General features: G+C 37.5%; 2 protein-coding genes and 1 long non-coding RNA gene across 5 annotated transcripts; all 3 read left to right on the top strand.

Moving 5' to 3' along the window:
- Window positions 1-11,490: 11,490 nt before the first annotated feature.
- ZNF770 (zinc finger protein 770) lies at window positions 11,491-23,362 on the top strand. Of its 3 annotated transcripts, none has more exons than XM_015544509.2 (3): window positions 11,495-11,706; window positions 16,206-17,618; window positions 23,300-23,362. In XM_015544509.2, exons 2-3 carry the CDS (start codon window positions 16,259-16,261, stop codon window positions 23,344-23,346), a joined length of 1,407 nt encoding a protein of 468 aa, XP_015399995.1. In that variant the 5' UTR covers window positions 11,495-11,706; window positions 16,206-16,258; the 3' UTR covers window positions 23,347-23,362. The 3 variants fall into 3 exon arrangements, with proteins under 3 accessions (XP_007097686.1, XP_015399995.1, XP_042845164.1); XM_042989230.1 differs by lacking the exon at window positions 23,300-23,362 and adding an exon at window positions 20,173-20,960; XM_007097624.2 differs by lacking the exon at window positions 23,300-23,362 and having other exon boundaries at window positions 11,491-11,706; window positions 16,206-19,423.
- Window positions 23,363-23,524: 162 nt separating this feature from the next.
- On the top strand, window positions 23,525-115,034 carry AQR (aquarius intron-binding spliceosomal factor). The gene is made up of 35 exons (XM_007097623.3): window positions 23,525-23,792; window positions 27,165-27,221; window positions 30,709-30,749; window positions 38,112-38,147; window positions 41,105-41,225; window positions 43,610-43,750; window positions 45,442-45,510; window positions 46,603-46,703; window positions 50,327-50,403; window positions 51,975-52,039; window positions 53,694-53,810; window positions 55,130-55,243; window positions 56,967-57,070; window positions 62,129-62,231; window positions 64,734-64,854; window positions 67,764-67,905; window positions 70,975-71,153; window positions 74,462-74,629; window positions 75,910-76,079; window positions 79,469-79,710; window positions 81,178-81,324; window positions 82,145-82,214; window positions 84,446-84,556; window positions 87,238-87,347; window positions 90,332-90,467; window positions 92,449-92,658; window positions 94,631-94,768; window positions 98,318-98,389; window positions 99,479-99,666; window positions 100,346-100,517; window positions 102,681-102,851; window positions 106,298-106,383; window positions 107,666-107,840; window positions 111,179-111,292; window positions 112,749-115,034. Exons 1-35 carry the CDS (start codon window positions 23,718-23,720, stop codon window positions 113,058-113,060), a joined length of 4,455 nt encoding a protein of 1,484 aa, XP_007097685.1. The 5' UTR covers window positions 23,525-23,717; the 3' UTR covers window positions 113,061-115,034.
- Window positions 115,035-124,285: 9,251 nt separating this feature from the next.
- LOC102958440 lies at window positions 124,286-131,879 on the top strand. The gene is made up of 4 exons (XR_447046.3): window positions 124,286-124,368; window positions 124,839-124,905; window positions 130,191-130,332; window positions 131,522-131,879. It is a non-coding gene; the product is annotated as an uncharacterized LOC102958440 (long non-coding RNA).
- Window positions 131,880-144,179: the final 12,300 nt, after the last annotated feature.

Raw genomic sequence — 144,179 nt, forward strand, 5'->3', positions numbered from 1 at the left:
CTAATAAACCGGTAAATGTATGTAAGCATTTCCCTGAGTTCTGTGAGCCACCCAGGTGCCCTCAAAACATTTCTTAATTGGGGCGCCTGGGTGGCGCAGTCGGTTAAGCGTCCGACTTCAGCCAGGTCACGATCTCGCGGTCAGTGAGTTCGAGCCCCGCGTCAGGCTCTGGGCTGATGGCTCGGAGCCTGGAGCCTGTTTCCGATTCTGTGTCTCCCTCTCTCTCTGCCCCTCCCCCGTTCATGCTCTGTCTCTCTCTGTCCCAAAAATAAATAAAAAACGTTGAAAAAAAAAAAAAAAAAAACATTTCTTAATTGGTAAACTTCTCTCCATCTCCATGATTACATCCTATATCTTTGGTCCTGGACTAAATGGTATTGGTCTCTTAACAAGTGTACCAGCTTTCACTTTTGTCCCTGCTTCAGTGGTGTTCAATCAGGGAAGCAGAACCACGAGGAAGGATACACACACACACACACACACACAATACATATATAATACACATCAAAATATATTTAAAATATATTTAAATATATAAAATGTATTTATATAAATATATTAAAATACATAAGCACTTGACTCCAAGTGAAAAAAATAAGAACAAAAAGTACAATATATTGAGCACCAAATATACTGTAGACATTGTATTACATATTTTATATTATGGCACAATAGAAAAAATATAAATTTTGGAGTCAAGACAAATCTGGATTTGAAACCTACTCCCACACTCACTAGCTGCATGACTTTGACAAGTCAACTAAACTCTAAGTCTTTATGTTTCCTAATGCATAAATAGGGACAAAAATATTTCCTTTCAAAGTTCTTGAGAAGATTAAGAAATTAGAAAGGAATCACAAGGATACTTACTGGGTTTGAGAAAAGACTAGAAGACATCAGTGAGACCCTTACCACAGAGATAAAAGACTTAAAGAAGAATCAATCAGAGATGAAGAGTACAATAAATGAAATTGGAAACAGGCTTGATGCAATGAATAGCAGGCTGGAAGAAGCAGAGGAATGAATTAGTAACCTAGAAGACAAAACCTAGAAGACAAAATAATGGAAAATAATAAAGAACAAAAGAGAGAAAGAAGAATTATGCAACATGAGAATAGACTTAGAGACCTCAGTCACTCCATCAATGTGACTGATATAATGTAATATATCATATACAATATAATATCAATATAATATAATATAATGTTTGTATTATAGGAGTCCAAAAAGAAGAGAGAGAAAAGAAGGCAGAAAATTTCTTTCAAGAAATAATAGCTGAAAATTCCCCTAGGAGACACAGAGAACTACCATCAAAATAATACAACAGGCCAACACCAGGACAAAAACAAGAAAAAAATCTTAAAAGCAGCAAAACAAAAGAAGTCCTTAACCTACAAGGGAAAATCCATAAAGCTAGCTAGAGATCTCTGAACAGAAATTTGTCAAGCTAGAAGACAGTGGCATTATATATTCAAAGTGCTAAATGGGAAAAATCTGCAGCCAAGAATACTCTACCCAATGATAGCAAGGCTATCATTCAGAATAGAAGGAGAGATAAAGAGTGTCCCAGACAAACACAAACTAAAGGAGTTCATGACCACTACACCAGCCCTGCAAGAAATATTTTTTTTTAATTTTTCTTAATGTTTACTTATTTTAGAGAGAGACAGAGTGGGAGCAGGGGAGGGAAGAGAAAGAGGGGAGACATAGAATCCAAAGCAGGCACCAGGCTCTGAACTGTCAGCACAGAGTCCAACGTGGGACTCAAACCCATGATTTGTGAGATTATGAACTGACACTTAACTGACTGAGCCACCCAGGCACCCCAGCCCTGCAAGAAATATTAAAGGGGGCTCTTTGAGTGCAAAGGAAAGACCAAAAGTGACAAAGACAAGAAAGGATCAGAGAAAATCTCCAGAAACAATGACAAAACAAGTAATAAAAATGGCACTAAATACATATCTATCAATAATTACTTGGAATGTAAATGTACTAAGTGCTCCAATCAAAAGACATAGGGTGTCAGAATGCATTGGAAAAACAAGACCCATCTAAATGCTCTCTACAAAAGACTGTAGACCTAAAGACACCTACAGATTGAAAGTGAAGGGTGGAGAAGCATTTATGATGCAAATGGATGTCAAAAGAAAGCCAGAGTAGCAATACTCATATGGGACAAACTAGACTTTTTCATTCTTGTATTGTTTTTTTATCATGATTTGGTTTCAGGGTAGTACTGGCTTCATAGAATGATTTTGAATGTGCTCCCTCTATTCTATTATTTGTAAAATTTTGATCAATATTATCATTAATAATTTTTTGAAATGTTTGGTGGAATTCACCACTGAAATCATGTAGTCTCGGGCTTTGCTGTGCTGGGAGATTTTTTTATTCCTAATTCAACTTTCATTCTTGTTATTGGTCTAAGAAGATTCCCTATTTCTTGGATTCAAAATTCATGATTCAATCTTGGTAACTTATATGACTTTAGCAATTATCTGGATTTTTTTCCCTAAGTTATCTGATTTGTTAGTACATAACTTTATAGTAATTTATTATCACACTATGTATTTTTGTGGTATCTATTGTATTGTTTTCTATTTCCTATTTTAGTTTTTGAGTCTTCTTGTTTTGTCTTAGTTAATGTAGTTAAAGTATTGCCAATTTTGTTTATTTTTTTGGAAAAAAACAGTCATTTCTTTCTTTCAATGTTAGGTTATTGTTTATCCTGGTTTCTATTTTATTTATTTCTGATTTTTCTTTGTAATTTCCTTCCTCTACTAAATTTCAGATAAGTTTCTTCTTTTTCTAGTTTCTTGTGGTGTAATGTTTATTTGAACTTTTTTCTTAATACAGAATTTATAGCATAAAAAAATTAAAATAGAATTATGATATGATCTAGTAATTCCACTACTAGGTATTTACCCAAAGAAAATAAAAATACTAACTCAAAAAGGTATATGCACCCTTATATTTACTACAGCATTATTTACAATTGCCAAGATATGGAAGCAACCCAAGTGTCCATCAATAGATGAATAGATAAAGAAGTTGTGGTATATGTAAAAATATGGAATATTACTCAGCCATAAAGAAGAATGAGATCTTGCCATTTGCAACAATATGAAGGGATCTATAGGGTATAATGCCAAGTGCAGTAAGTCAGTCAGAGAAAGACAAATACCATATCATTTCACTCATATATGGAATTTTTAGAAACAAAATAAATGAACAAACAAACAAACAAACAAAAAAGAGACAAACAGGGCATTGTGGGTGGCTCAGTCGGTTAGGCGTCTGACTTTGGCTCAGGTCATGATTTCATGGTTCATGGGTTCGAGCCCTGCATTAGGCTCTGGGCTGACAGCTCAGAGCCTGGAGCCTGCTTCGGATTCTGTGTCTCCCTCTCTCTCTCTCTCTGCCCCTCTCCCACTCACGCTCTTTCTTTCAAAAATAAGTAAATATTTTTTTTTAAATGAGAGACAAAAAATCAGACTCTTAAACACAGAGAAGAGATGATGATTACCAGAGGGGGGTGGGGGGAATGAGTAAACTAGGTAAAGGGGATTAAGGGTACACTTACCTTGATGAGCACTGAGTAATGTATAGAATTGATGAATCACTATACTGCATACCTGAAACTAACATAACACTGTATGTTAACTATACTGGAATTAAAAAAGCAAAGGCTTTGAAGAAAAGTTAGGACATTTGAGTTCTCTTCCACAAAAAAAATGGGTAACTCAAGATATTTTTAAATAGAGGATTGACACGATTTAATTGGGGTATAGTAAGACCACTCTAGTTTCTGAGTAAAACATGGAGGGAAGAGAAAAAAATTTGGATTTGGCAAATTCCAAATGAGGCTTTGTTGGAAAAATCCAGGACACAGAGAGAGAAAATGATGATCATATTTTAATGTGAAACATGTGAATGAATTTAAAGGATATTCAGAGGACATAATCAATAATAAATGAATTTTGGTTCATGTTGATTGTGAAGTTTCAGTGGGATAGCCAGGAGGAGTTACCAAATACAGAGTAGGCTATGTGGGACAGAGAAAGAATTGGGAGTAGAGCTTCAGATGTGAGAATCTAGGGCATACAGATGGTTTTCAAATTTATGAGCTTACTGTGTGCTAAACAAACCTAATAAAGTTCTGTTCTTTAAAAAATATACATATATATAATAAATATTTATATAAAATAACACATATTTCAAATATAAAATATAATTTAAATATACAAAATATATATCACATATTAAATACATAAAATGTATTTATATAAATATATACACATTATATAACTATATAAATATTTAAATATAGATAAATAATAAATATAAAGTATATAAATAAATTCCTATATATATGTATATATTATATATACATGAGTTTGTTATAGCGCTTTGGCCTCACACAACTATAGAAGCTGATAAAACAGTGTATGTGCCCCACACCCCCCCAGGCTCTGGCACTTAAAAGGGACAATGAATATGAAGGAGGAGAAGGAGATGTGAGAATCAACTGGAACCTGGAGGTTAAGCTTCTACACATCTACAAGGATGGACTGGAATCGGAAAGACTATCAGTCTCTCATCACTTCCAATCCTCCAACTTGGATGAGGGCATGTGTCCCACAGGAGAAGCTGATGCCCTTAGTCATGGGACTGAATATGCTCTTGGCCCAGGACTTCGAGAAGCTGAAGGATAAAATTTGGCAGGAGCTGAAGGAGCTGTGGGCCAGATGTTGCCCCAGGCCAGGAGGGTGAGTCAGCAGATTACAACAATGTAAATCTACTGCAAGAGTGCCTGTGCTCTGCTCCCATCTTCCAAGTGTAAAAACAATAGGCTACTGCTTCTTTCTACCTTCCAAATAGTGTACAGAATTGTACTTGTGGCTGCCTGGGTGGTTCAGCCGGTTAAGCATCAGACTTGGTTTCAGCTCAGGTCATGATCTCACAACTCATTGGTTCAAGCCCTGCCATCGGGCTCTGGGCTGACAATGTGCAGACTACTTTGATTCTGTCTCTCTCCTCTCTCTCTGCCACTCCCACACTAATGCTCTCTGTCTCAAAAATAAACATTAAAAAAAAAAAATAACTCAGGCAACAACAGATGTTGGCAAGGATGCAGAGAAAGAGGATCTCTTTTGTACTGCTGGTGGGAATGCAAACTGGTGCAGCCGCTCTGGAAAACAGTACGGAAGTTCCTCAAAAAATTAAAAATAGAACTACCCTACAACCCAGCAATTGCACTATGAGGTATTTATCCAAAAGATAAATACCTATCCTAAGCAAAAATAGTCAGAGAAAGACAAATATCATATGACTTCATTCACATGAGAACTTTAAGATACAAAACAGATGAACGTAAGGGAAGGGAAGCAAAAATAATATAAAAACAGGGAGGCGAACAAAACAAAAGATTCTTAAATAAGGAGAACAAACAGAGGGTTACTGGAGAGGTTGTGGGAGGGGAGATGGGCTAAATGGGTAAGGGGCATTAAGGAATCTACTCCTGAAATCATTGTTGCACTTTATGCTAACTAACTTGAATGTAAATTAAAAACAAAAAGCAAACAAAAAAATCTTTTTGTGAGGTTTGACAACTCTGAGCCATGCAGGGAAGGGAATTCTGGGAAACTTAATTCCAGCTTAGCTAAATTGACACAATGCAATCTCTCCATACTCCTTCAATTAACTCAACTTGCTGTAGGTATCATTTAAAAATTCAAATCAGACCTTCTTAAACCCTTCCAAGTGCTTTCCCTTGCATCTGGAATAAAACCCAAACCCTTTACCATGGTCCACAAGGCTACACAAGATCTGACTCCTCTGTTCTCTGAGCTCATTTAATTTTTTAACACTTCCTCCTTGAATGTCATTTCAGAGCCCCTGACCTCCTACCAGTTCCTGAATCACAGCGAGATCATGCCTGTCTGAGGACCTTTGCACCAGCTGGATCAATTGCTTGCAACACCCTTCCCATTGATGGATCTTCATATCACTAGCTCTTTCTTATTATTCAGGTTTCAGCTCGATGTCATCTCTTTGATGCAATTTTGGAGTGGTGGTGGGGCTCTAGAGCCGATGGCCAAGAAAGAATTCTTGAGACATCTTTGGAGCAAAAAGGTGATTTTATTAAAGCATGGGGACAGGACCATGGGCAGAAAGAGCTGCACTGGGGTTGTGAGGAGTGACTGATTATATACTATGGAGTTGGGGCAAGTAAAGGCAAAGGAGAAGTTTCTGAAAGGACTTTCATATGTTAAAGAAGATACTGGAAGTCAAGTTAAGGTTATTTTTTTCTCTAGTAAGGCATTAACATTAAGATTATAGGGAGCTCCTAGAGAAGTGTTATACTCTGCCTATCTCAAATATTTGTCAATGAGCTGCAGGTTATAAGGAAATTTAATTTTATCTATCATTTTCTTCTTGCCTTTGTTCCTCACATCTCTATGGAGGGGAGGGTGATATTAGGGCTCCTGGAAACTGAGTGTATAGGTTTCTGGAGATTAGGCTATCGATAAATTGCCTTTTTCTTGTAATTTACTAAGACATCTGTAAACTGATGGAGACTCATGTCCCGCATGACTGTGATAATTTATTTGTGTTATTTGTTTTTCCCTTTCCTTTGTTCTTGGGCAGCCAGGAGTGCCTGAGGAATATCACACATATCCCACCTGGGGAGGGGAAGTTGTGGGGTGTTAGCTTCTGCCTTGGTCTCAGCTTGCCTTTGGCTCCCTCATCATCCTCAGAGACCTTCCCTGACTACTTAATCTAAAGAAGTCCTCATGATGTAGTTTTGGGGTGATGGGGGAGTCCAGAGCCAATGGCCAAGAAAGAATTCTTGAAGATGTCTTTGGTGCAAAAAAGTGATTTTATTACAGCATTGGGACAGGAAGAGCTGCACTGGGGTTGTGACAGGTAATTCACTATATACCCTCAGGTTGGAAGGGAATCAGGGATAGAGTAAGTCTCTAAGGTATTTTGGAAGCAAGGTTTTCAGGACATTGAGGGGCTAGCTGTTGGTAGGGAAACACCCTTTATTATTGTTTAATAAAACCTGAGTCATGAGACCCTTCAGATATATATGGCGGGGGGGGGGGGGCATAAGCATGGAGTATGACTGTCAGCATATATCTTGGGGCAGTTGAGATAAAGGGAGTAGACTTACAGGATCCTCAAGGTTGGGATAATGTTAAGCTAAGGTTCTCTTTTGCCCCTAGCAAAGTGTCATCATCGAGGCAGCTGAGCTCCTAGAGGGAGGTCACTCTGCCATTCTCAAGGACTTGTCAATGGGCTGTAGGCAGTAAGGGAATTTAACTTTCCATTTGCCTTAGTTTCCCACATCATCATGGCAAGCACTTAAACCCCTTTCCTTTGTTCTTGGGTAGCCAGGGGTGTCCGAGGAATATCATACATATTCCACCCAGGTGGGGGTGGGGTGCCAGCCTGTATTTTGCCCTCAGCTTGCCCCACACTCCCTCATCACTCAGACACCTCAATTTTGTCTTTGTCCCAATAGTCCTTTTATCCATCAGAAATTATCTTGTTTATTTATTGTTTCCTTATTTCCTATCTTTCCCATCACCATCACTATCAGAATGTAGGCCGTGCGTAAGAGCAAGGACTTTGCCTGTCTTGTTTCTCTGCCTGGCACATAAGTGTGCTCAATAAATGTCAAGGGAATAAATAAAAATATTTGGACTTACATCAGTTTTCAGGGCTCCAGGCCCCATGAACTCCACGATCACCCCAAAAGCCTCATCATTCATATGGCTGTAACAAAGGGCCACAAAATGCATGGTTTACAACAGAAATCTATTCTCATGTTCTGCAGGCTAGAAGACTGAAATCAAGGTTTCGGCAGGTCCAAGGTCCCTCTGGGGATCTGGGGGTGAATGCTTCTTTGCCCCTCCTAGCTTGTAGTAGCCTGGAGGCTCCTTGGCCTCTGACTGTGTCACTCCAGCTTCTTGTCTCCATGATAAGGGAGCATAAGGCAAGCTGACAGGCCTTAAACCACCCCCCCAACACCCCACCCCCACCCCCAGGTGGGATATGTGTGATGTTCCTCTGGTTCTCCTGGCTACCCCAGATCAAAGGAAAGGGGAAAAACTAAAGGACCTCAGTCTCCATCAGTTTACAAAAATCTTAGCAAATTACAAGAAAAAGGCAGTCTTATCAAGCTCAGTTTCCTAGAGTCCCAACATCACCCCTCCATAGTGATGTGGGAAACACAGGCAGAAGGAAATGGCAGATAGAACTAAATTTCCTTATAACCTGCAGCCCATTGACAAATACTTGAGGCTGGCAGAGTAAAACTTTCTCCAGGAACTCCCTATTGTCTCAATGCTAATGATTTGCTAGGTGGAAAACCACCTTAGCTTGACAATAGCTAGTCCTCCGCTATCCTGGGAGTCTTCTTTAGCATATGAAAATCTCACTAGAAACTTCCCCCAACTCCCAAATATATAACCAGTCTCTCCACAGGATTCCAGGGCAGTTCTTTGTCCCCATGGGTCCTGTCCCCATGCCTTAATAAAGTCATCTTTTTGCACCAAAGACATCTTCAAGAATTCTTTCTTGGCCGTCAGCTCTTGACCCCACAAACCTCACCCACTATTACCCCAAAACCTCATTATTCACATGGCCTTCTCCTCTGCGTGTCTGTGTGTGTCTCTGTGTCCTTTTCTTTTTTCTTTTTTAAAATGTTTTATTTATTTTTGAGAAAGTGCAAGTGGGAGATGGGCAGAGAGGGACGGAGGATCTGAAGCGGGCTCTATGCTGACAGCGCCAGGGAGATGGATGTGGGGCTTGAACTCATGAACCGTGAGATCCTGACCTGAGCTGAAGTTGGACACTCAACCGACTGAGCCACCCAGGTGCCCCTCCTCTTCTTATAAGGCAAATCATCATTGGATTTAGGGCTTACCTCAAACCAAGGATCACTTACTATCAAAATCCTTAATTCTATCTGCAAAGACCCTATTTCCAAATAAAGTCACATTTTCAGGTTCTTGGGCTTAGGACTTGAACACATCTTTTTGGGGGGACACAATGCAACTCAGTACAGGGCTGATGAAAGATTCCTTCTATAACTGCTACTTCCACTGAGTCAGGGTCTCTCATAGATCTGAACTGGGGACTGCCTCTTAGGACCCTCAGTGAGTGTCATGTACCACAAGAAATAAAGACATTTGGGGGTAATGCAGAAAAAAAAGGATTTTCATATTCCCTGAAATAGAGGAATGACAGCTGGAATGTAGATAATGATTAATTAAAAGTTTGTAGAATCCAGGAGAGTCTGGGTGGCTCATTTGGTTAAGTGTCCCTACTTCAGCTCAGGTCTTCATCTCGCAGTTGGGTGAGTTAGAGCCCCATGTGGGGCTCCGTGCTGACAGCTCAGAGCCTGGAGCCTGCTTCGGATTCTGTGTCTCCCTCTCTCTCTGCCTCTTCCCTGCTCACACTCTGTCTCTCTCTGTGTCTCAAAAATAAATAAACATTAAAAAATAAATAAAAACAAAAAAAGCCTCAGCTCAAAGACAGTCTCCACCTGAAGCCCCAGATAGCTTTAGACATTCCTCCTCCTCCCTCCTGCCCTCTACACATCTTCTCTTATCACATTGTACTTCCTTGTACATTGTTCTAAGCTGAAAACTACATTGACTTCAAGGACTTCATATACTAAGAAATGAATCTTTCGCACTTTGTACAGGATATGTCATTGGTTGATTGATTCATTCATATGCCAATGAATGATTAATTATATCCCCATTTTACAGATGAGGGAACTGAGATTCAGAAAGGTCAAATAACTTTTAAAAAAAAAGTTTTTTATTTATTTTTCAGAGTGAGAGTGCAAGCAGAAGGGCAGAGAGGGGGGGACAGAGGATCTGAAGTAGGCTCTGTGCTGACAGCAGTGAGCCTAACGTGGGGCTCGAACCCACGGACCCTGAGATCATGACCTGAGCCAAAGTTAGATGCTCAACCAACTGAGCCACCCCGGTGCCCCAAGATTAAGTAACTTTTGAGGACATATACTAGTGAGTTGCAGAGGTAAGATACTAACTCAAAGGTATGTCTTGCCATTTTTCCTTGTCACTACCATCCCTCCCTACAATGTTCTATCCTGCCCTTACAGTTTCTGTTTATCCATATTGTACCCATTGCTGAGTCCCCATTCAAATCTTACCTAATCAGTGAAATCTTTCTGATGACCTATTTGTGATAACTTCTCCTTTTCCCCAGAAGGCTCCTGAGATGGCTTTCAGAGTGAATGGGGGAAAGTTATGATGTAGGGTATGTGGCCTTGGAGAATTGCTTATTCATGTCTCATCTGTGTTCCACACTCCAAATTCAGGCTCTTGGTGCAAAGGCCTATGTATTTTGCAGGCAATGCACCCTCCATTGGTTCCAAATCTCACGTAATATTCTCTCACAGTTTCATATCTTTCCTGAGGATTTATGTGGCTGGTGATGGATGCAATTGTTTGCATGGTTTAGTCAGCTGAACTTCCAGGAGAAGCTGCAGAATGGAGCAAGTCCCCAAGGGTTATCTGAACACACAGAGTCCCCATACTGGGGTTAGTACTTAGGACACCTAAAGGTTTTCCCCTCCTCTCTCTGTCTCTGCTTCTGTTGAAAGTAAGGGCTTCAACCTTTTCCAAATGTGACTCCTCCAAGGTTGCTATATAAAAAGCAAAAGCTTATTTTCTATTAGCCATTTCCTCATGTTACCACACGGAAAATAGACACTTACTTTTCACTGGCCCAACTTTTTCCTTTTTAAATAGAGGAACGTATATCGACATTAGAAATAACCATTTTTGTTGTCAGTGGTCCTTGAAAAGTAATGCAGGAAGTTACTTACAGTTGAAAGAAAATGTGCTTGTTACCTGTCCTCATGACCTCATCTCTCAAGCTGAGACAGTTACAGTCTGAACCTGCAAAAATCCACAATAATTTTCCAATGTCTTTTGTACTTAAAATTTCGGGTAGATCTTATTCACATCTTAAACATCTTATTCAATAATAATGTGCCACCCAAGTCTGTAACTTAACTACAACATTTAACCCTTACTTGTGTCCACATACAATACAGAGATGATCTATAATTTGGGAAGAAGTAGTGAATTAAAAGTTCAGGTCTAGTACTAGCCTACCTGTGTTCAAATTCCATCTCTACCATCTATCAGCTGTGTGACACGGTGTGTTTCTTATCGCCTCAGCCTCATTTTGCTCATTTTTAAAATGAGATCCTATCACTTTATAAAGTTGTGTTTAATATAAAAAGTAATACATGATAAAGCTATTTAAGGGCTTACTACGCTCTAGGCACTATGTTGAGCACTTTACATTCATCTCCTCGAATTGTCAGAGCCATCTCAACAAACGCCCTTCTCCACTTGTCTATTCTCTTCCGCCCGCGAGGGCACTGCGGTGTGGGCGGCGCTGGGGGTAGGGACCCACCTCTGGAGCCCCCACCCACCACCACCCAGCCCCCTGGCAGACCACGCCTAAGGAAGGGCGGCCCTGGGGTGGGGGGAGCCGGTTTCCAGCCGGACCGCGTCCCTGGGCGCTCCCGAGCGCCGCGCCTGCGCGCTCAGCCCGTCGCCGCGCCAGCCCTGCGGACGTGCGCCCGTAGCCTTCGCGGCGTCTGGGCCCTGAGATGCGCGCCTACCCGGTCCGTGCCAGCTCCAGGTGCGTGAGGAGGACTTGAGGAGTCCGTGTGTGAGGTGGAGCGATCCTCGGGAAGGGTCGGGCCTGCCTCGATCTCTCCAAGGTGTCCGGGGACCCACAGCGGGGGCGCCAAGACCTTAGCCCCTTTCCTTTTCCACTTCCCCGCCTCCCGACTGCGTCTCATGGGGGACGGCAGTCTGTCTCCTAGAGGAAGGCGCAGAAAGGATGCTTTTCCCCTGCTGTGGGTCGAGTCGCCTGTGGCATTTTTCCCCTGGCTGCGGCCAAAGCAGTTTTCACCCTTCCTTTCCTAGTGTGGGATTTTGCAGTCTCTGGATTCGGCTGGACCCCCTAGGTGCTTATTGGTTGTGGACGATTAGGGCGACGGCCAGATGTCAGGGTCCTCTGTCCATTTCAGCCCCTCTGGGACGAGAGGTGAGGGTTCAAGGCCACGAGAGTGGGCCAGGGGAAGTGGGGCAGAAGCGGCCACAAAGGAGGAAAGGTTGTGATCAATGTCGCCAGAGATTATTCCCCAGCTGGAAGTGATCCAAGTTTCTCTCCGGTCTTTTTTTGTTCACTTGCTTTTTGTGAGATCCTTATTTCGCTTTGATGGTGTTAGGTAAGGGTAAAAAACCAACAGGCTTTCAGTCGGGAAGCGTCTTGGAATTTTTTAAATCGGTTTTTACAGTCTTCCAACAGAGTGTTGTCTTGCAGTTGTCAGAATAATCTTCAGGTTGAACCTCTGAGGTTTACTTTTTTTTATTTTCAATTTAACATAGGAAAAACAACATGGTGTTGGCTTGGTCTTGTTTGTTTGTTTGTTTGTTTCTTCTTTGGGATTACCAACAACAAAAATATCAATTGAGAGCACAGAGAATCAGTTGAAGTGGGATTTGGAGCTTTATCAAATTAATATGCACCCTGTATAAGTACATAGGGTACCGCACTTGGAGCATTGGGGATCCCGAAGCTATGGCTTATAAATAGCAGATGAGATCACTGGTTGCCACCAATGGTTCCAACAGTACAGGGCTCCCAGTAAGTGCTTTCCCACATGGTGTGAAGGCAAGTGACAACAGAATACAGTTTTAGTGCTAGTGGTAGGTGATCAGCCATAGACACTTTCTGGCATAGGAACCCTGTTAGAATCGGAGATGGTTGTTGTATGTGGTGCAAGTGTGGGATTTTTTCAAGAGTATTCCATGGAAACTATTAAAGAGGAAAACTATACAGTAGGAATCGAGGAGGTCAGCTGTAGGCCAGAATCCTTTGTGTGATCTTTCAGGCCCGACTGTAGACAATTGCATGGTTTTGGCTGGCTGGCCTTCTGGAGGAAACTGCCCTCTTCACACCAGACTTGTGCATGGCCAGTTTCTGGGGGGAGTTGCAGTCAAGGACTCACTCCTTCCCTCCTGCTACCCAGGCTTATACTAGATTGCATTGTTGGCTCAGGTACTTCCATTCTGAAGATCTTGGCTGAAGTATTTCCCAGGTGCCTCGGTGCCCACCAAGACCTCTTTGGGTAGGTGGGGGGAGGGACTTGCTTGAGGTACTTTTCTCCGTTTTGACTCAGGACCTTTCCACTCCTTCGTCTTCCCTTCCTTCGTCTTCCCCTGGCCCACAGATCCATGAGGAGGCAGAAGCCTTTTTGTTCTGGCCTCCTCTGCAGAGAGATGATTGTGTGCACTGCATCCATCTGATCCTCACCTAGTATAGTTCTGTTCAATGGACCCTGGGGAACCAGTACTTGTTTTGCCTTTTGCTTGCACTGTGGCAGTAAGTGAATAAAGGCTTGATTATTACTTTCATTTTGGCTCATTGTCCTAATTGACCACCTTGACACCTGATAGCTCGACAGGAATGAAATAAATTGCCAAGTTCTTGGCAATTTACTGGATTCATGACTTAATTTTAATACCCAAAACTGTTGCTGTGTTAGCATGTTTAGGGATTTGGAGGTTGTTCACCAGTAACTCCGTGTAGTGAAAATGCATATTAATAGCACCAACAGCTGATTGTCACTAACATGGATATCTGCGTTATATAGTACATTTTGTAAATTAATATAGTGGCTTGTAGTCAGAGTCTTTTATTTTGCATAGACTAGTGTGGCATATTCCATTTGGCCTCTAATTAAATTTTTTGATAAATTTGGGGGGTTATATGGGCCAAGTGAAGAAAATCAGATACTGTTGCTTTCCTTAGTAATCCTGTCTCATCCTGTGGGCCCCAATCTTACCTAATAGATTATTTGGTTACTTTGAATAAAGTGATTGATTTGTTGTGGGTTCCTCTGTCTAGTGTTGTCTGAAGAGATAACACCAGGAACAGCTTTCACAAACTTTCTTAATCTTTATACAGAAGTTTCACAAAACCGTATTTATCTTTACTATTTGTAATACAATCTGATATATTCTACTTTTTATTAAACAAAATTGCTGATCATAACCCACTATATTGATTTCATAATCCATTAGTGGGTAGCGATGTACACTTTGAAAAACAGAGATACAGCAACTGGTAGAAGATACTTGCTCAGTAAATGAATTTTTTGCATGTTTCTAATTCACATTGCTGAAGAGAACCACAGTGGGTGTGTTTGTGACTTTGTGTTTAAGGTGTCTTCTAGGACAAGGCAGTTAATAGCAAATAGCATATATGTTGAATATTCGCAAGATCAGCTGACAGAAAGAAGAACGCGGAGTTTCTGGTAGATTGATCAACTTTCTGATCTCAATGAGAAAATACATTAGATGAGAAAGCTAGAGGAGCTTTTTTTTTTTTTTTTTTAAATCTCTGATCCCCTTATTTAAGGTAGTAAAAGGATTAGAAGAAAATTGGTTTCTGATAAAAGGGAAGATAGGTTTTTGTGAAAATACCTGGTAAACTTTTGAATGTGTCCTCCAGGGGGATATTGGAGAAACCATTTTTATCTTCATATTAACTTCAAGACCAAAATGATCCTTTTATTATATTGTCTGAAAAGTGAACCACACTCAACTTTCAAATTACTTAGCCATTGATAAATATAGAAGTAGCCAATTTGCCTCATTGCTTTTGTACATGTCTTTTGAGAGCTGAACAACAAAATGCAAAGAAGACATAAATACAAATTTAGTTAATGTATTTATTTCTTAGGTAGAAACCCTAAAAAATTATGCAGACAAGGATAAAGCTTTAAAATTTGATTACTGTTGAGCTAAGTAATACCTTACATTTGTGTATTGCTTCACAGTTTTCCAGCACATTCAGATGCATTATCTCCATGATTCTCACAACTTGATATGGTAGGCAGGCCAGGAGGCATTTTTCCCATTTTAGAGATGAAGAATCTGTATTTCTTTCTTTCTGCCACTGAGATCATATGGTGACAAATCTAGGACTAGAACCCCAGTTATCTGGGCCATTTTCTCCCAGCTGTCCATGTTGTCTTTGTTGGTCCAAAGAAGTAATTAAAAGTAAATACTGTTATGGGCGCCTGGATGACTCAGTCAGTTGAGCGGCTGACTCCATTTAGGCTCAGGCGTTGATCCCAGGGTCATGGGATCAAGCCCTGCATCAGGCTCTGAGCTGAGCATGGAGCCTACTTGGGATTCTGTCTCTCTCTCCCTCTGCCCCTTTGCCCTGTTCACACTCTCTCTATATAAAAATAAAAATAAAAAAATAAATACTGTTAATGAGGTGGCTAAGAAATCCAACTTTGGTATCTGAAACATTGCCTTCTCAGATTGTGCCCATGGTATGCTATAATTAAATGCAAGTACATCTTATTTTTAGTATTATATTTTAATTCTTACACTTCTTACCTGTCTAGATTAATTTTTTTTAAATGACAAAACAAATACTGACAAAGCTACTTACTAGAGAACTAGGAAAATTGGAATTAAAAGGTCTATTTAATGTTAAGAAATTCATTTCAGTCCCCTTTTAATGCATTATCTCAATTAGAAATCCAACTAATATTGATTTTTAGATATATATTTTTTTAATTTATTTTTTTAATTTCCCTCTCTTAATGTTTATTTATTTTTGACAGAGAGAGAGCATGAGTGAGGTGGAGGAGGGGCAGAGAGAGGGAGATGGGATCCAAAGTGGGCTCTGTGCTGACAGCAAAAAGCCCATTGTGGGGCTTAAACTTAGGAACTGCAAGATTATGACCTGAGTCGAAGTCAGACGCTGAACCAACTGAACCACCCAGGCGCTCCTAATTTTATTTTTTTTAAGTAAACTCTATACCCAACTTGGGTCTTGAACTCACAACCCTGAGATCAAGAGTCCTATGCTCTATCTCCTGAGTCAGCTAGACGCCCCTAAAGATTTCTTTAATTTAAAGACTCATCATTTCTATGTATGAAGTTAGTTTTATGATTCTAAAGTATTCATCTAAAATAGTTATTAACTTACTTATAAACATAGAAAAAGTCCAGGTTCCTCTCTACCCTTAATATCTTTAGCCAAAAGACAATTATTTCTTTTCATATGAATAAGTTTTAAATTAATACATTTTTATTTTTAATTTTTAGACATCTGTGGAGTTTAAGAACATGGAGTTCATCAGAGTATATCACTGAAGAATATGATGGCTGAAAACAATTTAAAAATGCTAAAGATTCAACAGTGTGTAGTAGCCAACAAACTACCTAGAAACAGGCCATATATTTGCAATATTTGCTTCAAGCACTTTGAAACGCCATCAAAATTAGCTAGGCATTATCTCATTCATACTGGTCAAAAGCCATTTGAATGTGATGTGTGTCATAAAACTTTTAGACAACTGGTTCATCTGGAGAGACATCAACTAACTCATAATCTGCCTTTTAAATGTAGCATTTGTCAACGCCACTTTAAAAATCTGAAGACGTTTGTGAAGCACCAACAACTTCACAATGAAACCTACCAGAATGACGTTAAACAGGTCAGAAGATTGCTGGAGGCCAAGCAAGAAAAGCCGGTATATGGGATGTATCATACTTTTACCACAGAGGAAAGATGGGCATTACACCCGTGCTCTAAATCTGATCCTGCATACAGCCCTACAAAGAAAAGAAAGAATATTCATGCATGTACGATCTGCGGCAAGATGTTTCCATCACAATCAAAACTTGATAGGCATGCACTTATTCATACTGGTCAGAGGCCTTTTAAGTGTGTCCTGTGCAGTAAGTCTTTCCGACAGTCAACTCATTTAAAAATTCATCAACTCACGCATTCAGAAGAAAGACCTTTTCAATGTTGTTTTTGTCAAAAAGGATTTAAGATTCAAAGCAAACTTCTGAAGCATAAACAAATCCATACCAGGAATAAGACCTTTCAGACTCTTTCATTAAAGGTGAAGAGTCCAGAATCATGCCCGCTGCCTAATAAATTAAATGCAAAGCAGGATAGTTTGGAAAATGGTGATTTAGGTGAATCTGAGGAGAATAATCCACTTGATGTCCACTCTATTTATATCGTCCCTTTTCAGTGTCCAGAGTGTGAAGAGTGTTTTGAATCAGAGCAGATTCTCAATGGACATAAGTGTTTTCCTGCCAGAGGTGGCAAAATGCCAAGCAGGCTCAAAAGAAGCCACAACTATAAAACCGTTGTTAAAAAAATCTTGGCTAAACTTAAACGTGCTGGGGGTAAGAAATTAGATAATCTTCGATCTGAGAAAAAAGTATTTAAAAACAATTTCTTGGAAAATTGTGATCTTATTTCTGGTGAGCAGAGCCCTGAACAAACCCAGAGAACATTTATGGGTCCTCTTGGCAAGCATGGAACATACAAGACAGTTGGCAATAAAAAGAAGAAAACATTGACTTTGCCATTTTCTTGGCAAAAACACTTCCAGAACCAAAATGTGGGTAAAAACTTGAAAGGTATCCTTACGACAGAAAACATGTTAACTATAGATAATTCAGCGAATAATAAAGACGTATCTATCTACGGTTCATCAGGTGAGGAATTCTTTAATAACTATGAAGTGCTTCAGTGTGGTTTTTCAGTTCCAAGTGAAAACCTACATACTGGACATAAGATGTGTCCTTGTGACAAATGTGAGAAAGTGTTCCCTTCTATATCCAAACTACAAAGACACTATTTAATTCATACTGGACAGAGGCCTTTTGGCTGTAATGTTTGTGGGAAATCTTTTAGACAGTCAGCTCATTTAAAAAGACACAAATTAACTCATATTGATAAGATTCCTTATAGACGATCTCTTTGCCAAGTAGAATTTGAAAATTTGAACCAACTTCTCATTCATCCAGGTGATAATGTTAACTATAATGCTTCCCAACAATGTCAGACTCCCGGTTTCCAAAAATATGAGGCCTCAGAGTCAGATCAAATATCAGAAATAAAAGTTAAGGCAGAATCGGAGGATTTCATTCTTAGTCCCCCCTATAGGAACAGGCAGCCCTATCTCTCCAGTGTACTTTTGCAGTCAGAGCAGAGCCATCACGGTCACTGTTGTGGTTATTCAGGGCGGGCGGAGAGGAATGATGGCCTTCTCTACCAATGCAGCGTTTGTTCCAAGAGTTTTAGATCTCCATCTAAACTGGAAAGACACTATCTAATTCACGCAGGGCAGAAGCCATTTGAATGCTCAGTCTGTGGCAAAACATTCAGACAGGCTCCTCATTGGAAGAGACATCAACTTACTCACTTTAAGGAGTGACTAACCACAAGAGAAAGTGGTTCTCAAATTCAGTTACGTAACTGACAGAACCAGTAACACATTCGTAGTCTCTGATAATCTTGGTCTTAAAGCCTGTATCATTTTAAATGTATTTTTACCAAAAGGCCTTCACTAGGTTGGGTGATTTCATAGGCAGTTGCTTGTTCTGCATAGTAGGAAGCAAGATACAGTATGTAGAAAATTAATAGGATGTTTTAGGAACAGCCAAATTAAATTTAGGGGGAAGAACATGGTTTGATGCCACACAGTAAGCATTTATTTTATTTTAATATATACTTTGGCTGTACTGAAAATATAAATCCAAGATGTGGTACAATAACTCAGTTCATTCATTTTTTTTTTTAAAAGGACTTATTCCTTAAGGCATGCCATCTCCTTAAGACTGAGAGGTAAAAATTGGTTTTTAGCTGCAGCAAATAGCCCCACTACATTTTACTTGTTTTATATTTCACACGAAAGCATAATTTTGTCCACCTATGGCTCAAATTCCATTGCAAAATTTTTTTCTCTTGTAAGTAAAAAATACAAAAGCAGTAAAAGTGAAGATGGATGAGAAAATCACAGTATTATTTTCATTGGTCTTTTGCAAGCTATTCTTAGGATTCTGGTAGCTTCACCTCCTTTTCCACAAGTGATTAGAATTGGTTTTTTGCCCAGCTTGCTGTTTTTCCCAAATTTAAAAGTAGGAGAGAAGTTAGTATGCACCTGTATACATTTACCATGTTTACTTATCAGGAATATTGTCCAAGTGCCATAATCTCTTTGATGTTCTGTATGCAGTGTTATCTTTTCAGAGGAATAAATGCAATTCATCTATTTACTTGGTGATTGACAGCAGTAGCTGTAGACTTAAGACTCCCCTTTAGATCTGCATCTCCCTAAGACTTTGATTTACTTTAGTAAAACTTTGTTTTAATGCCTCATGCATTGGGTGGTGATATGACTTAAGTAAATCTGTTAAGTTTGATCAAATGGCAAGGACTAGGTCTAGTTCTAGTTTATTTTCTTTTTGATTTTTTTTAATGTTTATTTATTTTTGAGAGAGAGTGAGAGCATGAGTGGGGGAGGGGCAGAGAGAGAGATGGAGACACAGAATCTGAAGCAGGCTCCAGGCTCTGAGCTGTCAGCACAGAGCCCAATGCTGGACTCGAAACTATGAACCGTGAGATCATGACCTGAGCCAAAGTCAGAGGCTTAACCAACTAAGCCACCCAGATGTCCCAGGTCTAGTTCTAGTTTTTAAGTCTATGTTTCTTGCAAGAGTCTAATGCTAAAGAACATTATTTTGATAATTCATAAATTGTTTTGATAAGTAAGGTAATTATTCCCATATAGGAATAAAGTGCTTGCAGAATTGAGGGTATCATTTTTCTAAACAGCACTGTCATTATTTGGGAAATATTGAATCTTAAGCTATAAAAGACTTACACAATCACAAATTGTCCTTCATATTTGCCATTTTTTAGTAAAATCTTTAAGAATGAGATTTCTTAGTAATTAAAGAAAATAACCATTAGCTTTCTAAAAGAACAGGTGGGTATTTGTCCTATCACAAATATAGTGGCAAGCCCTCTATTGAGAATGGATAAAATGAACATTCTTTGCTTTGTAAGCTCTGTGTCATACTCTAAAAATTGTCTTTGTGTAGCAGGAGAGAGGAGGGGACATTGGTATCTTCTTTTCCAAACGCATTTTGAGAACCTTGGGTTTAATACACAGACATAAAACAACAGTACAGAGAATGCTCAGTGATGTATAAATGTGCAGGAGAATCATGTTTTAAAGAATAATTTATCTTCGATTTCCTTCAGATATGTTCCTCCAGTGCAGGCAACATGATGGTTTACAGAATTTGCTGTACACAAAACTTTTCAAGAACATACCTATTGCATAAAAACAAGGAATAACTAGTTCCTGTTTTCCAAGAATATAGGTTCAAGGGGTTTTCGTCTGAAGTTATGTATTTTGGGATTTTCCAAAACTATTTATGTAATTTTATTTGAAGTAAATGTCTCATTTAGTCCTTTCCCAACCCAAACAGGGAGAGTTCTAATAGTGTTGTGCTTGTATGATTATTAGACTTTCTTTACTTAAGTGATAACTACTATACTTTTTTTTGGCCCATGCCTTTTTAAGCTGTTTCATATTGAAAGTTGGAATATTGTACAAATTTTGTCAAAGATGTACTGTAGTGCTATTTGAAGTACCTGTAACAAAATACTTATTTACCTTTATCATTGCAAGCTTCTTGTGGAAACTTTATAGGAATGAAAGTAAACTGTATACATCCATAAGAAGATTAAACATTAGATGTTACATGATTTGCTGCATGCTAGAACTGTTGGTATTGTTGAATCAATCACTTTGGTTTTCTGAAAAAATAAACTTTATAAATATCTTTAAGGAGATTTATTAAAATTTTTTTGTTTCGGTGATTCCAGGCTGTAGCATGATTACTTCCTGAAGTAGTTTGATTGGCTGAGTTAGTGGAATTATTGTTTCTTGTTTTGTACTGCAGTAGGGCCAACAATTTTAGGACAAAATGTGTGTGTGTTGAAGGAAAGTAGATGGTGATTAAGAGTCTTGGAGAATTCAAATTTCAGAATATTTTAAAAATAAACTTTCAAATTATACAGTTTGGACTTTTTTTTTTTTCTTTAAAAAGGGAAAATCACATAATACTGGCATAAGGTACCAATTGCCAAACACTTTCCTGGGCCCACTCCAATCCACCTTCTACACTGAATTTCCTAACATGGATATTTAATCATTTCCATTTTTACCTATTTTTTAAAGTTTATTTATTTATTTTGAGAGAGAGGGGGAGAGAGAGAACCCCAAGCAGGCTCCACGCTAACAGCATGGGGCTTGAACCCCGGAACCATGAGATCGTGACCTGAGCCAAAAGGAGTGTGGGACGCTCATTTGACTGAGCCACCCAGGTGCCCCAACTTATTTTTTACTTTTCCTTTTTATTACATTTCTTTGATAGCTTCTTTTTTTTTTTTTTTAATGTTTATTTATTTTAGAGAGATTGAGCAGGGGAGGGGCAGAGAGAGAAGGAGACACAGAATCTGAAGCAGGCTCCAGACTCAGCTGTCTACACAGAGTCCGATGCGGGCCTCAAACTAATGAACCGCGAGATCATGACCTGAGCTGAAGTCGGACGCTTAACCGACTGAGCCAGCCAGGAGCCCCTGATACCTTCTTATCACCTACAAAAGGATATGTTAACTCCATTTCATGTCACATGATCTACCTGCTTAACCATTTATCCTCTGCCCTTCCTTTCCAGATTTGTACTAAAGAAATACAGAATTAGTTCCTCCCATGTATATTCTTGTCTCCATCTGGTTTACCTACTATTATTTTAAATTAGATATAGACTTTCACACTCTACTCAAAGATTAAATTTAGTTGAGCCGGATTTTATTTGGTTTTCCATAATTATGGGGAAAACTAAAGTTTAAAACTGGCTTGCAGAAAACTTTTTGAAATGATGAACTGATTTATTATTATTATTTTTTATTTTTAAGTAATCTCTATCCCAACATGGGGCTTGAACTCACAACCCTGACATCAAGAGTCACGTGTTCTACTGGCTGAGTCAGCCAGGCACCCTGAAAATATTTCAATTTACATGTTACAGAAGACAACCTATTAGAACTACAGTTTTAAGACAGAGCAACAATTTTGAAGTCTAAGTAACTTATGAGAATTTTTTGTTAGAAATAACATTTTCAAGGACTACTGTTTGTTTTAGTAATCTCTACACTGAACACAGGAGCTCAAACTCAAAGCTCTGAAATCAAGAATCCATGCTCCACCTACTGAGCCAGCCAAGCGCCCCAAGGTGTGTTTGATGGTACAGAATATCTGCTCTTTACAATCAGGGAAAGAACATTTAATTCCTATCTTGTCGAGCTTTCTGTTGCTGGTTAGAAGAGCTTAAGTTTCAGGGCTAACTGCTGGAGTTCTGTTAGCATTAGGAGGGGGAAAGAACTGAAAAGAAAAATGGCGCCATGGTATTATTAAACGAATATGGAACACATAATATTTTGCATATACATTGGCAAGTTTCTACTCATGCTTTGAGTTTGAACTTAAATGTTACAACTTCCTTCGGAAGCTTTTCTGATTTGCCTTAAACACTCCATCCCCTATGCTCGCACCGCTTTTCGTTCATAACTCTCTTGTCACTGTTGATCAGTGGTTTTTAAACTTTAGTGTGCACTGAAATCATGTAAAGGGTTTGTTAAAAGCACAGATTACTAAACCGCACCCTCAGAGTTTCTGATGTCTGGTGTTGGGCCCAGGAATTTGCACTTATGCAGGTTAGCTGTTATTGCTATATTGAGACTACTACCCTTTGAGAATCACTGAACAAAACTACATGCTTCTGGAAAGCAAGGGAATGCATCTTTTTATGTTTTCTATTTTACATATACAATATAAAACAGTATGGATATGGATAATGGTCAAATTTGAAGTTGTGTTTGGAAAGAAGGGAGGATAGGCAATCAAAAATTTCCACTGCGCTTAGAGTAAAAAGAGATAGCCCTTAAGACAAACAACGTCAGTCCTATCTGTTCTCAGGTTACTGTTATATTTTTTTCCTTTATGTTGAAAATGCATTTTACACTTACTTCCTCCATTGCCTCTTCAGTCACTAACCTCTTAGCCCCTTATCTGGGCGACAGGGATGGATTGCAAAAGTCATGAGGAAACTTTGAGGGGCGTTGAATATGCGTATTATCTTGATTTTGGTGATGGTTTCACGGACGTATGACTGAAAACGGATCAAATTTTACACCCTAAATCTGTGCATGCAGTACATTGTATGTCAACTTATATACCTCCATGAATCTGGTAAAAACAGTTAAAACTGAGCCCTGCATACCAGGCTGGTTTTTTTTTTTTCTTTTTTTTTTTTTTTAGGGTGGAGAGAACCCCCTCGTCAAGTCTCCCCCCTCCTCTGCAACTAACTCTACCACGAAAAACCCTCACAACACCACCTACCTGAGATTTATCACTGAGACCCCGTCCAGACTGCTGGGTGTGTTCTCTCAGATGTCCGCTAGGGGGAGCATGCGGAGGAGGCCGAAGCCCCTGCTTTCTCTAGCTCAGACCCAACGCCTACACGAACTTCCGTCCCTGTTCAGTTCCGCTTCCGGGGAAATGTACGGGCTGTTGTACGCGTTTCTTGTGGGACTGTGAAGGCTGAGGACCTATCGGCTGGCTGGCCCTTGCTTCGGAGAATTAGGCAGCCGTGGCTGCCTGTTAGGGGAAGTGTATCGGGTTCACCGTTCCTCCTACGGACCTTTCCTTACCACTGGAGCGTAGTAAGAGTGCTGCCATGGCGGCCCCTGCTCAGCCCAAGAAAATCGTGGCTCCTACTGTGTCCCAGATCAACGCGGAGTTCGTAACGCAGGTGCGCTTGGGCGACTCTGGTGTGTGTGAAGGGAGGAGATGTCGAGGCCCCAAGGCCTGGGGGGTGGGATTTTCCTTGGGACTGGGAGCACCCAGGAGGCATTCGTTCGTCGCTTCATTCACTCGTTTCTTCGCAGAAGAAACAGCACCCTAGCCTATTTGAGACTGGCAAAGTTTCGTAGCAGAGATAATGGCTAAGAGAGGGCGGAATAGGGTTTTTCTTAGCCGTTGAATAACCTAGGCTTTGAGTGGAGTGATGAGAGTCTGACAAGACACCTGCTCCAAGTAGATGCATCTGTGACGAGAGCAATCGTTTTATCCGAGAGCGTGCATTTACATCCTGTTTACTGTGTTGCATTGTGAACCGCGGTTGGCTGTAATTAGGGAAACAGCCCTGTGGCCCTCAGCAGCATAACTAATCTTTACATTTTACATGTTTCTATTCTAAGTATCTTTTAAATCTGTCTGCTTCTCTGTAGACTAAGTCACGTCGCCCTTGTTTTCTCTCTGGACTTAGGCATCCAAATCTTTTGTCTTTCCTCTTGTTCTCCTCCAGCCCATTCTTCATATTGCTCATATTGCTGGCAGTGATTTTACGCAAATGCAAATCTGATCATATCACTTACCTTCTTAAAATCGTTAAAGAGTTATAATTTTCCTTAGGGTAATGACTAGGATCCCTCAAAGTATTGGCCTGTGCTTACATCCATTTTTCTCTCTCTTTCTAACTCTGCTTCAGCCACACTGAACTGCCTGTATTTGAATTTGCCATGCTTTTACCTCCTGGTCTTTCAGCATTGTTCCTTCTGCTCAGAATCCTCATCTTCTCCCACCTTCCTTTATATGGTTAATTCATTGTCATCCATCTACGTTACTTTGGAGTAGCTTTCCTGACAACTTTAACTAGATTAGATCTCCCTTTTCCCATTTACCTGCATTTTGTGGTTAAAGCCGTTTATTAGTTTCCTCATCTTAAGAAGTTTGCATTTTACAGAGATGAGTCAGACAAAGGTGCAGTATAGTTTCAAACAGTAATAAGTGCTGTCAGGAAAATGAAACGGCGTGTGACAGTGATGGGGGTGGGGTGTATGAAAGGCGGTCAGGAAAGTCCTAGCTGAGGTGACATTTGAGCTAAGACCTAACTGCAAAGTAGGAGCCAGTTTTGGGAAAAACAGGAAAACAGTCCAGGGAATAGCAAGTGCAAATGCCCTGTGGTGTGAATATCAAGAAGGCCAGGGTAGCAAACATAAGAGACAGGAGAGAGGGGCACCTGGGTGGCTCAGTTAGTTAAGTGTCCCCCTCTTGGTTTCTGCTCAGGTCATGGTCTCCCCGTTTAGTGGGTTCAAGCCCCACTTCAGGCTCTGTGCTGACAGTGCAGGGTCTGCTTGGGATTCTCTTTCTCCTCTCTCTTCCCCTCTCCGATTCATGCTGTCTCTGTCTCTCTCAAAATAAAAAAATAAACTTTAAAATTTTTTTTTAAAAAGTAAGAGAATGGTATGAAATGAGAGTATGTAGGGATCAGATCATATACACTTGGAGGCTGAGATAAGTTTGGATTTCATTCTCAATACAGTAGTTTGGGTTTTTTTTAATTAATTTTTTTTAATGTTTATTTATTTTTGAGAGGAGAGAGCGGCTATGCTAAGTGGGAATTGGGAAGAGTTTCTATTTTGCATGAGGCTGGAGAGTGTTGGGGAGGGCAGTATATTCCTGGAGGTGGTAGTGTTGGAGAGGTCACAGGTTACACCCTAAGGGAAAAGCTGTATCATATATTTACAGTAAGCAGTTTGGATCAGAAGATAAGATTTACATATTTGTTTGGAAGACCCTGAATCATAAAAACAGAGCAGATTCAGTTCTCTTGATGGTATGAGGTAAAGAAAAGATGGCTAGATGTCATAGGCAGTGGAATAAGGAAATGAGACTAGCATAGAATAACTGAGGGTGAAGTATTTTCTCTCAGGTTGGAGGGTGATTGATAGTTTAGTAAGGTATCACATAAGTGGGCCGTTATTTTACTGGTTTGGAGAGACTTGGTCAAGACCAGTGTCCTCACTGCTTGAAAGGCCCTTTGAGTGTGTTTACTGTGATAAGTGCTTAGCTATAGAAGCAAAGAAGACATGGGTCCCATCTCATAAGTGTTCCAGTTAAGTGGGCAGGAAAGCTAGATAAGCAATCAAATAATAATACAGAAACACAAGACTATTCAGTAGAGTTCAGAAGTAATTATCACCATCAGGTAGGGTTGAGGAAAGCTTCACAGAAGAGGTAACCATTTCAGATTTTATTTTATTTGTTCATTCATCCATGCACACATGCCTACATGCATACATCAGTCCATCAGCTATTATTTGAGTTCCTCCAATACACTAGACCCTGTGCAGATTCACTTTTTTATGAATATATTGAGTCTTTGTGCTTGCTGGAGTTTTCATTTTTGAAGAGATTGTAGTTGAGTTTCTTTAAAAAAATTTTTTTTTAACGTTTATTTATTTTTGAGACAGAGAGAGACAGAGCATGAACGGGGGAGGGTCAGAGAGAGGGAGACACAGAATCTGAAACAGGCTCCAGGCTCTGAGCTGTCAGCACACAGCCCAACGCGGGGCTCGAACTCACGGACCGTGAGATCGTGACCTGAGCTGAAGCCGGATGCTTAACCGACTGAGCCACCCAGGCGCCCCTGTAGTTGAGTTTCTTTAAAAAACATATATTAATAAAACCACTTTTTTCTTGAATATAATATTATGCAATCCAACTAAATGTCTGGAAATATTGAATGTATGTGTTTAGAATTCACAATTTCCAAGTGAAACCAAATCTGCTAAAGTATACCAGCTCTTTTATTCTCTGTAATAATCCGCTTATAGATAACTTTTTAGGTTTTGTTACATGTGTCCACTAATCACTTGAAGGTTATTGTTTTATACATATAACTGAAGATTTTGAATCTGTTTTTCTAATACTGGCTCAACTCTTAACTAATTGTAATCTTGGGTAGCTCACTTAATCTGTAGGTTCTAGGGTGTTCTTTCTAGGAGGTTCCTGGGTTTTCTTACCTCTAGCTGAAGATATTTGACTGTGGTTATTAATTGGGTCCTACCATTTCTTTAGCGGTGATTAGAAAAGTATATTTTGTTTTTTAAAATTACAATGACAGAGTGCAGTGCAGGGCCTTACTGGCATTTAGTGGGCTGGGGCCAAGGATGCTAACTGGCCTGCTTGCCCATATAGTCCTCTTAGAAAGTAGAATTACTTTGTCCCCCAGTGCCTGTAGTGTTTGTTAAAAAATAGCTTATTGATATATGATCTCAGTCTTTGTGCTCGACAATGATATGAACCTGTGACTTATTGTTTATACTATTTACTTTTGCAGTTAGCATGTAAATACTGGGCTCCGCATATCAAGAAAAAATCACCTTTTGATATAAAGGTAAGTATTTTTGGTTTACAACATTCTTTTTGAATAGGTACGTTCTTTGTATCTCTTTTTTTAAGGGCTAATTCAACAGAAGCATTCCATGATTTCTTTTTAAGTTCAAATTACACTTTTCTAATTATCAGACTAACAATTACTCATGTTAGAATATTTGGAAAATGTAGAAGTTACACATTAGAAAATAAAAATCACTACCCAGAGATCACCTTTACTGTCATTTTACTGTGTTAAGCTTTTCAAAAATTGTGTGTATAATTTGTTTTCCTGTTTATAGATTCTTAGATTATTTTAAACTTATCATTATTATAATGACCATGTAATGAATATCTTTGTAAATATACAGGAATTTCTGTACAATTTTTGACAGTACATGTAGGATAGAAGATATATTTTTTTTAATTTTTAGGTTGATGAACTGAGATAAAAATTTGTAAAACTGGTGGAAGCAGTGGGAGTTGTTTAGGGTAGAGGATTAGATAACTAAAGACCAGTAATATTTAAATAAGGGAATGGACTTATGGTTCAACTGGAACAATTTAGGATAAATGAAAACAAAAATTCCTAAATGTAGGATTCATTCTCATTGAAATGTTTTGTTTTCTTTTGTTTGTTTGTTTTGTTAATTTATTTTTGCTTATTTTTGAGAGAGAGCATATGCATGCTTGTGTGGAGCTGAGGAGGGTCAGAGAGAAAGAATCCCAATCAGGCTCTGTACTGTCAGCACTGCGCTGGATGCAGGGCTTGATCTCACCAACCATGAGATCATGACCTGAGCCAAAAATCAAGAGTCAGACACTTAACTGACTGAGCCACCCAGGAGTCCCTGAAATAGATTCTTAAAAGAGAGATCTTTAAATGAAACAGAGATAACATTGCATGCCATTTAACAAGTATTGACCCTTGATCAACGTAAGTTTGAACTACATGGGTCTGTGTATACATGTATGTATATATACATACACAGTATGGTACTATAAATGTATCTTCTCTTCCTTATTTTTTTTTTAATGTTTATTTTTGAGAGAGAGAAAAACAGAGTGCAAGCGGGGGACGGGCAGAGAGGGAGGGAGACACAGAATCTGAGGCAGGCTCCACTTTCTGAGCTGTCAGCACAGAGCCTGATGCAGGGCTCAAACTCATGAACCGCAAGATCATGACCCAGCCGAAGTCGGATGCTTAACCAGCTGAGCCACCAGGCTCCCCCTTTATGGTTTTCTTAGTAGCATTTTCTTTTTTCTAGCAGTGTGTAATACAGTATATGCAGTAAGCATACAGTATATACTATATATATATATATAGTATATACTGTGTATAACATACAGTATATGATACAGTAAGAGTACAGTATATAATATATATAGCATATGAAATGTGTTGTTTATGTTATCTGTAAGTCTTTCGTTCAACAGTGGACTGTTAGTAGTTAAATTTGGGGAAAGTCCAAAGTTATACATGAAGTTTTGAGTGTGTGGGGGATTGGCACCATTGTTCAAGGGTCAGCTAATGAAGACTCCCTTTAGGTTCTGCCATTGTAAATTGAGTTGTGATGCTTTAGGCACACTTGGTAAAACTGAACTTAACCGAAAAGTTGTGTTTGTTTTTTTTTTTGTTTTTTTTTTTTTTTAATTTTTAACACTTTATTTTTGAGAGAGAGAGACAGGAGGGGCAGAAAGAGAGAGAGGGGGACAGAGGATCCAAAGTGGGCTCTGCACTGACAACAGAGAGCCCAGTGTGGAGCTTGATCTCACTAACCATCATGACCTGACCCAAAGTTGGACACTTAACCGACTGAGCCACCCAGATGCCCCTTAACCAGAAATTTCTTACATTATTTGAGCTTAAATGTTTCATTTGTAAATATATTTTTGTTTTGCCTGTAATCCCTGTATTCGTCAGGAGGTATTCATAAACATGTATGTGTTGATCACTCTAATTACTACCAGAATTGCTTTATTTTATATGTTGTTTGTATGTGTTTGTGTTTGTATATGTTGTCTGGGGGTTCCTAGGGTCATTTTTCACTAATAACAAGAATATTTTAATGATGCAACTAGATTGAGTTGAACCTAATTGTTAAGATTTTCATCTATTTTTATTTTTTTAATTTTTAAAAAATGTTTTTATTTATTTTTGAGAGAGAGAGAGAGAGCACGAGCAGGGGAAGGGCAGAGAGAGAAGAAGACATAGAATCTGAAGCAGGCTCCAGGCTCTGAGCTGTCAGCACAGAGCCCAGCACGGGACTTAAACCCGTGAACCGTGAGGTCATGACGTGAGCTGAAGTCGGATGCTTAACTGACTGAGCCACCCAGGCTCAGCTCTATATTTAGATTTTCAAAGATTATATCCAGATCATTTTAGTTAACACTAGTTATAATAACTGAATGAAGTTATGTATATCTGTTTAGAAGAACTTTATTTTAGGTTGGTATTTAAAGATTATGCCTTTCATTTTATTTAATTTGAATTTTTATAAAAAGAAAAGCAATAACAAATTTTTTCTAAATTGAATAAGACTTGTTTGCCTCACTGTCTTCCTCCCTCTATCACCCACATTTACGTGACAAATAACTTTGAACAGTTAAAAGATATTATAGCTACAGTAAAATATATGACCATGTTAAAGGACTTCATAATTTTACAGTAGGATTTTTTTTTAACTATTATTAGTAGCATTTCTGTTACTTCTGCTGGTAACTGTTGTTAAAGACTCACCATATGCCAACATTTGCGCTGAATTCTTTACATGTGGTATCTTATTTATAGCAACCCTGTGGGATACTTTGTGTAGATACTTTGTGTAGCAACCCTGTGGGATACTTTGTGTAGATCCTTTTTGTAGATTGGGAAAGTGAGCCTTAGAGCTGTCCTAAGCAAGGTTTCTAGCTATCCGCAATGAAAATGGGTGATTTGAACCAGGCTTCTAACATCAATGCTGAATTCTGAAGTATCACAGCATCCTGGCCTCACTAACCCAAAAGAATTGAAATTCTGAGGTTTTATTGTGTGTATTTAGAAAACCAACTTGTAATCTGCTTCTTTTATGTCTTCACACTTCTAGTTTACTGTCTGGCTTTTGAAAGTACATTGTTATGATTCTTAGATGGAGTCTGATAACATACACTTTTAAGTGTTTTAAAATATTTTTATTTGTTAATTTTTATTTTTCCTAGAAATATTATGAATAAGTCATCTTAGACGTTCACAATAGAACCACCTTGAATATATTGTTTAATGATTGTTTATAGGAATCTTTTTATGTAGACATATTTTATTATTTATCTTCTACAACTTTGCTTTCTGTTATTTTACATTTTGAGGAATGTGATGAGATTATAAAGATCTCTTAATTATTATTTCAGTAGTATTTGATATCCTAAACCAACTTATTTTGTGTAATCTCAGTAACTCAGTAATAGAAAACTATCAATTTAGGATAAAAAAATGTTTGAAATATTAAACATTTTTATATTTTTGATAACAGGTCATTGAAGATATATATGAAAAAGAGATTGTCAAATCGAGGTAAGAATGAGTTTAATTTTCATACATAGGGATTAGGTGGGATCAAATTGGATCTCTTCTGTATTTCTAAACTAAATGGGATCATAACTTGGACCTTTTTTTTTTCTGTTAGATTTTGTCATCAGGGAGATGGTGGCTAGAAAAACTTTATATGTAGCTGCTGAAGAGCCATACATTATTTTCTTGCTTCCTAATTTTTGACTTCATTTAGAGGGATTAAATCCCATCAGGTTTATTTTGTTTCTGATGAAATGTGAGGGACAGTAAACATGGAGATTTTATTTCAATTGAACTAATACTAATTTTCTTTGATAAATCTTTTAAAAATATTATTAAAAATTATAAAAGTAAAACATACATAATAATACTTTATACAAAGTAGTAAAATATACGTTTTATAAATGACGTATAGCATATATATAAAATAATAAAAATAAAAAATGAAAATTATATTTGAACAATGTAAAGAAGGAGGTAAGTTTCAAGAAATCTTCCCTATCCTTTAACCCTCAATTTATCTACATATATATCTGTATCTAGCCCCTTCCCTGATTTTTTTTTAAATACAGAAAGTTTATACTCTACACACCATTCCATATCATGTCTTTTTTTTTTTTTAAACTAATGTATTTGAAGCATATTTTTATATTTACACCTGCAGACATGGATGCCCAGTGAGTATCGTAGAAGAACAGTTGACTAAATGTGTTGTTTTTTTTTTTTTTTTTGATGTTTGTTTATTTTTGAGAGAGAGAGACAGAGACAGCATGAGTGGGGGAGGGGCAGAAAGTGGGAGACACAGAACCCGAAGCAGGCTCCAGGCTCTGAGCTGTCAGCACAGAGCCCTACACGGAGCTGGAAACCATGAACTGCAAGATCATGACCTGAGCCGAAGTCGGATGCTCAACTGACTGAGCCACCCAGGCGCCCCTAAGTGTTTTAATATGAAATGAAAACATTTAGGTTATGAATGTAACAAAACTTTAAAATCTCAGATTTGTTATTTTTCATGTGTTTGATTCCTAGAAGGTTAATTTTACTAAATATCGTGAAGGTAAATCCATGTTATTGTCAAAATAAGAGGCTAATTGTTTTTGCTTTAATGATTGATTCGTGAGCATGTAAAAGTAGACAGGGCCAAAGACCATGTTAGATTTTGTTTCTTATTTGAAGAATAATGGGAAGCCAGTTAAGAGTTGTAAGAGTGATGATGATCTTTTAAAGAATTTAGAGTTGATAAGAAGCTGGAAATAAGGGTGAGTATTGTAGTAGTTAGGTTCACAATAATGATGGCTTGAATGATGTTTGAAGGTGGAGAAGAGTGCCAAATTGAGATAGAAGTGAAAAGACAGTTGCTCGTTGGACTTGGTGGGTTAGGGAAAGGGGGTAATCAAGGGTGACTTCTAAGTTTTCGGCTCAGGTTGCCTGGTGATTAGTGCGTGATTCCATTACTAACTTCTGCTATTGTCATTAGGGCTGGGGTTGGGCATAGATCATAGTCCACTTTTGGAAATGTTGAATTCTAGGTACTAAAGAGCTATTTAGTTGGAGATGTAGAATAAGCCATTGGGTATCTCTGTGTAGAGCTCAGAAGAGGACAAGGTTGAGCCTACATTGTATCAACCACCATTTCAATGCTAAGGGTACAACAGTGAACATGACAGATAGTCTCTGCTCACCGAGCTTATGTTCTATTTCCAGTCTAGACAGATAGGAAATTTAGAGGTATATAATGTCAGCAGGTAGTAAGTGCTATGAATTAAAATAAAGTGTGTTTAGGGGCTCCTGGGTGGCTCAGTTGGTTAAGTGTCCAACTCTTGATTTTGGCTCAGGTTATGATCCCAGGGTCGTGAGATCAAGCCCTATGTTGGGCTCTATGCTGGGCATGGAGCCTGCTTAAGATTCTCTCTCTCCTGGGGCGTGTGGGTGGCTCAGTCAGTTGAGCATCCAACTTCAGCTCAGGTGTCACAGTTCATGGGTTCGAGCTCCACGTCCGACTCTGTGCTGACAGCTCAGAGCCTGGAGCCTGCTTTGGATTCTGTGTCTCCCTGTCTCTCTCTACCCCTTCCCCGTTCACACTCTGTCTCTTTCTTTCTCTCAAAAAATGAATAAGTAAACTTAAAAAAAAGAAGTGTGTTTAGGGTAGTGACAAGGGCTTTTTTAGATTGAATGATCAGGGGAATCCTCTGAATATATGAACATTTGAGCAGGTATTTAATTTAACATATGTCTTATTGGTCTGGCATTGGGTATGGATGAAATTGCCTGAGAAAACTTAAATGAATGGGTAGATAAATTCTAGGATTCTTTTTTCTTACATATTAAGGATATACCAATCTGAAAATTATCTTGGACCTTCACAACTAGTTTTCTGTCTTTTTCAGAACAGGCTTTTATTCCAGTGGATAGTAATTGCTTGTTTTTTGTTTGTTTCATTTAACTTTAGCTATTAATATTTCTTCCTTAAAGATAGTTTTTATGTAACTAATAACCACTGCCAGTGATTTATAAGTTATATATTTGGCTACATTATTTTTAATTGCTGAAGGAAGTAACTTGTTGGCCAGACTCACTAGGACTTATGGCTCTCTTAATAGCCATTTTCTCGTCGTGTATACATTGTTGAATACTTAAATGAAAGTAAGCTGATTACATTCTGCTTCCAAATCTCAAAGTTCAAAAAGTTAAATGCACTTCCCTAACACAGAAACTATAACGTATATATGTTTTTCATCATGATAAGCATAGTCTTTAATCCCTATCCCTAATGTAAATGATGTTTATTTAAATTTTTAAACGACAATTTTTTAGACTAGTGCCTGAGGAAGCTGTTTTGCTGAGTTATGTGCTTATAGCATCTTCATTACTGGGGAAATGACTTGATGTAAGATTATTAACTTGTTTGTAGGCTATCAAAATAGGCCACTTATAGCCAGCCATAAGGTACTCTTTAGTATTCTACATTAAGGTTCTTGTAATATGCATTTTTGCATATCAACCCTATTTCTGAAGGAGGCATCTGGGAAATAAATCAGTCAGTGCTTAATATTCTCATGGTATAAATGATAACTTTTAGGATCTCAAAAGTAGTAAAATATATTGCCCAATAAGCCATGTGATTGATTCATATTTGCTATCCTTACCATTATCAAATTTGGCAAGCGTGTCTTAACATATTTTCATCTGTTTAATTTTAAAGCCTTCAAAATAATCGTAATTATTATTTGTTGAGTGCTTACTATGTGCCAGATTCTGTTCTAAGCACCTTGCATGTATAGTAGGTCATTTTTCCTCACTATAACCCTGTGCTACTCACTGTTATTATCCTCATTTTATTGATGAGTAAACTGCAGTACAGAGAGAGGTTAAGTAGCTAGCTCAAAATGTTTCCCACTTAGAGGAAGAGCCAGGTATTAAATCCTGGTTCTTTGACTCTTTTCCAGTACTATGTTCTTAAGTAGTACAGGGTCTATTGCCTTTTAGAACTCCCCTCACCAGTACACTTTGGTTATGACTGTTAATTCTGTTATGAATACATCTAAGTGGGTTTTGTGCAGGAAAAAAGTGAGTTATTGTGTAGTTTACTTTTGCCCATGTTTATATTTGTTTTCATTTAAAATATTTAAACCCCAGAGGGCCTGGCTGACTTAATCAGAAGAGCATGCAACTCTTGATTTTGGGGTTATCAGTTTGAGCCCCACATGGTGCAGAGATTACTTAAATAAAGAAAAAAAAGACTTAAAAAATGTTTAAACTCCTTTACTATGAAATTTAACACAGAAAAGAGCATAAAACAGAAATGTATGGCCTTCTGAATTATTATCATTCATAACCACCACCAAGTTAATAAAAGCCAACATTTGTCAGCATCCCAGAGGCCTTTTCATAGCCTTTTGCTTTAACACTGTAAAATGTAAGTATGGAAACATGAACACTGTAGTTTTGGTTGTTTTGAATAAATGGAACCACATGGCATACACTCTTTTGTGGCTGACCTCTTTTGTTCACTATTATTTGTTTTTTTTAATCATCTACTTTATTTTTTATTTTTATTTTTTTTAATGTTTATTTATTTTTGAGACAGAGCGAGACAGAGCATGAACAGGGGAGGGGCAGAGAGAAATGGAGACACAGAATCCGAAGCAGGCTCCAGGCTCTGAGCCGTCAGCACAGAGCCCCATGCGGGCCTCAAACTCACAGACCATGAGATCATGACCTGAGCCAAAGTTGGACGCTTAACCGACGGAGCCACCCAGACACCCCTTAATCATCTACTTTATAATAAATCTGGAAATGGGTAGTTCAGAAGTTCACATGAGGGCCTTCATCAGCCTTTTCACAGGTGTGGTTTTTTTTTTGGCTTTCCCTGTATGGTTGCAAGGGGGCTGCCACAACCTTAGACTTCATGTTTTCACACAACCATATCCCAAGAGAAGAAGCAGTGGGCAATTACAATAGCAAAACTTATTGGCAGAAGCATAAAACTCCAAATTTAATGCGTATGGCCGAAATTGCTAGAAGAGAAATTGAGTGTTTTTCAGAGTGTTTTTGTTTTATCTTGACCCATGACTTCTTTTTTTCTTGTCTAGTCATCCAGAAATAAATGGGCCACTTTGCCTCTTTTGAGTATGAGGAAACTGGGTCCCAGAGTGTTTAAAAGATGTTGTCAGGGTAACACTGAATCATGACCAGAATACTGTCTTCTGTCTCATGTGCTGGTATTTTTTCTCTCTTTCATCATGAGGTCCTATTTGGCTGACGAAATGAAGCATGCAGTTTTGTGCATAGTGGGCACTGAGTGAATTCTGTTCTCCAGCATGCTATTAAAGTGAAATGTCCGCAGCTGGAAGGAAGGAGACCTAGTGTGTCTGACACACAAGATGTTGTATCCACTCAGTGACCTGGCGGGCTGTAGAGGCCAGTACCTTGCCAGTGTTGCATCTTTGTGCTTTTTTGCACAATAGAAACCTGCATTTTATTCTCACTAAAGTTCTGTGACACTACTTGCTTAGTGAAACTATTTAAGAGATCGGAAGTCAGTGGAACAGGATTTTGACAGGATAATGGTCTCCTGGCGTATTATAAATTCGTAATGCATAGACCTTTAACTTTCTAAGCTGGAGAATATTATCTAGTGGCAGTGTTCTGGTCTGACTGCTTTATTTCCAGTATACAAAATGATAAAACTAAATTAGTGGACATTTGAACCAGCCTTTGGAGAGTTACCTGGTAGCTACAGCATCATTTATGCATGAAGTACAATACTTGTATTAAAAATAGACAGTAAAGAGAGCTAATATTCCTTCCACAATTTTCTTTTTTTTTTTTTTTTTTTAATTAAATTCAAGTTAGTTAACGAACAGTGTTGACTTCAGGAGTAGAACCCAGTGATTCATCTCTTACATATGATACCCAGTGCTCATTCTGAAAAGTGCCCTCCCTAATGCGCATCACCCATTTAACTCGTCCTCCCACTTACATCCCCTCCAGCAACCCTCAGTTTTTTCTCTGTATTTAAGAGTCTCCTATGGTTTGTCTCCTTCTCTGTTTTTATCTTATTTTTCACTTCCCTTCCCCTGTGTTCATCTGTGGAGTTTCTCAAATTCCACATATGAGTGAAATCATACGATATCTTTCTCTGACTTATTTCACTTAGCATAATACCTTCTAGTTGTATCCACGTTGTTTCAAATGGCAAATTTTCATTATTTTTCATTGCTGAGTAATATTCCGTGTGTGTGTGTGTTACACACACACACACACACACACACACACACACACACACACATACCACATCTTTATCCATTGATCAGTCGATGGACATTTGGGCTCTTAACATACTTTGGCTATTGTTGATAGCGCTGCTATAAACATTGGGGTGCATGTGCCCCTTCAAATCAGCATTTTTGTGTCCTTTGGATAAATTCCTAGTAGTGCATTTGCTGGGTTATAATTTTTTGAGGAACCTCCACATTGTTTTCCAGAGTGGCTGCACCACTTTGCATTCCTATCAACAGTGCAAAAGAGTTTCCCTTTCTCCGCATCCTAGCCAAAACCTGTTGTTCCTTCCACAATTTTCTAATTTTGTAGACTTAATGTCAAAACTTATGAAACCTTTGAAAAATCTGATTCCTGTGTTTGTGATATAGATACATGTGTCTCTTGTACTTTCAGGAGGGCATGACTTTCAGGTAGGATGCCTGGGTGGCTCAGTTGTTTGAGGATCTGACTATTTGGCTCAGGTAGTGATCTCATGATTGGTGGGTTTGAGTCCCACTGAGTGTGGAGGCTGCTTGGGATTCTCTGTCTCCCTCTCTCTGCCCCTCTCCTGCTCATGCTCTGGCACGTACATGCTCTCTCTCTCTCTCTCTTTCTCTAAATAAGCTTAAAAAAAGAATGTTGGTCAATGCTAAGAAATTAAGATAGGTTAGGTTTTGGCAGTTGTGATCCAGTGTTATGAATAATGATGAGCATCTGTGTTTTCATTATAATTATTTGCCTTATTCTGGAGTCTGCTTCTGTGTCTCCCTCTCTCTGTCCCTCCCCCTCTTGCGCTCGCTCTGTCTCTCAAAAATAAACTTTAAAAAAAATTACTTGCCTTTTTAACTTATATGTTATATTTCAGTGTGTTGTGGTGCTTGTTGTGTTTGTTATATGAGTAGGATAAGATTTCACTTAAGTAGGGGTGCCTGAGTGGCTCAGTCAGTTGAGCATCCAACTTTGGCTCAGGTCATGATCTCACAGCTCGTGAGTTCGAGCCCCACGTCAGGCTCTGTGCTGATAGCTCAGAGCCTGAAGCCTGCTTCAGATTCTGTATCTCTCTCTCTCTCTCTGCTCCTAACCCACTCACATTCTGTCTCTGTCTCTCTCAAAAATAAACAAACATTAAAAAAAAATGAAAACGATTTCACTTAAGTAATTTCTGGTTTTAAAAATAAAATGGGGGGCACCTGGGTGGCTTAGTCAGTTAAGCTTCCAACTTCGGGGCAGGTCATGATCTCACATTTCATGGGTTTGAGCCCAACATCAGGCTCTGTGCTGACAGCTCAGAGCCTGGAGCCTGCTTTGGATTCTGTATCTCCCTCTCTCTCTGCCCTTCCACTGCTCACACTCTGTCTCTATCTCTCAAAAAGCAATAAACATTAAAGAAAAAAAGTTTTAAAAATAAAATAAAATACCCTGACGAAATACAAAGAAAAAATATAAAAGCAAATTTAGCTTTTCTCAATGCATATTAAAATATGATTATTCTGCTGTGTGAGTCAATATTAACACAAGATTCCAAAATGCATCTGCATCAGTAACTCTGAAATGTTTGTATTTTCTGTTTAAACACTTTTATTTTTACTTTTACACTTTTAGGTTTGCCATCAGAAAGATAATGCTCTTGGAATTTAGGTGAGTTTAAAGACGAAGTTAAAGATGGAGTATACCTTTTTTATTATTATTATTCTACTATAGTTAAGATACAGTGTTACATTAGATTCAGGTGTACGATATAGTGATTCATCAGTTCCAACTCTGTGCTCATCATGACAAGTGCACTCCTAAATCCCCATCATCTATTTCACCCATCCTCCCACCCACATACCTGTATCATCTTGAGCAAATCATTTACTCTCATAGCCTCGATTCCTCATCTGAAAATGTAAAGAATGGGTTTGGAGTTTGCTGTTAGTTAACTCCCAAAATAAAACATTACTGTTAAAAACTGTGGCAAGCCAGTGATATCTCTGAGGCATGTGGCAGAAACAAATATACACTTATGTATTCCAACTGTATTGCACAAAAATTCCCATAGATAAAACCCTGGTAAAGGTGAGTTCAAACTCCCAATTACAAAGCACATTAGGATAAGAATCAACTATAAGCAAGTTGAAAGAACAGAATTCGTTCTCCACCCTGCCCACCCAGGACCTGAGATAATTAAATAATTTATATATACCACCAAATAGTATGTTTAAAGTTACTATAAGTATAAAAGAAGAAATTGAATATGTGAACATGGAACAAGATGCTAAAAATGGGTAGATTTGGAGAAAATGGAAGTAAAAACGTTTGAGATTTAAAAATTCAATGGACAAATTAAATGCAGGCATACCTTGGAGATATTGCAGGGGCATTTCCAGACCACTGCAATAAACCAAGGCAGACGTATTTTTTGGTTTCCTAGTGCATATGAAAGTTATATTTATAGTACCTATATTGTAGTCTATTAAGTGTGCAGTGCCATTATGTCTAAAAAAATTTACATGCCTTAATTTAAAAATACCTTACTATTAAAAAATGCTAAACATCTGAGTTTTCAACAAGTCATAATTACTAATCATGGATTACCATAACAAATATAACAATAATGAAAAAGTTTGAAATATCCTGTTGTCAATTTTTTGGTAAATCTTACTACCAAAACGTGACAGACACAAAGTTAACAAATACTGTTGGAAAAAATGGTGCTAATAGACTTGCTCAGTGCAGCATTGCCACAAACGTTCAATTTGAAAAATGCGACATCTGCAATGAATAAAACAACGCACAATAAAACAACATAGGCCTGTGGCAGATTAGACACAGGTAAGAGGGAAATTAGTGAATTGGAATACAGGAAATTAATTAGATAATAGCAAAGAGAAATAGGGATGACAATATAAATGGAAATTTAGAGATACAAAGGCTAAAATTAGAAAGTCCAATCAATTTCAGAAGAGATTTAGAAAAGAGGAGTAGCAATTTAGAAGAGATGGTGGTTGAGAATTTTCTACAGTTGAAATATGTGAGTCTTAGATTCAGGAAGTACAGTAAATTCTGAATAGAGCAACTGAAGAGTGGCAAAGATGGAATGAAGATCTTACCGTATGCTAGAGGGGAAAAAAAACATAAAGAACGCATAGATTGTAGATTTCTCAGTTGTAGTAATAGAGAATGGAATAGAATGAGACTAATACAAGAAAAAAATCACCAACAACCCAGAAACAATTGTATAACCAGCTAAACTATCATGAAATAAAGAAATTTCAGACAGATAGATTAACACTAACAGACTTGTTGACAGACGTTCTGAAGGGTATAATTCAGGAAAAAGGAATTTATACTTGTAAGAGAGGAATGAAATGAAACTTTGTGCATATTATTTATGAAAGAGCACTCAGGTATCTTACTTGGAGCCTCTTGACCATTATTTCAGGTAAAATTCCACTTACTCAGTTTTCAAGATTCTTCTAAATAAACTAAGTATTGCTAAAGATAGACCTGTGGAAATACTGATGTAAGCATAAGAGGAAGTAGAAAAATTACAGTGCTGTAGAGGAGTATAAACACTTAACTATGGGTGGGTGCGTGCATGGTTGCATGTGTGCATACATACGTACACACATATGTGAGTGATTGCAGCATGCATGCGGAGTGATTTAAAGTGGGAATAAAACACCTTGCTTTTTTTTAGTGCTTGAGGGTATTTTTTTTTTTTTAATTTTTTTTTTTTTCAACATTTTTTATTTATTTTTGGGACAGAGAGAGACAGAGCATGAACGGGGGAGGGGCAGAGAGAGAGGGAGACACAGAATCGGAAACAGGCTCCAGGCTCCGAGCCATCAGCCCAGAGCCCGACGCGGGGCTCGAACTCACGGACCGCGAGATCGTGACCTGGCTGAAGTCGGACGCTTAACCGACTGCGCCACCCAGGCGCCCCAGTGCTTGAGGGTATTTTAACCCCTGTACAAAAATTGACGTTTATAACTACCCTGAATGATTAAAAAAAAAAAAAAAAAAAGACTTAAGTTGTATTTTAGAAATTAGAAATACTTAAATTTCTTGAGGAATATTTTCACCACGGTCTTAAAATAAGAATTTTGGTATTTTAAGAGGAAAATGCTAGTTACCTTGTAAATTGACTTATGTTGAATATACCTAGTAAATTAAGTATTAAAATTAGCTTCTTTTTGATTGTTAAATCTCTTTAGTTTCTAGAAGTCAGTTGGTCTTTGTATGAGGTAGTATTAAGGTCTTAGATACATTTATGTGCTGAACCTGCCCATTACATCATTTTGGCTTTTTACTTCACAGAGAGACTTAGGGAATATCCAGTGTTCTGAGGGTGATAATTACATACGTTAGTAATCTTTGCTGTCTTCCTGCCTTGAAAGTGTAAACTCTCATTCTACAAAGCTGCAATTGCTGTATATAAGTTGTAGCAGGTAGTGACCTAGATTATAGGTAAATTTGTGAAGGATTCTCAAGTTACATAGTTTTTTAAAAAGTTTCAGAAAGTTTTAGATAATTAACGCTTTTCCAGGCGAGTGACATATAGTGAGTGGTGATAACTAATGAAATATTCTGTGCTTTTTTACTCTTCACAGCCAGTATCTTGAAAATTACCTCTGGATGAATTATTCTCCAGAGGTGTCCAGCAAGGCCTATTTAATGTCAATCTGCTGTATGGTGAATGAGAAATTCAGAGAAAATGTCCCTGCATGGGAGGTAACAGATTTAAATTACTTTGTAGCTTTCATACTGTGCTCACTTTAAGCGATTAAAGAGTAGCAGAACTTTTTACTGATAATAAATAATGCTTTTATATATTTATTTTCTAGGTTTATTTATTTTGAGAAAGAGAGAAAGAAAGCGAGTGGGGGGAGGGCAGAGAGAGAGAGAGAATTCCCAGTTGTCTCTGCACACTATCAGCACAAAGCCCTCCATGGGGCTCGAACTCATGAACCCTGAGATCATGATCAGAGCTGAAATCAAGAGTCAGACACTTAACTGCTGAGCCACCCAGATGCCCCCAAATAATACTTTTAGAACAAAACTTCACCCAATAATAAAGTAACGTTGACAAAAAAATGGATATATGAAAAATGCTATTTTTTTTTGGTTTCAATACATTGTTCAAACTAATTTACTATGAACTGAAAAATTATGAAAGTGAAATTATTTTTGTTTTGTGCTTGATATGAAGAATGGCATGGATTATAAAGACTTTTGCCTGAGATTAACATGAAGTTTGTATTATTAGCACAAATAGTGCTCAAATAGGATAATATTTTTCAGTGTCCTTTTTCACAACAGGGAGTATATATTTGTAGTTTTACGTACAGTAATGTTGCCAATGTAAAGACAGATGTTTATATTGTAATTTCAGTTTTCTCTTTATCCCTGATTTAGAGTCTGCTTTCCCTTTTAGAAATTTCTAATAGACATTTTTTCTTTGTGCTAGTGTAATAGAGGCTTGCTCAGTAGAGATCCAAAGTCTAGGTTTTCTTTGGCTGCCATAAAATGGTCAGCTCATCAACTCTTTTAAATAAAAAAAAGGCATGGGTAATTGTCATCTTTTTGTGGCAATGGTCTCTGAATTAAGAAAATGTTAGATTCTTTAAGATAAACCCATAGACCCTTCTCTCGAATATTCATTAAATAAGTGCCATCTTTGGGCAGATGAGAGCCCAAAGTAAACTGTGCTTTGTGTACTATTGAAAGGTCTTGGATATTTCTTGAAGTTTATTCAAGCTACTATAGGAAGGGAGAAGGAAGATTTTTTTTTTGAGCTAAACAATGACCTGATCAGTTTGCATGTTAAAATGACCATTTTGGTGATTAGGGCTTGAAAAAGAGAAATACAGATTAAGAAAAGAGGTTACACACAGATTTTCTAGAAAGTAGAATTGGCTGCATTTCATAGCTGAATAATTAGTATTAGGGAAGGGTGTTATTTTCAATAATTTTCCAGGGTTGGGCAACTGAGTATAATAGATGATTCTGCCATTTACCAAGACAGGTAATCATAGAGGGTTGAGAAATACTCTGAAGGGTACAAAATTGTTGAATTGAGTTTTGTACTTCCTGAATTTAGATTGCCTTTCAGTTATCTAGATGAAATTGTCTAGTAGGCAGAGGAATCTTGGGATCTAGGGTTAATGAGAGTAATCTGGACTGAAGATATATATTTGGAATCATTAGTGTGTGGTCTTTGAAGTCATGGGAGGGAGAAAAGAAGAATGGGATTAGAACCCTAGAATAGTGCTGTGTATGCAGCAAGAGAAGAGGAAACCTCAGCACATTGTAGAGGGCTAGGGTAGGGGGCTGGTAAGATTCCATTGTCTTTGATAGCGATAAAGATTCAGGGGAGTGCTGGGGTGGAAGCTTGTAGAGAAGTACATGAAAACAACTAGTGTATACCACACATTTGGAGCACTTCTCTATGAAAGAAGAGGGATGTGGAAGTAACTAGATGGGGGGCATAGTTCAGTGAGAAACTTGAATGTATTTACCTAATTTACTTTTTTAAAATATTACTTTCATGTTGAAAGTAAAGAGCTAATACAAAGCAGGAGAGGCTGTCGTTGAGAGTCATCAGTGGGAAACTAACTTTTGCTAAAGATGTTGTTTTTCTTGCTTTAAGTCATAAGAATTAAAACATTTCAGATTCTTAGAAAACAAAGACTAAGCTAAATATGAACATAATCCATAAAAGAAAAAAAATAAAGGAATTAAAGCCATTATTTTAGGGGCACCAGGCTGACTCAGGCAGTAGAGCATGTGACTCTTAATCTTGGAGTCCTGAGTTCGAGCTCCCCGTTTGGTGTGGAGATTCCTTTAAAAAAAAAAATGAAAAAATAAAAATATTTTTAAAAAACAAGAAAAAAAACCCCATTATTTTATTAGGTGAAATTTTCTGCAACTCTTTCATGATCTTGCCAGAAACCTGTATTTGACTTGCTACTATTAATTATAAATAAGCAAATAGTCTTTTTTGCAATTATTTGCTTTTGTTAAAGACTTCTAAAGAATGACCAATTTTTTTTAAGGGAGAAAAGAGAGGGCTTGCAAGCCATTTCAAATTAAATTTTTATTCTTTCTCTTTTCAGACTTTTAAGAAGAAGCCAGATCACTTCCCATTTTTTTTTAAGTGTATCTTGAAAGCAGCATTAGCTGAAACTGATGGTGAATTTTCACTCCATGAACAGACGGTCTTACTGCTTTTTCTTGATCATTGCTTCAATAGTTTGGTAATTTTACTTTATCTTTGGAGGAAACTCAGATTTTCTTGGTGGTGGTTTTATTTTTTATTTTAGTTTTTTTTTTAAGTTGAACATAAATGAGATATTACCTCTGTAGCCAACTCTTCATCCAATGGTAGTGGGGAATATGGATAATGCCAAAAGCTTAATTTTAGCCACTTCTCAATAAAAACATTTCAGAAGATCCATTCACTTTTTAAAATAGATTTGTACTGGATCTCTCCTTTTTTCTTAAGAAAAATGGTAATAGGAGCGGAAATTCTCCAAAGATAGAGCAGCAAAGAATCTGGTTTTTATGAACTTTGCATAATGAGATCTGTGCCGTAAGTTGCACACAAAAACTACCTTTATTACTTTTTCGTCCTGCTTCATGGCTGGCAGGCAAGAAGGAGAGTTCTAATTTGAGTTCACTCAATTAGGTGCAGTTTTCATCCTTCTAAAGAATTAAATATTTACAGTAATTAATATTTCATTTGCACTGCTCTGCTGTGGTTATCTGAAGGTCTATACCTATTTATTTAAAAATAAGTACTGCTGAGCTGAGAGTGCATTAGACCCATGCAGGAGAATGCATAGGGTTCTTTCTTATCCTGAAGACTGAATGTTGATAGATGGGTAGTTATTGCTTGTTCTAGGTCCTGCCTCAAATGAATCTTGTAAAGGCATTAAAAAAAAGATTTATGCCCCCAGTGGATGCCACTATTACCTCTAACATTGATTAAACTAAACAACGTCAATGTAAATATAGACATGATTATCAGAAATTAAGCAAAAACAAGACGAAATTAGTATTAGTAGTTTGGTACTTGGTTTAGTTAACTGAAAAACTTGTTTAGTATTGAAATACTTTATTTTTTTCAACATGCCATCAGTACTTATTATTTGTGGTAGTTAGGTCTATGAGGCAGCTGCCGACACTGAATTAGCTAAAATTGAACCATTGCTCCTAGGGAGAATAAAGGGTTGGGTGCCTACAAGCCAATGTCACAACATTTCATCATTCTATCAGTACATAATCTTGTTTTATGTGTTTCTGTTTAAAGACACCTTATGTAATTTATATTGTTGCTTTATTGACATGGAACTCATGGCCAGAAACACTATAACTTAAGTATGAATGAGCCTTCTGTAATACACTTATTTTCTGTATAAGACACATCACAGCCTTCTTGCACACAGGAACACTAACCAGCACTTCAACCATGTGCTTTACAATAGCAAAATCACCAACAAAAACCATAAAAATGTGAGAAAGGTAGCACTGAACAGACACACAGAAAAGGATGCTTCCTTATAGTATGAGAGCTGAAACAAGAAGACGGATCATTACCTTGTTCATCCCCAGCTGAATACCTCAAGCCTGTAACCACTGCATGTTGGGCAACTTAGCATTTTTCACTGATCTGTGCCGCCCTTGGACAGCACTAGGCGTATTGAATTTGGGGTTACAAATACATATTTGTGAATAGATGAACTCGCAAATACAGAATCTGTAAATGGTGAAGATTGTATCTTTTTTGAAAAGTATTAAGCTTCTTAATATTAAAATATCATTAATTTGAAAGTATTGGTGACATGTTTTCACCCTGGGACTTTAACAAGACAGTATTTCCTTATGTAAAGATTTAAGTTAAAATACTGATGTGTGTATAAATTTGTTTTCTTTGTGCCTTAAACAGGAAGTAGACTTGATACGGAGTCAAGTACAGCAGCTTATCTCCCTCCCAATGTGGATGGGCTTACAGCCGGTAAGTATCTTCAGAAACTTAGGCGTATGTGTGTTACAAGTGGAAAATGTGGTTTTAGACTTTGTAGCTTTAACATAGGTATAAAATGGTGGCCAAAAACCCCTTTTCCTGTTTAGAAAATGTATTTATTATGCATTAATTTGTCATGGATGCAGTTTTTTTCAGTTTTAAAGTTTTTATGTATCTGCAAGCTAGTAGATTTCACCTCATGTCAGTATTATAAGGTAAAATAAGATAATATCTATGGAGTTCATAAAGAAGGGGGATAAATTTAGCAAACTATGGTGATTATTTCTGCGTGTGCCTTTGGATGAGACTAAATATAGACTAGAATATTTTATTTTCTTAGATTAGAATGTACATATAGCTATAGGAGAAGGTCTGGATTATGTTTAATGACTTCCTTTTTTTCATCAAATACTTATTGGATAATATGTGCCTTTATCAAAACCCAATTAACTGATCTTGGGGAGTAAAGTTATAACTGTCAAATTTTAGTATAGTACTTTATTCAAAATACCATTTCCTGCATATGGGTTTTTGCATAGAGCCAAATATGCAAGTTCATTCATAGGTACCGGCTGATGGTAATGAAAACAGGCATATATAAATAATTAGTGCTAAGCTAATTATTTAATGCTAAGTTAACTGATAAGTGCCATTAGAAAGAATGTAGTCATATGGACATTTCCTTGTCTGCTTGTGACAGCTGTTTCTATGTTCATTGTTTTAGACTCATTTTTCAAACATCAGTGATTTTACTAATAAGTGTTAATGCTCATATTTTTCAAATTTAAATCCTTCATTTTAGAAATAAGAAATTTAATTGATTATTGAGCTTATGACCTTCATAAGAAAAGGCAGTTTCTTTTTTTTTTTACATTATTAGTAACAATTGTTAGAATTAAATAGTTTTTTTAAAATTAGAGTTGTTAGTTTCTTAGTTTTCAGGTTTTGTCATGTTGCTTTCAGGTTTTATCCCATTGCTTTATATTGTATGCACACATTAGAAAACTAGCTGATAGTTGATCTAATATTTACCTTTGTAAACTTTGAGGTTACTGGTGATTTAATATCACATCATTCTTTCAGGCACGATTGGAATTAGAATTAAAAAAGACCCCTAAGCTAAGAAAATTTTGGAACTTGATTAAAAAGAATGATGAAAAGATGGATCCAGAAGCAAGAGAACAGTATGTTGCCAAAATTTTGTTCCACATTGGTTTATTATTTTGGTTGTAAGTCCTAGATGATGTTGATTGGTTTGTTGTTTCCTTTATATAGGCTGAACTAAATAAATAAGAAGTGCTTTTACTGTTGTAGGAATATTTTTCATAAAGGTCTAAAGGGGAAACAACAACATTACCATGTTTTTCTTTCTCTTCTCTCTGCTCCAGTGATAAGTATATCATTGATCCTCTCCCTGCCTCTTGACCGTAGTTTGTCTGTCATGGATGTTTTTCAATTTTCTGCACAATCTTCAAGCTATCAATCAACTTTTCTTTCTTTTTCTCACTCCCTTACTCTTAATAGTGACTTTTATACACTCCAGCCATCATTCATTTGTTCATTCATTTATTCATTCATTCAACAAATAGTGAATGTTTATCATTTTGCCAGGTGCTCTTCTAGGTATAGGGGACATAATAGAGAATGAAATGGAAGTAGTTCCTATTCTGTGGAGCTTACATTCTAGTTGCGGGCAGATAGCACCAAAAAAAAGATCAATTATATAGTGTATTAGATGGTGATACATGTTAGGGAGAAAGATAAGTATAAGGATTAAAGAAGCAGGTGAGGATTATGGTTTCTTTTAATGGTAGTATTTATTATGAGTTGGGGAAGTCTGATAGCAAGTATTTATTTCACCACACAAAGTGCTATTAGTAGGAAACGGGAAGGATCCACATACTCTTAAAGAGGCTTTTCTCTCTCTCTCTCTCTGTGAGGCTAACTCGGTGACTAGTGCAGCAATACCCCTTGCACTGTCTCCATCTTTAAAATCTTTTTTTTTTTTTTTTTAATGTTTATTTCTGAGAGAGAGAGACAGAGCATGAGTGAGGGAGGAGCAGAGGGAGAGGGAGACACAGAATCCAAAGCAGGCTCCAGGCTCTGAGCTGTCAGCACAGAGTCCGACGTGGGGCTCGAACCCACGAGCTGTGAGATCATGACCTGAGCCAAAGTTGGGCACTTAACCAACTGAGCCACCCAGGCACCCCGTGTCTCCATCTTTTATTGCTCTTTTCCATTCACTCCTTTTTTTCTGCATATGTATATATGCTGAAGACTCCCTTCCCTTGGACCTATGATGACTTTCTGGTTCTTTCTTATTGTTTGATCCACTCTGGAGAGTACTCTATACATGTGTAGCTGGTAATTAAATTCATGAGTATGGATGAGATTATTTAGTGAGATACATAAACCATGAAAAGAGGGTTGAGGACAAAAAGAAATGGAACCTGGAGTTGTGCTGGTGGTTACTGAAAATAGGAAGAACTAAGAAAAGCTACATGTCAGAAAAATGAGTTTGGGTGGGTGGGAGTGAGAGCCACGAGGAGAAAATATTAGGGACAGGGTAGGAAAATTCCTTCTTTAATTTCCAACTCTAGTCTCATTATTCATGGTGTCTTCCCACCCAGCAGCCTCTTGATTAGATTAATCACATGGCATCTGCATTACTTGACTATTTTTTCTTAAACCTACTCTTCCTGTTACCTCAACATGATTTAATCATAAATCTCTCTGGCCCTGTCTTTGAATAATTCTTTGCTGTATACAGTTGACCCTTGAACAGGGCAGGGATTAGGGGCACTGGCCACCCTCTCATATAGTCACAAGTCCTCATGTAACTCGTGACTTCCCAAAAACCTAACTGTTAATAGTCCTCTGTTGACTAGAAACCTTACTGATAACAGTTGGTGAACACGTATTTTGTATATTTTGTATATCATATACTGTACTCTTATAGTAAATTAAGCTTAGAGAATAGAAAATATTACTAAGAAAATCATAAGGAAGAGAAGATATATTTCCAGTACTGTGCTGTATTTATTGAAAAAATCTGCATGTGAGTGGACCTATACATTTCAAACCTGTGTTGTTCAAGGGTTAGCTGTACTTCTGTTTGTCATGAACTCCAGTTTCACTTAAGTAACATTCATTGTTTTCCCTCCTAAACTTAATTTTCTGGCCAGTTTCTCTTAATTCTTTCAGAAATTGGGCTTGGAATATTCCAGTCCTTTGGCCAGCAATTTATATCCAGTCAGCCAATCCTGTTGATCTTTTGTCCTTCCTCTCTTTTGCCTGTTCACACTGCTGTCATCTTAATTCAAGCCTCCAGAGCCTCTTGACTAAAGCATTACAATGAATTCCTATTTGATGTTTCTTCCAGCTTTCCCACAACAATGAGTCTAACTAGCCATCTTCATAGAAAATTTTGTGGTTTTCCCATATTCACAAGCTTTGCCTATTCACAAGCTTTGCCTATTCACAAGCTTACAGTGGTTTCCTTCTTAGAGGAGAAGCTCTAAACTCCTTGCAGTGGCATTCAGAAACCTCCAGCTGTTTTGTTTGTGACTCCCCCAAATCCTTGGGTATTGATTGTTTCTTCAACATTCCTTCCCTAAGTACCCTTTCCCCTCCACTCCACTTTATTGAAGGCTAATCTTCCAAACACTTCTGGACCAACTACTTCAAGCCACTGTGCTTTCTTCTGAACTTCAAACCACGCTGTGTGTTTTTTATTGAAACTCCAGCTGTTGGTATAATAGTTAAAATATGTGTAGTTGTTGAGGGGCATCAGGTGACTCAGTTGGTTAAGGTCATCTGAATTCAGGTCATGATCTCGCAGTTGGTGGGTTTGAGCCCCATGTTGGGCCCTGTGCTGACAGCTTAGAGCCTGGGGACTGCTTCAGGTTCTGTGTCTCCCTCTGTCTCTGCCTCTCCCTCACTTGTGCTCCATTTCTGTCTGTCTCTCTCTCTCAAAAATAAAAATTAAAACATTTTTTAAAAAAATACATGTGTAGTTGTTGAAAGAATAGGTTCTTCAGTTGGAACCTATTGGAACCGTAGTACCTGTTTAATGGGACTGTTGTCAGCATTTAATGAGATTATTCGAGTGAAGCACTTAACACAGCTCAGATCCTGACACAGTAAGTGCTCATTTAATGTCAGCCAGTTTTAGTAATTACATGTTGCTTTGTGTTACTGCTTATCGTCATGTTATATGACTTGTTTCCGGTCATGTAGTCATTCCCCTCCTTTGTATTTCCCCCAGGACTGGCATAATCATTTACAGCTGTCCAATACCTGGTGAATGTTTGTTGATTGACTGGTACACAGTGCATCTTAAATTAGTATGAGTAGAAAGTTGTTCTTTAAACCAGCATTTAAGTTTTAGACATTGTAATACTCTATTATATATAATACTTAAAATATACTAAAGTATAAAATTGCTTGTTTTAACTGTATACTTAAACGTTAAATTTTGAATGTTAAGGGCAGACTGTAAATGAAATTTTGAAAATTTCAAGTTCTGACCTTTAAATCTCAAGTGAAAACCTTCACAGTAACATGGTAAGAGAAAGTGGTGTTTTCTTTGCTGGCTCATTTAGGCCGGTAATGAGGCTCTTCTTTTCTTTACATAGTCTTGTGTATACATACAAAGAAGCAGGTGTGTGTTCAAATTATGATCCTAATTTCAGAGAGAAGTGGAACATTTGAATAGTGTAAGAAAAGCTTGTTCAGCATTTAAATTTTACTTTTGAAATAATTATTTTTCAAAAACAATTTGGTCAACATTGTTCTCTGATTTTAGAGCCTACCAAGAAAGAAGATTCCTTTCACAACTCATCCAGAAGTTTATCTCTGTGTTGAAATCAGTGCCACCTTCTGGTAACTATCTTCTTCCTCTCAGCTTATTTGTGAAGTTGTGGTTTAGATGCTCCTATAGTATTGACTAGCCTCTAATCTAAAAACTGCTCCTAGAACAGTTTTAAATCATAAAGATAATGTACCTGCCCTCCCCTTTTCATATATATGACCAGTCTGAGTATTATGACTGCGTTAAAAATTCACATATTTTGGGGTGCCTGGGTAAGCTCTGTTGGTTGAGTGTCTGACGCTTGATTTTGGTTTGGGTCATCCATGGGATTGAGCTCTGCATTAGGCTCTGTGCTGAATGTGAAGCCTGCTTAAGATTCTCTCTTTCTCTCCCTCCGCCTCTCCCTCTCTCTTCTCTTTTTATATGGTTATTGAAATATTCATTTACTTAGCAAATCTTTTTTGAGTTTGCTTGCAAGACCTAGATCCTGAACAAGGTGCTAGGGTACAGTGTTGAACAAGTCAGTCACAGATCCACATGGCATTTATCCTGTGGTACTGAATAGTGTTTTTAGACAGCATCAAATATTGATTGGACAGGAGACAGTGATTTTTGAGATAACAAGCTATCAGGCAAAATGGGAAAGATATTCCCTCCAATGTGGCCCCTATTTATTGATGAAACAAATACAAATATATACTATGTAGACTATGTACATGGCATAAAAATATGCCATGATTATACTGTATTTGTGTGTGTGTGTGTGTGTGTGTGTGTGTGAGAGAGAGAGACAGAGAGACAGAGGGAGGGAGATACGCTTGTATATCCAGAGGGGCTAATTACATTATGTTGGGTTTGCAAGCTCTACATAGAATACTTTTTACTTAATAAAGGTGTATATATACTATGTAAGGTGTATCATTTGTTAATATTTTATTTCCTAAATGGGATATAATCTAAGAACAGTTCTGTAGATATACCATATTTATATTTTTGCATCAGAGATTGTTGCTTTGTTTACACTACAGTAGAACAGAATTACTTATAAATGCCAACCTTCCAAGTAATATTTTACAACTGAAAATCATACCTATAATTTAGTGAGGAATAGATACTAATGCTATACATCAGCTATACCTGATTTTAGGCATAATGTTACTCCCAGCCTAAGTGTATAGAAAAACTTGTCATATGCTGATAATCTAAGTCACTTACTTAATATTAGTATTTTTATTATTTTATTTTTTTTTAATTTACATCTAAATTAGCATATAGTGAAACAGTGATTTCAGGAGTAGATTCCTTAATGCCCCTTACCCATTTAGCCCATCCCCCCTCCCACAATCCCTCCAGCAACCCTCAGTTTGTTCTCCACATCTATGAGTTGTTAATGTTAGCCATTCTGACAGGTGTGAGGTGGTATCTCAGTGTGGTTTTGATTTGTATTTCCCTGATGATGAGTGATGTTGAGCATTTTTTCGTGTGTCAGTTGGCCATCTGGATGTCTTCTTTGGAGAAGTGTCTGTTCATGTCTTTTGCCCATTTATTCACTGGATTATTTGTTTTTTGGGTGTTGAGTTTGATAAGTTCTTTATAGATTCTAAGTAAGGAAATTTTAACATGTTCTGTCTGTTATGTCCAGAACCTGTCACTATGGACAAAGTTCATTACTGTGAAAGATTCATTGAACTTATGATTGATCTGGAGGTAAGAAATTTGCAGTGACTTTCCTGTTACATCATCATTACAGTGGATAAGGTTAAGCATATGATTGTGAAATATGTGAAATATTTCTTCATTACCTCAGACAGGCCTTAGATTTTACCTGTTTCTATGTGTAACAGAGAAACAAAAGTAAAATGCAGTTGGCTCTTTAAGTTTTCAAATAATTGTCAGATGGCTGCTATTTGTAGAAAAAAACATGTAGTATAGTTATTAAATATGGGTCCAGCAGTGGCAATTTATTTTCTATCATATTTTAATACCCCATCATGGAGTTTTTAATAGTGGCTGAAATTGTGGATTTATGGGCATCTCTTTAATCTCACTTTTCTAAATGTGCCTAATATTGTTGGTGAAGAAAGATATAGCTGCTATTGTCAATTTTTTAAATTAAGATCCTTGAAGAAGATTTCATAATACTAGGTGCAAGATTTTGACAGAGAGTTCAGATGCAGAGTTGGTATAATTCAGACTGAGTTCATTTCCTTTCCCTCTTTAATGCAGGAAATTGAAAGAAAATCCTTTGTGTTCATTTCTTATCTGGAGAGAGAAGGTAGTTTCTTGACATACGTATTAGAGTATTGGACTTGCAGCCATGCATGAGATCTTCATTCAGATTCTCATTCTGCCAGTAACTAATTTATAGCCTCTGAGGATCTCAATAACCTCATCTATAAAATGAGGATATTTGATTAGATTAGTGGTTTTCAAACTGATGATCACAGTGTCTCAGCATTGTCTTGCTGACTGTCAGAGGACGATGTGGTAAGAGGAAATGGAGGACGAAGTCTCCATATAGGGGTCCCCAGTCCCTTTTCTCTCAGAGTAGCACCATTTTTTTTTTTTTTCAATATATGAAATTTATCGTCAGATTGGTTTCCATACAACACCCAGTGCTCATCCCAAAAGGTGCCCTCCTCAATACCCATCGCCCACCCTCCCCTCCCTCCCACCCCCCATCAACCTTCAGTTTGTTCTCAGTTTTTAACAGTCTCTTATGCTTTGGCTCTCTCCCACTCTAACCTCTTTTTTTTTTTTTTTTCCCCCCCTTCCCCTCCCCCATGGGTTTCTGTTAAGTTTCTCAGGATCCACATAAGAGTGAAACCATATGGTATCTGTCTTTCTCTGTATGGCTTATTTCACTTAGCATCACACTCTCTAGTTCCATCCACGTTGCTACAAAAGGCCATATTTCATTCTTTCTCATTGCCACGTAGTATTCCATTGTGTATATAAACCACAATTTCTTTATCCATTCATCAGTTGATGGACATTTAGGCTCTTTCCATAATTTGGCTATTGTTGAGAGTGCTGCTATAAACATTGGGGTACAAGTGCCCCTAGTAGCACCATTTTTAAATCTATACCCAAAATATATTGAGATTTCATAGAAGATTTTGTTTGAAAACTACTGGCTTTCCTATCTGTGAAATTTCTTCTAATGTCGTATTTTATTTATAAACATTGCCACTGAGCCTATTTACACATGGACCAGACCCTTTGCTTTGTGCACAGTGTCTTTTGGGAGACTAGAGGGTACTTTGTACATGATTGACACTTCTGAGTGAAGGATCAGTAGAGTTTACCTCTAGCTGCAGAGAACATGCAGATTTATTGCCATGGTATTTATTTTTTTTAGGCCCTCCTCCCCACAAGGCGCTGGTTTAATACCATTCTGGATGACTCCCACCTTTTGGTTCACTGTTACCTTTCCAATCTTGTTCATAGAGAAGAGGATGGGCATCTTTTTTCCCAGGTGAGCATTGATATATCTGAACATATTTTCATTTCTAAATTGATTCTTTTTCTGCCATGCAACCAAGAGTGCCAGTGGTGATATAAAGGAAATTTTACTAAATATTGAATTAAGTAATGTAAATTCCCAATTAGTCATTTTAAAGTAAAATCAAATCTTAGTATAGAAAACAAATGAATGAAGAGCTTTGATTAATCATATGTGATTTTATTATTGGACTAAATTAGGATTTTGGCAGTGCAGTCCCACATACTCATATATTTTATGTTAGTAACCACTGTGGAATACAGTAGATGATGAGCATTAATTTCAAGAGAACTATGCCCTCCTCATGGCTGTCTTTCCATAAGATGGTGGTGACCAAAACCGTTGAGAGCATGGCAGTGCACTTCATTTGCTACCTTGAGTAGAAAGAAGTAATAGTGTTTCACATTTCCTGTTTCGCATCACCTCTTCAGGAAAGTCTTCTACCAAACTCCTAATACTTGCCTTTCAATGAGATCATAGTTGGAGATATAATTTTTGTGTGCTTATATATTCTTTTAAGAATTCTTTTATCTTGTATCTATATTTTTTCTCATTCTCTTACTAAATTTCTATCCAGTGATTTGCCACATACATTAAAACATACTAAAATTCTAGTATCTGTTCTGCCATAGGTTAGAATCAATAATGATGAAGATTTGGGGTAAATGTAGCCAGTAGACTGTGTCTCTGGGGAAAACAGGCCTTCATTATAGCAGCAGGAACTAAGCCAAAGAAAGGGCTTAATGGCTGTGGAGACTGATGAGAGGAATAAATATCTTAGCTTTCCTCACCTTGCTGCATTTCCCTAATAGTAGCAGCACACAGAGAAGAATATCTCCAATTATGAATTCCAAAACCCTCATTCAGAAAATTCTGTATTAAGTGGCCTACCTAAGTAAAGGACCTCAGGAGTTCCCTCTAGTGGTGTAGTTCCATAAATTGGCAGTGGTGTACTTTGTTTTTTTCCATTTAAGTGTTTGGCTTCCTTTGATTAAATCCTTAATGTCCGTTCAGTACTGGGATTTCAATTTAAGTTCCTCTCTGTAGAAGTAGACCGTGTATATGAAATAGACTCTTAACAATTTATTCACAAGAAACATACTTTTTCCTCACACAAATAAAACATGTTTGGATATGTTCTGAAGTGTTTGTTGCAGTGTTTACATTCCAGAGTTTTCCAGCACCTCGGAGAAGGTATACAGACTTATTTAATCTTTATAATAAGTAGTTTTTGTTTGTGGTTTCTTGTTCTTATGTTCACACAGTTTATTAATGTAAATGTATCCTTTCAGCTTTTGGACATGCTTAAGTTCTATACTGGTTTTGAGATTAACGACCAGACTGGGAACGCTCTGACAGAGAATGAGATGACCACAATTCACTATGACAGAATCACTTCTCTCCAGGTGACTGAAATGCAGTATAGCCTGTGCTTCTGCTCCCATCAAGTTGGTTCATAAATAATGTAGTTTCATGTAGTACAGGTATAAAAAACTACTAATTTAATAGTGTTTCATCTTGAACTTTTAAAATATTACTTTTAAAATTTTTAAATACTCAAAATAATGCTAATTTTTAAATTTTTTAAAAATATTACTTTTAAATATTTTATTTAAATATTTTATTTATTTTTTAAGTAAGTTTTTAAAATATTACTTTTAAAATATTACTTTAAAAAATTTTTTTAAATATAACTTTTAAAATATTACTATTTCTAATGAATTCATGGGGAAAAAAAATGGCTTTCTTCATAGTCTTCAATCTTGAGAATCAAGATACTGATATTTGACACTCAGAAATGTTTGATTAATTACTGGGCCAATTTGGTGCATATACTTACCAGTTTTATTTATGAAAGAGTATTCCCAATGTACCGACAAAGTATGTGTGAGCGTTTTATAAATTTTAAAGATAAACACACGTAATGGGACTGAAATTGGCCAGTACAGCTCAGCTGTGTCAACAGAGTACCTTTGTTTTCTGTTCTTGATTTCCTCTTGCTCTTGCCCTTTCTGGTGGTAGAAAGAAGCTTTTATTTGTCACTTTGGAGAAATTCAGTCCTTTCTGTTTCAGTCTTTTTGGGGAAAGAGTCAAACTTAAGTTCAAAATGTCTTTCATAATCAATTCCACTATCTCTCAGGGACTCTCTGCTCTCCCTCTTCTTTCCCCAAATGGCATCTGGGTATATGGAAGCATTGAGATAGCCTCATTGTTTTGGAAGAAGAGTGACCTGCACAGCTTAACATGTCTTTTCTTGCTTTGCTCAGAGCATTGGTGTTTTTGTCCTTCTGCTTCTGCCCTTGAAGTAACCACAGCTGGCGCGGCTTGTGGTCTGCTCTTTTGGCACAGGCATGGCATGATGATTCCCGAGGAGCTTGGCTATCTCCTTGCTGATGAGGCCGCACTCTTGCTCTTGGTGATGCTGGAGTCCTCCAGAGAGCTGACTCCCATTCGTTTCCAAGCTTCAACAGTTCACTCTCAGGCTTGGGTTGCAGGGTCATTTCACCATTGCCTGTAGTAACCCTATGGCATGCTCACCAGTAACCTTGGCAGGTTTTTATGTCATCCCACTGTGGGGCACATGAAAACTTCCGGATTTCTCTGTGCCACATGGGCATTAAGACTAGGGATGTTATCACATACACTCTTACCCGGTCACTGTAGTGCTACTATTTCTGTTTTCTTGTGGCTTACCCCATGTCGGCTGGGGGTGTTAACCCTGTGAAGTCCTTTCTTTCCAGAGTTCCTAAGTAAAACAAAGCACAAACACACTGTACTTTTGGCTTCTCCCTCAAGCTATCTCTTCAGGTATTTTATTTCTCTCCCTTCCTGTCAGTGAAGGTAGCTTTATTGGCTGTTTCATGTATGTTCAAAATACAACTTAGAAATAAAAAATTGAACATTGACTCTTTGTTTTTGCGTTCCTGCTAGAATAATTCTGGTTTTCCCCCATTGTATTGAATGCTTCTGGCTAAATAAGGCAGAGGTCACATATGAGAAGCATATAAGAAACAGAAGTGCATTAATATATTTTTTGATATTTTTATTATATAGTATATAAATTGTAGTTTATTGTTAATATGCAGACATTAGTTCTTGAGTTTTCTTTTTGTTTTTCCCGTTTTCTAGAGAGCTGCCTTTGCACATTTCCCTGAACTCTATGATTTTGCACTCTCAAATGTGGCAGAAGTAGATACTCGGGAATCTTTGGTCAAGTTTTTTGGACCACTTAGGTAAGTCAACATGGAAAGAAAACTGAATTTTAATTTTCTTTGTGTTTTTAATCATTTTGCACTATCTTAAATAATGTAACTTGTTGCACCGCTCGCTTTGTTGACAACTAAAACTAATGCTTCTCTCCAGCAGTTAGTATCGTTAAGTCACTTCGCTATAATTATTGATCATCTATTTTGGGAGCAAAATTAATATTTATTAATTTAATGGTTTTTATTTTTGTTTTGGAGAGACAGAGCATGAGCGGGGGAGGGGCAGAGAGAGAGAGGGAAGCACAGATTCGGACATGGGGCTTGAACTCATGAGCCATGAAATCATGACCTGAGCCGAAGTTGGACACTTAACCAACTGAGCCACCCAGGCGTCCCAAAATTTATATTTTTCATAACTTAAACATTTTTCCTAGATCATAAAGTTTTCTTAAAGTAGAACATAAAACTGGTATCCCATCAGTCATATCAGTAAATGTTCATATGTGACATCAAAGGTATGAGTTAGAAACCTTTTTGTGTGTTTAAAATTTATGAAATTAGTAATATTCTTTGGCACTCAGCTAATACACATTTTTGAAAATGTAGTAATACGTTTGTACCACGTGGTAGGCACTCTGCTAAGTATGTAAATAATCCTCAAGACTTTCATTCGTGTGAGAAGTAGGTACCATTTTAGGTATAAGGTCACTGAGACACAGAATTGTTAGGTCATTTGTCTAGGTCAAATAGCAAGTAAGCAGCAGAGATAGGATTCAAACCTAACTTTTATTTTTTTATTTAAAAAAAAAATTTTTTTAACTTTTATTTATTATTGAGAGACAGAGACAGACCGTGAGCAGGGGAGGGGCAGAGAGAGAGGGAGACACAGAATCTGAAGCAGGCCCCAGGCTCCGAGCTTGTCAGCACAGAGCCCGACACGGGGCTCAAACCCACAAACCGAGCGATCATGACCTGAGCCGAAGTCAGATGCTTAACCAACTAGCCATCCAGGCGCCCCTCAAACCAGACTTTTAACTGTGCTCTGTTATCTCCCTGTTGTCCTTAACTCTTGGGAGAAATTATGTTTAGCTCATTATGGATCTCTAAAATGAAACAAACTTGGCTTTAACTTAGAAGTTGATTAACTTGGAAGATTATTGAATCTTCATAAGATTTAATAACTCTTTTTTTTTTAATGTTTATTTTTGAGAGAGAGATACAGAGCGTGAGTGGGAGAAGGGCAGACAGAGAGGCACAGAATCTGAAGGAGGCGCCAGGCTCTGAGCTGTCAGCTCAGAGCCCAATGCGGGACTCGAGCTCAAAAACTGTGAGATCATGACCTGAGCCAAAGTCGGACGCTTAACCAACCGAGCCACTCAGGCACCCAAATAATAACTCTTATAATGACACATAGAATTATTTCATTCTCTTAATGAACTGCAGAAAGTTCCTTTGAATAACTCTGCCATATTATTTTGTGATCACTCTCCAATTGACAAATCTTTAATTTCTAAATTTTTGGCCATTATTAATGACTCACTAATGAACAACATCCTTTTTATTTCTATGTAAAAATTTTTGGCACTGATTCACAGAAGCACAATGGCTGACTCAAAGGGGTTATGTATTTAAAATTTGTTATATATTGCTAAATTCCCTTCAAAAGTATGTACCAGTTATACCAACAGAATTTGAGGATTTATTTCTTTCCCTACCAGCTAGGTAAATTAGTCTTTAATTTTCGCCAGTCCAAAGATAAAAGAACCGTCATTGTTTTACTTTGCATTTTGTGATTATGTTGGGGAAATTGAGCATCTTTCTATTTTTCTTGGCCATTTGCATTTTGTCTGTAACTTTCTTGTTATCTTTTGCTATTTTGTATTTCATTGCTTGTCATATTGATTTCTTTAAGAACCTTTATTTTGCATACTAATATTTTGTCTAGTTTGTGTTGTAATTATTTTCTCTCCGTTTCTCACTTTAGATTTTGTGTTGGTATATTTTGTTATTACAGCATTTACAATTTTTAAATTATATGTCAAGTCTTCTTAACAACAATATCAAATGTTTTATGTTAGAAGGCCTTCCTCCCCATAAGATTATAAAGTAGTATGTTTTAAAACACCTTTATAGATTTTTTTTTTTACATTAAACGTAGCTGCATAATCCATATGGGGAATTTATTTTTGCCCGTATTACTTCTTTACAATCTTGTAAATTATAGATGATGTTAAAAACCTTTTTTTTAATGTGGATTATAGCCATTATATTTGCTATAATAGAAATTAAAACTAGAAAAATGTTAAATAATTTATTTAAAAAGCTAATTAAAAGCCTATTATGTTAGCATACATATTATTAATGAAAAATATATTCTCCCAAATTAAAAAAAATACAGTGAAAAGTGGCATTGTTTTACACTTTTGCAATCTCTTTAATGTCTGACTTAATCAAAGACAGTTGAATTTGCAGATGTGCTTCTGTATTTCATTTATTGTGAGATTGTTTGGTTGAAGTAAATGAAGAAAATCAGGCCTTATGCAAAAGGGAAATATATTTCAGTAGCTTTTTCAAATAATTGTGAATATTTTTCTTTGATACAATATAAAAACTTGACAAGTGGTAGTTTCTTAAACGTTAGTTTTAGTGTGGTATCTGAAACCATATTAAGGAACTCTGTGCAATTAAAGTGAATTAATTTTAGAAATGGCGATATTTGCCTTTCTTATGGATGAGAGGACTCAATTAAGGTATGAATTCTGCCCAAACTGATCCATAGATATAATTCAGTTCCAATCAAAATTCCAGCAGAATATTTTCTAGAAATTAACAGGCTTATTCAGAAATTAATATAGAAAGGCAGAGATGAGAACAGCCTAAACCATTTTGAAAAAGAACAGAGTTGGAGGATCCTCACTACCGAATTTCAAGATTGCTTGTAAAGCTACAGTAGTCAAGACCCTGTGGTATTGAATAAAAGACAGACAGACATAGACATCACCGGAACAAAATAGAATTCAGAAATAGACCGCACATATATGGTTAGTTGATTTTTGACTAAGATGCCAAAGCAATTCAATGGAGAAAGGATAATCTTTTCAACAATAGTGGAACAGTTGGACATCTCTATGCAAAGTATGAAATTTAACCCATACTTCACATTCTGTACACAGATTAACTCAAAGTGAGTCATAGACCTATTTATCAAAACGGGAACTAATAGGACATACAGGATATCTGTGTGATTATGGTTTGTACAAACATTTCCATAGACACCAAAGCACAGTCCGTAAAGAAAAAAAATGGATATGTTGGACTTTATAAAAATTTAAAACTATTACTATTTGAAAAGACATTGTTAAGAGAATGAAAATACAACCCCAAAGGGGAAGAAAATATTGGCCAAACACGTATCTGATGATGGGCTGTCTCAGAAATCAGTGATAAGAAAACAATTGAAAAATAGCTCAAGGAGTGCCTGGGTGGCTCAGTCTGTTGGGGTGTCCGACTCTTGCTTTCAGCTCAGGTCATGTTCCTGGGGTTGTGGGATCAAGCCCTGGTCAGGCTCCGTGCTGGCTGTGGAGTCTGCTTGGGATTCTCTTTCTCCCACTTGCACTCTCTTTCTCTCAAATATATATAAAAAAAAATTTAGCTCAAGATTTGAACAGATACTTCACCAAAGATAATGCATTTCAGTAACGCCACAGAAAGATGCTTAGTATCATTAGTCATTAGAGAAATGCATATTAAAATCATAATGAGATACCATTACATGTCTATTAGAATTGTTTAAAAAAAACATGCAGTGTATTGACTTATGACAAGGATGTGGAGCAGCTGGATTCTCATACATGGCTGATAAGAATTCAAAGTTCGCAAAAATTTGACAGTTTCCTGTAAAGTTAAACATGTACTTACTGTACAATCTAGTATTCTCACAGATATACCCAAGAGAAATGAAAATTTGTGTTTGCACAAAAATCTGTGTGGAAATGTATATAGTGGCTTTAGTTATAGTTATCTTTTAAAAACATATCCTTCAACTGGTGAGTGAATACACGTGCTGTGCTACATCCCATATGATGGAATACTACTCAGCAATAAAAAGGAACCAATTACAGACATGCAGTCTGGGTGCATTTTAGTTGCGTTATGCTAAATGAAAGCAACCAGTGTCAAAGGCTACATAATGTATGATTCCATTTATTTGACCTTCTAGAAAAAGCAAAGTCGTAGAGATCAAAAACAGATTAGTGGTTACCAGGGACTGGGATAGAGTATGTGAGGGAATTTGGGGAGCGTGATGAAACGTATTTAAGTAATGGAAAGCTGTTCAGCTCACGGTGGTGAATGCAAGTTTTCTAGAATTCCAGTTTTTCACTTGGCAGTTCAAATTTTATCTTTGGTAACAAATACTGTCAGTTGTTTTCCTTAAAGTTACTGGTTTGTTCAGATTTGAAATTTTTTTGCCATTTATTCAGGTCTGAATAACCATAGTTTGTCAGTTCTTTCAAGCAAAAATTGTGTGCAAAATGTGTGCATCCCATTCTGTCACACAGAATTTTTTAAAAGCATAGTCAAGAGTCCAAATTTAATTATATTAATAATTAATTTTAATTACTAATTTAATTTTAGTTAATATATTAATTTTGCTGCTTCATTAATTGCATTCTTAATGTTTTTTACTCTGCATGGGGTAGTGAGGAATGCTATGGCTACTTACAGTCCTGGTTGGTGCCACCACCTTACCCTATGTCGGCAGTTTACCCACCATTGCTTTACACTGTGTAGGTAAAGACAGTGGAAAAAAACAAATAATGTCCTAGTATTAATATAAAATAGTATTTTTCTTGCATACTTCCTAGAAGGGTCTCAAGGACCATAGAGGTGTGCAGACGATAATTTGAGAGCCTACATTAAGGGGATTAACTTTCATTGGTAATTTTTTTTAAATTTTCTGCTGTATCGTACGATTATATTTTCTAGATAAAATGTTTTAAGCCATGTGTAAAATTAGGTGTTTCAAAAATGAACTAGGGTTAAATTAATAGAATACTCTTGATCTGAATATTCCTTATTCTGCAGTTCAAATACACTCCACCAGGTGGCATCATACCTCTGCTTGTTACCAACTCTTCCTAAAAATGAAGACACAACTTTTGATAAAGAATTTCTTCTAGAATTGCTGGTAAATGTTAATGTTCTTTGAATTTTCCCTACCATTTTTGAATCATACCTAAAGACCTGGGTATGTCTTTTTTTCCAGGGCTAAAGGGTAAGTAGATCGTTGCTACCTATTTTACAATTACATCATCATTTGGTTTTGTCAGATTTCTTTTCTCATCTGTTAGATTTCTTTTCTCAAGACTTTACCTCTCACAACTGCTTTATGGCATGAATTCATTGCATACAGACATTTATGAGCAGCTTCTTTGTCAGGCTCTGGATTCAGGCAATGGGGAATGCATAGATAATTGACACCATTCCTGCCTTTTAGAGGTCACAGTTACATACACACAGGTAATACATATGTATTCATATCTGTCTATCTGTGTATTTTAAAAGTTATTTAAAGTACCTTGAATATTGACGTATACCTTTATCATTAGAAAACTCAGGAATGTTTAAAGAAAATAAGTTATCACTGACTTAGTGGTTTAAGAATTCTAAGGGATTTTTCAGTCATTTTGGAAAGTAGTGGACTTTATCTCTCAAACTAATACTTTTTTTGATAAGGTTTTTTTTTTTTTAAGGTTTTCTTTTTTTTTAAGTGCAGTTTTAAGGCTCACAGAAAAATTTGAGGGAAAGGAGTATACCTTACTTTTAGCTTTAGTAAAATCATTCATAAAATGTATGAGTAATTATGTCTACACTATGAATATTTAAGTTGTTTGCAATGTTCACTTACAAATAATGATGTGATCCTGGCACATGCCTCTTTGTGCCTATGTGGGGACATTTAGGAGAGGTACCTAGAAGTGAAATTATTTGATTAAAACATGTGCTTATTTAAAAGATAGGATGCAGCCAAATTATTCTCAAAAAGGTGCATTTCCCACCAACAGTGTGTTAGAGTATATCTCCTTAAGCTTGTACCAGCATCGGGTGTTATGAGTCATCCCAATTTTTGCTAGTAAAAAATGAGTAAAAAACAAACAAACAAACAAAACCTTGTTTTAATTTTTTGTTTTCTGTTTGCTATTGAAAATATCCTAAAGGACTTCCTTCCTCTACTATAGTTTGAGTAGTTTTTAGTATGTTTTTTATAACTTTACAAACATACACTATGTAAGAGTATATATACATCTTTTAACATAGAGCCATAATGGGCACACAGTTTTGTGACATATATTCCAAGCTAATACCTTTAATATAGGGTATAAAATACAATTCCTTCCTGTAGAGAAGAAGATATGCTACTTTGGGAATAGTTACCAGAAACCATTATAGCAGATGTTTTAAGCCTGGTGACAGGTGCTTCAGTGCCATTTGGAGAGAAATTCCTGGAGTTTTAAATTAATTCATGTGTGGAAAATACTTTTTTATTGATATGTTTACTTGTGTGAAATGTATGTCTCGGGTCACCATCTTTGCCTTCTTCGTTATTTCCGAGTGCCAAGTGCTTTCTAAAAATTCCTTGTCCTATTTTCTGACAATGTAAAATCGTTTCTCATAAGTCAGGTTTGGGGATTATTAATAAATCCTTACTATACAAAGAAATGAGGATTTCTTTAGGAATCTTTCTAATGGAAAACAAGTTTAAACATAAGGCTTGATTTTATGCCTTTTACAGTCTTAGAGCTAAGATTTTATTTTTGAAATTGAAATATTTATGCCAAAAAGAAAACGGTTTTAAAAATTTAAAAATTTATAGTGCTACAGCGTTATCTCTCATTTCCTCTTGTTCCTAAACGATTTCCTCAGGCTTTGGATTCTTCTAATATCTGAATAATGATGAAGAAGTTGAAATATGCATATTGGTTAGATAATATCACACTGTCTTCTTTCCTAAAATAATACTATCTCTAACTGAAGAGAACATGACACATTTTTCAAATATATCATTATTTTAACATATTAATTAGGGAACAAGCTTATTTCTGTGTTTGAAATAGAGGACTACTATAATATTAACAATGGAAATCTACATAGAGGCCATCAAGTCCACCTCTCCTTTTACAAGGAAGGCTGAGACCAGGTTATTAATAAACAAAATTTTCCATATTGTTTAGTTAGTATAAGAATAAAAACTTTAATCGAGGACTTAGGGCTCCCATTTTTTTCTTACATTGATGAATACTAAGTGCTGGCATGTGCAAGGCACCTTGATGCTATTTTACAGTATTCTATTTCATTTTCATAAGAAACCTGAGAGGTAGGTGGTATTTTATCTGTTTTACTGAAAGATTACTAAAATCAGGGAAGTTGAGGTATCTTGCCCAGTTTTTATGTAGCTCATACATAGAGGTTCTGGGAGTTGAACTCAGATCCATCTGATTACAAAGCTCACCGTAATGGGTGCCTCTTTCATCTTTGATTTATGGAGAAATTGAAAAAAGGAAAGAAAAACCTCTAAGTACTACCATAACTGAAAGAGATGAAACTTCTCATTTCAAACTTTATGGTGAATTTCTCCATAAATCATTTTAACAAAAGACGCTTCTGACTTTCTACATGAACCTGTTTCTAGGTATCTCGTCACGAACGTCGAATTTCTCAGATTCAGCAGTTGAACCAGATGCCTTTGTATCCAACTGAGAAAATCATTTGGGATGAAAATATTGTCCCAACTGAATACTATTCTGGGGAAGGTAAGCCAGAGAAGCACGGGATTCAGGTGTGCCAGGAAATTTAATTTAGAATTTATCATAGGTAACTGAAAGTACTTCTGTCTGTTACATACATTAGGATAATATTCTGGTACCTTCAAGTCATTTTAAAGCTGGAAACTATTCAGTATTTGAATGCTTAGCATTAAGGATTTTTATTAAATTTAACCATGTCCTAATGTGTGTATGTGCATGTCCTCAGATGTGCACGTGTGTACATATTTTATGTCATGTACATATGTCATCCTTTATAACATGACCATAAGCAATAAAAATACTGTAAGGAACCTAATAGTATAGGAAGTGTAGCTTTCATTATGTCACTGTAATAGGTTTTGTTTGGTAGTGTTTTATTTCAAAGCCTTTTTTAGAAGTTCTTCTGAATTCCTTGTTAAGCCAGTTAATGACCACCAAAAATTGTCATTAGTTAATAATAAACCCCTAGTCTGATTGAAAATAGTATTCCCTGGTTTGTTTACCTATTTCAGCAGATTTGTTCCTAAATGCTTTTGTTCATCCTTTAAGGATGAGAATTCGCCAAAATTGAGTATATGCTGAAGTATATTGTGACATATTTTGAAGGCATATTTCAAAAAAAATTTTAAGGAAATTTTTTGAACAATGGCATCATTATGAGAAGCTTAGCTGTTTTAAAGACCTCACCAGTGGTACATTTATTTAAAATGGATATTTCAGAGTCCTGTCCTAAAGCCGTAACTTTAGTAAACCCACACCAAAGTTTTTCTAGATTTCAGAATAGGCAGTCTTCATTTTTTATTTTTTTCATTCTTACAATGGCCAGTGCATTGTTTTCTCACTTTTTCCAGTTTGTTCATGCTAAAAGCATTTATGACCATGGATGTGTGCCATCTCTTTTCTAATCAGTTCCTACAAAGCAGATACCACTTCATACTTTGTTTGGCAGTAAATAGCTTATATTTTCTTAAACATAGACCTAGTCATACATGTACCTTTTGGTGCTACTCAGTCACACTGGTCAGCATATAAAACATTTTGCCAGGTATAGAAAGTATTGCTCTTCTTTCGTTCCGGTGAACTTAAAGGAAAAGGGATTTAAATCTTTTCAGCTTTCATAGAAAGAAAGTATTTCAGAACAATATTAGTTGCCACTGTAATTAAGCTGTTTTCAGACCCTTGACTATATCATGCCATTGATCTTTCGTGACCATGGATGGCCCTGTGTTTTGGGGGCTCAACATCTGCTGATAATAAATAGGCAAAGATCAAAGCTAATACTGCATAATACAGACTGCTTCTAGCTCCCAGGGAGAGGAAGAAATTGGGACAGATATAAAAATAGATATATTGTAAGAATTGTAAAGAAAATTCTTGTAAAATCTTTTGCCCCTTTTTTGGACCTTTTTAATAAACACAGATCTAGAAAGCCACACAGAATAAATATAGAGCTTAACTAAGTGTCATAAGAGAAATAACCACCATGTTAGCCATCCCAGAACCCTCCTATAAGCTCCTTCCTAGTTACTGCTTCTGCCTCCACTTGAAAGTAACCATGTCTTCACTTCCATAGTAATCACTATATATTTCTTCATAGTTTTATCACTGAATTGTGCATCCACATATGATAGTTAATCGTGCACATTTTTTAAATGTCTTTTACTTTACAAGTACCTCATATCCCTTCCTTTTGTTTTGAAGAACCTGAGTTGTTTGTTCCACAGTCTAGCTTTTTTTTAGTGACTACTCAGTATACACCCGAGTATGTCCCTCTGCTCTTTATTTTTCTTACAGATTGGTATCTGAATGCAGAAGCTTGATCAGGCTTAAGGTTTTCTCTCTGGCAAGATTCTTGGTAGTGTTGTATTCTTTCATCAGAGGCATATGATGTCTGGTTGTTTTTGTGGGTATGATGTTAGCTGCCATTGCTGCTTAACAGCTAGATTTGTTAATTCAATGACAGTTGCAGAATGGTGACATTTTAATTCTTTTTTTCTTTTTTTTAATAAGATTGTGCTCTCAAAGAGATGCTTTCCCTTAGCCTCTGGCCTGAAAGATACTGAGTCAGATTATAAATCAGAATTTATGAACATAAATGATGTGAAATAAAAAAAGAAATTTTTTTATGTTTATTTATTTTTGAGACAGAGAGAGCATGAGCAGGGGAAGGGGAGGGGTAGAGTGAGAGAGACAGAGAGACAGACAGACACAGAATCCGAAGCAGGCTCCAGGCTCTGAGCTGTCAGCACAGAGCCTGATGCAGGGCTCGAACTCACAAACTGTGAGATCATGAGCTGAGCTGAAGTTGGTCGCTTAACCAACTGAGCCACTCAGGTGCCCCCCATTTTTTTATTTATGTTTTTTGCTATTAGGTTCATTATTGCTTCGGTACAGTGGGAATGGAAGTAACTCCAGGAATAACAACCAATGCCGTATCCTTAAAGTCTAGCCAAAAGACGAGATTCAGAGCACAGTAATGACCACTGGAGATAGATTTATGCATTGTAGTATACTAATTAGGTTCTGCGATAAATTTGTCATGGGGTTAGTTTATGGTCATTGATTACTTCGAGCTTTGCTAAATAAAAATTAGTAAAGGAAGAATTTTTAAACTACTTGAGACTATATTAATTTTAAGTATCTTCAAATATTTTTTAGAAGATTGTATATGAATTATTGGTATGTGGTTATATGTATTAATGAGATTTGTTCTTCCTTTCCAGTTCTTAATAGATAGTTCTTAACCTGGTTTCAGTTCTGTGTGAAAATAAAAATAGGACCTTATCAAATATGCTGTATTTCAGCATATTAAACATTAAATTAGACTCTACCAAATTTGTGGTACATTTCTTTATACATAGTACAGCTGTCTGAGTAAGAGAATAATTTGGATGTGGATGTTGTTTCTTTTTCAGGTTGTCTTGCTCTTCCCAAGTTGAATTTGCAATTTTTGACTCTCCATGATTACCTTCTAAGGAACTTTAATCTCTTCCGCTTAGAATCAACTTACGAAATTAGGCAGGACATCGAGGATAGTGTCAGCAGAATGAAGCCATGGTTAGTAAATTGGTTCCATTTGTAGTGAAGAGATGCAAACCGTGACATACCTCTGTCAGAAACCTCATAAGTGTGTTTAGAAATAGTATACCTGGCTTGTAGATGCCCTCCAAAATATGATATTTATTCTTTGAGAAATTGTCTGATTTCTGTAAATTTACTCTTTGAGAAATTCCCTAAATTCTCTCATGTGGATTAGAGTATATCAAAAGTGATAAAATATAAAATATGTATCTGGATCCTTGGGGGTGGGGGACTGGAAATAAGATAAGCGGGGAGAGGTCATCATTCTCGGGGACAGGGAAGAAGTGTAGAGGAGAGTAGGTTGAACATGAGTAAAAGGGTAAAGAGGGAGGGTATGGGCTGACCCAGCCGGCCTATACTAGGGCAGGACGGTTTAAGTCCTGGGAGCTTATAATAAAGGGGTCTTCTGCTACCCCAGCTGCTCTTGTGGCTGTCACCAGTACCTCAGTTAGCCTCTCTAAGGGACCTGACAAGAGATGAGGAGCATTGCTGAGCATCACATGGAATGGAACGTTGGGAAGTCTTCCTTGGCCCTCCATCCATAGATTACCTTGAAGAGACTAAATCAGTATTTATTTGGGGGCCTGTGAGTAGGGCTTATTATTTGATGAAGTCTTCTACTTAAACTCCCTGCCTGCTAGCTCATGTCTGGAATTCCATTAGCTAAGAAAAGACTTTCATTCTAATTATTGGAAGCAGCTGTGCATTAGGAGATTTGTGGAGGTTAGTTTTGCTTTTTAGACATGACTTTATGTCCTTCATTTATTATTTGATTCTAAGTATGAAATTGATGAGGGTAAGTTATATACCACAAGTGACCATAAACTAGTAAAATTAATTCTGTAAAATGAATTTTTATTATAGTCCTACCATGCGTGCACATATAATTATGCTGCATTCTGTATGCAAAGCTTAACACTTTTTGAATATGAACTGATGCAGGTATTTTCCAGGCTTCTCTCCTTACTAATTACAGAGAGCTACACGGACACTGTGATTATGATCTATTTTTTTCACTTCCACATTTTATTTCATACACACTTCTATTTTTTAATTAATTATTATGTGAAAAGTTATTCTGGGTGAGACTATAAAACACAACATAAAGTATTTTTGACTTAATAATCAGTTGAGTCAGTAGGCAGGCTAGCACTGTGAGATTTGTATACTCACTGGCTGATCATCCCTGCCCACAGCTTTGCTGAAATTATTGCCTATTGTTTGGACCCCGGGGGGAGTGTTTGATCGGAAGCTTCCTTTCAGTTTATGGTTACCTTGCGTGTATATGCTCAGATTCTGGACCTAATTTTGGCCATTTTGCAAACTAGGGATTTATTAATTAGCAGATTATCAAATAGAATTCACTTATATTTTACTTAAATGTCAAATAAGCCAAAAATACTTAGAGTTCTTCTGGTCTATTAACAAAGGAAATTTTTTTAACTTACATTATTTTCTGCTAAGGAGGAAAAATATCATTTTTGAGAGTTTTAACTTGTGATAATAAACTTTTCTAGATTTTCGTAAAAATGATGAGATCTAGGGGCACCTGGGTGGCTCATTTGTTTGAGTTTCCGATTGTGGCTCAGGTCATGATTCTTGCATTTGTGAGTTCAAGCCCTGCATTGTGCTCGCTGCTGTCAGTATAGAGCCCGCTTTGGATCCTCTGTCCCCCTTTCTCGCCACCCCGTCTCAAAATAAATAAACATTAAAAGAAAAAGATGAGATCTAAAAAGAGGCCAGACTTCTTTCTGCTCGTGTGTGCTGAAGGTGGAGAAGAGAGGCATTTTTACTCAGTGCATGGTTCTAATGATCATGTTTTCAGGCTGCTAAAACCACTGAGCAACATACAGGCAGAAATCTGTCCTCTTTAATGCTTCATGTTGCAGGTAGATTTTCTAAGCAGAAGTTGGGGAGAATAGATTAGTGGTTGCCTGGGTGTAGGAACAGGATTGACAGTAGTCAGATGAGAGGGATCTTTTATACATAGGATGGAAATGTTCTCAAATTACATTGTGGTGATGGATGCACAACCCTGCAAATTTACCAAAAATCATTGAAATGTGTGCATTTACAGTGAATGAATTTTATGGTGTATAAACTAATACTGTAGTAAAATTGTAAAAAATGGAGGAGGTGATAGTTATTACCTTTTAGAAATTGTACTAAGCAAGTCACTGGATGCAGAACATTTGTTTTTAATTAGTTTTACTCTTTGATATTACAAAATGTGTAGGTTTTTTCTTATAACACAAAGACTTTACATGGAATATAGCTTTTCTTTATCTGTGTAAGCATGTTAGTTTTGGCAGTGCTTTCCAGTTTGGGAGTGTGGCTACAGAATTTATGTTACAGATTTCCCAGATATACTACTTAATGTAAAATTTAAAGCACTACTTAGACTAAGAAGAAATAATGGGTATTTGAATGTTACTGATTCTGATTATTACAACTAGCTTATTTGTACCCCTAATTCATGGCAGCATCTTTTAAATGATTTAACTATTACGCCCTAAAGCAAGCATTTGCATAGATATTAATCATTTGTTGGTTTGGTTTTAATTTTTAAAATTCTAGCTTGTTCTAAAACAGCTTATAGAAATACCTATACATAAAATGGAAATAGTTGTGACTATCTTGATGAAAAGAGGAAGAGGATAAGAATATAAACTAAAGCTAACTATGCTAAATTATTATTATAATCTAGGTTATTCTATCATTATAATAGATTATTCTTTGACAGCATGGCTCTGCTCTTATGTATATAGTTACCTTTTTTTCCTGGGTGTGTATAGGCTCCTCCTCCTTTGTCCCTTTCTTTACTCGACCATGTTTGCCAATTCATACTGTTGAATATATTCCTTATATATTGGGACTTGGTTTTTGTTTTTTGTTTTTTTGTTTTTAAGTTTATTAGTAAGAGTTACTAATGTCAGGGCTTAGTTAGGAGCTAAACATGTATTCCTCCTTACTAATTGTACTTGTCCCAAAGTTGGGGAAAAGTCCTTTTTTGTTTGAGTAATCATGCACTTTTTTGGTTTTCAGGCAGTCTGAGTATGGTGGTGTAGTGTTTGGTGGCTGGGCACGAATGGCCCAGCCTATTGTCGCTTTCACTGTGGTTGAGGTTGCCAAGCCCAACATAGGTGAAAACTGGCCAACCCGAGTTCGTGCGGATGTTACCATCAATCTGAATGTCAGAGATCATATCAAAGATGAATGGGAAGGTAATTCTCTATTTCAAAAAGTAAAGCTACCTTTTGCCTTTATAGTTTATAGATTTTCACTTAGAAAATTGGCAAAACACTTGTACTAAATATTACCCTTCTAAACATTGTCTTTATATTCATTAGTAGTAAAAATAACAAGGATCATATAAGAATCATTAAATGTCTCAATACTTTAATAAAAAGCATAAAAGAGCATACATATCACAGTATTTTGAAAATTGCTGTTTGCGAAGCTGAGATGAGAGCTCTTTAAATGTCACATATAGTAAGATGATATTTATGAATTTGTAGGATTGGTATAAAAAGAATTAAAATATTACTGTTTGCTAAAGAAGTGGGGGGACAGCCCATGTATAACTTGTACACATGCAGAGTTATTATGGAAAATTGGTATTTTTAAGAGATAAAGCAGCCAGAGTGAAGAGAATAGGGATGTATATGGTTGGTGGAAAATAAAGACACAATATCAAAATTAGACAAACTCAAAAGCAGTTCTAAGGGGATCTGGGAAAACAACTCAGAGAGAAATAATGGTTTATTTGCACCAAAGGGAGGAAGTCAGATAAAAAAATTAGTGGTATTAAATGTATTCAAGGATAGATAATAGATGCAGAGAAATTGAATGACTTATTTCCCCTGCTCTTTCCTAGGCAAGATTTTAGGAACAGGAGTTCCGTGTCACTGTGAATTTTACGTAGAGGCAAATATGTTCGTAGTTAGTAAGACAAATAAAGAGTTAAAACATTGATAACACCTGTACCAGAAATGGCACTTGAACTAATTTTTAAGTGGCACTTTTATGTTTTTCCCCCAGCTGTCTATGAGAGCTCTTGCTTGCTGTCCTGTTGTGAGAAACAGTAGCTGGCAGATTTCATCTCCATCCACCTTCTTGGCATGCCAGAAGGAAAAGGATAGTCCCTTAATGGATCAGTTTTCAGAAATTACTACTCCCAACATAGCTGTTTATAACCTTAGGGACTATATGATATGTTTATCCAGCAATTCTGAAGGAATTCAGCAGCAAAGCTGGCCAGATGCTTAACAGATGGCCACTGTAGTGGGTATAGTTGTAACAGATTGTTTTGGTGACTCCTGTATCCTTCAAAAGAGTTCCAATCTAATCTAGTGCATCACACATCTAGAATAATGTACACCTTTATTGTTGCTGAACCTTAAGAAAGGCATTAAGTTGCTGGAGAAGGTTTTATACTTAATACCTTTGACGCTTAAGGAGGTATTAAAATAAACACTGTTTTACACAGTTACCTAAACTCCTTTCCTTTATTACTTTGGAGGCTTCTATCAGAAGGACGTTAAATAGTCTTTTTTTTTTTTTTTCTCTTTCATTCTTTTAAACACAGGCCTCTGATGGAATGAGAAATCTAATGGGTCAATTTTGATGAACAAGTTAGGGAACAGTAGGGTACTATAGAACAGTATATTCATTTTCCTATTATGGGGCATGGTGGGGAGAAAAGTGTTTCCTGGGAGGCCAGAGCCAAAATTCAGGCCCTGTGTTGATCACAGATGGATTAACTAAATAGAAAATGGAGGCAAAAAATCAGAGGGGAGTTCTATAAGTACTAATGAATATTGTCCTGTAGGAACAGGATAGTTTTGAAGAGTTTAAGTTGAATATATAAAGCATTCTTCTTGTTCCTTCAAAAAGGTATGAAGCTCAGGCCCTTAAATACCCCATTTAAAATTAAGGAAACTGAATTATGAAACAGGAATGCTGGATTCTGCTCTAGAGGGCACAGCCAGGACAGAGTAGGTACATACAGATGGTTGAAGGAGAAAGATAGTTGAGCTGTTCTCTAAGTTGTTTTTTGTTTGTTTGTTTGTTTTTTATGTAGATATGAGATGTCCCACAGTAAAATGATCTGCTTTAGCAGGGAATAGGCAGTCATCCATCAGTGGTGCCAAAAAGTGACATTGGTGGGGACCTAATTACTTCTTTTTGTTTTTTAATTTTTTTTTTTTTTTAATGTTTATTTTTGAGAGAGACAGAGACAGAATGCGAGTGGGTTAGGGGCAGAGAGAGAGGGAGACACAGAATCCGAAGCAGGCTCCCAGGCTCCAAGCTGTCAGCATAGAGCCCGACGCCGGGCTCAAACTCAAGAGCCGTGAGATCATGACCTGAGCCGAAGTCAGACGCTCAACCGACTGAGCCACCCAGCTGCCCCGGACCTAATTACTTCTCAGGGCCACTTTGACTCTAAGACTTAGAAGTTGTAATGAGTTGTGCAGATCAGAAATCCTAAAGGCAGTACAACTCAGATAGTAGAATAGTTCCCCTTCTCATCACTTCTCCTGCTTCTTTACATAGAATTTGTTGGGAAATAAGCAATGAAGTTATTATCAGAATCAGAATTGTTTCTAGCACACGTAAACCCCACTCCATATTAAAACAAACCAGAATGGTCCCAGTACTGTTAACCACGCACTGACTGAAATTGCTGATTTGATTTAGTTGTAGATCTTATTACCAAGATTATAAGCAAGCAGACCATTTAAGTTTGCATTTACGTCCTACCTTGGCTAACAGAACGAATCAGGAAAGAAATGAAGATTAAGTGGTGTGACATTACATGATATGAGATCTAATTTTGCGTCCCTTGTGTTCCCATGTGTCTACTTTTAGTAGAGCGGGGGATTCAGTTGAGTCTAGTATTTGATGTAATGATTAAGAAGCTATGGACTTTGGCACAAGTTTCCTATTTCTTGACATTTACCTGTAAAAATGTTAAGTATTTGCCAAACGAAACTATATATTCAACATGTTCTCAGGATGGTATCTATAAACAATGCTTTTGTGCCTTGTTAAATTATTCTTGAATTGACCTCTTTCGGGGAGTGCAGTTAAACTGTTATTGGAATGGCAGTGATGGATAGTTTAAACCGATGTTAGAAACCTGCTGAATATGACATAGATGGACTATATGCCAGCCATATTTTTGGTTACTTATTAAGAATGTTAAAAATAAGAATGATGACGAGCATCCAATTTTGGAGCTGTAACATGACTTGGAGGGCTTATTCGGTAACGTATTCATGGCATAAAAGTTTCTAATTTTAATATAAAGAGAAATTTTCGTTTAATTATTGCTGTCAGACATTGAGTATTAAAGATGATAGGAAAAAACCCGTAATTATATTATAATGCAAATATAATCATCGATCGCATCTGGTATTTTAAATGTTTCTTATATCTCTATTCCAAAGATAAGAGGATGAGAATTTGCCAACAAAAGACTGAAAACAAGAACATTGTAGTAAGTGAAAGCATCTTTATGTTTTACCAGGTCTTCGTAAGCATGATGTCTGTTTTTTAATTACCGTGCGTCCCACAAAACCATATGGTACCAAGTTTGACCGGAGGAGACCTTTTATTGAGCAGATTGGCCTGGTTTATGTCAGAGGCTGTGAAATCCAGGGCATGCTAGATGATAAAGGGCGTGTCATTGAAGACGGTATGGTGATCTATATTTTTGAAAGAGAGTGTGTACATAATGATAAAATTCTTCACCTTTTTTCCTTTTTGCATCTTAAGTAATATTTTTTAGTTGTTTTACATAATAAGTCATCACAAAAGGATTATGTATAAAATATGTGTAAGTTACCTACTACCCAGTTTTAGAAATAATAATATGGTTTCTAAACTTTTTATTAGATATTGGAAAGGACAGGATCTTTTGAAGTTACCTTTATTTAAAATTTTTGTAATACTTTGCAGTATTGCTTTTTAAAACCTCTAAACACCTCTTATGACATATTTGCCTAGTGTTTTAAGTTTTATTGTTTTGATTCATTGTAGCAGTGGCTCTCAGTTGGGATTAATACTACCCTTTATTCTGAAATGTATGGTGCTATTTATATTGTCATATGACCGGGGTAGGGTTGGGGAGGGTGAGCTATTGGCATTCGACAGATGGGGGCTCGGGATGCTAAACATCTAAACAGAACTGCCTTGTCTAAGGAATTGTCATACCTAAGATGCAGACATTACCCATTTAGAAATACCATCTTACAGGGTTAGTCAGCTCTTTGATTTCTTAGATTGATTTTTCTTTGAAATTCTCTCATTGATTATCATTGATTTTTCTTTGAAATTCTTTCTTATGTTGTCTTGACTTGGTACAGCTGTTAGATTATATATGCATCTGTGTCCAGTGCTTACTTTCCAATTTGTTTACTAAACTTCTCTCAGAACTAGAATTAACCTCTACCACCTGTGATTTTAAGATTGCACCATTGCTCAAAAGTGCTGATAATTAAACTAATCTTATTACTAGAATAAAAGAAAATGGGAAAGGTGGAATAAACATAAGGCCACATATCGGGACCAGAGTTAGAGGTCTAAGACAAAAAGAAAGGAAATTTCCTTTCACACTGGTGATATTAGGAATGGTATGTGGATGACAAAAGTGATCAGCCAAGTAAGGCGGTGGTAGGAGCTATGAGTGACTGACAAAGTTGTTTGACTTCTAGGGCTCTTATTTTGTTTGAGGACATAGATAACTGCAGTCCGTGGCATTGCATCATAAACATTATGTGACTATTCTGGGAAAAGAAATAGCAAGAATTTAAGGAAAGGAGGAAATATTTTCAGCTTCGTAGCATCTACTCAGGGGAATGACTGGAGTTAACTCTGGACAGTTTACTCATCATTTCTAGAAAAGGAATACTGCTGACTTATTTTGATACTTGAAAAGTGTGTATTTCGTTTACCAAATCTTTTCAAAATGTCTAGGACCTGAGCCAAGACCCAATCTTAGAGGAGAGTCAAGGACATTTAGAGTGTTTTTGGATCCAAACCAGTATCAACAAGATATGACCAATACTATACAAAATGGGGCAGAAGATGTGTACGAAACTTTCAATATCATAATGAGGAGAAAGCCAAAGGAAAATAACTTTAAGGTAATTTTTAAGCTGTGTGTAACTAAAAGTAGTACTATGTTTAATTTGAATAACTTCTAAAACGTAAATACATAGATATGAAGTAAAAATGATTCGTTAAGAAAATGATCAACTGCTTTTGATTCTAGACAGTTCTTTTAAATTTTTCCCTATAGACTAAAAATAAAAACTTAAGAAAATTTATTTACTAAATCTATGTTGTCTTTTGATGAGTGTAGAAACTTAAAATATAAATTAAGCCAGGTCAGACTCCTTCCTTGCTGTTGGTATATTAGATACTCAGTATGGCCAGTATGAGGTAAAGAAACTGCTTGTTTATGTATTTACTGGGAGTTCTTTTTTAAATCAAAAGTAAGTGTACTTCCAAATCACTTTACAAATACAGATGTGATACCTCAGGGCTCTGAATTGCTGTGATAAAACATGTTCATTGTTTACTCGTTAGCAGGAAAAGAAAGGTTTAGGGGCTGGAGAGTTTTACTTTCATAACTTAATGGAGACAAGGAGTTTTGATAAAAGAAGATTCTTTATTATTGGAAAGTGTATTACAAAACGTAAACGTTGAGCGATTTTTAGCATTTGGTAATGCTAGCTTTGACACAAGTGCCTTTCTTCATTCTCTCCCCCAAAACAGTGCTTCTACATTATCGCTTTATCATCTTTTTTTTTTCCTTTTCTTATGATTATAAAAAGAAGACCTCACATATGAAGGAATCTATTCTCCATTTAGCCCTGTTGTTGAAGACGAAACAGTGGAAGTACTCTTGATTTCTTTTTGTCTCCCGCTGCACATCTAGTCCATCAGTCAGTTTGATTAGCTCACCACCTCCACTGATGCCACGTCGAAGATACCTTCATCGCTCACATCCCTGCTTCCATTCTTGACCGCCCCTCCCCTTACGCTATTCTCCACATAGCGACCGAATGCAAATTACGCCCTGGTACCCCTGTTCAGCTCTTTTTAATGGTTTGCCATCACAGTAGAAAGTTACCGCCATAATCCAAGAGGCCCCTTCATTATCTGTCCTCTGGCCACCTCTCCCAACATCATTTTCTAACACCTATCTCTGATTCAGTCCATGCCAGCCTCACTGACCTTTTGCTATTCTTCAATAACCCATACCTTTTTTACATGGTGTTCCCTCTACCAACACAGTCTTCCTCCCAGGGATTTACGTGCTTCGCTCCCTCACTTTGTGTGGGCAGCTCTGCTTAGATGTTACCTCCTGTGGGAGCTTTTTCGGGAAACCCCCACCGAAAGTGGCATCCCCCCTTCTCATCAGTCTTAATCCAATTATCTGTATCTTTCCTCACAGCTTTTATTATACCTGCTGGTTATATATTTGTTATTTATCTGATTTCACCATTAGAATGCAGGTCTATGAGGGCAGGGTCTCTGTTTCTCAGTAATGACCGGATTTCAGTCACTGTACTAAAAATGAAAAAAAGTTCCTTGTGTTCATTCATTTGACCGGTTTATTTAATGCTCACTGTGTGTCTGGCATTGTCCTGAGTTATATGGAGTCAGTAAAGATGAGTAAGACACAGCTTATACTTTTAGAGAGTTTAGACTACCAATAAGGGAAGTTAAAAATACAAACAGATAACTAAGTTGAAGTGTTTAAAGGTACCAAAAGTCATAAGAAGGATGCAGGTAAAAGTGCCATGGAAGTAGCGCCTGCCTGGCTCAGTTGAAAGAGCACGTGACTCTTGATCTCAGGGTCGTGAGTTTGAGCCCCACATTGAGTGTAGAGATTACTAAAAAAAAAATAAATAAACTTCAACAACAACCAGAAAGTATCATGGAAGATCAAAAGGCATTCAGGTTCCTATCCAAGAAATGGGCAGTGATTAACTCAACCTGTGTTTGGGAAAGGACGAATGCTCTTTTGGTGTGTTTGGTGTTTTGTTATATACCTGGGCAGCATCCCTTATTTCCTTCTCTCTTTTCCAGTCCATACAGCCTGTTCTGACCTGGATATTTTATTTCTTGCCTGAATGGTTGCACTACATAGCTTACTCTGCCCTACCTTTGTTCTCCTCGTCAGTCACCTGTTTTTCATGTGCTTCCGCTGACCATTTCACTCTGCTTCTCAAAACATTTCTGTGACTTTCCATTAATGATGAAATAAACCAAAGCTCCTTCACAGATCCTTTACTTTGAGCTAAATTGAAATGCTACCTTCCTCCATGAAACCTTGCCTAAGGTCAAAAGTCTCCCCTCCATGCATCTCTCACCTACTCGGAACTGTGTTCCCATTGTATTTTGGAATATTCTTTACCATTTGCCATATTCTGCTGTGTAGTGTCATTGCTAAGAACATATTTTATCTCCCTACTAAAGTTTTAATTTTCTTAGAGAGTAGAGCTCTCATTTTATCCATCATTATGTGAACATACTCATTCATCTGTCCATCCAGTGTTTTTACCCATCTCATGGTCAAATTTCCTAGATCCCTGCTCTCATGGAAATGATATTTCTAGTGGGGATTATACAGATGACAAACAGATAACTACATACATGAAAAGAGAATTTCAGGTAGTGATTAGTACAAGAAAATAAAACAAGGTGATGTGATGAGAGTGTGATTAACGTATGCCATCCTGTTACTTTGTTATCCTGTTGGAGTATTTAGCATTTATGATATAAAAATGGTTGGTTTGGTTATTTTATTCCTTGAAATTAATAGCCTAGCCTTCTGATTTTCATATGTGAGATAGATCGCTGTGTCAAAGTAATTATTGGAAAGTCTAAGAGTTTGCCTTGACCATGTATATGTTAACTACTATAATGACTTTTTATTGTAGAATGTTTCTTCCATTTTGAAATTTTGACATTTCATTTTTACCATTTGTCTGCTTTCCTTTTTATTTCTTATTTCTTCTAACAGTGTTAATTTTAATATATTTAAATTATGGTATGTTTCACAATTGAGGCATATGTTGATATGCTTCTGGTTGTGTGTTGTCTTAGCACTGAGGAACTATGGAATATAAAGAGGAGAAAGCTCCAGGAGTTTCCAAGAGGAAGCGTCCGCTTTAAGGGTTTGTTCTATAATGTTTTCTTGCTGTTGTATAGTCTTGATCAGATTTTCATTATGTCCAGCAGGAGTCAAGTGGTAAACTCATTTATGACATTCTGTCTAAATCAACTCCTAACGGATAAACTGTTCTTGCTAAGTTTGGTCTTTTGTTTAACTCAGTGTATGGTATCAGCTGAAAATATAGCTGTTGATTCAGTCTAGCCAAGCACCTGTCAGCAGAAAATAGCTTCTTGCCTTGAAACACTCGGGAATTCTGGATTAGTGCAGCCGGCTCTGCATTCCACTGAAGTGCAAATGTTTGGGATGTCTTCTTGACACAACTCTTTTCTCTCCTTTCACTGACAGGCTGTGCTGGAGACCATTCGGAACCTGATGAATACTGATTGCGTGGTACCTGACTGGCTACATGACATCATTTTAGGTTATGGGGATCCAAGTAGTGCACATTATTCAAAAATGCCCAATCAGATTGCCACTCTTGATTTCAATGATACGTTTCTTTCCATTGACCATTTAAAAAGCAGCTTTCCTGGTCATAATGTCAAAGTAACTGTGGATGACCCAGCTCTGCAGATCCCGCCTTTCAGGTAATGTCAGCACTGGATATATTCCTTTCAGGCTTTCGGTAGCCAACCTCAGATAGGCCATCAGACTGCAGCTAACATTTTGACTGTCTTGATTTTGTTTGGGCACTCTACCTTCACCATGTAGTGACAGGGATACATTTATTTTATTTGACTTGTTTCTCATTCTTAGTACAGCAACTATTTTAAGCCCATAATAAAAGTAGCCTCACATCTAGTAAGGGATCAGTAAATGCTTGTTGTCTGAGGAGTATTGTATAAACATATTTATAGCATTTGACTGAAGAAACATGGGGCGCCTGGGTGGCTCAGTCAGTTGGGCGTGTGGCTCTTGATTTCAGCTTAGGTCATGATCTCACAGTTCGTGAGATGGAGCCCCGCGTCAGGATCTGTGCTGACAGTGCGGAGCCTGCTTTGGATTCTCTCTCTGATTCTCCCCTACTCACGCCAGTATGTTCCCTCTTTTTCTCTCCCACTCTCTCTCAAAATAAATAAACATTAAAAAAAATATGTCTTTGCAAATTATGCATAATCTGGTATATTTCCTAATTAATGGACATACCCATGGGATATTGAACTTTCTTTTGTTTTTTCAGGGAAAAATTGTTTTTCTTTTAAGCTTTCTTACTCCACAAAATTTAAATATTCGCAATATAGTTATATGTAATGTTAAAGGAGCTTTGGTTTTAAATTGTGACTAGAAATGGAACAAAGAACCTGATGCAACTCCTCACTCTTCCCTGAATTTTCTTGTGTGGAAAAGGTGCACACAGAGAATTAGTTTTTTTAGTTTAATTTTAAGGTATTTGTTGATTTCCCCAGGTGCCTAGGGAGAGTCACCTCCTGAGGTATCCCTGACCCCAAGCTAAGAACTCTGCCCCACATGCCCCTCTCCACCCCCAGTCTTCCATGGAAAGCTAAAGCTTTTACTTTGAGATTGAAAGTATTAACCCTTACTGGTATATCTGCCTTAAAGGCTTGATATTCCACGGTGTTATAACAGGGCTCCAACTTGTCTGTCTAGTTTTCTCTATTGTATCCATTCTGGCAAAACTGGCCACTTGTACTTGAACCTGTATATAGTCTTACTTCTTCCTAGACTAGCTTCTCTCCCATGTTTATATGTCTAAGTTCTTTGAAACTCATCTTTGATGCCATCCCTCCCATGAAGCCTTTTCTGATTTAAGGAGGGACAATGTGTAAAGCACTTACAGTGCATGGACATAAGTATGTAAATCCTGCTTCTTTGATTCTCCCGTGTTCAGCTGACTTTTTCTTATCTGAACTCCATGAACACACATTTTAGTGCTTGTATGTCTGCTCTTTTCAGAATGTGTGTACAGATAGTGAGTTCCGTTAAGCCATACGTGTTTCTTTCTGATCTGATTATCCTCCATACAATGTCATGCACAAGGTAGGTGCTTGGGAAATTGTTAATTCTAAAAACGAACAAACATTTTGGTCTTGTAGGATAACCTTTCCAGTAAGGAGTGGAAAAGGAAAGAAAAGGAAAGATACAGATGGTGAAGATGAAGACTCCGAAGAGGCGAAAACCTTAATTGTTGAACCTCATGTCATTCCCAATAGGGGCCCTTATCCTTATAACCAACCCAAACGGTAATTTTACTATCTGTGTTAATTGTAATAATGAATAATAGTTTGCTATTTTGTATTAATAATGTTTAAAAATTTACTTATCCTTTAAAAATCCCAGGAAACTTAGGTTTCTGGACCCTCTTTCCTTGTATTCTGTCAGCTAGATAGCTCAGACATTTTTGGCCGTTCTGTAGTCATATTTCCAAAAGAAACATTTTCAGGTCCTATGAACAATAAATGTTAGAGGGCTACCTTAATTTGAGCACAGTGTTCTTACTTCATGGCCATGTGCTATATGTAGCAGCTACCCTCATGCATGTTTGCCAGGACTATTAAACTGGCATTATATTTGGTATTACATTGGGAATTGGAACTTTGACATTCCAAGTGAGATATTGGTTGGACTAAGTGTATTGAAAAATAACTGTAGTCTTTTCTTTCTGTAAGATTCACTCAGTTTCAGTTGGTCTGTAGAGGGGTAGGGGTGAAGGAAATCATTTAGAAGCGACTGGTTCAGTCATGTAAGATGTAAAAGTACGAGATTTGCTATCCAACATTGTGCTTGTAGTTAACGATCCTGTAGTATGCAGTTAAAATTTGTTAAGAGAATAGATCTGTTATTTTTTTTTCTTTACCACATACATGCACACCCACCTACCCACCCTACCCCCCTCCAACACACACACTCACTCACTTGAAGGGCTGGGGTGAGGAAAAGAAGAGATTGGGAGAACAGGGGCATATATAGAGCAGACGTTTGGACTTCTGGTTATTGTCTAATTTTTACTAAATGTTGTTCATCTGTATTTTTAACCAACTTTTTATTTACTCTTATTTGTAGTAATACAATTCAGTTCACTCACACACAGATAGAGGCCATCCGTGCTGGAATGCAGCCTGGGCTAACTATGGTAAGAAAGGCATTGTTCCACATGTTTTTCCTTGGATTTGGATAAGATAAGCATCAAATGTGTAGAGTGTATTTGAAGCACAAAAACACAACTGAATTTAAGTGTTCATAAGTAATTGTGGCATTGTTTGCATATGGACATTTTGCCTTCTACTTATTTCAGTGTTCATAAATAAAGTTTTATTGGAATATAGCTATGCCTGTTTGGTTACGTATTGCCTCTGTCCAGCTTTGTGCTGTAACGGCAGAGTTTAAATACTTGCAGTAGAGATTGTATGGCCTACAAAGCCTGAAATGTTTACTGCTGGCCCTTTACAGAAGAAGTCTACTGACAACTGATTTAAAACTATCTTTAATTTCCAAGTATTTAGAGATTTTCCTGTTATGTTCCACTTACTAATTTCTGTTCTGAGTCCTTTATGTTCAGAGAAAATACGTTGTGTGATTTCAATTTTTTGTTTTTTTAATTTGCTCAAGTTTGTTTTGTGGCCCAGGATATGATCTGTCTTGGTGAATATTTCATGTGCACTTGAAATGAGTGTTTATTCTATTGTTTTGGGGGGCAGTGTCCTACATATGTCAGATTCATTTGATTCAGTATTTCTCTGTACTTACTGATATTCCACCTACTATTTCTGTTGATTACTGAAAGAGGATTATTGAAGTCTCCAACTACAATTACATATTTATCCATTTCTCCTTTCAGTTCATTCAGTTTTTGCTTCATGTTTTTTAAAGCTTTATGGATAGGTACATATACGTTATCATATCTTCTTGGTGAATTGATGCATTTCTTATTATGTAATGTTTTTCTTAATCACTGGTAATTTTTTTTTGTCCTGAAATATACTTTGATATTAATATAGCAACTTCAGTTTTTTGATTAGTGTTCACATGATACACCTTTTCTCATATTTTGTTTCTAACCTACATATTATATTTGAAGTGAGTTTCTTGTAAACAGCATGTAGTTGGGCTATGTTATTTTCTTCATTCTGATAGTCTCTGTGTTTTAATCAGTGTGTTTAGACCATTTACATTAAATGTAGTTGATATGTTTGGATTTAGACCTACCACTTTATTATTTATTTTATTTCCTTTGTTTTGTGTTCCTGTTCCTCTTTTTTTTTTTTTTTAACTTTCTTTTGGGTTAGATAGTTTTAGTGTTTCATTTTAATTTATCTATTGTGTTCTTTTGTATCTCTTACACAGATTTTTCTTAGTGGCTGCTCTAGAGAATTACAATATAAATACTTAGTTTTTCACAGTCTACTTAGAATCAGTATTTTGTCTCTTAAGTTGAATAGAGGATCTTTACCTCCATGTAGGTCCCTTTCCCTTTTCCTTTTTATGTCAGAGTTGTTATGTGTATTACACATACGTACATTGAAAATACCGTCAGGCAATGTTAGAAAAGCAAACATATTTTAAAAACTCTAGAGAAAAATGAATAGGCTGTTATAAATTTGCTGTTTATCCTTCATTCCTGATATTTTTAAGTTTTCTCTGATGTCACTTCCTTTCGGTCTGAAAAACTCTTACCACTTTTAAGAGCAGGTCTGCTAGCAATGAATTATCTTTGTTTTTCTTCATGTGAGAATGTCTTTCATCCTCATTCTTTGAAGATATTTTCACTTGGACATAGAATTCTGGAGTTCTTCAAAATGTTATTCCACTTCCTTCTGGCTTCTGCGGTTTGTGAGAGAAACCCATAGTCATTTGAAACATCCTTTTGCTATACATAAATATATCAGTTTTTTCTGGTTGCTATTAAGAATTTTTCTTCAGTTTTCAGCTATTTAATTATGATGTGTCTGGGCTTGGATTTCTTTGGAATTATTCTCTTTGGAGTTTGCTGAGCTTCCTGAGTCTGTAGATTTTGGTCTTTTGCCAGATTTGAGAAGTTTTCAGCCATTGTTTCTTCATATATTTTTTCTGTACTATACATTTTTTACTCTTATTCTAAGACTTAAGTGACGTAAACGTAGACCTTTTAGTATTGTGCCATAGATTCATGAGGCTCTGTTTCTTTATTTGTTTTCAGTCTTTTCTTTTGCTTATTTTTTAGGTTGGGTGTTTTCTATTGTTCTGTTTCAGATTCACTGACTCTCTTGTCCATTCTGTTACTAAACTCATCTGGCAGTTTTTTTAATTTCTCTTTCAGTTTTAGAATGTCTGTTTTCTAACAATATGATAGCTTAGTAGTTTGCTGTGTTTTCATCTCCTTTTTAGGTTGTGGGTCCACCAGGTACTGGAAAAACAGATGTGGCAGTCCAGATCATATCCAACATCTACCATAATTTCCCAGAGCAGAGGACTTTGATTGTTACTCATTCTAATCAGGTAAGTGTGTATGTGTCCCTGAGCACACGCATAGATACGATGGATGGTAGAGGAGGTAAAGAAGGAGTGGGGGGATGAATGAAGGCACAGTGGAGATTCCTACTTGTATGATAACCCGATCATAGGGACAACAGTACTGAAATAGTGTTTCCTATTGAGTAACTCTTGGATTGTTACTGGTCGTGACCAGATTATATGAGGAAAATATAAAAACAATCTTTTATTTCTAATAAAGAAGGTCAAAATGTGGGAAGCTAAGAAGAATACTTGGATATATGGTCAAACATTTGGATTAAATTAAGCTGCCTCTGCCCCACACGCCTCCCTTCCCCCCAGTCTTCCATGCAAAGCTAAAGCTTTTACTTTGAGATTGAAAGCATTAACCCTTACTGGTAACATTTTTCATCCTTTAGTAGAATGAATATTACCAAAAGACTAAGGCTTAAATGTATCAACACTAGATGAAGTTTTCTTTCATTATGAAGTCTACATATAAATATCTGTATTACATGGAAGGACTATTTTATGTTGTAGATTCAATACATAAGGCATTATAAACTGTTAATGTAATAAAAACCAACTTTTTTACATAAATACTGTCTGAAAAATGATCTTTACATCTATGTGTGTGCTGTGGTAGTTTTTTTTAAATCTCAGTGTCGCAGAAATGAGTAAGACACCTGACCTTTACTAGCTCTTCTGTATAACGTAACAGGAAGCTCTCAGAACATCATGAAACTTGCAGTATAGTCTAACCTCTAAAGGTACTTATGGTTCTCTAAAGGGTGATTTCAGTTGACCACTTCTTTAAGAGTTGGTCTACAAAGAAGCACTGGATTTTTAGAATGCTAAATGTCACTTACTCTATTATTTGTCAACTTTTAGTCTATAGGTTTTTAAAATTAATGCTATCCAATTCATTCACTTGTTTTTATATCTTTGAAGTTTGTAAGTAATGGTGACATTATTGTACAGTATACTAAAATTGTGCAGGGGAGAAAGCTGACTGAAGCTTAATAAAAGAAACAAATTATGTAATTACAAATTATGCCGTTTTTCTTCTATTTAATGAAATTTAGTCTGTAATAATCTTACCTCTTTCCAGACTCAGAATGAATGAAGAATAATTCATGTGTTGTTGTTTTAACAGTATTTTTAGTAAGTTTTGTCATAACCTGATAATGACTTTCTGTAGACTCTTCTACTCATGATTGACTTGTATATTACAATTATAGAGGTTGTTTTATAGAGGTAGCCAAAGACTTCGTTGTTTGCTAATGATCTTTGATAATCATATCATCCTTGATATCAGTTGTTGATTTGTTGCTTTTCATTTGTCAGATCTTCATCTGCATACTTAATGCAAGCAGTTCTTCAGTATTACTTTAATTCATAATGAGATCTTGCAGGGTTTTTTGAGTGCAGTGTGATAGTATTTTTTGTTCTCTAAATCTTTGTGGTTTCTGAGTTTGGCTAGTCAGTGATGAATGCTATGTGGTCTGATTCATTGGATCTCAGGTTTTGGATGGAGAGCATCAAGAGTTTGAATATTGGGGAATTTTTTTCTGAAAATTTATGTTCATTTCTTCAATCTGAGCTCTAATTGTTAGAGTTTTGATAGCAAAAGATATCTGTATTTACATTATGAGACTGGATGTTGGCTTATGGGTAGGGTTAGAGTGATGGTAAATTAAGAGAGACATTTGGCTGAGTTTTAAATGATGTCTTTCTTAATGTATCTTTCCATACTATGAAACTTTTGCCTGTCTACAAAACGCTGTAACTGTAGATGTTCAGGTAATTGATACTAAGATTCGAGGGAGCCCTAAACACGACTATTTTATAGGTAGAAAGGAGTGCTTCTAGATGGCCTCCATCAGCATAGTTTGCAGTTAATGAGTGCTCTGTTCATTGTTGTATAGAGAACTTCAGACCTTTGGCCTAAGATTTGAATGATGCAATTTACCTTCCCCTTATGTGGTCTTCTTGACATATTCTCTCTACACACTCACTGCCTGAGAGTCCTTTTCCAGCTGCAAAAATGTTTCAGTTTTCTACAACCCATGGATATTCTGTGGAGTGAAATCTTGGTGTGTTTATTAATTATTTCAGTAATTGTTACTATTTGGGGAGAATAGAAACTGATCCATAGTTTTTCTTTCTTTCATAAATTAGTGGAAGCAGAGATTTAGTGGTTAGATGGTTTTCAGTCATTCATTTGGCCAAGTATGTGTAGGCAGCAATATCAGAAATCAAGAAAAATGCTATTTTGTTTACATTGTAAGTAACCTAGTATAAGACTTGTTTTCTTCTGTGTTTTGAATTTGATTCTTATCTGACTAGGCAGTGTTCATTCTTTTCTGTCCTTCTAAATGTTGGTTTTTGTTACTTTTATAATTTTTTTTAATGTTTATTTATTTTTGAGAGAGACAGAGACAGAATGTGAGTTGGTTGGGGCAGAGAGAGAGGGAGGCACAGAATCTGAAGCAGGCTCCAGGCTCTGAGCTGTCAGCACAGAGCCTGACGCGGGACTCGAACGCACGAGCTGTGAGATCGTGGCCTGAGCCAAAGTCGGACGCTCAACCGACTGAGCCACCCAGGCACCCCTGGTTTTTGTTACTTTTAAAAGAGGCTGACAGTTCATTAAAATTCACTGTCACCCTTTTTGTTTTATTCTCCAGGCCTTGAACCAGTTGTTTGAGAAGATCATGGCTCTAGACATTGATGAGCGCCACCTGCTGCGTCTCGGTCATGGAGAAGAAGAGCTGGAGACAGAGAAAGATTTTAGCAGGTGAGCAGACGGGGATGAGTTTTGAAATGGTACACAAAACAATTTTTAACCTTCCCTTCCTCTTCTTTATTGAAGAAACGCGAGGGGACAAGAGCCATGAATAATCAAACTTAATTCTGAAAGATTCTAGCATAACTACTTATAGTTGACCTAAACATCATCATCTCCTTCAGCTCCAGTTCTGTTTGTTTATGCCATTTTTTCCCTGAAGAGTACAGTTATTTCAGTAAAGAGACTTATCTTATTCATCTTTTTAAAATTGCAGATTGCCATTTGTTCTCTATTTATTGAGGTCATTTTTAATGTTGCCAACTCAAACTGTACAAGTTTCCGTGATTCCTTTTCACATTTCATTCAGACACTTAATTTGCATATATTTTAGGCACCAATTAAGAAGTTGGTTCTTTAATGAAACACAATTAGAGATTAATGATAGTATAAGCTTTGAGATTTTAAGTATTATCACAGGTACTTAATTGCCATTTAGCTGGACTTTATGTTTAACATTACATATTACAAAGTAACTAAAATTTTACAAATCGAAATTTCTCCTACTGTTAGTATTTTAGATTTCCCCTTCAAAGTTTGTTTATAATAGCTCATTTCATTTATATTGAAATGCATTTTTAAAGCATGATTTCAGACAATAGTCATAACAAACAGCTGCACATATTTAATACAGCCTTTGGCTATTGAACATGACCTTTGACTAAATTGATCATAGACATCAAAAGAGCTAAAGGAGTGTTAAATTATTATGTTGCATCTATTTTGAGTTCTTGTATTACAGAGCTCACCAAACATTTGTTAGCTTCTAAAAAGTCATAGGGCAAAGAACAACACACACTAAGTTATATTTGGGGCTCTAGATTCTTAATTTTGGATTAGCCAAAGTTACTTCTCTGAATTCTTGCCATGGATATTTCCTCATATTAAACTTACAGAAGTGGGCTAGACTGTAAAATGTAATAATCCAGCATTCAGTGAACATAAAGGTGGTATTATAATTACACTGCAGTAGGGTCTATAGTTTTTTAAAGAATATTAGAACAGAACCGAAGTAAAACTTAAAAAAGGATTTCAGGTAATACCAACTTTCCAAAGAAAATAATAGTTTTTGCTTTCTGATGCACAAGCCAAGCCCTGGCTCTATTAGTAGGTATGTGCTTGCTGCATTGGGCATGTTCTTTCATTTCTCTCCCTTTTTCATAACTAAAAGGAAAAACAGTATCATTTCATAGTAAAAGTAATATCATTTTGCCTAAAGAAAAATTTTCAAACCTTGTGAGATAGAGGAGGAGTGGTCATACATAATTCCACTACTCCAAAACAACTCTTTGGTATTCACCCTTTTAATAATCAGCTGTGATCATGCTATTATTGACAATTGTATACATTGCTTCTTTAAATTAAGACTTTTTTTTTAGTATAGTTTTAGATTTATGGAATAATAGAATAAGTAGTAGTACATAGAATTCCATTGTCTATTTTACATTTAACCCTATATCACAAGAATTTTGGCATTTTATTACAGACTCCTTTATAAGCATCTTCAATTTTTTCCTCATTCCTAAAGTGTTTATTATAGAAAATGCTTTAAGGTCTAGATAAGCAAACTTTCTGAAAAAAGTTACCTGCTGTGATGTTTATATCCTTCTGAGTTGGGAAATTCTTTAAACATAGACTGTGTCTTATAGCCCTTTTATTCTCAATCATTCTTGCTTCCTCAGGTGAATTTCAGCTGTGGAGCATTCAGGAACATGACTTCTTCCTTTGACCAGTCTTTAAAAATGAGAACAGCAGTGTTTACACTATGTTAATTTTTTTTTTTTTTTTTAATAATGTTAAAAGGCTATAGAAGGCACTTTGTTATTGTGGAAAGAGTATGTACAGGTTTTGGGATCCAGTTCTGATACACTGCTTTTTTTCCTTAACTACATACCTCTGGGCCAGATACTTTTCAAATTTCAGTTTTCTTACTCATTTAGCAAATATTTATGAACATAGTAGATTCAGGTGCAATGGTACATGCTGGGACAACAAAGAATGATCAAACATAGTTTTGGGTTTGTTTGTTTTTTGTTTTTAAGTTTTTATTTATTTATTTTGAGAGAGGGGCATGAGTTGAGGAGGGGCAGAGAGAGAATCCCAAGCAGGCTCTGAGCTGTCAGCACAGAGCCCAACTCAGGGCTCCATCTCACGAACCATGAGGTCATGACCTGAGCCAAAATCAAGAGTCAAACACACAACCGACTGAGCCACTGAGGCGCCCCACTCACATACATTTTATTTTATTATTTAAAAAAAATTTTTTTTAATGTTTCTTTATTTTTGAGAGAGAGAGAGAGAGAGAGAGAGAGAGAGAACGCTCGCTAACGGAGGAGGAGCAGAGAGAGAGGGAGACGCAGAATCCGAGGCAGGCTCCGGGCTCTGAGCTGTCAGCACAGAGCCCGATGTAGGGCTCGAATCCATGAACTGTGGGATCATGACCTGAGCCGAAGTCAGACACTTAACTGACCGAGCCACCCAGGCGCCCTCAAATACATTTTAAAATTATTTATCAAAGCTTTTAGAACTAATCTATCTCTATGATAGTGTAAAACAGTGCTATTCAAAGCAGCCATTCCATAAACTATGTATTCTTGGTCTGTGATAAGATGAACTAACACCAGAATACACTGTACTTCTTTGTGAAGGTCTTGTTATGGAGGTGAGGGGAGCAAAAAAGAATGGTGTATTAAGTGGTGCATTTAGTGATGTAGTTGATTTTCCTTCCTCACAGACCACTAACATGTTTGCAGATCAGCACTGATCCAAGAACTACCACTTTTATTAAATAAAAACAGTGTTTTCTACAGTTGTTTTTTTTTTTCTATTTGGCCATTTATGGTTTTTACTATGATTTTCTTAAATATTTTTCTGACAGTCTCCTTGAAAGTCTCTTCTTTATATAATTTTGCTTTTTACTTAATTGAAATTTCTAGGTATGGAAGAGTTAATTATGTCCTGGCTCGAAGAATAGAACTTTTAGAAGAAGTCAAACGCTTGCAAAAGAGTCTAGGGGTTCCAGGAGATGCTTCATATACTTGTGAAACTGCAGGCTATTTCTTCTTATATCAGGTAGGAGATTAAGAGTTTTTAAATCATATGGTCTTCATTTGGAAACTGGGATAGGTTCTTGAGGTCCTTCCTGAAAGCTTTTTTGTTGAGTAGATTAAAATTTATGCTGTTGTCAAAGCTATATTTGTGAATATTAAGTGTTTGTATTTCCTGTTAACTTCGATTTTCTTGACTAAATGACTGTTTGATGACGCATTCACTGAAAGGCCAGTGTTGCTACTTTTTAATTTTTTTACTTTTTTCTTTCTTGCTATTGACAAATTTTCTAGTCTCTCTTGTTTTCTTTACTGTGGAAAGACAACTAAATATGCTAACTACCCAGTGGTAACAAAGTACAGTTCTGTAACCTACTTTTACTCTTCACGTTAATCAACTAATGAAGAAAAACACATTCTCCTTTCAAATTTACAGAGATATATTATATTTTACAGCCAGTTTCAAAAGTAGGGGTTTAAGTTAAAAATTCTTTTGACTTCAGTGTAAAGGTGTGCTTTTTTTTTTTTTTTTTTTTTTGCTTTTCTTAGGGTTAATTTTTTGGGGTGTGAGAACCATTGAGAAATAGAAAGCTAAATAAAAAATGAACAGAAATAAACCTTAATAATCAGTTGATTTGCTAATAATTTTAAGCAGAGTAAGGCATAATCATATAATGGAGAATTTTGTATAACATTATTTGTTCTTTTTGTATTCATGTTACTCATATATTTTAAGTCTCAACTGTAACATTGAAATTTTAAAATGTATTTGAAAGAATGGGTGTATGTTCATTATAAGTAGACACCCTAACCAGTTCAGTCCATTTAAAATGATCAGATTTCATGGTTCCTTGTGACACAGAGAAGATATACATCATCTTGCAAAGTAGTCTGTCTGCATTAGACTCAGGCAGTTTAGAACTTTGAATAGTGGAATAAAGATCATGCCTAAATGTATATTTGGCACAAAATAAAAATCATTGGGCTCTCAGTGAAAACTACCTTTAAAAGTAGGAGAAATAATCTATACATTTGTGGAGGCTTAGGTAATCGACTTGGGAAAAATTAACAGTACAGATTAACAATTGTAAATTTTTTAAAAAATTAACAGTATAGATTAACAATTTTCAACACGTAAGAATCACAGTGGGAAAGTTATTTTAAGATAAAAACAGAGGAGGGCAAACCATAAGAGACTCTTAAATGCAGAGAACAAAGTGTATTGCAGGAGGGGAGGTGGATGGGAGGATTGGGAAGTTTGTCTCCAGAGATTCTCTCTCAGTAAGAGGTGGCATCCAGGAATCTACATCTTTGTTTTGCCTCTCAGATGTTCTGCCTAAGAACCACACTTGGAGAAACCCTGAAGTTGTAAACATAAAAGGCTAGGAGAATTACCAAAATTGAGATAGAGCGGGAACTGCATGGTAGCGGCATAGTACAACATACCAGGATATAATCGAGCTCTATCACAAAGTCATAAAATGAGTTTTCAGATACATACTCAGTTTAACAGAAGTTCATTGTAAATGTACAAAAGAGGATTGGAAAAATTATTAGGGTCTGGGAGAAGGGTTGGAAATGCCAAATTTACTTAAATGGTGCTAAAGTGGGACTTCCCATATATGGAGAGAAACTGAGATGAAAAAATAAAAAATTTCTTTGTTTAGGAGTTGTTTTGTTTTGTTTTTTAAGCGTCAGTAATACTGTTTTGAGTATCCATGGAGAGTCTGAAATGTCTAAGATCAAAAAGTCCCATGAGATGACCCTGAGGTTCTTTCTAGCTTTTACATTTTTATTAAAGAACCTTTTTCTTAAAGGTCACTTTTATAAAAGAAGGGCAGTCTGTCAGTGACTCAGATAAGAAATAGTCCTGTTGGGTCAAGGACTGCTTTTTTTTTTTCTTTCCCTTAGCAAGTCTTTATTTTTATTAGATATCTCTTTTATTTTATCATTTAAAGTATAATAACTAGCTGAGAAATTTGAAGTCAAGTCCCTTTTTTTTATAGGTCATGTCTCGTTGGGAAGAATATATCAGCAAAGTGAAAAATAAAGGTAATACACTGCCAGATGTCACGGAAGTCTCCACTTTCTTCCCTTTTCATGAATACTTTGCAAATGCCCCTCAACCCATTTTTAAAGGCCGATCTTATGAAGAAGACATGGAAATTGCTGAAGGATGTTTCAGGCACATTAAGAAAATCTTTACTCAGCTTGAGGTAAGGATTCTCAAGTTTTTTTTTAACTTTCCTTTTAAGGTTTTGAGTTTAGTTGGGTTTCGGGTTTTGTTTTTAATGAAGTAAATGTGGAATATTCACATGTTACAAACCAGATTGTTACTTTTAAGTGAGATTATTGAAAACATTCATAGGGGTGCCTGGGTGGCTCAGTCAGTTAAGTTTCTGACTCTTGATTTCAGCTCAGGTCATGATCTTATGGTTTGTGGGATGAAGCCCCGCATCGGGCTCTGTGCTGACAGCACAGAGCCTGCTTGGGATTCTCCCTTTTCCTCCCTCTCTGCCCCTCCCCTGCTCGTGAGCTTGCTCTCTCTCTCTCTCTCTCTCTCTCTCTCAAAATAAATTATCCCTTAACAAAAAAGAAAAAGAAAACATTTATAGTTTTAGTTCAAGAAGTGAGTAAAAATTAAGATATGAATTGAATCCCCATTATTTTTACTTTTCTCGTGTAAAAGTCTTCTAATTTAAGAAAGGAATGCTTCCCTCAGGAGATTCAATAGTGTTTCTTTGAATTAGAATCTGAGACTGCCACATGGCCAAAAGGCATGTTCTTTATGCCTTCTGACCAGTGGCAAAAAGTGAGGTTGCTTTGTTAGCCAGGTTGATTTATGTTGAGTATTAAGGTAAAATAAGAGAAAAATATGTCTGGAATCCAGGCACCTATACCAGCCCCCTTGTGCTTCCTACTTTTCTCATTCCCTATGGAAAACATCATTTGAAGACTATAGCATAAAGGGATCACATTCAAGCTCACATTCCTCAGTAGGATGATTCAGGATTATTCCAGGTAAAGGAGCAGTGGCTTTGTTTTATTTGTACCTTTTAGATACAAATACTCTTCTTCCTAGAAGAGTATCTGGCACATAGTATATGTTTAGTAAATATGTATGAGTAGGTCGATGGATGGGTGGATGGACAGGAGGTACAAAATAATAAATATACAGTATAATAATAAATTTTAGGAACCTATGAAACAATATTAGAGTATGCTTATGATTACATAAACAGAAAGTAAAAGGAAAAAATATACTTAATTCATAATAGTAGGTGTCTTGGGAGAGGGTGGGAGAGATTTAAATAGCATACCTCTCCTGTACCTGTATTGTTTTAATTATTTAAAAAACAAACATGTTCAAAATGTCGGAAGTAAGTATGACATAATGTTCAGATTTTAAAAACTTTGTATTAGGTACTCTGCTTGAGCTTGTTTGCTCCTCACTCAGCATCTGCTGTCCATCCTCTACGCTGCTCTGTGGGGGATCCTCTGCCATGGTCAGAGGTGGGGCTGATCCTGCCCTCCCTTATCAGCTGACTTCTGGCTCGGTTCAGCCAATAAAAATGTGGCAGAAAAAGAGAAGCTAGGATATTTCTCCACCAGCTGCCTTGGATTTCATCTCTTCCATGGCTCCAGTTTCAGTTGGCCTGGCTCACTATGATTGTTCTGAATTATTCTGGTACCCCAGTCCCTGGGCTCTGACAACACTGCCTCCTTCCCTTGTCTATCCTAGCCTAGGAATGGTCAGATTCTACAATGGTTCGTACTATTGCTAATCTCTGGGTTACTTCGACCATTCCCTGACTGGCTTCTCTCACCTGTGAAACCAGACCCCTGCGTTCAATTCCCTTTGTTATGAATACTTGAAATAGTTTTCATGGAGGGACCTTGAGTAAAATAAATAATGAGATAGATGTTTTATTCAGTAATCTTATTGATACAGTAAATATTTTACATTATACAAAAACAGCCTAAATTATAGCTTGAATATCAGTTATTATTTGAACACAATTAGTATCTAATTAATAATGAATAAAATTATGATTCATTAGGCTTAGTTTGTGATTTATTTATATTAGCTCATCAAGAATTAATTCTGATAAACTGGATTGTAGGAATGTATGCATAAAATGTGTTTATCTTCCTAACATAGTCTCTCACTGACTCCCACTCCCATAGGAATTCAGAGCTTCTGAACTGCTTCGAAGTGGACTGGACAGATCTAAATACCTTTTGGTGAAAGAAGCCAAAATCATTGCTATGACCTGTACTCATGCTGCCTTAAAACGACATGATTTAGTCAAGCTAGGTTTCAAGGTAGAGACTTAGTTCCTTAGTTCATCATCTGTTCAGTTGTTAGTGTTTTCTTTCCTCTCCTTTCTTTTCCTTTTTCCCCTTTCCTTTCTTTTACCTACGCCATTTTCCTTGGAGATTGCTTACCTCTGACTGAAGTTCACACTCAAAATTACTTAAAAACGTCTCTTCTGAAAATGATGATAACCTCGGATGTTTACATGATTAGTGTACTCTAAATCTAATTTTTCGAAGTCTACTTATTGGACCTATGGCCACTAAATAACATTATGACCATGATCGTCTAACTAAATTCTAATGTCTGTTAAGGTAAATTCATCTGTTTTCACTATGTTAAAAAATCTCCAAACAGAACTAAAACCTATAAAAATAACATTTGACAATGTTTTTCACCTATTAGACATTTATATGCTTGCATTATTCATGTTTTGAGTACACATTCACTCCCAGTTATTTGTTCATTCAGTAGACGAAAAGCTTTCCATATAAGGATATGGGATCCTCATTTAGATTGTAGGATGAGCTATTAAAATGATTTCATCATATGATAAAAGACAGAGTTAATGGGCACCATAGCCTGATAGCCTATGACTCATTTAAAGTAGAATGTAATAAATGAGCAGTAAATTTGAATCTGCAGGCTCTTTGTGACTTTGCTAGTGATACAGGCCTAAACTCTGATTTTAATGCAAATCATTTCACTTCTCTGAAACTGGTTTATCTGTTGTTTAAAATTAGGGTTTGTGTACTGGTTTGAATTCAAGGTTAGCAAGGCATTTGTTGTTAATGAAAGTAACTGAGAAATTTTAAATGTTGTGAGCTCACTGGAAGGTAAGTGCTAAAAAAATTCAAGGTGATAGAAGAGTTGCTATCTTGGATGAAAAGGTTCCTCAGCTGCAAGGTAACACAAGTACGATAAATTATGAAAAGGTACTGTGAACTTACACGAGTGGTGTGAATTTACCCTTTTGCAAATTATTAGTGAGAATTTTTCACCTAAATATTTTGTTTCTGGGACTGACATTATATACTTGGGGCGCCTGGGTGGCTTTTTGTTGAGTGTCCGACTCTTGCATGATCTCACGTTCCGTGGGTTCAAGCCCGGCATGGGCTGTGCGCTGACAGGGCAGAACTTTCTTGAGAACACTCTCCCTCTGTCTCTGCCCCTCCTGCACGCTCCCTCTCTCTCTCAAAATAAATAAATAATTGTTAAAATAAATAAAATATGCTTTATTTGATATTAAATACTATCAGTTTAATAACAAGGGAAATGGTGCAAAATCATAAATAACATTTTATGGTGTCATGCAGCTTTTCATATGCACGTTCTAAAAAGCATTACTTGTAGCTTATCAAATTTTCATTAATCATTTATTTAATTGTGCTATTCGTATGTAGTTAGCATGAGTGCTAATAGTATTCCTTACATTTTTTTATATTTTCAATTTTGAAGTTTTATTTTTATCAAACTTAAACACCTGCATGTGGTTTAAACATTTAAAAACCTTATAGAGCTACTTAACATTAAGAAAGGTCAGTCCCTTACTCCCCTGATAATCAACCATTCTTTCAACTCTTTTAGTATTTCCTTTCTTCTTTCCCTTTTAGACTTTGTCATTTGACCTTGTGCTGCCCCCACGGGGACATGCATGCACAGTCATATGCTCTCTTCCTGCCTTAATATGCCCAATACGGTTATGTCATAATCTTGCTTGGTGATTAAAATCGTCTTTTACAAAGTATAATCTATAGATACGTTTTTGGTAAGTTAAATTGCATTAGATTTTCAGTTATTTTTCAGAAAGCAGGCTCTTTAAAACATCTTTGAGCTGCTCCCACTCTTTTTCATATCATGTCTATTATCCTGAGAGTCCATGCAGAGACTTGTGAGAAAATGTGGCTCTTAGAACTCCTCCTAAGCTCCTACAGGGATGACCTAATTAATCCTTGCAATAGGGAAATTCAGCATCAGATAGAGCTAGAGAAGACACCCATCTACATGCCTAACCCTTTAGTCATTTTCAGTAGAAAACCATATATAATTGAACCTTAACTTTCATCATTGGATATCCAATGGAAATTCATCTTAGCTACTTATCTTGGACAAACAAATAGGTACAAGCGGAGTTTGGTAAAAATTAATAGCACAGAAATTATAGTACTGTATATATAAACAATACAATCCATTTAAAAGCAGAGGGTTAGTTAATCATTAAGAGTAAATATATGTTCCTACCTTCTGCCTCTCTAGAAAACAGACTAAGAGGAGAAAACTTTAAAAACACACAAAAAAAGGAACTCTACTTTGTATTTAGTGAGATTCTCAAAGAAGGTATTTTACCAATAAGACAAGGAAGGGGATGTCACACTAACAATCAGAATTAGAAGTGGAGGGGAAGGAAAGCATGTCGAGAATAGATCTAGCAGATAATTGGGCAGATGGAAGTAATCATGAAAGAAAGAAGGAAAATTCCTTATGTTGGAGAAAGACTAGATTTTTCATTATTTTATAAGTGTGCAGTACTTGGCGTTACCAGAAACTGGGCTAGTGGAAGGATACAGATACCAAACAAGTAAATATACAGATAGAATTACAAATCGTGATGTGCTGTGAGACAAATGGACAGAGTTCTGTGAAATCAGTTTTAGATTTGGAGGTGAGAGAAGACCTGGATAAAGTGGGTTTTAAGCTGGTACTTTAAGAATAAGAAAAAGCCAAGCAAACAAAAAAATGAGAGAATAGTATTACAGAGGGCCTGAAGTCAGAACATTTTGCCATTTCTAAGAAAATGAAATAGGTCAACATGGTTAAAGTGTGTAATTAGTAAGGAGAAGGGTAGGAGAGGAAGACAGAGACCAAATTGAATATAGGCCCTTATTAATGCATCTCGTGCAGGCCATGTTCAGGGATTTCTTTCCTAAGACAATTAGAAGCCATTGAAGGATTTGGAACCGGTCGGTGACATGATCTGATGCCTGTTGTATCAGTGGTTTATGAGAGGCAAGCCAGGAAGGGGAAGGGCTAGTAAAGAGATTTCTGGCAATAGAGAAGTGGCTTGGATTTCAGTGGTCGTGGTGGTAGAAATGGAGAGGGAGTTTTGAAGATAAAATTTCATGCTTTGGTGACAAATTGCCAGGGATACAACAGAGGTGGATTATCATGTGCTTGGTAGAATTCATAAGGGAAAAATAAATGCTCCCAAATACTACCTAGGGTAAGAGTATCAATGGAAATGACCTCATATATAATCATAATTTGATTCTTGCTTATGTAGAACTTAAAGAACAGAATTGAAAATAACTTAAGTTGATGGGCAATGCAAGAAATGATCTGTGAGATCTCCTCAAGGTAGTTGTTTATTTAGAGGATTTCCCTGAGGTCTAAGACTTGAACTAGAAAACCAGGGGCATCATGTTTGAATAATTTGTATGATGTTATTTTTGTCTAATATTATTTGGGGGTTTTTTGGCTAGTTGTTACAGTTATGGTGGTAGTTGTTTAGATTTCAAGCTGCCTTTTTGACAAGATTTCCTTTTTTCTCCCTTTCTCAGTATGACAACATTTTAATGGAAGAGGCTGCGCAGATTCTGGAGATAGAAACTTTTATACCTCTTCTTCTACAGGTAGGAGGAGACTGAGGTCTGAAACAAAGAAAGTAGAGTTTGAAGAATTCCGGGGGGCAGTGTCAAAAAGCTACACAGTTTTGGGGTGCTAATTGCCATAATTACATATTCTCTTTAACTTCATTATGGTTGCTAATCTATTTTAAGCCTGTAAACTTCCTTTAATCTGTTCAGTGGTTATTTAGTAGTTTGTTTTGTTTCCGGGAGTACTATTTAAAAATTCATAGTTTATCTTTAAGTTTTGAAAAGGCTTAGTAATTTTAATCAGGAAAATTACGTTGTTATGCAGTTTGGAGGGTAGATGAGCTATTTTTTCATTTCTTTTGTTAGAGTTGTTTCTAGAATTGTTTTTGATGTTCACTGAGTACATTGCTTTTCTTTATTTTATGCCTAAATTTTTTTAGCCAACTGATGATGTTTAAGAATGTTTCTTACTGTACCATAGTCTTTACTATGGAAGAATTAAAAACAAAATGTGGAATCCCAGTTTAAGAATAAAGACTGCTTTAATTCATAGATAAATTGGGTTCTAAAAGTTGTTTTATAAGCCAAATTATTTTGGACTTGGAATGCATTTTGTCAGGGTATGTTTCAAGGAACAAGGAGAGCTATAAAGCAGGAAATGGAAGTAATACTGTGGGAAATATTAAAGACATAATTTTTACTGCTTTGGAGGTTTTCAGAACTGGTTCTCAGCGTAATTGTGATATGAGGTGTCTACTCTGACATCCTTCCATTTCCATGTTTGGGCATCTGTTTCTTTCTGTGTACCCTTTGCTTAATTCTGACCAGAGTCTTCCAGACCTCTTTGGATTGCCCTACCTGGTAAAGCAGAGTTAATTTCATGCTTGCCCTCTCAATCCTTCCACCCTCCCTCACCCACTGTGAGCCACGAGGGTGATGGCACCTGTTTGTGGCTCACAAGTCATTCTGTACATTTGCCAGATGTCTCTCTGTGGAGCTGGTGAATGAGAGTTAGTAAGCTAATAAAGCTGTTTTGTAAATAGGACTCTTGTATGATAAATTGGAGACTAATAGGATAATATATTAATCAGAGTATTTTGTCATCTCCTCACTTTTCATTTCTAGAATCCTCAAGATGGTTTTAGCCGACTGAAACGCTGGATTATGATTGGTGATCATCACCAGTTACCTCCAGTCATTAAGAATATGGCCTTTCAGAAGTATTCAAATATGGAGCAGTCTCTGTTCACTCGCTTTGTCCGTGTTGGAGTTCCTACTGTGGACCTTGATGCTCAAGGGCGAGCCAGAGCAAGGTAAAGGAGCCTTAAGTATTCCCTGTTTAAGGACCCCTGTTCCGTAATCCAAGTATTTGATAGCATATTCTGTAGAGACTCTAGTATTCCCAGCTGTCTAGGAACTTGGCGTCTACAAATCTGAAAGTGCCTGTATTGCCTTTTGCGTGGTATGTGAACTGAGTAATTTCCTGCACTTCGTTCACTAAGATTAATGTATGTGATTTGCGAACTGAGGACTTCTTTTCTCTGTCACTTTCACTGTCTTTATGCCCCCAGAAGATATACAGTTAATATCATTTTGAAATCTAAAGCAAAAGGTAAACGAGGAAAACACACCAGTTCTTATTTATATTGAGTATATAGGCCCCATCTCATAATTACCTCAAAATATTCCTCAAGTTACAGGCTCTTCCCTGATTTTTTTTCCTGGTTTTTTAATTTAAGGATTAAAGATAACATTTACCTCAGAGTACACAATAGAGCTTCATCTCTATAGTATCATCAAGTCTTCTGACCTTTGGTTGCTTGAAGCAGGGAGGCAAAGTTGAAAAAGCATCATTGCTAAAACGATGAGAGCAAAATGGTTAACATGAGAATTAAAAGGAACAGCACAGTTCCTTAGGAACCCCCTTATGTATATTAGAAGATTTTACATTATTAACGTTTCCTGTTTGGGGTGGGATTTGTCTTTCGGAAGCTTGTGTAACCTCTACAACTGGCGATACAAGAATCTGGGAAACTTACCCCACGTACAGCTCTTGCCGGAGTTTAGTACAGCAAATGCCGGCTTGCTTTATGACTTCCAGCTCATCAATGTGGAAGATTTTCAAGGAGTGGGAGAGTCTGAACCTAATCCTTATTTTTATCAGGTAAGAAAAAACATAAAATTTTTAGGTTTATTTTGCATTTGCCTAGCTGAATTACTACCTAAATCAGTGATACCGAACCATTTGGCTAGCCATTGAAAAAAGGAAAACTAGGTCCCTGCCTCATACACAACACAAAAATTTTCAATTTCAGATAAAGATACATCAAAGAAAAAAAAGTATAAACACACTAGAAAGAAGAAAATACTGATGAATACGTAACGTTGGGATGAGAAAGGCCTTAAACTCGTTACCAAAAGTAGACGTCATAAAGAAAAATATTGATTGGAGATAAAATTTATTTTTAAGATTTAACAAATTGTGGATTTGAATTCTGAACATACATACAGAACTCCTATAAGTCACCTTTTAAAATAATCAACACCCAAACAGACAAAGGCAGTAAGGACAAGAATATTGTGTTTCACGCAAAAAAAGAGATTCGTAGCAGCTATAAGTTACCGGACGGTATTTTCACCTCCAGTAATACTCAGCATGGAGTTGGTTTGCGGAAATTCTATACTCTTGCAATGCTAGTAGGAAAACAGTTTGGTGAACTGTCAGTATGTATTAAAAGCAGTGTTCTCACTCTAAGGAATTTATCCTAAAAAATTATTGGACAAGTTTGCAAAGACTTATATGCTAAAATATCTATCATATCTTTTTTCTTTTACTGCATAGTATTTTAGAAAAGAGAAACAACCTAAATATCAGTGGGGAGTAATTACATTATTACCTATTTCATATAATGAAATAATGAATAGGCATTGAGAATCCTAAGATTATAACTTTGTTTACTGACAGGGAAAATGTTTATGCTATATTAAATGAAAAAAAGTCAGGTTTCAAAATACGTTGTATAGGATCCCATTTTATTTTTATTTTTATTTATTTATTTTTTTAAGTGATAGTAATTGTTTTTTAATGTTTATTTATTTTTGAGAGAAAGACAGAGCATGAGCAGGGGAGGGGCAGAGAGAGAGAGAGGGAGACACAGAAACCGAAGCAGGCTCCCGGCTCTGAGCTGCCAGCACAGAGCTTGACCCAGGGCTCCAACCCTTGAACCAATAGATCATGACGTGAGCCGAAGTCAGGTGCTCAACCCACTGAGCCACCCAGGCGCACCCCCCCCCCATTTTATTTTTAAAGAGGATCAACAAAACATAGGAGTGTATACAGATAATCTATATTAAAGATCCAGCAGCATATACATCAAAAGATTTTACCTATGTTAGAGCTGATGTTTAGATAAATGTAGTTACTATCAGTACAGACAACAGATTTACAGTCATGTAGCTTTTCTTCCCTCCTGTCTTCCAAAGAACTAGAAAAGTTAAATGAAAGAGGTAACTCAAGCTGTGAGTGTAACCCAGAATCAGAATATAAATGATTTTTCTGAAGGTCTTCCAGAATTTTCCTTTTGCCTTTACATGAAACCCAGCTTCCAGCTTCTTGTCTTTCTCTTTTGATTTTCATGTTGTGTTTTATGTTCTCATTTTACTTTTTTCTGTCTTCTAATGCTTTTGATTTAGTCGCTACTGAACTGGACAAAGCTTTGGGTTCGCTTCCTCGCTTTCAGGTTCAGCTTAGCATAAATGTAAGCCAGACTGACCAATTTGAGGCCGCATTCTCTGCTCACTTTAAAGTGGTCTGGTAGAGATGGCAACCATAAGAAGAGACCAAACATAAAACACACAAGGAAATACTAAGGAAAAAGGAGAAAACATTGCACCCCAATTGAGAGTCCACTGCTATTAGACTGGATTTTTCTGCTGGCTTCTTAGATGGTTACCTTGCTCCTTTGTGTTACTATTTCATTCATACCTACAGTTGCAGTGTATTGTAGCAGAATATTATTGATCTTTATTATGATTGTGGTGGTCCCAGAAATATTAAGCCGTTAAGTTGGTAAATTATTTTATGATTATTCCATATATCACTGATATATTCCAAATATCAAAGAGAAATAATTACCATATACTCTTTATTTATCATTATTAATCTAGGATAGAATTATCTCTCAGTTTTACAGAAGGTGTTCAGTTATCCAAGTTAATGTCACTTCTTGAATTGTAATAAATCAACAGTTGTGCCAGTTTGCCATTCTCTCTGAAACACTGAAATGAAAGGAAGTAAAGACATAATCTGTTTATGTTTACATTACAGAATCTTGGAGAAGCAGAATATGTAGTGGCACTTTTTATGTACATGTGTTTACTTGGTTACCCTGCTGACAAGATCAGTATTCTAACAACATATAATGGGCAAAAGCATCTTATTCGTGACATCATCAATAGACGATGTGGAAGCAATCCATTGATTGGAAGACCAAATAAGGTAATTTTATGAATATTATATGTTCTCTTATTCATCATGTTGGCAAGTGGAAAAATTTGTATTTATTATGAGTTATTTATGTTCTACTTTGTCTCTTTGCTATCTCCTTTCATGATGTGAGAAAATGAAATAATAGGAACTATAAATAATTCTTTGGCAGTCCTAGCTGAGATTGTTGTTGGTTTACTGTGAACTTCTGTCTCAGCTATCACATTAAAGACTTTTGTTGGTGATAATCAGAAGTAAATGATCCTGAAACTTTTTGTTGGTAAAATGAAGGATAATGAAATGACATTATTTATGTACCGTTATAATAGAAATAGAAATTATAGAACTTTTTAGCAACGTGGATGGAACTGGAGAGTGTTATGCTAAGTGAAATAAGCCATACAGAGAAAGACAGATACCATATGTTTTCACTCTTATATGGATCGTGAGAAACTTAACAAACCCATGGGGGAGGGGAAGGAAAAAAAAAGAGGTTAGAGTGGGAGAGAGAGCCAAAGCATAAGAAACTCTTAAAAACAGAACAAACTGAGGGTTGATGGGGGGTGGGAGGGAGGGGAGGGTGGGTGATGGGTATTGAAGAGGGCATTTTTTGGGATGAGCACTGGGTGTTATATGGAAACCAATTTGACAATAAATTTCATAAAAAAAAAACATTTTGACAAATTGCATTTCATCAAAATTGAAACCTTCAAAAAGGAAAAAAGAAATTATAGAACTTTTTATTTTGTTATTTTGCAAAGGTATAATTTGTACTGCTTTTTACTGTATGTGTGTGGGAGAGTGTTTTTTCTTGAGAATCAGAGAAGATTGTAAAGTACCATCAGACCTGACAATTATTTTTATACTTTTTAAGTTTTTTATGTGGCATGGAGTAATATCAAATAAATATGAAGACACTTGATTATATCAATAAAGGGCTGAAAGTTAAGGATAACAAATATATTACTAATGATGAAATTAAGACCTTGGTTGTAAACATGGCTATATCAAAGTGCTCTCACTTTTTCTTGGAAATCATCCAAGAGTAACAGGAAAATGGAAGAAGACAAACTCCATTGTTAGGGAGATGACATAGATCAGGTGACCAAGAACAGAAAGAAAATGTGGGAAGAAGAGAATTTAGGGGACCAGTCTTGAAAGCACTTTCTGAAGGTGAGTGGCACACTCTGAAGTGTAAGAGCCACCTTCTTATTACTCAACAATAGATGTGGGAATTAGAAGTGTTCCTGGTCCCAGATTGGTTCAAAGAAGCCTTCATGTTCGCCAAAAAGTAGACTCGTCTCTACAGCAGCAGAGGAAATGAGAACCTTCTGTTGTGGAAATGCAGCCTTTAGGAAACTGTCCAGCTCACCCCAGTTTAACCTCTTGCACATAGCTAATCCAAGAAACCCACTTATTCAGTGATGAAAGAGTCAGACAAAGGAACCTAGCACAAAGCATACTGACAAGACGTTTGCCTCAGATAACGCGTTGTCCTGGAACAGATGAAAACATCAAATACATACTTGGCAGTGGATTTTAAAATGCTTAATGAAGTAATCATTTCTGTGAGGGAAGGCTACAAAGCAGAGAAATGGAAGAACTCGGGAAGAGATGAAATGTGAGCTGGAAGAAAATAAAACAAAAACCCGGAAATGGAGACAGTTGAAAAGAGTACAAGGACACACCGGCCACTCCATAAGGAATGTGGAGCGTGGAAGTGAGAAACTAATAGCTTTGAAATACAGAGAGTTGAGAAGTAGAACATCGGTATCCGAGTCCTTTTATTATTTATAACACAAAAGCTTAACTGAAATAATAGAAGAAAGTTACTCTCTCTCACACAAGAAGATGAAAATGGAATGGCTCCAGGGTTGGGTTACAGAAATGACTCCATCATGTCATCAAAGACCAAGATTCATTCCATCCTTCTGCTCTGCCATTCTCAGTGTATGAACCCATTTCTCAGACAAGCTCTCCACATGGTCAGGTTGGGAACACATTTCCAGGGATTATATCCACGTGTAAGAGCAAAGGACTTAAATCCAAAATATAAGAACTCCTGTGACAGTCATTGTTAAATAAAGACAACCCAATACAAAATGGCAAATGAATAGGTACTTCATGCAGGAAGACATAGGAATGGCCCATAAGCACATGAAAAATGCTTACCATCGTTCATTGTCAGGGAAATACAGATTAAAACTACAATGACACACCAAGTAGATTGGCTAAAATTGACGAGGTTGACAGTATACCAAGTGTCGGCAAGGATGTGGAGAAACTGGAACTCTGAATCTGGAACAGTGCTGGTGGATGTGTAAAGTGGCACAGCACCTTTGGAAAACATTTTGACAGTTTCTCGTGAAGTTAAACATACACTTACCATACAACTCAGCAATTTCACTCCTAGATAGTCATTCAAGAGCAATGAAAACATGTTCACAAATCTACTTATACATGAACTGCAGCTTTATTCAAGGTAGCCCCAAACCAAATGCAAACTGCTGCAGCCCCTGTGGAAAACAGTAAGGAGGTTCTTCATAAAATTAAAAATAGATCTACCCTATGATCCAGCAATCGCACTACTGGCTATTTACCCAAAGAATATAAAAACACTATTTCAAAGGGATATATGCACTTAGGTACAATAGCCAAGATACAGAAGCAGCCAAAGTGTCCATGGATTGATGATAAAGAAGATGTGTACACACACATACACACACACAGTGGAATATTACCCATTAAAGAAATAATGAAATCCTGCCATTTGTAGCAACATGGTTGGAACTAGAGAGTACCATGCTAAGGGAAATAAGTCAGAGAAAGACAGATACCATATGATTTCATTCATGTGGAGTTTAAAAAACAAAACAAATGAGCAAAGGAGGGGGAAAAAAGTGTGACAAATTAAGAAACACTTCTAATTATAGAGAACAAACTAATGGTTACCGGAGGGGAGGAGGGTGAGGGAATGGGTTAAATAGATGATAGGGATTAAGGAGTACTCTTGCAGTGGTGAGCACTGCGTGATGTGAAGAATTCTGAAATCACTGTGCTGTACACCATTAAATCCTAAGTGAGAATGCTAGGTTATGTTGCTGGGCATCAAACTGGTATACCAGGTAATAAGATAAACAGGACCTGTGTCCATGGACTTGGGTCGTCTAGTGGGGGAAGACTGTTAATTCTACAGATAGTTACTTCGTTGTCAGCAGAGGTAAAGGTGAGTGCTGTAAGTGTAAATAACATGGGGACATAGTCTAATCTGGTTCCTGAGATTTATTTCATAGTGTTCATCAACTGTTTTTCTCAATTCCAAGTATATGATCATGTTTCTCTTGGGATTATTCTAATGATAAGATTTTTGTGCTGGCATATGATTTAAATGATCTCTCTAAAGTCTTGTTATGGTGCGTTTGAAAAGATACCATATTTTCCATTTTTTTTCTCCCTAGGTGACAACTGTTGACAGATTTCAAGGTCAACAGAATGATTATATTCTTCTTTCTCTAGTACGAACCAGGGCAGTGGGCCATCTGAGGTACATAAGGAAAAATGTTTATATTATTAAACTTTACTATCTGCTCCAATTTTGAACTTCTGTAGCTAAGTGGCTTTAAATTTTTTTAAGTTTAAAGTATAATTAATTGGTATGGCAGCTTTTGGTTTAGCAGCTTTTTGTTGGAGTGTAACAATATCAGATTCTTTATGTAGTTAACTATTGTCATTGCATCTGAATTTTTTGAATCTTTAATATATTTAGTACATTTACTTTTTAATTTTCAGTAGCAGAGACAGAATTTTATTATAAAATCTTAATATATGATGTTTTTTGGAAACAGTGTCAGAAATTAAAAGAGTTAAGAAGGTGGTAAAAATAGTCTTCAGAGTACATTTCTCATTGCATAGGATTTCTGACTTTTTCCTCACACAGTCTTTCAGCCTCACTGTTAGAGGATAAAGGAACCATTTGTTCTCCCAGGATTAAGAATTGTCAAAACAAACAATGATCTATTTTTATCATTTATTGTGATGTATTTATGTGCTAGAGAATTATGGGAATAATACCTTCTTATTACAAAGCAGCCATTTAGTTTTGTGTAAACTTTTATCTCATATAACTTAGTGGCAAAAACTATAATGAGAGTTCATTTTATTATTTTATTTGGTGGATATAAAGAAAAAATTCTCCAAGCTCTCATAATGTTGTCATTTAAGTCAAAATCTGCTTGGAGCTTAGCCCCGCTCATTAGGTTCCATTAGACTGATAACTTTTATGTAAGAGTAAACAAAGATGTAATTTTCAAGAAATTGTTTCAGGATTATTGCATTCTAAAATAGTTTGTTTTTGCTTATTTATAGCTACTGTCTAAATACGGCATCATCATGATTTACGTAATTAAAATGTCTCCAAAACTCACAGTATGAATACATGAATACTGCCTCGTGCAGTCTCCACCTTTTTTTTATTACTGTCTAGTGCTTTTGTCTTTTTCACATTCTTAAGACGTGACTTCTTGTACCATAATACTACTATATCTACTTAGATCTTTTAATCAGTGCATTGGTCGTGATTCCCCCCTCACAAAAACAAAAACATGGAGGTCAGTGATAAAGCATTAACTTTACTCGGTTTAACTAGTCACACGACACTGATTAACTTAATGTTTATTCTATTAAGTTTTTAAGAAGCTTAACTTTTTATTGCCATAGCTGAACAGAAATAATGAGTGGAATATGTTAAAAAAAAAACAAGAAAACAAGCTGCATACTTATGTTATTAATCTTGAACTATGTTAATTAATATTGTTTGTTTTCCAAAGGGATGTCCGTCGCTTGGTGGTGGCCATGTCTAGAGCCAGACTTGGACTGTATATCTTCGCAAGAGTATCCCTCTTCCAAAACTGTTTTGAGCTAACGCCAGCTTTTAGCCAGCTCACTGCCCGTCCACTTCATTTGCATATAATTCCAACAGAACCTTTCCCAACCAGTAGAAAGGTAGGACTCTTTCTTCGCTGTATAGAGCAGTGCTCTCTTACAGATGATCACAGTAGCTAGGAACATCATCACATAGATCATCCGATCACTGGTTTAGAGCACTCCTTACACTGTGGAACTGAATTAGATTATCTGCACAAAATAACAATACATGCTAACATTGAGTACTCACTAGGTACTAGGCAGTGAGTTCTTTACATGCATGATCTCACTTCATCTAATAGTCCTTTTCAGTAAGGTTTCTTATTAACTCCATTTTACATATGAGGAAACTAAGGGTTAGCAAAGTTAAGTAGTTTGGTCATGCATCTCATAGATGGAGAATCCAAGATTTGAAAACCCAGGCAGTGTAACTCCAGAATCCTCCTTGTTAATCACTGTACTGTACTGCCTCTCTTCAGCTTTTTAAGGAGAACTTAAGTAATTACTTGATAACAGAGTAATAAATGGTTTAGCTCTTGAGAACCCTTTCTTACCTACATTTTTGGAGAATGTCAGAGGGAATAGCACATACACTTAACAAAGGACATGCTCAGAAATGTCATTGCCTCCTCATCGCTGCTACCATTGTTAAACCTCTCATCTTTGCTCCCCTTTTCCACCCCCACCCCAAAAGGTGACCAGTCCCTTTAATTTCTGGTTTATGCTTCCTACATTCCTTTTGCATAAAGGAGCAAATAACCTGATTATTTTTTTATATTGTTTTCTTTCTTACATAAAGGTTAGCATACTCATTAATCTTTAGGTTGTCACTTTTGAGCTTTGCATTTTTCATTTAATGCAATGTCTTAGAGATCCATTTGGGTTTTAAATAAAGCTGTTTTCAATGTTCACAGTACACCTATTTGCCCCCCCTACTCCCCCTTTTGAAGAAAAGATTAAATGCTGTGTGTTTGTTTTATAATAAGGCTGAGTACTTTTTTTTTTAACTGCATTTTTTTTTTTAAAGCAATGCTTCTGTAGAGGAATAGAAGGATGAGGGTGGAATGATATGAGGGGGTGGAGTCATGTAAAGCCTTGAATGTCAGCCTCTGAAGTCTGGACACAATCCTATGGCTCTGAACTTCTCATTCTTTTGTGGGCTGATTATTAAACAGGCAGATTCCTAACACAAGGTCTGAGGCAGTCTTTTTATCCAAAGGCTGCAGGGACACACCTGGAGACACGTGGAGGAGATCAGGCAGTACCAATGAACAGAAGGCTTAAAAACTAGTGCCTTACCCAACACCATGGAGTCAAGCCCTTGGGGGACTACCTGAGAGCATCTCCCCACCTTCTGCTCAAGAGATCAGTGTTGGAGCCAGGCGGGGCTGTGCCGCTAGTGCTGTGTCTCAGAAGAGGCAGCTCCCAGCAGAGCCACCAGAAAATAAGCAAACAAACAAAAACAAAACAAACAAAAAGCCTTCCATGTTGTAAAGGTAGTATTTCATAGTTGTAACGGCATGGCGGTCTTGGCACACCGAAGTGGTAACCATTGCAGAAAGTGACCATTATCAAAAGAACACCTACTTACATGTAATACTACCATCCTGCCTAATTCTGAGAAATACCATTTAATACACTTCATATTTCTGATGTTACATGCCTTAATTTGTTACTTTATGGTAAAATTTTTTACCTTTATAGTCTTCTGAATTGCTTCTACAGTGAGAAAGGGTGAGACTTTATAAAATATTTTAGAGTTGACTATAAATAGGAAAGTTGTTCATCTTTATTCTAGGATGGTTTAGGAAGAAATGCACATTTTTTATTGTCTTCATTCATGCTTTACCACTTTAGAGCAGTGTTTCTCAGATTTTTGTGGGAAACGACTGCATCAGAATCACCTCATTCTGTGTCAGACTTACTGAATCTGGGATTCCCACAATTTAAGTCTCCCCCAAAGAGTTCTTAGATACCACAAAATTTGCACTTTAGACTAGCATTTGACCATATGCTTTATTAGGGAAAAATTTCTTGAATATTCCCCCTTATGACTAACAAGTCTATATATTTTTTTTTTTTTTCAACGTTTTTTATTTATTTTTGGGACAGAGAGAGACAGAGCATGAACGGGGGAGGGGCAGAGAGAGAGGGAGACACAGAATCGGAAACAGGCTCCAGGCTCCGAGCCATCAGCCCAGAGCCTGACGCGGGGCTCAAACTCACGGACCGCGAGATCGTGACCTGGCTGAAGTCGGACGCTTAACCGACTGTGCCACCCAGGCGCCCCACAAGTCTATATATTAAATACCAGTAATATTAGCTTATTTTTGGAAAAACAAAAATAGGAAAAATAGGTTTAATATTTTCTTTCTGAACAAAATTGAAAATTGCCTTTGTTGCATACATGTTATTGGAGACAATACTTTAGACAATGTTGATTTTTCTTTCTATTCAACTGATCATTTATCTCTTACTCTTCTGCATGAATTAGACCAAAACTCATAAATTTTACTTACCAACCTGAAATTGTATTATAAGGTAGTAACTCTTAGCTTTCTTCTAGTCTCTTTTACTAAATTTAAATTGAATCACTTTCTCTTTCTGAAGTCCTTATTGGACTCTCACACTTAACATCTTTTTTTTTTTTTTTTAAATCTTTTATTTATTTTTGAGAGAGAAGGGAGGACAGAAGATCTGAAGCAGGCTATTTGCTGAAAGCAGCAAGCCCGATGTGGGGCTTGAACTCACAAACTGCAAAATCATGACCTGAGCCAAAGTTGGATACTCAACCAACTGAGCCATCCAGGCGCCCCAGTCACTCACACTTGTTTCTTAATGTCCTGTGACTATTCTTGTCCTTCTTGTCCTTTTTTTTTTTTTTTTTTAATAGAGAAAACATGAGCGAGAGGCAAAGGGAGAGAGAGAATCCTAAGCAGGCTCCATAACCAGGGAGGAGCCCAACCTGGGGCTTGATCCCATGACCACAAGATTATGACCTGAATGGAAATCAAGAGTCAGACATTTGGGGCACCTGGGTGGCTCAGTTGGTTAAGCATCTGACTTCAGCTCAGGTTATGATCTCACGATTTGTGAGTTTGAGCCCCGCATTGGGCTCTGTGCTGACAGCTCAGAGTCTCAAGCCTGCTTCAGGTTCTGTCTGTCCCCCTCTCTCTGTCCCTCCCCCTTCATGGTCTGTCTCTCTCTCTCAGAAGTAAACATTAAAAAAAAGAAAAAAAAGAAAAGACAAAGAGTTGGACACTTAACCCATTGAGCCACCCAGGCACCCTGTCCTGTTACTGTTCTTATGTCCTCCAAACCCTAGTGCTTATACATAAGACATGGGCTTTTAGAATGTTCGCTTTTAGCATATTAACTTTCTTACTGTACTTAACTTTCTTTTTGCCTTCTTCTAGAATGGAGAGAGGCCACCTCATGAAGTACAGATAATAAAGAATATGCCCCAGATGGCAAACTTTGTATATAACATGTACATGCATTTGATACAGACCACACATCATTATCATCAGGTGAGTTTTCTCAAAATTCAGTCTTATTTTTGTTGTTGTTGTAGAAAGAATCTTTGCCTTTGGAGATTATACCTTTAAAGTATTTGATTGCTGTGGGAAAACAGCTAAACCAAACAGGGTTGTTGTTATTCATGTAACATCCATTTATTTAAAGTTTATTTATTTTGAGAGAGAGATTTAAAAACACCTTTATGTGGATAGAATTTGGCAAACAATAAGTTCTACATATTTAAGTATATAATTCAGTATGTTCTGACATATGTAAATACCTGTGAAGCCATCACTGCAATCAAGATAATGAACATACTAATTATTTCCAGAAGGTTCCTAGTGCCCCTTGGTAACCCCTCTGATCTTTCACCGGTCCCTTTCCCACCTTCTCCAGGCCCCAGAGATCTTCCTGTCAATCGGTATACTGTCATTTCCTTTTTATTGACAAATAATGTTCCATTATATGGATGTACCAAGTGTACCCGTTGACCTGTTGCTGGACAGTTGGGTTCTTTCCAAGTCTGGCTATTACAAATAAAGCTCCTGTGAACATTCTTACACAAATCTTTGTATTTTCTTTTGGGTAAATTCCTTAGGAGTAGAATGGCTGAATAATGGAGTGAATATGTGTTCAACTTTAAAAAAATTTTTTTTTAAGTTTATTTGTTTATTTTGAGACAGAGAGCATGAGTAGGGGAGGGGCAGAGAGAGAGGGAGAGGATCCCAAGCAGGCTCCATGCACAGAGCTTGACGTGAGGCTTGAACTCACCAACTGTGAGATCATGACCTGAGCTGAAATCAAGAGTCCAATGCTTAATCAGCTAAGCCACCCAGGTGCCCCTATGTGTCCAACTCTTTAAGAAACTGCCAATCTGTTTTTACAAAGTAGTTGCACCATACTGCCAGCAGCAGTGTGTGAGAGCTGTAGCTGCATATCCTCACCCACACTTGTCATGGTTGGCCTTTTTTATTGTAGCTGTTCTAAAGGGAAGGTTAAGCATGTGGAGCTGCTCCAGTGTTCTGGTGGAGTGAGACAGAAGCTTTGTACCATGCTGTTCCCTCTTGGCCATGGTTTTGTCTGAAGGCTTGGTTCCTCCCCTCACATGGCTCCTTGATTAAAGTTGGCCCTTTCTTGAGCTGTTGTCGGTCAGTCCTAACGAGCCAGTGTTTTTGCAGAAGTGTTATAGCAGATATTTTTGCTTTTTAGCTTTTTTAAGCTTATCAATTTTTATATTATTTTCTTCTCTGAAGATTTAATATGTACTTTGATCTTTGAGTCAGGAAGACCTAGGCATTGTCATCAGAGTTGTTACGTTTGTATTATAATATGGCCAGGAGTGTTTTGGAAAACTGTAGATTGAACGATATCTATTAAGAAAATAACATTAATGTGAGAGTTTAGCTTTGTAAGCCAGTGTTTTTCTTTCATTTGAGTTCATATTGATGTTTTCTTTTTTTTCATTAGACTTTATTACAGCTACCACCTGCTATGGTTGAAGAAGCTGAGGAAGTTCAAAGTCAGGAAACAGAACTAGAAATAGAAGAAGAAGCCAATCCTCCCCAGGCTGATCTGTCCAGTCTCACAGATGCCAGCTCCAGTCAAGAATCCTCAGCCTCTCAGACTGAGACCACCCCCGATCACACAGGAGCTAGTTCCAATCCAGAAGCTGTCCCTCCTGTGTCTGATACCACTGTTTCTATGGCAGGACCTGCAGCTGTACCAGCAGAGGCTAACACCCCCCAGCATGTCACACCTGCCTCAGAAGAGACCAAGTAGTCCAACTGTAGCCTTTCTTAGGGAGGACATTTCATTCATAAAGTCTAAGTAAAGCTGCTTTTTGTATTTTATATTTGCTTCTGCTATTTTAAGGGTACTAATTAATGTTAAGTCCTTATTTTTGTTAATTGATCTCCGTGCTTGTCTTCTTGGATATGTTTAAAAGAAAATTGTATGTGTATGAGCAACTTCAGTTTCATTTCTTCAGTCAGAAGGGCAAATAGCCATTCCTTTTATAATTAACCAAATATATCTTATTCATACCTACATTAAAAGAATTTGCTATAGAATATATAAGACATACTTTACATTTTCAGTGAACTTCTCTAAAGAAGGGGATCAAATACACTGAAATCAACCATAAGCACCCTTAAGTAAGTGTTCAAATTGGGGAGGAAGTTGTTTCTTCTGTTATAGTATCAGATCCTCAAATTGTGATTCCTTTTTTCTTACCTTTCTTGGCTGTCTTCCTTGATGTAAAGGCATTAACAGCCATAGATAGGTCTAGATTTCTCTGATCAAAGAGGCTACATGTATTTCCTGCCCCAAAGTCTCATAATGTATTGGAACCACCTAGAGTGTCTGTTCATTCTTGGGGCCACTCTTGACCTGATAAATCTGAATCTCAGGGTTAGGACTGGGCATTTGTATTTTAGCAAGTGTTCCTAATGTTTGAGTTGCTGGCAGAGTGGCATCAAATCAAGCTGGTAAGGCTGAGCCAGGGTATGTCATTCAGCTGATCAAGAAGATCTGGCAAATCCGTCTGGGCAGGAAGAAAGATCCAGAGTCTGGGCAGTGAAAGTCAGTGAACCCAATTCCCCTATATAGGATAGAGCTCTCACAATGCAGAGGTTCTGAATCTTCTGCCCTGTTTAGTTTTCTTGGTAGATAACCAGCCACAAGGAGACCTTAAGGTAAAATGTGCTCTAGATTTGGGAGGGCAGAGTAGGACCTTGCTACTCAAGTGTGATTTGCAAACTAGAAGTATCAGCATCCACTGAACCTTGTTAAAATTGCAGCAGTGTGGACTCTACCCCAGCTCTATTAAATGTGAATCAGCATTTCAGCAAAGTGTCCAGGGGACTTATATGCGCTTTGTAGTTTGAGAAGCATTGTTCTGAGGTTACTATACTGTCCTCAATGTGAATGAAAGGTAGAATAGATTCTGTGATGGTAAAATTAATAGTGTGACTGATGTTTTCTGACATGGGACCTCTGCTTATGAAGTTTCCTGGGCGTGGTGGCCAGAAGAGAGATGAATAAGGTAGGGAGAACTTGCCCACTACTTCTCTTCCCCATTTAGATGTCTGCTAGAGTGGCTAACGCGGAGCATTTCCCCCAAAGTATCCCCTGTCGTGCATCTACCTAAAGGTTTGACCATGTACAAAGAACCTTTGAGGAAATAGGCAAGAACCACACACTGCCACTGAAATGCTTCTAATCCTGATGTATTGAAGGAATGAACTCTTATAAAGAAATTAAACCAAGAAAGTCAAGTTAATGATTTTTTGACTGACTAGTGTTTGCTCAACTCTCCCAGGCTGTGGTGGAGATGAGTCAGACTCTCCTACTACACGGTGTCTTCCTTCATCAGAACACAAGAAAAGGAAAGGGAAGGGATGATGAGGGGAAGGAAACGCCAAGGAAACTATACTGGAAAGTCTTTATCTATTTGTTACCAGAGTGAGGAATGAGCCAGATAGTCTGTTACATAATTTCTCTGATTATAGGAATTTGGAAGCAGGTGTTTTGGGCATCTGTATGAGGAATAGGACTCACAGAATTACTTTCATCTGTGAATATCTAGTATCAGGCTAAGCAAGAGAGAAAGAAGCTTTACTGTATTACTGTGTGTCATGGAAAAGATTGATGTTTCTCTCTACCTGTTAGAGGATGTGAATCATGATACCTGCAACCAGAATAAGCAAACTGTTGGGCTGCTTTCTCATGAAGTAAACCATTTTGCAAACACTATGTATCACTCTGTCTAGCTAGTGACTTACTTTTTTCTCTGCTGCTTGATTTTCAGTCACGATAAAAAGAAAATTTAACTGGAAGATGGGTGAATCCTTTGCCTTTGTCAAAGGAATTTTAGAAGGGATGATAGTGTTGGGATTTGAATTACTTAAATAAAATTTTTTAACATTCATTTTTGAGAGAGAGAGAGAGAGAGAGAGAGAGAGAGCATGAGCGGGGGAGGGGAAGAGAGAGGGGGAGACACAGAATCTGAAGCAGGCTCCAGGCTGCAGGCTGTCAGCACAGAGCCCAATACAGGGCTCGAACCCACAGACTAGGAGATCGTGACCTGAGCTGAAGTCAGACGCTTAACCAACTGAGCCACCCAGGTGCCCCAGGATTTGAATTATTTTAAATTGTTTATTCACAGGAACGATCAGTGAGTTGCAGTTGACTATAGAATTTTGGAATTTTTAAACGAACTTAAGAGATCTATTTTTATTTTAATTAATGAGGAAACTGAGTCAGATAGTCTTAACTAAGGTGGCAACTATGGAAGAACAGGTTAGAATCCAAGTCTATAGTCCTAGGGCAGTGTTTTGTTCATTGTTTTTTGTTTTGTTTTGTTTTTGTCAGTCAAAAACACAAGCATGATTGCTTCATAAATTCAAGAGTTTTCCATTTGGGATTACAACAGACACAGGTACTCTAGCCATGTGACCATTTCAGACTAGTGTTCTCATTGCCCTCCATCCTGTTTACCATATCTGAATATGTCATGATTTTGGAAACTATTTTTAAAAGCAGACCAAAAAGATGTGTGCAAGTGAATGAGCATGAAATGAAGCAATTCAAGTATTTAGACTTTTTTCCACAAAATGCTGAGTTAAGAAAGTTCATTACCAGCAGTTGAGAATAAATAGCTCCATTGATTTGGGCAAATGAATGAGAGGATCTAAACATTATCAGGCCTCTTGAAGTTAGTGTCATGATAAAAGTTGAGATGTTGTGCTAGGTACCGAGAAAAATGGCATAAGTGGGTCATTTGTGCTCCTATATAAACGGAGGTTTTTTTATGATCAGGAAACTGCATGATACTATAAAATAGACTTTGGACTCTTGAGCAGACCTGGCTCAAATTTTACCTCATTTGCTTATCAACATTTGGTTTGACCTTGAATACATTTTATAACTTAAGCCCCAGGTTTCTTTATTCTCAAAATTGAAAAAAGGTCTGTTAATGACAATTAATTTGTTAATATTTGTGAAAATATTTTGCACCTGGGTGGGTGTTCAGCAGATACTAGCCCTTCTCTCTCCATCCCCCACCACCCCCCCACACACACACACATTTTTGAGACAATAGAAGATAATTGCCAACCAGTCTTCTGACTTGGGTGCTTAGCTTTGCCCCTATTCTGAGAACATGGAAGATGATGAAGGGGACATGTGGCAGCAGCTGACATTTGAGGATCAAAGATCAAGTCTACTGATTGGGAGTGAGAATCAGTATATTGAGGATCACAATACTGAAGATGGTCTCTGCTGAAATGAAAATTCTGACAGAACAGAATAACCAGAGGGATGATACTAGGTTCCATCATGCTTCTGATGTATTGATCACTTCCGTCAATTCTGAATCCTGTACACCCCACCCCAAATCCTCTAATTGTTGCATTTAGTTAGCTTTGTGCCTCAAATGTCCTTTTTCTTTTTTATCTTGCAGCCACTCAGATGACATTTTTAGAGATGTTTCTTCGGTTAACATAAGATGAGATTTTTTTAAAAAAGCTGACCCTTTTGCGTGAGCCAGAAGAGCAGTTAAAGATAAGCAGTGCCTTGCTTCCTGTGAAAAAGGCTTGGCAGTTAGCCTTTGTAATTATGAAGCAATCATGTTAATAGATGTTTAAGAATAATGCAACTGGAGCTGTACTGAGCCAAGGATGGAATGAACACATGAGACCATTTTTTCTTCATCCGTTGGTACTCTTCAGTGTCCGAGGAGGGGATTTAATTCAATGGGATCCAGAAGCTTTGCACACTTTGGTTTGCTTCCTAGGGACACAAACCAGAGCTTAGTCCCCTGGAGCAGGACTCAGAATGTAGCATGGTTACTGCTGACTGATACTGTGCCAGTTTTATTCAGTTCTCCCATCTTTTGGCTTATACTTACTTCATGGCTGTTCAAACTTCTGCATTACATACGAAGGTGGCTAATCCCATTACTTCTCAACATATGTTACGGGAAAACACTAGTCTTGAAAAACATGCTACATGGTCAAATACGGTTGAGGAACACAGTGAATTATTCCCGTTTTGCAGAAACATAGTGCATTGTTAGTTAATTAAAGGTCCTGAGAACTCCTGCTGGAAAAAAAAAAAAAAAAAAAAAACCATGTTTAACTCAGCATTTCCCAAATTCTTTGAACATACAACTTTTTTGTTTTTGTTTTTAAATAAGACATCTTAGGGAACTAACTGCAGAACACGGTTTGGGAAACAATATCTTTGCCAGAGCATTTGAACTTTGATTTCCCCCTTAGAAAATTAAGGGGATTATAATATGGCACCCTGAAATGTGCCATTTCGGCATAAGGGTTATTTTGAGCTAAAGGCCATTGAGAAGCAGCAGATGCAGGAAGAACTGTCTGTCCTCTGCTTCTGCCAAAACTCAGGGCATAAATATCCCTTCATAAAAGAGACATAAATTTTCATTTGTCAAGGTGTCCCCTCTCTTCTGTACTAGGAAGAGGACAGTAACCTTTATTACTGGAAACAGATGGCACTCAGCTGAGTCCGCATAAACCTTACTAAAATCACCCTTCTCTTCATCCATTTCCGCATTTTTTACTTGCCCCCAATTGGCCACTTCTAAAAGCCCCAAGCCCCTTTTTGTTTGCCTATTTGCTTCAGCATTTATCCCTCTTTGTTAAGATGGTATATAAACTTCTAAGCCTAACAGCTTCTTTGGGGTTTTTACCCAAAATGGATGTAAAGTTGAAAGCATTAGTTACATTTTTATGCCTCTTCTATTAACCTGTCTTTTGTTGGTTTAATTCACAGGCCCCAGCCACCAACCCTAAAAAGGTCAAGGTAAAATTTTTCCTCCCCTACAAAAACAACAAAAACAAAAAAAGGCTCTTAACTTTTTTTTCCTAATTAACCAGAGGCTGAAGTAACAGAGCTGAAGAAAAAACTAGAGGTGAAGTGATTGGTACAAAATGTCATATTGTGTAATTTGTTGAGTGTCATGTATTAATAGCAACATCCTGAAAATGCAAATGAATACAAATCTGATCAGTGTGCCATGACATTCTTTCATGTAAGCCTCCTAAGAAAAGGTCACTGAGCATTCTCTGTTTAGATTTTAATTTTAGACTCCAGTATTTCACACTAGACCTTTCTCATTTCTTACCGAGCAGTGAAAGAACAGTTCTTATTTCCAATATGTCTTGTTTTCTCAGCCCTTTAAATGCGTGTTTCTTCAAAAAGTTTAAGTTTCAAGAAGGGAAAAGAATGGGCAAGAAGGGTAGGCCAGAGATAATACAAGAAAATAAAGGCAAATACAGGAAATGACAAAACTCCTCCTTCCTGAGAACATTTAACATAAAGGACCCCAAAAGTTACCTTGCATTAGACATGTTGAATCCTCTCAGTTGATCTCCAGAGATGACTGTGCCCACCATGCCTCTCCTCTCTGTCTTTAACTTACAGAATACACTCACCTAACACTTCTTCTTGAAGTGCATTTAAATTCAAGAGCCTCAGTGGTAGCTGCTGCTTCTTGGGAGATGCCTGATTTAGTATAAACAGCTGTTTTGAGAAACTGCTTTTACTGACATTTTGAAAAAATTAAAAGTTCTGGATAAGAATTGGTTGTATCAAATACTATCTTTTTCTACTTTGGTTCATTAGTTCATTTTGGCCATTTGGGAGGGTCTTTTTTTTTTTCCTTTTTAGTTCAGTTGTTCATGAATAAGTGTGCTTCCTGTACTACTGTATTCTCATTACCCCTTTGCTTCCGGAGTACCTTCCAGTGTGGTTTTCTAATCCCAGACTGGCCCGAGAATAATAGTGGAACAGGAGTAGGCCTAGTTAATTTGCATTTTGTTTTGCTGGTTTACTACTTTTCACAGAAATTAATTGGGTTAAATATACAAAAAAGCTGGAAGATGTCTTTGAAAGAATTTAATTCTTGTGCATTACTGTTGAGAGCCTACTGTGTGATAGGCACCAATGCCAGAAAGAACATCGTTAATTTGTAGGTAAGAACACAAAGGCATTGGTGATTTGCCTAGGACACCATAGTTAATTGAACTGGGGTAGAACCATCTTCCCACTTTCTGGAAAATCCCGTGCCATGCTGTTCTTTAAACTTATTTGCTTGAGGACCACCTAACTAGCTCAGTCGGTTAAGTGTCCGACTCTTGGTTTTAGCTCAGGTCATGATGTCCTGTCTCCCTTCTCTCTCTGCCTCTCTCTCTCAAAAATAAACAAACAAACTTATTTGCTTGAGACAAAGTAGAAGGAGCAATACCTACACCCCGCACATAAGTAAAGCAGGCTTATTAAAGAATTCCTCTCGTGTTAGAACTCCAGAGAGGATATGAGGTTGCCAAAAATCAGGCTAGAAGATGAGAGATCTATAGAAAACATGTTTTGATGTTTATAAGTTTATATTTATGGGTAAAAGCCAAATTAATACTTGTTTTATTCTGAAAAAGGTATAAGAAACATAAAATGGGAAGGAACTCTAGTACATAATCTGTGCCTCTGAAATGCTAAAGCTTTTTTTATTTTTAAGCACAGTCAGAAGAGGTAAAATAACAGTTTTAAAGTGTAACATACAATAAAGGGAAAGATAAGATTTACCAAAACCTGCACTTTCAATTAACATTATACACCAACTGGCTCAGCCTCCCAATTTAACTGTACCTACTACACCCAGTCTTAGAGCACTTGGGATCTGTAAGAAAATCTATGTGAATTGAAGTTCCCAGGAGTAAAATTCTATTAAATAATTCAAAGCAAGACGCTCTTATACAATTACAAAATCAATTGTGATAAGTTTTTAGAAGCTACCATTGCAACTCTTGATCTAGTTTTATTTATTTTTGAGAGAGCATAAGCAGGGGAAGAGCAGAGAGGGACAGAGGATCCAAAGCTGGTTTTGCACTGGCAGCCGAGTCTGATGTGGGGCTTGAACTCACGAACTGTGAGATCATGACCTGAGCCTACTCAGATGCCCAACCAACTGAGCCACCCAAGTGCCCTTGTACTTGGCCTCTTAGTAGATGAATGGGCTCATCTGAGCAAGTAGAGAATGTGTCTCCTCTGTAGAAATATAGCCCTCGCTTTGAAGTGATGAATGTCAGCTGTCATCAATACTTAAGGAATTAAATTGGTCACATAGTTCTCTTAAATTGCCATAGTACTATTAATATTGGGCATGTGAAGTGAAACTGTTGGTCCTTGTCTAGAATTAAGTTACAAGAATCACCTGACCTTGACTTGGCTAGTCTGAAATGTCAAATGTAGGTCAAATGGATGCAAAGATCTCTGACATCACATTTGGCAATCTCACAACAGATTGAAAGTATCAGTTATGAGGAGTTCCTAAGTTAGTGGGACCTTGCAGAAAGTGCTACATACCAGTAGGCATTTGGGGATCCTAAGGGATACATTTAGAAACATCGTGTGAAATATTGACATTTATTTTTAGGAAAAAATGACAATAGAAGGAGGGTATTTTGTTTGTGAAATGCATAAACTTCTTTGGCTCTGATGCCAGCCATGTACAGACCTCTTTTTTCTGTTTAAACTTTTTAGTGAGGTATATTACACATATGGAAAAGTACACAAGTCAGGTGAACAAACTCAATGCGTTTTCATAAAGTGAATATAATCTTGTAATCATCACCCAAATCAAGAAACAGAACATTACCAGCTCCAGAAATTCCCTAGCAAGCCCCCTACCAATCATTATTCCCTATCCAAATAAATATTTTGTCTTCTGCCATGATTAGTTTTGGTTTTGAGCTTTATATAAATGGAATCATACAGAATGTACTTTATGTGTCTGCCCTCTCAAATAGGTTTGTCTGTATGATATGACGTAGGGATCAGTTGAGCACTATTTATTAGAAGACCATTTTTTCCCTTGCTACACAGTAATGTCATCTTTGTTATTAATCAAAAGATAGTTTATGTGTGGGTCTATTTCTAAAATTTCATTTTTACAGTTTTCTTGTGCCAGCATTCTACTGTTTTAATTACTGTTAACTTTATAATCTTGATATTTGGTTGTGTATATCCAGCAGCTATATTCTTCTTCAAGATACTGGCCTTTCTTAATCTTTATATGAATTTTAGAAGCATCTTGTCAATTCTACAAAAAAACAAACAAAACTTGATGGGATTTTTACTGAGATTACATTGAATCCATAAATCAATGTGGGGGAAAATTGACATCTTTACAATCTAAGAATGTGGTACTACTTTACATTTAAGCTTTTTAATCTCAATGATGTTTTATAATTTTTTATAGAGGGTCTTGACCATCTTTTATTAAATTTATTCCTAGGTTTTTGATTTTTGTATGTTCTTATAAATGGTGCTTTTTGATGACATTTTATTACAGTTTTTAATTGTTTGTTACTAATATATAGAAATACAATATAATTTTGTATGTTGACCTAGTATGTAGTAAAGTTGTTTAATTCACTGATTATTTCTTAGAGTTTGACTATAGATTCTTTTGGATTTTTTACATACATAATTATGTCACTTCTGAAAATGGTAGTTTGGCTTCTATTTATAATCTTAAGGCTTTCTTTCCTTTTTAATTATCTGCTTTTTATTTCCCTTTTCTGCCTCATTGGCCTATTGAAGACCTTCAGCACAATGTTGAATAGAGGTTGTCAGAATGAGTATTTTTGTTTCTTCCCAATCTTAGGAGCCAAGCTTTCAATATTTCACTATTCAGTGTTTGCTATAGGTTTTGTGATACTCAATATCAGATTTCAAGAGTTTCCTTCTATTCCTAGTTTGCCAAGTGTTTTTTTTCAACATGTATGAGTGTTGAATTCTAACAATTTTTTTTCCTGTATTCATCCAAATGATTGTAAGCTTTTCTCCTTTATTCTGTTAATGAGGTGAATTGCATTGATGCATTTTTCTGTTGATTGTTTTCTTTCTCCTGGTTATGGGCCAAAATTGCTACTGTTTACATTCCTGGTAAATTTTTATTGGATCTTGGAAGTTACAAATGTTATATTGTTGAATATTTGAATTTTGTTGTCTTCCTTTATTTTTTTAATTAAAAAAATGTTTTAATGTTTATTTTTCAGAGAGAGAGAGAGCAAGCGTGAGCGGGGGAGGGGCAGAGAGAGAGAAAGAATCTTAAGCAGGCTCCATGCTCAGCATGGAACCGGATGTGGGGCTCAGTCTCACAAACGCAAGATCATGACCTGAGCCAATATCAAGAGTCGGACACTTAACCAACTGAGCCACCCAGGTGCCCCAACAAATTCCATTGCTTTGGTGGAACTCTCTGTCTTGTATTTTTCTGTAACATATAAATCATAGTTATCTTAATGTATCTGGTACACTAAATTCTTAGTGGTACACACAACTCTCTAATGAGTGACTGACATTGTATATGAAACATTGCATTGGCTCTGGTTGGTGTTTTCTCCCCGCAGAGAGGGCTTACCCTCTTCTCTTACAGCCAGGGGACAGATGGCCTCAATCTAGTTGGGGCCACACCTCTCCCAGACTGGCTTGCTGTTGCTGGGAATATCAGAGTAGCTCTGTCTCACCCTCAGTATTAGGATGTAGTCCTCTAGAAGTGAAGGCCTGGGATATTTTTTCAGTCAGTCTTCCCTGGCTAGTTCTGAACTCCGTTTTTGTCTCCGTAGCATTATGAAACAACCCCAAACTCTGCTTTGCTATTTTACCCAATTTGTTTGGCTTCCAAGCCTCTTGTCCTGCACGACTTAATCAGTAAATAGCCTGAGGAAAACTGATGCTGGTGGTGGGCTCACATTTTTGCATCCCACTTTTGTCTAGGATCTTGATTCTACAATTGCCTTGGCAGCTTCAGACTTCAGTATTTATCTTCCCAGTCCCATCAAGTTCCTGCTGACTTCTTAGCTGTTTGCCCTGCACCAAGAATTGCCAAATGCCCTATCTTACTGCATTTGGGCTGCTATGACAAAAATAAGATGAATTGAGTGGCTCAAACAGCACACATTTCTTTCTCACAGTTCTGGGGGCCAGAGAGTCGAAGATCTGTGTGCCAGCACATTGGGGTCTGGTGAAGACCCAGTCTTTTCACTGTGACCTTACATGTTGGAAGGAGGGCAAGAATGCTTTCTGTGGTCCCTTTTGTAAGAGCACTAATCTCATTCATGAGGGCTCCACCCTCATGACCTAATCACCCCCACCTCCAAACACCATGGCACTGGGGCTTCAGATTTCACCATATGAATTTGGGAAGGACACATTCAGTCCACTGCATGTCCCTAGGAGTAAAATAATGTGCCAAAAGTTGGGATGACCTCAGTAAGCTCTCCTTCCCTCAAATCCTGGGTATCTCAGCAGGTTTCTAATAACTGCTAGCAGATTTTTCTTTAATCTAGCTTTTTCTGTATTGGTCAAGCTGTTGAATCAGAGTCAGCCTGGATCACATTTGAGAAACATTGATTTAAGGCCTTATTGTACCTATTTTTGTAATATCTTATTTCTTTTACTAAACTTTAAGTCTCTGCTGAAAAATTATCCTTAATCCTCAGCTTGGTCACACCCTGCCTCATTCCTGATACTGATGTGGTTTGAAATGTTGGGTTCAGAGCTGATGGCCAAGAAAGAATATTTGAGACATCTTTAGTGCAACAAGGTAGTGTTATTAAAGCACGGGGACAGAACCCGTGGACAGAAAGAGCTGCACTGGGGTTGTGACAGGTGACTGATTATATACCTTCAGGTTGGGAGGGAATTAGGGATAGAGTAAGTTTCTAAGGAATTTGGAAACAAGGTTTCCAGGACCTTGAGGGGCTAGCTGCTGTTAGGAAATGGCCATGAATTACCATTTAGCAAAAACTCAGTCATGCGACCCTTCAGATTGGGGGGCATAAGCTTGGAGTATGATTGTCAACATATATCTTGTGAGGGTAGACATAAAGAAAATTTCCAAAGGAATTTTTATATGTTTAAAGTAGACTCACAGTATCCTGGAGAGTTGGGCTAAGATTCCCTTTTGTTCTTACCAGAGTGTCAACATCAAGGTAGCTGAGCTCCCAGAGGAAGATCACTCTGCCTGTTTCAAGGCCTTATCAATGGGATGTAGGCAGTAAGGAAATTTAATTTTTCATTTGCCTTTGTTTCCCACATCAATCTCCCTTGGCTTTTCTCTTCATCAAGGAACCTCTAGACCCCGCCTGCAAGTGTGGCCTTATCCCTGATCTCTGACCAATCCTGGGATTCATTAGCAGAAAGTGAAAGTAGAACACCCAGGGCCAGCCCTGTGATCCACAGCTTTGGGTCAGACCTGCTGCCAGCTGGGCTTAGAGCTTATGCAATAGACAGGAGCACTTCTGAGTTTTGGTGGGCCCAAAGCATATACAATTTTAAGGGCATATTTAAGAAAAAAGATGCAAATTTATGAATACAAAATTAGGTATAAGGTCTTAGAAGGGGCCATCCAAGAGAGGAGTCTTAAAACCTAACCTTTATTTACTTCACACTAACTCTGCCTCTTTACCTAAATTTGTATCTTGATGAGAAAATCTACTCTAGCTAGATCTGTTTCTTTCACACAAGGTTCTCCAAGAAGAGAGACCATGGAGCCAGGAAGAGGAGACCCACAAATCAATGAGAGACACTGAAGGTAGACTTCTAGACAATATATTAAAGATGTTTACTGGGTATTTACAACATGCCAGATACTGTGTTTTTACATGCTTTCTAATTTGATTTTCTCAATAGCCCTAAGACATAGGTATTTAAGATCCCCATGTACATTTGAGAAAACTTATCTAACCATTATTTATCCAAAGTCAGAAATATTTATTTTAAAAAAATTTTTTTAATGTTTATTTATTTTTGAGAGAGAGACAGACAGATTATGAGCAGGGGAGGGGCAGAGAGACAGGGAGACACAGAATCTGAAGCAGGCTCCAGGTTCCAAGCTCTCAGCACAGAGCCCGACGTGGGGCTTGAACTCAAGAACCATGAGATCATGACCTGAGCCAAAGTCGGACACTTAACCGACTGAGCTACCCAGATGTCCCCGAAGTCAGAAAATATATAAGTGAGAGAACTGGGATTTGAACTTTGACTCCAAAGCGCATCATTCTCTAAACTGCTTCAAAATATAATCATTTTGTTGTATCTATCTACAAGGGCCTGGCTCAGAGGTAGGTTGTACTGTCTGTGGTGGTATTAGAAAAGTTGCTTCATGGTGTTGAGATCACTATAGATCATAATTATACTGTTCTCCCTATTAGATGGAGATAATAAAATCTACTCGGTGTTTTGCCTATAACAACCGTAGAGTTTGTTGCTTTCAGGCACTTGATTTTTGGTTCAGTCCCCATGGTTATGAATTTATTTACATCATTCTTATTGAAACATTTTTTAGTTACTTGTGAATGCAGTGTCAGAGAGATCTCCATTGGCATTTATTCCTAATTTGTACCATAGTATATTCAGTTTAGAATATCATAGGGATAAGTGCTCGTGATCGTTTCATGATTTATTACCAGATGAGTTGGTATTCCTCTAGCATAAGAAGAGAAACCAAACAAACACTATCTCATTTTAGCAGGCTCTGGGGTTGTACTGTTGCCTTTTGTCAGCTCTGCTTATGTAATCCAGAAGAAGAGCACTTACCACTATTTAACAGACTTTTTCAGGAGGGCCTGGCTGTACAGCACCCTGCCAAGTTTCCCATTAGCTATGGAGAAAAGCCATTTGTATTCTGAAATTGCAAATCAGCCAGGCAATCACCACACAGAAATAGCCCCCATGAAAATAAAGCAGTGCTATATTTGAAGCCTTAATCATGTGTATTTATAGACCTGAGTTTAGTTCTATTTGGAAATTTTCGCATTATACAGTAACATTGTGCTTACCAACATGCTCAGAGGGTGAGGGGATGGGACTTCTGATCCATTTACATTTTCTGAGTAATGGAGAGTTAGTCACAAAGAATTTGTCTGTCCACCCTTTGCTAAATGCCCTTCACAAACTGCTTTAGTCAGCTCATAAGGAAGGCCACCTATGAGGCATCAGGAGTAGAAGGCGTAGGGGAAATGTGTTCTCACTAGATTTGAAAGCAATGCATAAAAATCCACCATTAGAGATTCAGTCTTAGAGCTTAGAACCCTTTCCCACATTCAAATGAAAAACATTTGAGTTGGCTAACATACTGTACACATTAGTGTTTTAGCACTTAGTATTGCTGAGTTTATCAGGACATTTCCTGAGAGAAGATTGAGATGATGGTGAATACTTGAGGGCCTTGAGTACCTGGGGTGAGAGAGCAATTTTACCTGTTTCCAGATGCTGCCCTGGTAGTGACTGTCTGCCCTTCCTCAGTGAATATTTGGCACTGATCTGTGATGACTCAGCATTTTACTGGCCCCTTCAGACTCACATCAGCAGAATGACTCATCAGCTTTTTCACCCTCACACCTGCTTCTGTGACAGTCACTGTCTCCCCATCTCCTAGTCACTCATGCTGGTAAGGGAAGAAGACATTTGGATTCCTGGAGGAAGAATATTCTAGGCAGAGAAGATGGTGAGGTGAGGGTCCGGACCCAGGATATGGCCCAGGGTATTAAGGAGGACGAGGGGGCAGTAGAAGGAGAGGGAGGCCAGAGAGGAACATGTGTGGGCATTTTTCAAATTAGAAAGCTTAGAGTTGGCTTTGACTTCTTTCTCTGCCTCTATCCTCCATCCAGACCTTCCCCAAGTGCTCAGACACATTACTCACACTTGTAACCTCCTCTCCATTACTCACACTTGTAACCTACTGTATGAAATCCATTCCTTCCAGAGCCTCCCTGACTAATGGCTTTACCCTTCCCCGATCTGTCCTCCATTTGCTGTTAGCTAGCTTTTTACACCACATGTGGTTCCCCTCTTTACCGCCCTCAGTGGCACCTCATTATCTAGGCCAGTACTGTCCAATAGAACTTTCCTCAATGACGGAAATGTCCTATAATCTGCACTAACGTCCACATGTGCATTTGAAATGTGGTTAGTGAGACTGAGAAACTGAATTTCTAATTTTATTTAATTTTAGATAATTTAAATAGTCATGGGTAGCTACTGGCTACATTATTGAACAGTGCATGATTTTTGGTCTCTGATCTTTTGAGAAAGTATTCCCTTTGGGAATCTAATGAAAGCGTTAACTTCCTTTAATATTTCAGTGACGGTGTTTTTCCTAGAATTCTAGTGGTTCATGATTCCATGGATCTGGTCCATGTATCCCACATTAAGTATTCTTGACCTACAGGGTAAAGTCTAAGCCCAGTTCTGGGACTAGGAGGCAGATAGCACATGGATAATGTCCTTCGTCTCAAGCTAGATTGGATGGGTCAATTGTCTGGAATTTCTGGAAGTAGACTTGTTGGAGGGATAATGATGATCAGGAAGGGAAGCTGGGGGGTTCTCAGAAGGGCAGTATTAAGTGTCAGGTGGCACAGTATCAGGAGTTGAGGAAAGCAGAAACAGACTGGAAATGCAGTGTCAGATGGGGCAAGGCAGCATGGTCCACAGTGGAGGTTATGAGTGAAGTGAGGCGGTCGTACCAGTGCTGGGACACACTAATCCACTTACAAGAACTGTAGCCCCATTCCATATGCTCAGTGCCACCATCACACTGTGCCAGTCTGTCACAGTTTCCCAAATCCAACATGCTTCCATATCTTTGCTTATATGGCCTCTTGCTAAAATGCTTTCTTTTTTGTTTTTGTTTTTAATGTTTATTTATTTAATTTGAGAGACAAAGAGGGAACAGAGCATGCAAGAGCAAGGATGGGGCAGAGAGAGAATCCCAAACAGGCTCTGCACCATCAGTGCAAAGCCCAACTGGGGGGTGGCAGGGGGATCCATCTCACAAATCTTGAAATCATGACCTAAGCCAAAATCAAAGTCAGATCCTTAACCAACTGAGCCACCCAGGCACCCCTAAAATGTTCTTTCTTTCCTGTTCACCTAACTCATTCTAGAAGGCCAAATTCATCTCCTTTGTGATGCTTCACCTCTCTTCCTTGTGAAATCAATCAGTCACTCTTCAGCTACCCTCTTAACAGCTTACCAGCTCTTACTAGCTTACCTTTACCCTCTTACCTCTCCCAGCCTCCTAGCCACCCAGTGTGGATTAGTAGTTTTAAAGTCAGGCAGACCTAAATTAAAAGTTGATAAAACAGCTGTGCCACTTGCTAACTGGGTGACCCTGAACCACACTGCATTAGCTTTCTCATCTACATAATTGGGGTAACAACACCTTTCCTAAAGAGTTGTTATAACGATTAAATGTATTGAGTTATGGTAACTGACTAGTATTATGCCAGACACACAGTGGGAACCCCATAAACAGTAACTGTCACTACCATTATTATCATCTATCCAAATGTGGCTTTACCACATGATGTTACCATTACTTGCCTGTGGATGTTCTCTTCTCTCCCACATTAGATGGATTCCAGAGGGCCTCTCCTATTTCCAGCAGTTTAGAAGCCACCTGATATGAAGAAGGGGCATATGACTTGATTTGCTAGTCAAAAAAGTTAAGGAATCATTTAGCTAAAAATTTTTAGGACACCCTAATTGTGTATCATACCCTTCCATTAGACAGACTGATAGTATAATAAATATGTACCATCCAAACCTGCTTTATTGCGTGGTTTATAATGTTCAAAAAGATCCAGTCAAGGGACACCTTGACCCGTGGCTATTGGTTAAGTGTCGGACTCTTGGTTTCTGCTCAGGTCATAATCTCACAGTTCGTCTGTGGGATGGAGTCCTATGTTAGCCTCAGCGCTGACAGCACAGAGTCTGCTTGGGATTCTCTCTCCCTCTCTCTCTGCCCCTTCCCCACTCTCCCTCTCCTCCTCCTCCTCCTCCTCCTTTCTTCTTCTTCTTCTTCTTCTTCTTCTTCTTCTTCTTCTTCTTCTTCTTTTCTCTCTCTCTCTCTCTCCCCTCTCCCCCACTTGTGCTCTCTCTCTCTCTCTCTAAACAAAACAAAAGTCCCTTTCTAGCTCTGGTATTGTTGGAATGCTGTTCTTTGGGTATACCTTGGTTCAGCAGACCAGTATAAGCACATGAGATAGGGCTGGTGTTCCCCAGCTCTGTCCCTGCGAGTTGAGGGAGAAAAATACAGAGCAGGCATAATCTCAGTGGGGAAAAGACCTTAGACCATGATGACGATGACAATGGTGATGATGATGATGATGATGATATTTATTGAGCACTTATGCCTCAGATACTGTTTTAGTGTTTTACATAAATGATTAAGTTTGATTCTTACAATGACCTTATGGTACCATAGTTTCTGTTTTGTAAGTGAAGAAGTTGAAGCTTAAATTAAGAAGCACATCCAAAGTTTATACAGCCAGTAAATGATGCAGCCATGATTTGAAACAGGATATTTGAGTACAAAGCATATGCCTGTGACTGGCTCATACATGGAGGTGCTACCCAGAAGGGTGGACCCAGATTTTGCAAAAGGGGAGGGACTGGCTGGTGTGTGCAGTTCTTTGCCACCAAAAACAAGATGGAGGTGCTGGGGGTATGGAGAGGGGCCTGCCGAGAAATCCATTTTTATCTACTCCCAAAACATGTGTATTGTGTAAACTGGCTCCCTCTGGCCTCTTAAATGAGTGAAAGCCCCACTCAGCTTTCTGAAATGTATTTCTGCGGGTAGTGATGCCTTGACAATTGTTTACATGTTGCTGGTGGACCAACCTTACCTATCCTTTGCCAATATTGTCAGCAGATTCACAGGTGGACAAAATGTGTTAAAGTAGCATTCATTCCTCAGCCCCACACTGGCTGCTCTTAGATTGTGTTTCCTTTTATTAGTGCAACACATAATGGGGTCATTCGTATCAGTTCTGAAGGAAAAAACACAGCTCCTCCTCATTTTTTTTCTTTTTTCAGAAATGACTAGAGATCTGGCTTCAAAACAGGATGAATGACTGCCCAGTGCTGACCCCTTCCTCAGCCGCCACAGCCCTGGCCAAGGGGGAGGCCTCTGGCATCTGCACAGTAGCCACCTCCTGTTAAGGTGGTGCCTGCTGGGGTAAGTCTGCTCAGAGACCTCTCTTCTGCTTCTGGCTCATGGCCCACACCCTTCCCTGGGTCCTGTTCTGCTCCTTCTTACCACTGTTCACTGTAATCTCCCAGTGTCCGAGGCCTTGAACTTCTCACTGCCTTCCCCACATCTGTCCCAGTCCCCTGTCCTGACTGGCCTGTTTTCTCCTCACCCTGAGCCTTGATGCCTGCATTCCTGCATGGGTCAGGAGCCATTGCTCACCTTCCTTTTCCTTCCCACTCCCACCTTGGCCCAACTGAAATGTCTTCTCTGTCCTTCATCTGCTGTGATAGAGAAGGTGTCCAGTGTCATTTTAGATTAAGATGTCACCTAGCATAAGCCTGAATCCCAGCAGTCTTGATTTAACCAGACCTTTAAGGCCATTCTAGCCCTGAGCAACCATGATTAAATCCTGCCTGCAGCTTCGAACAAGGAAGACCCTTGCCATTGCAGACTAACTAAAACATCTAAAATTTGACCGCTGGGAGAAAAGAGGTGCATATATTGACAGGTGTTCACATGGGGAGAGGAGCTGAGAGAGAGCTCATCAGCTAAGGTCACCTGCTTGGTATGTGGGCCAAGCTTTGCTAGGATGTTATTGCCTGCATTTCTTTTCAAGCCTGGGAAGCTAGCACAGCCCCATTTAACAACTCAGCAGGGGCAGCTTACCAATCCTGTGCTCATTTGTTTGGAGCATCTGAAGGATGCCAGCTGTCCCACAGCTTTATATGTTGCTCGGGGTAGGCATCAATCATTACCTAGTAAGCTCCAAATACTCACTCACCTGAATGCAGTGATATGCAAAACAAAATCTCAAAGGTGGGGAATTCACAGTTGGATATCTTAGCTTCTCTACAGGCATCTTTTTAAAAAGATTCACTAACTCCCATATCCAGAGAGCCTAAGAGATGCCGTAACATTTCTAGGCCACTGTTATCACCACCATCTTTAGAAGGGGTGAGAGGAAACCAGTCTTGGGTCCCTCTCACAGCCTCCTGCTACTCGAGGCTGCTTGCAGTGTATGTAACCCTCATAATTTTGAAAGAAAATTAATTAAATGGAAGTTCTGTGCAGTAGCTGATTGGAGGAAGCATAAAGGTGTTGCCAAAAGCTTCATCAAGCAGAAAGATATTTTATAAGGAAACTAGATATCCAAGCCTTTCCATATCTGTCCCAGGAAAACAGAATGAAGCCTACCTGGTCGTCAGCTCCAAAGGAGAAGGTCCAGCAAACCTGTGTGAGAAACATCAAGCTGCAGGATTTCTCAGGTTAGCAAAATAATAAAGGCTCTATGCTTGAAGGTGATCTATAAATAAAGTACCTCCTGTGAAGACCAAATCTTGAAGCTATGATCTTTGAAGAGAAAGTCAATATCTGCACACAGATCCATACCACTGGTTAAAGTGGATCCAACAGCTTATTAATGAGACAGAACATGAGATTGATACTGGAATCCTCTGTATTCCTTTTATGATATAGTAGGGTGTAGATTGCCATTCTCAAGAATACCCTTTGTCGGGGCGCCTGGGTGGTTCAGTCAGTTAAGTGTCCAGCTTCAGCTCAGGTCATACTCTCATAGTTGGTGAGTTCGAGCCCCACGTCGGGCTCTGTGCTGCTGACAGCTCAGAGCCTCGAGCCTGCTTCGGATTCTGTGTCTCCCTCTCTCTCTGTCCTTTCCCCACTCATGCTCTGTCACTCTGTCTCTCTCAAAAATAAATAAACATTAAAAAAAAAAACACCCTTTGTCATTATTAAGTTTTGTCAGGTTTAAGCAGCCCCTTTAGGCATAGTTATGTGTAGATATCTGGATCTTTCTGTGTCATTTTTGAAAGAAGATATTCATAAAAGAATGCATACATTATGATTCCATTTATATAAAATTCAAGAACATGGTGATAGGAATCTGTTGTCTGTGGATGTAGAGACTGTCTGGAAGGGGGCCTAAGGGAACATTCTGGGGTGGAGATGTTCTATATCTTGATCGGTTACATGGATATATACATTTTTTAAACTCATCAAGTTACACACTTAAAATATGTGCACATCAGATTTGTAATTCTAAGATAAGATTTATAGAAATTTAATTCAACATAAAAGGAAAAAATTACTCAATTACTCAAGCTCTCGGGTTACTGCAATGGATAGCTATTTTCTAGAATAGCCATTTTATCAGAGCATATTCTTTATATATATATATATATATGTATATATATATATATATACACACACATATATACATATATACATACATATGTATAACATATATATGTATATACATATATATACACATACACACACATATATATATAACATAGTTAACATACAGTGTTCTATTCATTTCAGGTGTACAATACAGTGATTCAACACTTCCATACATTACTCCGTGCTCATCAAGATAGTATACTCTGAATCTGCTTCACCTATTTCACCCATCCCCCCACCCACCTCCCCTCTGGTAACCATCTATTTTGCTTAGTATTATATTCTCTAGATCCACCCATGTTGTCGCTAATGGCAGGATTTCATTCTTTTTTTTTTTTTTTTTTATGGCTGAGTGATCGTCCTTGTATATGTACACCACATCTTCTGTATCCATTCATCTATCAGTGGACACTTAGGTTGCTTCCATTTCTTGGCTACTGTAAATAATACTGCCATAAACATAGGAGTGTATGTACCCCTTTGAATTAGTATTTTGTATTCTTTGGGTAAATGTCCAGTAGTGTGATTACTGGATCATAGGGTATTTCTATTTTTAATTTTTTGAGGAACCTCCATACTCTTTTCCAGAGTAACTGCACCAGTTTGCATTCCCACTAACAGTGCACCAGGGTTCCTTTTCCTCTACATCCTCACTAACACTTATTGTTTCTTGTGGCTTTGATTTTAGCCGTTCTGACAGGTGTGAGGTGATATCTCATTGTGGTTTTGATCTGTATTTCCCTGATGATGAGTGATGTTGAGCACCTTTTCATGTGTCTGGTGGCCATCTGGATATTTTCTTTGGAGAAATGTCTGTTCATGTCTTCTTCCCATTTTAATAAGATTATTTGTATCAGAGCATATTCTTACCTGTCAGGGTTTCAGTTCTCTTTTCATCTTTAGCATCTAAGGATTTCTGTTTCTTACAGAGGCTTCTATACACTTATAAAAAATTACTGCTCTACCTTATCTGGCATTTCTAGCTGCTTTTCGTGGGATAGTTTAAGCTTATTCTGGTACATTATCTGCTGGAACCAGAATTCTTTGCTTTCCCTAATGATTTTGTCTAAACCACCTTTTGCCTTATATGTGAAATATATGTAACTATATGTACATATATGTAAAAAGTCTATCTTGGGTAGCTTTGAGATTCTTATCTGGGGTTAAACCTGTGCTTTAAAGGTTTAACTGTTGTCCCAAATCTGTTAGGACAAATCAGCTTATATATTAGGTATACCTAAAGGCAGTTATCAGTAGTGTCTGTCTCAGTCCTATACCTGACAGTTGCTAACTGAGCAGCATGCTGCCCAGTAAAGCATTGAAAAAGAAAACAGAAAAAAGCATCATGAAAACCAGCATGTCCTTTGGGAGGCTGACAGATGGCTATGTCATCTTCTGTGCGTGTTTATCTTTTATCCTTTGCCTTATATTTTTCTCCTGTGGTTAGGAGCCATGTTTAACTTTCCCCTCAAAATGTCACATATAACCTCTTTCTTGAGTTTTAGAAAATGATTGGCCTTAAATAATTAAAGTTATATAAATCAACATAAAAATAATGCAGTTTCATTTGTCGTATGATTTAAGTGCCTCTAAACACAATAAAAATCAACGTTAGGATCACCGCTACTGTTTATACCTAGGCATTGTGCATACATGTGATATTTAGAAGTTCTTCACTGTTCTATTTAGAATGTCCTGACTGTTGTAAATTCCCCATGATATTGTCACACTGAAATTATCGTTTGCACTGTAATATTTAAAGAATGGAAAATGGCACCCAATCTGTGAGATTGTATCACTTATGTGAGAAGTGTGCTTCTCCTGATGGCATGGATGTGAGATCGAAATATATTTACTGTGATGTTGGAGGTTTTCCCACATAGGTGATGTGTGTGTTCATGTGTGTGTGAAAGAGAAAGAGATTAAAATATATATACGTATGCTTATGAGAAAAAAATATGTATGTATGTACATGCATGTTTATGAGAATATTATATTACCTGGATTCTAAGGTGTGCCCTTCTCTCTATTGTAACATTTATAACCATTATACGTTTTCTAGAGTGGTTCTTTTTTCCCAAATATCTGTTGCTGAATCAATGGTGTATTTCATGGTCATTAGCCTCCTAGACACGGAAGTACTGTGTACACGGAGAACTGAGACTTTTGGTGGAAAGGGTAACATCCTAGTGAGCATTTCATTTCATCCTAGTGAGATACCAGATGCTGGTATATACTAACAAGTTGAGAACTTCAAGTTGTCAGGTTGTGCTTTCTGGAGGCTGCTTCAAACTTGTTTTTCAGATATCTTAACAACCCCCCCCCCCAAAAAAAAAAACACATTGGAGAAATTTTTTTTTAGTGTTTATTTATTTTTGAGACAGAGAGAGAGTGTGAGCCAGGGAGGAGCAGAGACAGAGGGAGACACAGAATCCGAAGCAGGCTCCAGGCTCTGAACTGTCAGCACAGAGCCCAATGCGGGGTTCGAACCCACGAACTGTGAGATCTTGACCTAAACAGAAGTCAGACGCTTAACCGACTGAGCTACCCAGCTGCCCCTGGAGAAATACTTACTTTAATTAAAAAAAAAAAAGTTTAATTGGTTTGGCCAAAGTTTCAAAGAACTTGTGCTAAATGAACAAAAATGTAGCCATTTTTATGGCATTCTAAAATACATAGATTGGATGCCTCTAAGAAACATTTATAGGTAGAAACAGGAAATACATTTAAAAACTTGGGGGCTTTGGAGAATAAACTTTCCATCTTTCCTTCAGCCTGTTTTATTGTAGCAAGCACTCTCTTACACATCGTTGATATCCAGGTATTTAGTCAATGATTGCAAATATTTATTAAGCAAACTGCAGTTACCAGTTAAAAAAAAATAGAATAATTTCCATCTTTCAGTGAACAAAAATCAATCTGCAAATGCTAATAATTTGCTTGGTGCAGATATGATCTGAGATACTTCTTATAATATCTTCTGTTCATATCAGTGACTGTTACATTAAAGTGCAGATATAGCTGAAATTCTGGAATGGATGCATGCTGAGTGATGCTTTTGGGTGACCTAAGACTTAGCCCCTTATCTCAAGATTCATTTCTTTCCATCCAGTTGAAGAGGACAGATTACTGAGCTGCTGAAATCAGGAGCAACGATGTTGTTTTCCTTTTTTCTTTCTTTCTTTCTTTCGTTTTTTTTTTTTAATACAAGCTTCCTAGGTTGATTCAGTAAAGTGATAATAGGACAACAGAAAATAAAAGTTGATTGCAATGAAGTGTGGGCAATTTGAAAACACTAACTCTAAGTGGGAAATATGACTCTTGTAGAATGTAGGTGATGGCTTTTCTTGTTTCAGCTTTAGCACTAACTGCCTAAAATATCTACCAAAATTAGCATTTTAGAAATAGGACCATATGCTAAAATGACATAACTTTAGACCTCTGTGCTTTTATATGTAAATGTAAGGACATTTTAAGCTATAATGCTCAATAGAAGGGAAAAAAGATGGGCTGTTAAATCTCCAACAGTGATCCAACTGACTTTTATAAGACTATTATAGGAAAACTCTGCCTAGATCCAGCCGTCTTTGCTAGTCTGTTGCTTGCAAAGCTGTGCATTCTCCAATTCAGTTCAATTCAATTCAATTCATTTAGTCCCTCCCATATTTTCAAAACTTTCTAATAATAATATAACTATTGGGGCACCTGGGTGGCTCAGTCGGTTGAGCGTCGGACTTGGGCTCAGGTCATGATCTCTCGATTCATGAGTTCGAGCCCCGCGTCGGGCTCTCTGCTGTCAGTGCAGAGCCTGGAACCTGCTTCTCATTCTGTCTCCCTCTCTCTCTCTGCCCCTTCCCCACTTGTGCTTTGTCTCTCTTCCTCTCTCAAAACTAAATAAACATTAAAAAATTAAAAAAAAAAAAGAATATAACTATTAACTTTGATTCCTCCCCCCTTCCACACAATCTTTGGGTTTTGTGGTTTTGTTTTATTCCTGAAATATTAGCAAAGCAAAGAGGAAATGCATCTGTTCTCTACTTTCAAGAGAATTTAATTTCTAGTACATATTTCATAGTTACATCTTTTACTAGAATTTGTCTTTTTGCCAGTTTTATAACCTATATTATGAAAATACTATGTTTAACCTGGCTTGATGGTCTATAGCATATTTTGCAGAAACAGCATGTGTCTTTCCCTTTCCTTTTATTCCTAGACAGATTTTCCTTGCTGTATGGTTATTCACATTGCCATGAATTTCCATACAATTTAAATATTTTTTAAATGCAGTTCTATGCAAATCAATAGCAAAACAAACAAACAACAACAACAACAAAAACAAATCTGATAAAAAAAATAGGCAGAGGAACTGAATGATCAGTTCCCAAAGAATGTATACAAATGTCCAATAGGTACATGGAAATGTGCTCAACATCAATAATTATCAAGGAAATACAAATCAAAATCACAGTGAGATATCACTTCACACCTGTGAGAATGGCTATGCTCCAAAAGAAAAGAGATAACAAGTGTTGGAGAGATTGTAGAGGAAAGGGAACCCTCATGCACTGTGGATGGGAATGTATATTGGTGCAACCACTGTGGAACAGTATGAACATTCCTCAAAAAAATTAAAGATAGAACTACAATATGATCCAGCAGTTCTACTCCTGGGTATATATCTAAAGGAAATGAAATCACTATCTTGAAAAGATATCTGACCCTCATGTTCGTGGAAGCATTATTCACAATAGTCAAGACATGGAAATAACTTGTGTCCACCGATAGGTGAATGGATAAAGAAAATGTAGTATAATTATACAATGAAATATTATTCAGCCACAAAAAAACAGAAATTCTGTCATTTGCAAAACACGATGGACCCTGAGGGCATTATGCTAAATAAAATAAGTCAGACAGAGAAAGACAAGTACTGTATAATCTCACTTATATGTGGAATTTTAAAAAACTGAACTCAGAAAGAGAACAGATTGGTAGTTCAGAAGCAGGGTGTGGTAGGGGAAATGGGGTCAAAAGGTACAAATTTCTAGTTAAATGATAAATTCTGTGGATGTTATGGATAGCATGTACATATGCAATATTTATTATACATAACCATTTTGCAATATATACATATATTAAATCATTATGTTGTAAATCTGTAAGGCAATGTTTTATGTTAATTATGACTCAATGAAAACTGGGAAAAAATATAAAAATGTACTTCTATTCCCTTCAGACTACTTTTAACATGTTCTAGTTATAAGTTTCATTTCGCCAAGTCCGTGAAACCTATGAGATGATTCCAAGTTCATCCAACTAGCTGTCCACTAGTGTATGGAAATAAATGAAGACCACCAAAATGAGAACAAACAGAGGCTATTTATTCACAGCTAGCTATAGCAAGAGAGTCAGCCAACTTCACTGGCATTTGGCAGGACTCAAAGCAGGTAGGGGAGTGGAAAAGCTTTATAGTGTAAAAAAGAGAAGGCTTCAGGTGTGCTCTGAATGGAGGGTTTCGGCATGGAAAAGCTAGAGGCTGGCTAACTAGAAGTGGGGCATCTTATGTAATTGGTTTGGAAAACATATTTAGCAAACTCTGCTTGGTCCTGAATTGGAAGCAGGGATGAAAACTAGCGAAGTTGGCAGTCACTGACCAAGACCCAATCATTCTGGACTGATTGAGACATAGGTTGAGGTTTAGTACCTGGATTGGTTGCTGCAGAATTTGTGGGTTAGAGTCCTATTGTCATATATGGTCTTACTATTGTCTGTCTGCATATTCAGTCTCTCTTGTGTCAGAATTTCAGCCTACTAGCTGTTTTCACCAGACCCAAGGGTGGCTGGTAACTGGGTTGATTCACTGAGACATGGCATAGGAACTGGGGTGGCTAATGGAGCATCTTCCTGATGCCTGGCAGCCAAATTTTACATAGTAGATGATGGGCAAAGTGGTATAGATGGGGAAGTAGATGGAATGACCCCAAAGACCTCCTTCAACTTTCTGGAAGATAGTCATTGACAAAGTCATTCATGAGCATGCAGTCTTTCAACTCCTCCATGGGCGTGTAAGAATGGGCTTTGGCCCTGGAAGACTTCCTCACCAAGAGATAAACCCACAGCTTGTGCTGGGCTTATCACATTGTGTGGGAATATCTTTTCTTGTTTTAGACTAAATGTGTGCTCCTTTGTTCTGATTAAGTCTGTGTGTCATATGGCACCGGGTCAATACTGTATCTCTTCCTGGCGGGGAGGGAATCAGGTCCTTCTCTTGCAGTATGACAAGGATGCTTGCAGACCATCACCCTGCCTTAGCCGCAGGACAAGATCTTCTGGCCACGGGGGACCAGTACACACGACTGAAGCTGATCTTGCTCTGCCTCTTCTCTATGTGACTAAAGCATTGTTCCATCCAGTGCCTGAGTGAGTTGTGTCTCTCTAGGAGACCCTCAGCCATGGAGTGTGTTGATATCCGCACTGTTGCTCCTGGCACTGTGGGACTTCTCCCCTGGAAATGATAGGAGGTGTCATTTGCTCAACAGTTGTCATTAGGGAACTCTGACTGCAGAAAGAGGGGACCCAGGCTCGAGGCTAGGACTCAAATGGAGAATTTAAACCTTTGTTTCTAGAGTACCGTCAGATACACAGTAGGTAAATAAATGAATGGGAGGACTCAGAAGAAGAAAGTACACTGGCTAGCAACTTATGAAGATAAAAACCAGTGTTGGATCCGGGTAATAACGGTAACAAAGATCAAGCCAGAACCCAGGCACTATGAATAGAACAAGGACATGAGGTCCTGTTTGATGCTTGGCTACTCTAAATTCTTCATAATTAGAAAATAAATGGGCCCTAAACCACTTTATCTGAGGCTGTGGCTGCCTGGCAAGCAATGTCACAAGCCACAAAGTCTCCACTAGGGCCAGTGCCCACCTGCCTGTAGGAGACTGTTGGGATTGGCTTGTTCATGCTGTTCATCCTCCAGAGCTCCACCCTCTCTCTCCTCCATATACACCCTTTCTGTCTCCAGAGTCTTCCTGTCCCTCTGGGGCAGCTGCCAGCTCCCCATTTCCCTCAAACTTCTTAAAAGGGCTTCTCCCTCCACTTCCCCTCATTTCTCCCCGAGACCGCTGCTGCCAGCCCCTCCTCCTGCACTTGTCACCATTGCTGTCTTTCCTCTTATAACAAATCCTCTAGACCTGTCTTTTCACTGTTTAAATCCTTTGCTATCTTCTAATATTTTGTAACGATGCTGACCTTTGTCAACAGCATCAATTGAGGATAAATAAAAATTCCTACTACACATATGGATTTATGTAGTAGAGTTTATCTGTAGCTTAAATGAACATGCTCCCTACCTCCAGGTATGGAGATCTCCACCTCACACTCTTGGGCCATGTACTCATTCATCCAAGAAATATTTTTCAAGGGCTACCTCTCACAAAACACTGAGGCAAACACTGAGGATGGAGTAGTTAAAAAAAAAAAAAAAAGAAAAGAAAGAAAAGCAGACTAGATCTTTACCCCCTCAAGGAGTTAAGACTCCAGCTCAGTGTTTCTCAAACTTCAGTGTACATCAGAATCACTCTGGGGGCTGGTTAAATCCCAGAATGCCAGGCCCAACCCCCAGAGTTTCAGATTCAGTAGGTCTGGAGTGGGGCTGGAGAGTGAGCATTCCTAACAAATTCCCAGGGGGTGCTGATGCTTTTGGCCTGTGGAGAACACTTTGAGAACTCCTGTTCTAGCAAAGCACACAGGTAAAACACAATTACACAATACATTATTTACTTACAGTAGATGCTGGGGAGAAGCACAGGGTAAGACAGGCTAGGTTAGCAAGGGCTTTCTTGAAAAGTCATCGAGCTGAGCCTGGGGAATGAGCTAGAATAGGATAGATGAAAAAATAGAGGAAGGAAGGGCCTTTGTGAAGGTTTGATGCAATTGGGAAATTGAATGAAGGCCTACTTGGGGAACAGAACAAGATTGAGAGAGACATATCCTTGGATAAAGTTAGACTCTTTTCCTTTACCAATCTACTTAACAGGTGATGCTTACCCTTGGTCAACTAACAGAGTGTTTTGTTCACCCTGAATGCACACTGGAATCACCTGGAGAGCTTATAAAAGTACTAATTCCCAGAAATTCTGATTTGATTGGTCAGAGATGGAATCTGAATTGTGGTCATGTTAAAACTCTCCCCGAGTTGTTCTGTGTAGCCAGGGTTGAGAATCTAAGAATACTGCATCCTTTATCCAAAGGACTTGTTTCTTAGTATTTTCTCTTTCCCAGTTGGTTGATATTTCCTCATAGTAATTCTTCAGTGCCACCCACCTCCACCATTTTTAATATATCCTCTGAAGTTAATTGTAAGATGAGGGGAAGCAAGACAAAATTCACTAGTAGTATTTTCTTTTTTTAAGTTTTATTTACTGAAGTAATATCTACACCCCACATGGGGCTCAAACTCATGACTCTGAGATCAAGAGTCACACGCTTTTCTGACTGAGCCAGCCACGTGCCCCAGTAGTGTTTTCTTTTAAGCAAATATCAGAGTCAAGCAACAGTATCAACAATAGCCAAACTATGGAAAGAGCCCAAGTGTCCATCAATTGATGAATGGATAAAGAAGATGTGGTGTATATATAATCAATGGGATATTACTCAGCCATCAAAAAGAACAAAATCTTGCCATTTGCAATGATGTGGATGGAGCTAGAGTGTATTATGCTAAGCAAAATAAGTCAGGCAGAGAAAGAAAAATGCCATTTAATTTCACTTATGTGGAATTTAAGAAACAAGACAGATGAACATATGGGAGGAAGGAAAAGAGAAAGGGAAACAAACCACAAGAGACCCTTAACAATGGATGGAGGTGGGTGGGAGATAGGCTATATTAAGGAGGGCACTTGTTATGATGAACACTAGGTGCTGTGTGTAAGTGATGAATCACTGAAGTCTACTCCTGAAACCAATATTGCACTGTATGTCATCTAACTAGAATTTAAATAAAAATTTAAAAAGAAAAATAAAGCAACCATCAAAGTAAAAATTGAAACAACAGAGGAGAAAGGCAAAGGCTTATTATAGTCAGCAGGGGAGTACCCCCAGGAAATCGTTCTTATTTTATGTTAGGGCCATTACCTTTCAGACCATAGAATTTCTATTTGAGGTTGAATTTTTCACACTGTAGTCTTACTTAAAGTAAGGTTTGTTGTTCAGATGTGTGGAATCATAAGCATCTAAAGAGAAAGACTATGTCTTATATAACCAGATATTTCCCACGAAGCCTGGTATTTAATGACTGGATGAAGAGCTAATGTAGAACTGGTCATGATTTTGCATTTTCATCCCCTTTTACCTGTAAGTTCATGGTCTTTTCCATCATTCCTTTAAGGCAGACCAACAATATTATTCCATTCTCCCCTCACATTGCCATTTGAATCAATACTTATAATTAATACTTACAAAGGGAAAGGAGAGAAGGAAGGAAGCCTGAGAGGGAGGGAGCAGTGGAGAATGGAGGAGCAAAAAAGCATCAAGAACAAGCTTGGCCTAAGGGTTCTTGCCCATATGGGAGAAAAAGAGAACCAAGGGGAGACAGCTGTGGGTTGAGTGTTGATGCACTCCACCCACCTCATTTCCTTCTATTTTCACAAATACCCTGTATGATGGGTACTATTTTTCCTATTTTACCCATGAGGAACAAAGACTCGGAGAGTTTACATAACTTTCTTAAGGTCATACATTTTACTTTATGCTCAACACCATAGGAAGCACTTTCATAGACTTATTTTATCACCCCTCACAATTACTTGAATTTTGCACCCGTATTCCAAACAGTCTTAGACAGGCAAAATCACTTACCTAAACCTGCATACCTAATAAAAGGTGAAAGTGCAATTTGAGCTCAGGCAGGACCTACTCTATGCTCTGTCATATGACGAAGCTGAGATGGACTTAGGTCTATATGATATCACAGTGCAGAGGAAGAGGGAGACATTTGCAGCATGGAGAAAGGAGCATCACTTAGTCAGGGAAGGGCTTAGAGAGGAACAGAGAAGATGAGACACCAGAAGACATTGGTTGGCACTTATGAATGTCATTGCCCTGGAGCAACCTATGTGGAGCTCCATACCTGGCTTATAGAAGTGGGGAAAAGGGGCAAAAAGTCAAGACTTCTATTCTTAAAGATTTGAGAATATAAATAGACACGGTGTGCATGTGAACACAAATGGAAAAGTGACACCTTATAAAGAGAAGCGATTAAAAATGCCCACGTGCTAAGAACACTGCTGAAACTAGACTGTGGACTAGACAGGGAGTGTTAGCCTGGGAATTGAGGATGAGCTGGAAAGGAAGGTGGGTTGGTGGGAAAGAAGGGATGGGCAGGAGAGATGCTTTGAAGATGACTGTGTAAGGAGCAGAGGATGTTGGCTTTGCTAGGATGGGATGTAGTTGAGAACTGACTCAAGATATGGCAAAAGATGAGGGCAGTGGGGTCGCAGAGGTGAAAGACTGAGAGACACCACCCGAGTCCTGAGAACCATTGAGAGCAGATGAAATGCCCTGCCCAAAAGGCAGAAAGAGGATCAGGATTCCACCTGGGCTGAGTAACTGCATTCTCCAACCAGAGTTGGGGATGGCCTTAACAGAGTATGGAGTCTGATGTTACTCAAAGTGTAGTCATTGGACCAGCCGCACATACATAGTCTCTGAACTTGTTAAAAATTCGGTCTCTCATCTTGAAATCATTGTTGCACTATATGCTAACTAACTTGGATGTAAATTTTTTAAAATTAATTAATTAATTAAAAAAATTCAATCTCTCAGAGCCCACCTCACCCCTGAATTAGGATTTGCATTTTAACAAGATACCCAGGTATTTGCATACACATTGATAGTTACCAAGCACTGAAGAGGAGTGCATAAGAGATAAGAGTTGCCTCTTGTCGAATGTGGTGGGAAAGACCTATACCCAGAATGGAACCAAAATTTTGTCAAAGAGGGAAGAGGCTTTTTGCTGCTTGTTGTGCTTCCCTAACATTACTCAGTCCTGCTAGAATATGGAACTTCACGAAAGAGGAAAGGTGAGTTCAAACGTGGAACAGTAGAATACACGGGTTAGCAGCCCACAGGTTTAACATGAGTGACTTAAGGATGCTCAGCTGATCCTGGCTGCTGTCACCCTATTATCAAGCACAAAATCTCTACAAAGACCAGAGAATAGAGGCCCATGGGAAGAGCTGTCTAAGGAATGAGAGGGGAACATGGTGCAATGCAGATAGCCCAGAGAACTAGAACGGGCTCCCAGCCTCTCGAGTTGGTTGTTAAGTATTTCAAAATGGTGGTAGCTTGAAATTGGCTGTGGTGGGAGTATTTCTACCACAGAAGTCAATAAAAACTACAAATCCAGACTTTGTATTTTTCAGAGAGTCAGTTTATCAGCACGCCACTGTGGGAGAGTAGACAAGTCAAAGGAGAAAGCCCTGGAGTTGGTATGTGTAAAGTATGGAAGGAGAAATTCAGGAAGGGAAAAGACAAGGGACATCCTAAACATTGATGCTAGAAAATGTTGCTAGAGATACCTTATTCTAAACTCATGGTAGGGGCTGGGATTCATCCAATGCCTTCATTTT

Source organism: Panthera tigris, chromosome B3 (assembly GCF_018350195.1).
Source record: "Panthera tigris isolate Pti1 chromosome B3, P.tigris_Pti1_mat1.1, whole genome shotgun sequence".
Classification (NCBI taxonomy): domain Eukaryota; kingdom Metazoa; phylum Chordata; class Mammalia; order Carnivora; family Felidae; genus Panthera; species Panthera tigris.

Bases quoted from the DNA above. Each gene is read 5' to 3' on its own strand.
- ZNF770 (XM_007097624.2), top strand. From the start codon at position 16,259: ATGATGGCTGAAAACAATTTAAAAATGCTAAAGATTCAACAGTGTGTA.
- AQR (XM_007097623.3), top strand. From the start codon at position 23,718: ATGGCGGCCCCTGCTCAGCCCAAGAAAATCGTGGCTCCTACTGTGTCC. The intron at 52,040-53,693 runs GTAAGAAATTTG...TATTTTTTTTAG, and splicing joins AACTTATGATTGATCTGGAG to GCCCTCCTCCCCACAAGGCG. The intron at 64,855-67,763 runs GTAAGCCAGAGA...TTTCTTTTTCAG, and splicing joins TGAATACTATTCTGGGGAAG to GTTGTCTTGCTCTTCCCAAG.